We start from the raw sequence: 137,014 nt of genomic DNA, 5'->3' as shown, positions 1-137,014 counted from the left end.
ACCCGCTACAGTCAGTACTTCCGTCTTATTAGGATTCAGCTTCATTTTGTTATCCCTCATCCAGCCCATTATCCAGCCCATTATTAGGAGGGTTATGCCATTTCCTGATAAAATATGGTTTTGAGAAATAGATCAGGGTGTTATCAACATATTGATAACAGCTTGCACCAAATCTCCTGATGATCTCGCTCAGTGGTTTAATGTAGATGTTAAAAAGCATCTTGCTTTGCAGAGTAACAGTCTCCAAGCAATCTGGAGACCATCTGGAATATGCCAGAGAGGTAGGAAAGGTGCCACTGTAAAACAGTGCTACCCAATCCCACCTGCCTCAAGCAACCCAGAAGCATACCTTGATCAATTTTATTGAAAGCCACTGAGAGATCCAAAGGGATCACCAGAGACTCACTCTCTCTAGACAATTGGAGATCATCCATTGGGCCAAGGCAGTCTCAACCCCATCTCAGTCTCAACCCCATCTCAGATCCTATCATGCATAGTTCTGCTTAAAAACAGAACTCCTGATTACTCCCACCTGGTTGAACTTGTGGTTCCACTGAATGGCACTTGCATTGATGGTGAAGTCTTTCCCTCCTGAAACTTGGGCATCCATCCTTCCAACTGGAACTCTCTGGAAGGATTGATTGGGAAATGTGACCAAATTGACAATATCGTATCCGACTGCCAACTCCAGATTCTCATCAAAAAATATTTCTTCCTCAGCACTATTGTTGAAGCGGACATTCCTCAGAAAAGCATGAAGCTAGAAGAGAAGAGGGGGAAAACATATAAACTGGGTCCAGTAGTGAGAAGTAGATTAATGTTTCACTTCTGGAATTTGCTGAGCTTTGCCCTTTCAGCTGTAGACACCTGAGGTTTCTCATGTACCCAACCTTGCTCCTGGTGGCCCTGGTAGCAGTTTTGGCCAGGAGCACTTTTAGAGAGCTTCAGTTTGTGTGCCAGCTGCAGCCCTTCTTTCAGAAAGCAGATCTGGCCACTGTGATCTCTGTCTTAAGCACAGAACATTTGGCTTATTGTAATGTGCTTTATGTGGGGATGCTCTTGAAATGCATCCAGAAACTTCAGCTGCTGCAGAACTTGGCTGCCAGGTTGTTACCTGGGGCTGCTTGTGTGCACCATAATTTCTGTCTTTATATACTTGCACTGGCTGCTATTTGGTTTCCTGAATTCAACTGAGGTAGCATCTGAAACCACTCACATTTAACCATTCACTATAGTTGAACTGCAGGTAAGAGGAGCTTACCTGCCATGGCTGAACTTTCAGAAGATTCTTTCTCTCTCCATTCTTCATTCTTTTTTGTTTGTATCTTGACGAAAACATGGCATGGAGAGCATGTGCTACGGCGTAAACAGCATTGTAGATACTGTAACTCTGAGAAGACATTCCCATTTCAAACACAGAAGCAGGAAGATTCCCCAGCTTCTCTTCCCCAGTGCAATGTTTTGCACCAGGTAAATACAAGTTTTTTATGGGGAGTGAACAATCAAATACACTGTACCAGAAGTAACCAATGGCATAGATCTCAGACTGGTGTGGATTAATGCTCTCCAGGTAATCGTGAAACCCTGGAACCCCATTTTTGTGGGGTGTGAAGGACAAGGTGCCATTAAAGGATTTTACTGAAAAGATTTTCTCAGAAACCACAGCTGTGTAATCCCACTGAGCAGTTATGATCCAAACCTTCTCCATTGGCTCAAAGTGAAGAAATTCATTTGATTGTAGAATAAATTGTAAACCCTCCATATGCTGACCATCCCCATACACAAGGATGACATTTATTTTGCTGTATAATCTGAGAGTCTGATCAATCCATCCCAGTGCATTAGTTATTGCTGCATTTGATCCATGAGATGTTTCTGCAGGAATTGATACTGTGACAGCAATGCAAATATTGTTCTGGAAAAACCTTGGCCTCAGAGTTTTAAGGAATGTTTCTCCACTATCATCATCTGATGTGATGAGGCCAATCCAATTCCATCTGAAATGCTTCAGTAGTTGAACAATGCCAACATACTGAGGGCCTTCATTTGGAACCATCCGGAAGAAAGAAGGGAATTGAATGACGTCGCTCAAAATAGGGTCAAAAGAGCCATAACTCAGCTAATGGCAGCGATAGGGAGAAAACACAATTTTAAAGGTAGAACAACATCCTTTTTACCCATTACTGATTATTCTGATTACTGATCAGAGGGCTATTTCCCAAATTCATATAAATCAACCCTCTAAAATAAAAACAAATAACCCAAGCTGTACAATGAGACAAGAAACACTTGAGGGAATGCTAGTAGGTATGTCCATGCAACGTTTTGGAGCCTCATTAGAGTGTTGCCAAAATGATTTGGATTGCCAGAGCCCAAACGTTTCATCAGGGGGTTATCGGTAGCTTTAAGCAGCAGGTACACAGGCCCTTCCCTGCTCCTCTGTTACCCCACCGCCGTTCTGGTCGCAGCACTGTGCTGCTCAAAAGACCACACATGTCTGCTTCCTTCTTCCCAGCAGCCTGCACATGGTGTTAGATCACATGGTGTCCATGCACATGCAGGCACCATTTGTGTGTTCAGCAACCCCATGCTAACCACCAAAGTGGCACCCAGGCATGCACGGACACCGTGTGCAGGATGACACCACACACAGGATGCTGGGGAAACAGCCGCGCAGAACCTTTTGAGCAACACAGCGCCATGACCAGAATGGCAGTTGGACAGTGGAAGAGTAGGTAATGTCCTTTGTACCTGCTCCCTAAAGCTTTCACTTCCCCCGCCCGGCCCGCCTGCCTGAAAGGTTTCATGCACATCCCTAAATGCAGGTACCAAAGAGGTTTACACTGGGAGTAGAATCTATGCAGGACAACAAAGAAGCCATATTACTCATGGTTTAAAATACTTGGATACTGCACTGAGCTTTGGAAATGGGGTGAAGATCAATTTGTGAGAATGTGACCTATTATGGGTTGTGGCCTTATCATTCTAAGAAGCCCACAAAAATTGTGTTTTGGCATCAGGTTTTCATTTTGTCAATGGGGTATTTTTAAATTATTTAATATTTAGCTTTCTATACTTCCCTTCATCTAGAGATGCTAGGGCAGTGAATGGTAAGCTATTTTAACCTTCTAAATTCCAGTGGAGACACAGGTAAGGTGTTGAAGGGTGACCCACACTTTTCTAAGTACTACACCTATCCATCTGCATCTCAAGCCACATACCTGTGGTGTTTTGTAGGTATTTAAGATGTTGGCCATCTGGATGGAGTTTTGGGAAGTGAGCGCCCCAATGGCAGCCATGAACTTCTTATCCCTGACACAGTTGTAATTTGGGATATGCCATTGTCCCATGAAAACTAGGTTGAGAGTGTTCAAATAGGTCATACTTGGATTAAAAAAATTGTCAAAGATCCAGGATCCCAAAGTGGTGTTGGGTAACAACTTGGCATTCTTCTTGATCTCCTCAATGGCAAAAACAGATGCAAGAGCTTGCTGGTAGTTTTTAGGCATTAAACTGCAATGAGATTTTTATTTTATTTATTTATTTATTTACATTTATATCCCGCTTTTCCTCCAAGGAGCCCAGAGTGGTGTACTACATACTTGTGTTTCTCCTCACAACAACCCTGTGAAGTAGGTTAGGCTTAGAGAGAAGTGACTGGCCCAGAGTCACCCAGCTAGTATCATGGCTGAATGCGGTCCTAGTCCAGCACTCTAACCACTACACCACGCTGACCAGATTTGCATGTGGTCTTAGAAAGTTATGCCAATGAAACACATGCATTGATTACCATTCTATTCAGCCTGTAGATTTTGATTTCCCCAGATGATTTTCCTGCTTACAACTAAACTTATGGTTCTTTTCTGAATGATGGTCACTGCTGCTACTAATACTACTACTATGAATATTTACACACCACTTTTCAACAAAAGTGCTCGAAGTGTTGTACACAGAAAATAAATGAATAAATAATACATAAGGTGGTCCTCTATCCTAAAAGGGCTTACAATCTTAAAAGAAATATAAAGTGGACACCAGCAAAGACCACAGGAGAGATGCTGGTCTGGGAGTGGATAGGGACGGTTGCTCTCCCCCTGCTAAAAACACGAAATTCACTACTTTAAAATGAGCCTCTTTGCTTAATTAGCAGGGGTTGCTTATTTACCAGGAGTTACCTCTCAGTTACCTATTTAGATGTGTCTTCCATTGCCTGCTCAAATTATTCTTCTTGTTTCTGTGGGCTAGGAATGTAGAATCTTGAGCATTGGTTCTACAACATATACATCCTTTGATTTTCATTCGACTTGGCTACTGTATACTTGGTGACTGGTGGCTGGATGTTGGACCAACATCTAAGTGTTATGGTAGACGTGATATGAAAATTCTGACTGTGGTTCGGGATCTTTGATGGGCCATTCAGCTCACACAAATCATTGTTTGATGTTGCAGTCATCAAGTGTTGAGCATCAATGTGTAAACCAGCCTTCAGTATGAACTGAATTTAGGTCAGATAGATCTAAACTGAGTAAGAATAATGGATGTCATGATGGACATGTCCATTGTGAATGGGAGTGACTTGCAGAGGCACTGCAACAGCACCATTGTAGAGAACAGGCAGCAGTGCTGGACGTCTGACCGTCTTTGTTTCCATTATAGTAGTTGGAGGGAAGTGCAGTGATGCGTCTAGTGCTTCAACCCATTCCCTACAGCAGCGCTGAGTCTGTGCCCAGTTAGGGCTGGCCGTGTGAAGGACCTTACTGACATTCATACTAGAGATGTGCAACATGTCAGCCAATGACTATTAATTAGAATAGATTATGTACTATTTCCCAAAAGTTCTCAGTGCAGTTTACATAGCATAAGGAAAGAGAAGATGGTTCTCTGTCCAAAAGGGGCTCACAATCTAAAGATAAACCCCAAGGAGTCACCAGCAACAGCCACTGAAAGGAACACTATGCTGGGTCGAACAGGGACAGTTTTCGATTCCCCTGCTAAATTTAAGAGAGTCACCACGACTATTACATTTGGGGCATCTGAATGTAGAAAAAAGGCGACTAAGGTGGGACAATGTAGAGGTTTATAAAATCATGCACCTTCCTCTCACACATCACAAGAACTGGGGGATATCCCATGAACGGACAGAAGAAAGTACTTTTTCACACAATACAAATGAATTGAAAACTGGATGTCCCTTCTCCTCCTGTTTCCGTGGACAAAGGTCCCTATTTGGGAAACCAGAGTTAAAGGCAAGAAGGCACCTGCCATTTTCCTCCTTGAACTCCACTCTGAACCTTTGGTCCAAAGTGAAGTCCCTGGAGGGAAACCACAGATCCTTTGGTTCAGAGTGGAGTTTGGGTGCCTCCAACTCAGGTTCTGCAGTGCCAGCATAACATCTGGAAGCTGGCACCGCAGTTACGGCCCAAGGAGTCAGAGTTGAGGGAGGCCTGCTTGGCTCTGCATGCTGTCCTTCTGTCAAGAAGGAAGCCCACACAGCCAGCTCCCCTGCTGACTGCAGAAGGGCTGCTCTCCTGCACATCCAAAAGCAGACAGGAGAGTGGGGGGAGGTGGGCATGGAACCATTGGACCCTTATTTCCTCCTTATGTCTGAAGGGGGCATAATTTTTGCCGTAGGATAATACCAGTTTCAGGGAAGAAATGCTGGGAGAAGGGGGCATGCCCTCATCTCTTGCCTTTGGGCTTCTCAGAGGCATCTGATGGGTCACTGTGGGAAACAGGATGCTGGACTAGATAGACCTGGGATGTGATTCAGCAAAGTTCTTATTTTTGCTTTTAAAGGTGCCTCTTTGACCAGTTAACAGACACACAATGAATCAACGTCCAGTATGCCTCCCTGCTCAAAAACAATGAAATGCTACTTACAACCCTGCCACGGTTAAGTCTGGGATTACTGTAAAGTTGAATAAAGGCAGATCAATATATATGATGGATACACATTTCGCAATCAGAATATCATCTTCAAAACCCAGGAGATCACGTTGAACTTGTCGTTGCCCACAGGAAATGGGACTAAAACTCTTGCTGCGAGCAGGAGGCAGCAGGAGGAGGAGGTAGAGCAGTAACAGACACATGGCAGTACACGAGCAGTAACAAACAGATGGCAATACATTTCGGTCCCCATCCCAGCTCTTTCGTGTCATGATCACATACACAATCAACTGTGTGATTACAAGCAGCATCAGTTCTGACAGAAAATCAGCTGCAAAGAGGAAAGCATCCTTTACCGGCACATGGGTTCCAGCCTGGGCTTTTGGAGTTACGGGGAAAGGATCAATACTCTGGCCGAATTCAGATGTCACATGGAAACTGAGGTAAAACCACCTCAGTTTGGCCCAGTGTGAAATGTGAATGATCAGAACCATGGTTCCAATTCCTTCCCCCAACCTCCGGATGAATCCTCGTTTTGAAGTAAGGTACATTTGCCAAACTGAGGGTCAGGAGGCTGGTGAGTGTCATCCAGTTTGGACAAGTGGCCCAAATCAAAGTTAAGGGCAGGATGCTCCTCCTGATCCTCGTGGGTTGGAGGAAGCCTGGGCAGCTGGTTCTGCCCCTCTGCAGTCTCCAAGATGGCAGATCGGGTCCTTGTAGGAAAACTGTCTGTCTCTTGAAACCACAGTTAAACGGTACATCTGAATAGGCCCTCTCTTTGATAGAGCTCTGTGTTCAGCTAGCTCCCCATATGTCACAGCACATGCTGGTTTTAAAACTGGCTTTATAGACTCAGCATAAAATAGCACAGGCTGCTTCTGTTATTAACTTTTGCAAATGGCCTCAGGCTTGGGACTTTCCAAAGAATCAGAATCCAGTCACAGTGATTTTGTTAATTATAGGGTAGATAATCACCACTTCCATAGCTCTCAAGTTCATGCAGAATCTGAGAAAATATGTTTGCTTGATCCTAACATAGCTGATGTCTGCTCTTCTTTGAGAAAGGGATGGGGTTCAATAGATCCTGTTGAGATTATATTGCACATTGCAGGACATTTTTAGCATATATAGGGAGCAAAATCCCTGTTTCAGCATATACAGGAACTCAAAATCCCCACTCCAGTAAATCCCCCTTTTCATTCAGTCCCTTTCTTCATTTTGAAAGACTTGGGGTCCCTTCGCCTGCCTACCCATCGTATTGCTCCTGTGCCCCCCTCAATGAATTCAAAATCTCCCACATGCATTCTCCACTGGGTGACATACTACAAGCATGTCATGTAGATCAATAATATAACTATGGCTGTCTAAGAAGAAACATGCAAGTCATCATTAAAAAGAGGCATAAAAAGAGAGTAATAAAATGAAGAAAAATGATAGAATGGATACATAAAGGTTCATGGGAATATGATTAAAATTCAGGTACATGAAAACACATATAATCATCCAGGGACAGCTATAGATTGGCAAAGAAAAATCCAGGACGTAGTTTACTATTTGGCAGGACACAGTGGTTAACTCTGTCTTGCCAAATAGGAAATACAAGAGTGCCTTTGGGGAAGTCAAAAGGCCTTCCTTAGGACATTTAATATTTTCTTCTACTTTGGGTAGGTATCCTAACCCTTTGGCATACATTTATTATGTCTCTTTTTTTATCTGCAGTCCATGGAGAGGTCCAATATTTATGTAAATTGACCCCCACCTGCGGATTTTACACACAGACAGCTACTTGGATTGCCTTGGCCCAGCAATGAGAGAACCAATTAGGATGCAAGCAGCTTTATGCTTGTCCTTCTTGGCCCAGGAGACTGAGGCTGCATCGTATTGCCACTTTCATTGGCGAGAATTCTGGGACACATCCATCAAAAGTGGGGGTGGACATTTAAAACATCATTGAAAGTTTTAAATCCTTTTACTCATGGTTGTTTTAATAGTTTGTTTTATTGTGTTTTATTATATTTATTATCTATGAACCGCCTAGGGCCTTCAAAGTCAGGTGGTATATTGGATGGATGGACAGAGGCGTAACTAGGAAAAACGGTGCCCGGGGTAAGCACTGAATTTGCGCCACCCCTCCGCCACCCCCCCAGCATACATCTTACTGACACACATGTTTCGGAAAACTTTTATTTTAAAAATTTAAAAAGTTACAAAAATTACCAAAAATTTCAAAATGCGATAAATAACCAAATATGCGACAAATAACCAAAAAATCCAACAAATAACCAAAAATCCAACAAATAACCAAAAATCCAACAAATAACCAAAAATATATAACCTAAAATCATAACTGGACCCTCCTTGCTTTCATGGATGCAAATTGGTCTATGATGCCATCAAAGTTAGTTTTGTCTGTTTCCTCTCTCTCTATGCTCAGCAGAGCAAGATCACAGAGTCTGCCTTGACCCATGGAAGCTCTCAGACAGGAAAGTATCAGCTTTAACTTGCTGAATGATCTTTCACAGCTGGCAACGGAAACTGCAATGGTCAGCATGATCTGTATAGCAATGCGCAAGTTGGGGTCGGTGGCGTCATATCCAAATTGAACTTTAAATTCAAGAAGCTGTTCCGGTCTTGCTACTCTCATGTCGGTCCATGCTGCTAGCAACATTCTGCAGTCCAAAATCTCGTCATATAGCTCCACATCAACATCAGTGCTGTACATTTGGCAGAAATTTTCACAGTTCTTCTTTAGGTTCTCTGTGTCAGCACTGTAGCACAGTCCCTCGATATCGAGAAGGAACCCAAACTTGGCATCAGTGTCATGCAGGCGAGTGAACCTTTCGCCCAGTTCTCTGTTAAGACGGTTGAGTGTTCCCTTCATGACTCTTTCCATCTCCTCCCTAGCTGTTAACCCACCGTCTCTTGATTTCTCACCAGGCATTCGTTTTTTCAGTCTTGGACGTCTTTCAAAGTCGACATCCCATTCTTCACAGAGACGATGTCCTACCTCGAGTGCCTCACTGACCAGCACTTCTCTCTCACCATCAAAATGATCCTGGAGGGCTTTCAAATGCACAGCAGCATAGTGGAAATTCATTTTAGGATCCTGCAGCCTCTTTTGAACACCGTCAATTCGAGCGAGGATCTTATTCCAAAAACCTAGTAGAGTCAGAAAACCATAAGTCAACAAGTGGCTGCGCAGCAGCTTTGCGCCACTTCTGCTTTCAACGTTCTCATCTTCATCATCTCTCATGTCCTGAAGAACTTGAAGTATCTCCTCCAGGTGGTTGTTGACTGGCTTCACTGCTTCCGTCCTTGAACTCCACCTGGTTTCAGACTCCGACTTAAGAGACACAGGCATGGCATCTCTGAGTCTTTGCCAGCGCTGTGTTGAGCAAGAAAAAAACAAGTAGATGGAATCAATGGTTCCAAAAAATGTCTCCATCTCCACATCCTCTTTGGCTGCATGTACACTCACCAAGTTGAGTGAATGATTGTCGCAATTCACGAACACTGCCAGTTTGTTTTTCTCACGTATCCCTTGGGCAACACCACTTCTGTGTCCAGCCATCACAGCAGCATTGTCATAGCACTGTGACCGACAATCTTGCAGCTCCATTCCCTCCTTCTCTAACTTTTCTAAAATGTCTTTAGTCAAGCTCTCAGCATCCTTCCGGCTTACCTGGATAAAACCAAGGAAGGACTCTCTCACACGGACTATATTCCTCTCATAATCAATTTCTACATATCGGACTACTTGTGATATCTGCTCACGGTGTGCCAGGTCAGGAGTCGAGTCGACCATGAGGCCATAGTATTTTGCTTTGCGAATGACTCTCAGTAGACTCTTGCGAACAGTGGATGCCATCAGGTGGATGAATTCATTCTGGACTGCCAGTGAGAGATAAGAGGTGGATCCAGGATGACTTTCCACATGAGCCAGGTGTTCTCTCATGACTGGGTCATGAGTAGCCACTGCTTTTAGAAAGCCAAGGAAATTTCCTACATTGGTGTCATCCTTGTCTAGCTGAAGTGACTCCCTATGTCCTCGCAAAGCCAGGTTCTGAGTTGCAAGGTATTTGATGCAGGTAAGGATTCTTGACAAGATTTCACGCCACCGCTGCTTCTCCTTCTCAATCTGTGAGCGAAGTTCCGCATCAATGAGTCCTCTGTTTCCAGCTATATTTCTTTGCATTACTATCCACTGTGCGAAGCACTCCCGATGATTCTTGGCATTCTCATGAACAGGAATCCTTTCAGGTTTTTTCCAGTGGTTGAATCCACTTTCCTGCTCCAATGTTGACTATTGCTCTGATCGGAAAAGAGAAGACAGCAGAAGCAAAATGCCGACCTCTTAGAAGGGGAATACAGCAGCTATGGGCGAGTCACCTCCTCACCACGGCCACTTCCCAATCTCTTCCTGAACCAAGTCTTGTTCATCGCACGGTTTTTAGTTGGTAGGAAAGGCCCCTCAGAGTTCTGGAAATACTTTGCACCCAGCTTTATCATTTCTGTTCTCAGCGTGTCAGGGATAATCGGTCTTCCGGTATCCTTGTCAAACTGCAGAAGTCCGATGTCATGCTGCTCCATCACTTCCGGCCTAACAGAGAGGCTCTTGGTCAGCATCCGGTTCACTGCACATAGTGTCCTCCTCCTCCACGGGTTCAGTCTCACTCTCATCAGTAGACTCGACATCACCACCGGCTTCCCCTCCTGTCACGTCCACACTTTCTGGCAGCCTCCTCATCTGGCTGGACTTCCTCCTCCACTTGTGGCGGATGTGCACTTGATCCACCTTCATCTGGCTGGACTTCCTCCTCCACTTGTGCTGGCGACTCTGTGGGAGGTGGTGTGGAGCTAATTGTCCCGGGCCTTGTAAGGAATGACTTGAGGACCCTGCTCGATCTCTGGGCTTCCTCTGCCTCCAGCCTCTGCCTCTTCCGTCCTGCAGCTCCACTTGCCTTCTTCGATGGCATGATGATGTTAGAACCCCTAAGGGAATTTGTTCATTATGTCAACATCCCACTATTCCTCCAAGGAGCCCTATGCCCTATGCACACCTATGTCTGCATTTGACACCCCTGGTTACACAATAATGCTTCCCAGTATACTGGAATTCTTGAGAGCCAGCACACCCCCACAACTGTTTCTGTATTGAAGTCTGGGCGTAGCAAGGTTGTAGTGGGCCCAGAGACAAGATTTTAAATTCCCCCCCCCCATCAATGAAGCTCAGGACATGAAGCCAAGCAATATTGACTTCATTAATATCAAATTAATTCTTTTACAATAAATTACACTGCTTAACATAAAATTGCACAGCTCATGAAGTCAAGAAATATTAAATAGAACATCATCCTAAAATATATTTTAACAGGTTTGTTAAATTGTGGATGATGCAAGTCAATTAATAGCACTAGAGAAAGACATGATTGAAGTGTTCAAATTAATTCATTTACAATAAATTACACTGCTTAACATCAAATTGCATTTGACTTAGAAAGGTTTGCTTTACTCACAGTAGGCTGGTTCTAAGCGCTGGTTTGTGGTTGGTTGTGTGCCTGCAGTTCCAGTCAGCAGAGTTGCTATTCTTGTTTTTTGAGAGAAAATAGTATTTATTTTTTCTATTTCAATTTATTTATTTTTACAGTTTATATCCCGCTCTCCCTCCAAGTAGCCCAGTGTGATGCACTACATACTTAGGTTTTTCCTCACAACAACCCTGTGAATTAGGCTTGTGTCCAAAACATCAGAATTACGACTGTGAGATGGCAACTTCATGGTAGATCTCAGGCCTACATTACTGTATCATAGCAGATGAACATCCAGGTCCACTCAAGCCATGAGGCTAGCTGTATCATTGCCCCTCAGCTTTTGACATTAAAATGGGCAAAAATCCAAATTACTGACACATAGTATAAGAAATCCTGTCCCATGTGTTGAGTGCAGTATGGATAGTATTTTGGGGGATCAATTGAAAATGCATTGATGAATCCCCTGCTAACTGGGCAAAGAGGCAACTTTTAATGTGGTGATTCTCTTTATTTTGCCATCATCTTGTTTATTGATTAGTGATTGTGCTGATTAGCCCTCAGCACAACAGTTTTACAAGGCAAGTGCACAGGATAAAACTTTGATCCTTGTTCTGCAAGCAAAAAGCCCCAGGTGCAAAATCTTAAAGTCATCTTTATGATGCTCTGTGTGTGAGGGATTTTCCTTTAGGATGACATTGCATGGTTCTGTAATAAAGCATGTGAAACACCTGCTTGATATTTACTGTAAATGGGAAACAGTTCACTGTCATTTATTTGTTACATTTTTATATTGTCATTTTTTCCCCTCAAAGGGAGCACAAAGTGGTGAACGACAATGGCACAGATATAGTTTAAAGCACCAACCATTTAAATTAGTTTCCTGATACAAGAGCAGGTAATAGAGAATACAGATGGAATATTAAATTGCAGGGTAGGCATAGTTTTTTTGCACACTTATACTGGAACTTTATGTTCTAGCCACCATCTTAAAGGCAAAAACATGCACAATAAAATGATCACTTTTAATTTGAAACTCATACATCTTAGAAATAATGGCCCATGAGATTTACTCTGAAATGAGTCCCATTGCAGTTGATAGGACTTCCTTTCAACTTAGTAAGACTGCACAAATTGCAGCTAAAAATTTGAAGAAACAGAAAAATGGAACAAGAATCAGACATGTTGGCATGGTTTGGTGGAACTTGTCAAACTATATGTTGACTTTTGCAGGTTCAGCCCTAATCAGAATTGTTTGGAGTAAGATTCTGCAACACGTTTCCTCATTTTTGTCTTAATTTTGGGGGGTGGCTAAAAACTGTCTGGAGACTGGTTTTGCTTCCTATTAGAAAATTACGAATCTGGAATGCTATCCCTGGGACAGTTGTGGCTGGGAACAAAGTTTCTCACGAGGCTAACAGCCAGTTAATACATTTATGAAGGGTACTTTGAGCTTTTATTTTCTAGAACTCACTAGAGTACGGAAAACCTTTTTCTCATTTATTCTTTACTTTTCCCCATCATCCTCAGAGGCTGGTTACATTAATCTTCTCAGTAGGGTGTTGGTGAATTCATAAATATTCAATCAGGTGTATAGGACACAGCAAATCTCCATAGTCAGTGCCAGAAAATTCTATTGCTGAAGGCATTTTAGGAATACACAATAAATATATTACTTTTTGAACAAAATGATAGAGTCGGGGTTTTTAAACTTCTTTAAGCCTCCTGCTGAGAGTGAGAATTGAATTGCCTATGTATTTTCCCCCCTTTGGGCGACATCCAGATGGAGATGTTTGTAGTAATTATGCATTTTAGCTAAACCATGCTGTCGTAGACACCAGTGACAAAATTTACAATAGCTTCAATGGAGTCAACATTTGGGGGAACATACTCCCACCCCCACCAACTGAGCCAAACAACGTTCAGAAATGCTGCCTACCATTACTTGAGGAAAGCTAGAAAGCCTCTTGTTGAGATGGATGGGGGGTAAGCAGTTCCAACTGCGCAGGCGCGCCTCGCAGTTGGGCTGGGCTCCTTCCGGCGGTGGCAGCAGCAGCCAGGGCCTGCTGCACTGCCCTCGAGCCGGGCAGAGAGAGGCAAGCGGCCAGCGGGCGTTGGCGGTTGGCGAGCTCTCCACCGAGGGGGCCGGGGATACAGGGGCCGGGGACTAGCTAGCGCGGGGGCAACTATCTGGCCTGAGAGAGAATCTGCCCGGAGTTTGGACGGCCGCGCCCAGGCCATACAGCAGCAGGCGCGGCGTGCGGGACTTGGAACGGGAGACAGGGGGAGAGACAGACACACACTTGCGGGCGGCGTACAGTACAGACAACAAGCAAAATGCCCACCTGCCCCTTCCGCCCAAGTTAACAACACTGACCAGCAGTTAATTTTTCAAATAAATAAATATTTTATTTCATCATCACACACAGCTTATCCTCTGGTTTGATGCAGGCCTCCCTCCTTTAGAATCCTTCCTCCGAGTGAGTCCGTCCTTGTGCCGCGGCGCGCACAGCCCCCAGGCCCAGCCAGCAACACAAACGCTTGCGTGTGCATCCCTCCCAAACAAACTCTGAAGTCCACATGCAGGCGGCAAGAGGACATGCATGTGCGACAGACGGCAGGGCGGGCAGTGAGCTGCGGTGGAGCGAGGCAAGCAAGCCCGCCCAGTTCAGGAGGAGAGGTCCGTCTCCGTCTCGTCGTGTGAGTCAGTGTGATGATGATGATGAATGATTGAGTGGCATCAAACTTTAGACCGTGGTGGGCGGCGCCGGAGCCGAGCGGGGGGCGGCGCTGGGACGGACCGCTCAGGAGGAGCGGCTTGACTGCTGCTGCTGTGCGCTCTCAGTGCTGCACCTGCACGTGCGATGCAAACCCCCCCCCAAAAAAATTGGTAAACGAAGGGGATCGGCAGGGGCACTTTTGGGCTCCCCCCCACATGACCCCCAAAGTGGCGACGGGGGCACGTGCCGCCCTGCCCCCCCCTATTGTTACACCCATGTTGATGGATGGATGAAAACCCAACTTTTTTGACTGGGATTGTAAAGAGCACTTGACCGTGCACTCTTTTAAACACTGATAACATGTTGTTACAATGCCTGGTGAGAAGTACCTTTGAAGATAAAGTATAAAATTGATTAAAGTGGTCTTCTTGGTCCAATTCCTGGACATTTCATATGGAATGTGAATACCATATCATATCATTTTCCTCTGTCCTGGGCTGGATTGTTCAGACCAGTCCTGGACATGTGGTATGACCCTAGGTGTGTGTCAGCAGTGAAAAACTATAGAGAAATGAATATAGAAATGTAACAAACTGCTGCAGGATCTTTTCAGTTAACTAGTTGGTTTGCCAGGCACTCTTCATCTATTGCTGTTGCAGCAGCCATATTGACAGAGACAGGCATTAGAAGAGAGGGGTGTTACACCTCCAACCAAGTAGGGAAGACCTGTTGAAATTTAGGGCAAATCACTGAAATCTTTCACGGTCTTAGTTCCAAATCCAGTATAGAGTGTTGTGCTGCACAGTTTGTGGCAGCCTTCAGTGCAGTTGTGCATCCATCCATCTAAGCAATTTAAACTTACATGTGTCTTTTTTGTAGTGCTTAATCAGTCTTTATTTGATTGAACTTATGATCTGGTGGCATCTAGTGGCACATTGGGTTCATACAGGGCTCCCAGCCAGTGATCTTTCTAAATTTTTTCCATCGGTGTGTGGAATGAGTTTTGTTCAAGGCAATATGTATGCACGTGCATTCAGAGTGGGACCTTCCTGATTCAACCTGGGCAGGATATACAAATTGACTGAGCGGACATTAAAAGATGTGTGAGTATGTGCACACCCGTATGCCTTAGAGGGAACTCTGCTCCAAGTGTTAATTGAAGTGATTCCTGGAGATCCCCCTCCTGACAGTAATTTTCACAATATCAAGCCATTAACGTCTCTAGACCTGTTTTCATTATTTACCTGGAGATCGATGCTGATACCTGCTGCCTCTAGGCCACTTTTGGAATGTTTGTGACCTGAGGTTCACATACAGTGTTGGAAACAGGCCTCCCATTCTGAGTAGAGAACTACAGATGGGAACCAGTGAGAGATGCCAGTGAGGCAAGGCAGTGGGGAACAGGAAAGATGGAGACTCTTCTAAACTTCTTTTTGATCTCAACTCGGTACTGCCTTCATTTAATCAGCATGTGCATGTCACTGTCTCACACATGCAACGACATGCATGCCTTTTAACATGCTCATGTCCTCTTACCAAACACACAGAAATGCATCCTTTTTCATCCATGAAAATGCACACAACCCCATCCCTGAAATGTACTCTTGAACACACTTCCCCAGATCAGAGGCGTAACTAGGGAAAACGGCGCCTAGGGCAAGCACTGAAATTGCCCCCCCCCCAACATACATCTGACTGACACACATGTTTCAGAAAACTTTTGAGTGGTGCACTACATACCACATGCTTAGGTTTTTCCTCACAAGAACCCTGTGAAGTAGGCTTGTGTCTCAAACATCAGAATTATGACTGTGAGATGGCAACGGTCTCAGGCCTACAATACTGTATCATAGCAAAGAATTCCATAGATTCCATAGATTAATAGAAGGACATATTATTCACTGCTTTTGAATCACATACACCCTATACATGTTTCATTTTTATACCATGGAGGATTCTTTCTACAACAGCATGGTGGTTTGGTTTCACAACACAGCTAGTGATGTACTCTTACATCTCAGGTTAGATATATTTTAATAATATGGAATATTTCAGTTTTCAAAAAGATTCCTATATGGTTGTCTATTTTATATTACTGGTACAAAAGATATTAATTATTTGGTTCAAAAAAATATTACAACCATTCTAAGAAGAAGACTGGATCTATCTGTAGGCTAAGGGAAATAATTCAAATACTTTACAGTTATAAATGCACGGTTATCTCTTAAGGTGAGCGCAGGCATATTGTAACTGTACTGTTTGCCATATTCTTCAAAAGAGTTGTCCATATTGTCTCACAACAACATGTGCACTAGGAAATGGTTGCCATGGCAATGAGTTCTTTAAAAACATATTCAAGTATAACCTAGTTGGTGTATAACATTTTTGGGAGACTGTCAATGGGCAAAATCTCTACTTTAATTTTATTTAATTAAAAATAAATTTGGAACTTGCTTTTGCAACAAACCAAATGGGGGCACAGGCTGCTAAAAAGGACACTTGTGGAATGCATTGTGCTAGCAACACAAGTCCAAAGAGAGTCAGTATTCTGTACAGTAGAAGCAAGTATTCTAAGCTGCTGCAAAGACTTTCCCTCAGTTAGTCAATTGTGGCGCTCTCCTGGCTTGCATTGCGTGAGTTTCCTTTTGCAATCCCGATTGCAAAAGGAAACTCACGCAATGCAAGCCAGGAGAGCGCCAGTTTAGGGGTGGGGGTGAAGCCTGCTATGCGAAGCGAAGAGCTAAAACACAACACTGAATCCAAGGCTACCATCTTTTGCATACTTACTTGGGTATAAACCCCATTGAATTCAGAATAACTTACTTTAGAGTAAGCATGCAAAGGATCAGAGTGCAAAAAAAAAGTGGAAGATTGCAGAGTAAATTCTCCCTTTTGTTCTACAATTGCTTAATTTACTTCATCTGCTGCATTACTTTCTTAAAAACCAGTATATAAGCCCACATTTTTCCTAAAATATGTGTATTGTTTATTATACTGTTAGGAACACTCCACTTGTTAGGAACAAGGGTTTCTTCCTATTTCAGAACTGATAAGAAAGAAAATAAGACACTGTGGAAGAAATAAATCCAAATATTAACAATGCAGTGTATGAGACTGGATAACTTCATGCAAGCAAAGTTTGTGGAATAACATCTGACCTGCGGGTTTTCTCCTACTCATGTCATCACAGCACTTCCCACAAAAATGCAAGAACAACAAGAGCAGTTTGGAAGGGCTTTCTGGTGGCTTATGTGAAGGCAAAGCTCCTTGCAGTCCCACCCCTGAGATACACTGTAATTTATGCCGGGACAACATAAAATAAAGCAAGTGTTCTTTCTCCACACAGAAGGCGAAGGAGAAAGAGAAGTTACTGGTATTGAAAAAAAGCTTCAATCACAACAAGGTGTGCATCTGGGAAAAACTAACAGTTCCTTCCAGCAACTCGAGCGTTCAGGGTCTGGGGAACGAACAATGCATTCACTCCCGCATTCATTTTCCACGTTCGAAAGACACAGCAGGCAGCAGAGCAATAAAATGAGTGGCAGATTTATCTGCCCGCTCGTCACAGACAGATGGGAGGGAAACCGCTCTAACAGCAACAAACACAGTAGTCGAGCGAGTCCCTGCAGCCAGTTGAGTAGGACCCTGGTTTGCACAATACTCTGCAACTCAGCTACTTAGCCATATATGTGCTATCTGCAAACTTTTGTGCTCTGGTTTTCTTCTCTTCAAGCATGATCTTCTCAGCTTCAAGCGGGAAAGGCTAAAACCTGGGCTTCTTCCCCCCCACCCTCATCCTTTTTGGTCTTTTCCTTTTTTTAAGGCACACGTTCCACTGGTTATAATAGTCAGAAACTCGTTTGATTACCCGCTGCCAAACCTGTTTGTGGGATTCCAGCTTTTCTCTGTTTCCAGGACTCTCCAGCATGGAACGAACCCAAGATCTGTTGCCTATCCTCGCTGTCTTTTCTCCCACACCCACACGGTCAAACCAATGCCCGGAAGGCAGGCTACAACTTGGAACGATCAAGCTAAAACTTTTTAACGACTGCTGCAGCCTTAAAAGTGTACCTTTTAAGTACAGCCCTTTGAAACCGACAGACTTACTCCCGAGTAAAAATGCATAGGATCGTTGCTGCAAAAACGACTGACCACACACACACACACACACACACCATACTCTATTTTGCATGCACATACATAATAATAGCTGAGCCACCCTCAAACCGAGAATCGCCTCATTATTTTTCACATCCAAAGTTCATAAGTACATGGAGGGAAGTTTACCCTGCAAAGGCTGCTGCCGCCGCTGTCCATCTCCACTACCATTCCCCGCTTGGTCGCCAGCCTCTCCAGGCAAATGAATGGAAACCAATCCCCCAATTGTTTTTCCCGACTCACCCGCCGGCCAAGCGCTGTTACTTCGCTGCTGCGGCTTTGCAGCTCTTCCCCGACGAGCAAATCCCCGGTGCCAGGAAGGAAGCGGCCCTGAATGCGCGTGCTTGGCGTCTCCTACCAACACTCACCGCAGCCTCTCTGGCCCCCTCAGCCCGGTGTCCCCCTCCCCAGGCCTCACCGTGGCCACTCCAGATGGAAAGGCAGGCTCAGCAGGGAGGGACCTTTCCCCTGCCTCTTACACTTCCCGCAGGAGGGAAGGAGCGGAGCGTGTAAAGTGAGGCGCTCTCGCAGTGCCCTGCCTGACCAGCCGCCCACTCACACTGACGTCCCCCCACCCTACTCCCGCCTCCCAGCTCGGCTAGATTAAAGGCAGGGAGATGGCAGAGGATGGAGGGAGAGACAGTTGCAAAGCTGATGGAGCTGATGCTCCGCTGTGCCAGGAGCCAATGGGGGGAGAGTGCCCACCCCGCCCGGAAAGATCTTGTGACTGGCAAGTCGCACCTGCACTGCGGGGGGGGGGGGAGGGGCGCTGCCGCCGACCCGGACTCAAAAATTTTTATATCTTTTTTTTTTTTTGCAAAAAAAAATTTTTTCCAGGAAAGGAAGGGGATCGGTGGGGGCACTTTTTGGCGCCCCCTACCAAGTGGCACCCAGAGCACGTGCCCTGCCTGCCTCCCCTATCGTTACGCCCCTGCCCCAGATATACTTACAGGCACAATCAATCCCAAATACACACACCTCCCTGATGTCCAACAGGCCAATGCATATAAGGAAAGAAATTAATGCCATAAATAATGCAATGAGTAGGGTTGGAAGTATAAGAAGCTGACTGGAAGCCATCGGGCAAGGTCCAGTTGGTGGCCCCCACATAACTGGGAATTGGTTCCTACTGGAGTAGGAAGGATCACTGTCCGACCCAGCTGCTCTCTCCCTGATGATATCAGGCAGTGATGTGAGTTTGCAGCTTTGTGTCCTCAGATGCTGTTGGACTACATCTGCCATCATCCCCAGCCACAATGGCCAAAGGCCATACTTAAGTAAAGGGAGGAAATGTTATGAGTCCCGTTAATAACAACATTTTATTTATATATGAATTTTTAGCTTTATCTACCACCTTTCATAAAGTTACCCCAGGGCAGTTTACAAAAGTTAATACAATGAAATTTCATAAAATCATACAGAAAAATGTTAACCAATTAAAACCACAAAACCATAAAACCACCAAAAGCAACAGCCATAAAAACAAAACAGAGCAAGCAGAAAGGAGAAACCGGCAACCCCTAAGCAGTAGATGTTGAACAAATATATGTGTATATATGTGTATATCGCCCACTATCCAAGCCTCTAGGCATAAGTGCTGAAAACACAAATATGAGTGATTTCAGTTTCTTGATGATGCAGCAGGGAAGTGACTTGCCTAGGGAGGAAGAGGTTGCTGGTTTAAATCCTCCTGGTGGAAACACCTATATTGGGCAGCAACGATATAGAAAGATGATGAAAGGCATCATCTCATACTGCGCAGGAGGAGGCAATGGTAAACCCCTCCTGTATTCTACCAAAAACAACCACATAGCTTTGTGGTTGCCAGGAGTTGACACCGAACTGACGGCAAAACTTTATCTTTAAAAGCTGCCACAGACATCAGAGAATGGACACCGAACTGGGTTGTATGTATGTTAGACATACAATGGACCATGTACATTTCATTATCACCATTAAAGGGTTTTCTGACATTATGAGAAATGGGCATGAGTTCAGCCATGCACAAAAATACTAAAAATAGTCAGTGAATTTAAGTAAAGGATAGTATGCATCTGTGTCATCCAACTAAGCACAACACGTCTATATTATCAAAACCTGAGCGTCCTTTCTTACTTTCAGATGCTGAACACTGTGATAAATGCCTAAAAGATCACTATACCAATGAGAAACAGGATCAATGCATCCCTAAAGATGTAACCTACTTGTCATGCAAAGAGCCCTTGGGAATCATTTTGACTTATTTTCCTCTCTTTTCCCCCATGCTCAAAATACTCATGATGTGGATCTTTGTTCAGTACCAAAAAAATTCTCCCATCGTCAAAGCCAATATCGGACCTCTGAAAAGTATAAGCATGCATATGTATTCAGTACTTGGTTTGGGCCCCTTTTGCAGCAATTACTGCCTCAATGCGGCGTGGCATGGATGCTATCAGCCTGTGGCACTAATGAGGTATTATGGAAGACCAGGATGCTTCATTAGCGGCCTTCAGCTCTTCTGCATTGTTTGGTCTCATGTCTCTCATCCTTCTCTTGGCAATGCCCCATAGATTCTCTATGGGGTCAGGTCAGGCGAGTTTGCTGGTTAATCAAGCACAGTACACTGTATACTTTTCGGAGGTCCGATATTGTTCTATTCTTCAATCCTTGTCTTCTTGGTTCCATGTAATATTCTAATTTTCTGAGATTGCGGATTTGGGGTTTTCATGAGCTGTGCGCCATGATCATCACAATTATAACAAATTAAGGCTTGACTTATCTCGCTTTGCATGTAATGCATCTGTCTCATATATCAGTTTCGCCTTTTAATCTGCATTACTGAAATTAATGGACTTTTGCACGATATTCTAATTTTCCGAGTTTCACCTGTATATGGTGAACCCAGAAACCCAGTTATTCCAATTATGTTCTACAGGCTTCCACCTGGTCTGCTCCTTGTCCTTTTCTCGCTCCCCCTCCTTGCCCACGGGTTCTGGTTTCTTAAAAAGCAATTGGAAGACATCTATGTACTCGCTCTTCCAAATGTGCTCCTTGACGTGGGGCAATAGGTGGTCCCCTAAAGGGACTGGCCCATCATCAGCGCTGCTGCTTGTGTTTGCTGTGGCAGCCTGTGTAGCACCACCCCCCGCCCAGCACGGGCACCCCAGGTGGGCCACCTCCCCCATCGTCCCCACAGGGAGGGAGTGTGTCTTAAACCTAAGCTTCCTTGCTTATGTGCGTGCACGCAATGCCTCAAATTCACTGAGTAACACTCAGGAGTGTGAACCCAGACCTCCATGCCTCACGCGTGCGCACGCAGTTGCTAGCAATCGGGCCTGGGGACCTGGTGCCAAAGGATGCTTCGCTCACCTCCCTCTGCCAAGCTGCCCCCCACCTGGCCTTATCCCGGCCCGTGGCAGTCCACCCCCCCAGACAAGCCTCCAGACCTGAGGCCGGGATAAAACCTGGCCTGGTTGCTGCCGCCGCCGCTGCTCCACTGCCCCGAGGGGGAGCAGGCAAGCTGTGCCGTCTGCTCTGCTGTGCGGGGGAGAGGCGAGCTCCGGCCTCGCAACCCAGGCCACGTGTTGGCGGCTGCTGGCCTGGCTTCCCGGGTGCGTGCGCGGCAGTTCCACCGCTAAAAAGCAGCAGGCTTAAGAGCCCAGGACTTGCTGCTACAGCCAAAGTGCAGCGGCCTAGGCTGCCTACCGGTGGGGCGGGAGGGCTTAAAAGCCCAAATCTCCCCCTCTGCCACCTAACTGTGGGGCGGGAGGGCTTAAAAGCCCAATCCCCCCTCCACATCCCCCGGCGCAGCTGGATTCTCCGCAGGCCTGGCCACGTGCTCGTAGCTGGCCCGGGAGAATCACCCACACTCGTCCGCTCTCTGCAGCTCCGAGAGACGGACTGGGCGGGTGCTTGCAAGCAGGACGTAGGCCTGCTCCAGCCCCACCCCCAGGAGGACGCCTGACCAATGGGAGTCAGCTCCCAGCGTCACGTGCTCCTCCTAGGGGGCTGAGGCAAACCAGCCGCGCAGCCTAGAGCGGCTGCGATCGGCTTGCTTCTTTTTTGTTTATAACACAATTAGCAAGATCTGAGTATTCAACATATTAAAAAAATGTGATGATGAGCTACCTCTTCAGATGTGTGTTGTTCACCCAATCCCCCCCATCTGCAGTAAAAGAAGACTCTTTTGTTCCCAAAGCAGTGAAAGGAGAAGCCATGTGGCACTGAAAAGAATGCAGAATCCATTAAAGCATCCCTCTTATGCAGTAAAGTAAAGATGACGGTAAAGGTGACCAATAAGACTAGAAAGGAAAGAAGGACTGTATCACTGGAGAGTTTCCAAGCCATTTCTGCTCCAATTGGTGGAGAGATAATCTCAAGTAACTCAAGCGGTTGTAGAAATGTTTTTTGTCATTGTGCAACTGTGCCCCATCTGCCAGCAAATATTGCATCACCTACAAAGGAGCTGAGACAAATTCACAGAGGAAGGTCAAGCAAAAGGTATTGATATGTATGACAACTATGTTAAGCCTCCATGTTCAGTGGCAGTATACCTCTAAATAGTAGTTTGGAGATACAACCCCAGGGGGAAGGATTTGTTTTTTAAATTCATTTATATATTGCCCGTGATGTTGGGGTTACCCCAAGGGGGTAAAGATGTGCACCAGGAAGCATTTAGCAGCAAAGAAAGTCCAAAGACTGTACTTGAAGTGCAACTCAACTCTTTTCCTTTATTCAGGGCTACAACAATAAGACCCCACACAGGGGGGAAATCCCATCTTCCGGGAGGAACCTCCATCTTCTCCAACCTCCATACAGGATTTTGCTCCACAACTGTGGAGATTGAGTTCTTTGCCTTCTGTCTGATAGGCTGTCAGATTTACTCAGGGAGACTGCTGTCTGCCCACTATCCATCCTTTCTTCATGGTTTTCCCATTGGCTCTGGAACTGGCTCCAGTTTCTCTCTGGAGCTCATCATAATGTTCCTCCTTTGTGGGTACCGGCCACCAGGTCAACCCTGGTCATGACAACCTTTCTTATTAAGGGTGGTTCTGTTTCCTGACTGGCTTACTGGCATATTGGATTCCACGCAATTAGCCATTGCGCCAGGTGAACTCCCAGAAGGAAGGTACTTCACTTGTGGCCAGTCCCGCTGGTAAGCCTTTCACATGCAAATGTGAGCCCCATGCTCCTTGGGCCACAATGCCTCTATAGCCGCAACTTCTCTATAGCCCATCTTGCACTGATCACTCTACTTCCACTTGTGCCAAACCACACATCATAAAATCTCACGGCACTTCCCAGTCCCCTTCACAACCTGCTTGTGAGTGTCCTGGAGACATATGGACAGCCACTGTTTTCTCTCTCTCTCTCTCTCTATCTATCTATGGAGGGGGGTAGAGAGGGAGAGGGAGAGAGAAGAAATAAAAACTAAAGAAAAAAAGCTTGTGAAGAGTCAGGTAAGATGAATATTTTCCCTTACTAATTGCTCTTTGGTGTTCAGATGAGGCCTCAGTAAAATAATATAGCACTTGGGGGAAAAAATAAAACCCAGTAATCCAGCACTGGAGGCCAAGATGGAGAAGATTTCCACAGCCACCATGAATTTCCCTTTGGTGCTCAGGTAGGTTGGGACAAACGACACCCACACACTGCAAAAGACCAACATGCTGAAGGTGATCGGCTTGGCCTCATTAAACGTGTCAGGCAGCTTTCTGGCAAGGAAGGCCACAGTGAAGCTGATGATGGCCAGAAGCCCCATGTAACCCAGGACAGTGTAGAACATGATGGCTGAACCTTCATTACATTGCAGAATGATCTCACTAATTTGGAAGTGCATGTCAAACTCTGGGAATGGAGGAGAGGCCCCCAGCCACACAGCACAGATGCCAATTTGAATAAGAGAACAGAGAATGATGATGGATACTGCCGTCCTCTTCCCCACCCATTTCCTCATCCTGTTTCCTGGCTTGGTGGCCATGAAGGCCACAACTACAGTGACCGTTTTACCCAACACAGAAGACACTGCAACAGTGAAGATGATACCAAACATGGTTTGTCGTAAAATGCAGGAAAGCTTCCCAGGTCGGCCAATGAACAGAAAGGAGCATAGAAAACCAAGAAGCAGAGAGACTAGCAGGGTGCAGGTGATGTTCCTGTTGTTAGCTTTGACAATGGGAGTGTTCCAGTGCAGAATGAAGCTCCCCATCACCAAAACTGTGATCAACACAAAGAGAATGGCACAAAGAGCCAAAGCTGCTCCTAAGTGTTCTCTGTAGGATAAATAATTCATAAATTTGGAGATGCATTGATCCTGTTCCTTATTTGGATACTGATCTTCTGGGCACTTCTCACAGTGGTTAGCATCTGAAGTTAAGAAAGAAGAGGTCAGTATTCCAAAACACACAAAATGAATGCATCCTATCACAGCTTGCATTCTATCATTATAAAGAGTCTGTGGGCAGCATGACCTTCTGCACCTTTTATTAGAGATGTGCAAATCGATTTGAATTTGAATTGACTCGACTTGAATCTGGGTGATTCGGGAGAGTAAAATTCAAATTGAATCACCTTAAAAGCGCAATTTGTTTCAAATGCAAATTGAGTTTTTGAAATTCAATTCAAATTTGATTTGAGAGCCGTTTGGCACCTTTTAAAAACTATTCAGGTTCAAATCGAATCAAATTTGATTCAAATTCTAAATGAATTCTCCGAATTCAATTTGAATTTAAAATGAATCAAGAAATTCATTTTGTGCACATCTATCGCTTGCATTCAGTAATTCAAAAACCTTTGGTTTAAAGTGTGAAGCCTACTCTGAGAAGAGCAGTAGCAGATTCAGGAGATGAGCAAGCTTTTCTAAACAAAACAACATCAAAACATTTTCCTTAAAATTAACTAAGAGGAAGAGGAGAGATTTTGAGGTGCTGGTTTCTCTTTAAGAGAGAAGTCCGTGTGTGTGTGTGTGTGTGTGTGTGTGTGTGTGTGTGTGTGTGTGTTATTTGCCATGTCTAGCATTTGCCTGGGCTTGCATTGGGGGCTCTATGCCATTTATTTGTTATTTCTCCCTGCCTGGAGCAGGGGGGGGGAGGGAGAAGTCAGCTAGGGATTTAGCAAGGCACACCTGGTGGGAGGACCCACATTCCTTTGAGCCACATTCCTCTGTCTCAATTTGAAGCCTACTCTCTATATAAGAGGTGCAAGCCTGAGAGCTTAGCAGATAGGGATAGAGCCTAGTGGGAAGAGAAGATAAGTACTACTCCATATTCTTAAGAAAGGAAGTTTGAACAGTTAAATTATTTATTATTTCTCTGTGTAAACCACCCTGAGCCATTTTTGGAAGGGTGGTATGGAAATCAAATGAATGAATGAATGAATGAATGAATGAATAGCTGACCAATACAGCCGAGACCTATCTTTCCAATAAACTATCTCTAAATACTGTAAACTGTCAACAAAACCGGTTATGAAGATAGAAAGGATATGGACAAGCTGACTGGAACGGTGCGGCCTACCAAATGTTCTCTTGACCCTTGCCTGACATGGCTTATATTATCTGGCCGGCAGGTTGTTGTAGAAGGTCTGGTAGAGATTATAAATGCGTCTCTGAGGGAAGTTAGGCTGCCTCCTTGTCTTAAGGAGGCAATTATTAGACCACTTCTGAAGAAGCCTACCTTGGATCCTTAAGAGCTGAGCAACTACAGGCCTGTCTCCAACCTTCCATGGCTGGGTAAGGTAATTGAGAGGGTGGTGGCCTCCCAACTGCAGACAGTCTTGGAGGAAACTGATTATCTTGACCCATTTCAAATTGGCTTTCAAACTGACTATGGGGTGGAGATTGCCTTGGTTGGCCTGATGGATGATCTCCAACTGGGAATAGACAGAGGAAGTGTGACTCTGTTGGTCCTTTTGGATCTCTCAGTGGCTTTCGATACTATCAACCATAATATCCTTTTGCAGCGTCTGAGGGGGCTGGGCGTTGCAGGCACTGCTTTGTGGTGGTTCCGCTCCTACCTCTCGGGCAGGTCCCAGATGGTGTCCCTTGGAGACTGCTGTTCTTCAAAATCTGAACTTTTGTATGGTGTGCCTCAGGGCTCCATATTGTCTCCGATGTTGTTTAACATTGACATGAAACCGCTGGGAGAGGTCATCAGGAGAGTTTTTGCAAGGTGTTATCAGTATGCTGATGACACCCAAATCTATTTCTCCATGTCAGCATCATCAGGAGAGGGCATAGCCTCTCTAAATGGCTGCCTGGAGTCGGTGATGGGCTGGATGAGGGATAAAAAACTGAGACATAATCCAGATAAGACGGAGGTACTCATTGTGCGGGGTCGGAACTCGAGAGACTATTTTGATCTGCCTGTTCTGGATGGGGTCACACTTCTCGAGAAGGAACAGGTGTACAGTCTAGGGGTGCTTCTGGATCCAAGCCTCTCCCTGGTCTCCCAGGTTGAGGTGATGGCCAGAGGTGCCTTCTATCAGCTTCGGCTGATATGCCAGCTGCACCCGTTTCTTGAGATGAACAACCTCAAAACAGTGGTACATCTGCTGGTAACCTCCTGATTGGATTAGTGAAATGCGCTCTATGTGGGGCTGCCCTTGTATGTAGTCTGGAAACTACAGTTGGTCCAGAATGCAGCAGCCAGGTTGGTCTCTGGGTCATCTCGAAGAAACTATATAACTCCTGTATTGAAGGAGCTACACTGGCTGCTGATATGTTACCGGGCAGGGGCGTAACTACCATTAGGAAAGGGGAGGCGGCTGCCTGGGGCCCCCCACGCCTCGAGGCCCCCCCCAGAGGCAAGTCGCATGTGAAGTGAGTGTGTGTGTATCAGCGAGGGGCCCATTTTAAAATTTTGTATCTGGGCCCACTCCAGCCTCGTTACGCTCCTGTTTCTGGGCAAAATACAAGATGTTGGTTATAACCTATAAAGCCCAAAACAGCTTGGGTCCTGGGAATTTAAGAGAACGTCTTCTTTGTCGTGAACCCCACTGCCCACGGAGATCATCTGGAGACGTCTGTCTGCATTTGCCACCGGCTCGTCTGGTGTCCGCTCAGGGACGGGCCTTCTCCACTGCTGCCCCGAGGCTTTGGAATGCACTCCCTAGTGAAATAAGAGCCTCCGCATCTCTGGCAGCTTTAAAAAGTCTTAAAGACGCATCTGTTCACCCAGGCTTTTAATTAATATTGTTTTAATGGTTTTAATGCTGTTTTGAAATATTATTTTATAAATTTTAAATTGTGATGTTTTAAACTTTTGGTTTTTGTTTTAAATAATGTTTTTCTTTCTGTTTTTATTTTGTTGTAAACCGCCCAGAGACATAAGTTTTGGGTGGTATAAAAATGTGTGTTTTTGTTTTATGCTATTATTAACCGCCCAGACATGAAAGTTTGGGGTGGTGTACAAATCTTCTGATGAATAAATAATTTGATAAGATAAAATGTAAAATGCCAGAAGGGGAAGAGGCACTTCCCAGTGTACTGCACAGAGTGTCACATGCATGACTGTTTGCTCCATGGACAGAAGTCATGGGTGTGTGCTTGGTGCAAGGAACTCCTGGCTCTCAGGGAATAAGTTCGTTCCCTCGAGACCAAGGTGGTGGATCTGGAGAAGCTCAGAAAGGCAGAGAGGCATGCAGATGAGACTTTCAGGAAAGTGGTAGAGGCATCCCACTCCAAGGCTGATAGCTCCTCTGCTGTCAGGGAGAATGAAGGTTTCAGGGAAGGAGGACATCAGTCTGAGGAAGAGGGAAGGGACCCCTTTAGAAGGGACCCCTTCCATGGATGATGAGCCCATATCATCTTGTACAGGGGATACTCCTCCGGGGTTTGTGTGTCGGGGCCCTCCTTGTAGTGGGTGATTCAATCATTAGAGGTATGGAGAAATGGGGTTGTGACCTGCGTGTTAACAGCACAGTGACTTGCCTGCCTGGTGTGAACGTTGTGGACATCATGCAGTATCTAGATAGGCTGTTAGGCATTGCTGAGTAGGAGACATCTGTTGTTGTGGATGTCGGCACCAACAATGTAGGGAAATGTAGTCAGGAGGTCCTGGAAGCCCAATTTAGGCTGATAGGTAGCATATTGAAGTCCAGGACCCACAAGGTAGCAATTGGCAGAGCTGAGGGGTCTCAATGCATGGATGAGACGTTAGTGCCAGGAAGAGTGGATTAGATTTGTAGGCACTGGGCTACATTTTGGGCAATCAAAGCCTGTACAAAAAGAATGGGCTACACTTGAACCAAGATGGAACCAGACTGCATAGGCGTAACGATACGGGGGGCAGGGGCGTGGTAGTGCCCACTTCCCTGCTGTGCCATTAGGTGTGGCTTGTATTCCTTGTAAATCTAGGAGTAGGCAGTTGTGGGGTGTGTGTGTGTGTGTGTGTGTGTGTGTGTGTGTGTGTGTGTGTGTGTAGGAACTTGTAAATGGAAGTTGGCTGAGTGTCAGGATGGGGCAGGTGTCTTGTGTGTGTGCTGCAGTAGTATTTAGTAACATAGGAAGCTGCCATATACTGAGTCAGACCATTGGTCTATCTAGCTCAGTATTGTCTACCCAGTCTGGCAGCGGCTTCTCCAAGGTTGCAGGCAGGAGTCTCTTGCAGCCCTATCTTGGAGATGCTGCCATGGAGAGAACTTGGGACCTAGATGCTCTTCCCAGAGTGGCTCCATCTCCTGAGGGGAATATCTTCCAGTGCTCACACTTCTAGTCTCCCATTCAAATGCAAACAGGGTGGACCCTGCTTAGCTAAGGGGACCAGTCATGCTTGCTACCACAAGACCAGCTCTCCTCCTCCACAACATAGGAGTATATACTGCATGTTGGCATCTGATGTAGGAATCTGCTTATGGTGGGCAAACATGTGTTATGTATGCACAGTATGTTGGGGGGGGGCGGCTGGGGCGGCGGCGGGGGGCGCAATTTCAGTGCTTGCCCCGGGCGCCATTTTCCCTAGTTACGCCTCTGCCAGACTGCTCACATTTAAAATCAAAAAGATGGCAGAGCAGCTTTTAAAAAGATGCCTGGGGAATAGCCGGCAGGAGCTGGGCAATATACAGTTTGGCAAATGCCACCCCTTAAGGTGTGAAGGTGTAAAAGATTCAGATAAAACAGAAAGGAACATAGCAGAACCACATAAAGAGCAGACAGGAGGCTGTGCTAGCTGGTCAAAGAGATCAAAGAGCCCAAAGAAAGATAGCATACACCAGGTTAGAGATTCAGTGTATAGGTACTTATATGCCAATGCCAGAAGCCTCCGAGCCACGATGCGCGAGCTGGAGTACTTGGTTGCTAATGAAGAAATAGATATAGTAGGCATAACAGAAACATGGTGGAACAGTGAATCAGTGGGACACTGTTATCTCTGGATATAAATTCTGTAGAAAGTACAGGGACGAGCGCCTTTGAGGTGGAGTAGCACTGTACGTTAAAGAAGGGATAGAATCTAACAAGCTAGAAAACCTAGGAAAACTGGAGTCATCCACAGAAATCCTGTGGGTGACAATACAAGGCCTGAAAGGCCTTCTTTTTTATAAGCAAAAGAACGTTCAGCCCTTATAATGGTGGAATGTTGAAAATCTTCCTCTTCTTAATTATGATGGCACTACTGTGCCAGTTCAATTTTCTGGAGCAAGGGTCAGATCGGCTATATCATTCTATTGGGATGATATTGTTCCTCTGTTTCGTACTTCTAACATGCAGTCCTAGCTTCAGTTGTATGTTAGTGTCAGTTGCTTACTGTAGATGCCATGTGTGTTTTCCACTGGTGAGACCATCTGGGACATCCATCTCCCTGCCAGCCATTTTGCAACAAGGTCATGGTGAAGCTGGTAATAACCACAGTGTAGCATACCATAGAATGTCTATAGTGCTGCTTAAATAACACGTCTGTCAAGGTCACAGTCTTCACATACATAATTTTATGGCGTAATGTAACAGATGTGAATGTATAACCGGTTAAACTGAAAGGTGCTTTTTTGGTCTGTTGAGTATTATCAATTGCCTGGTATACATTAACCTTCATTGTGTCAAGCAAAACATGCTACACAGCTTTCCTAATACAACGGTGACAAATATGAATTGGAGGAGAGCAGGTCTTGCAGTAGCAAACATGAATATAATTGCCCCCTTTGCTAATCAGGGTGCTCCCTGGTTTGCATTTGAATGGGAGGCATGTGTGAGCACTGTAAGATATTCCCCTCTGGAGATAGGGCTGCTCTGGGAAGAGCATCTGTGTGCATGCGGAGGGTTCCAAGTTCCCTCCCTGGCAGCATCTCCAAGATAGGGCTGAGAGAGACTCCTGCCTGCAACCTTGGAGAAGCCGCTGCCAGACAACACTGAGTTAGATGGACCAATGGTCTGGATCAGTATCCTATTTATAGGATCAGCTTCCTATTTATTTGTTTGTTTGTTTATTAATTTGATTTCTGTACCTCCCTTCCTATGTCCCTATGTAGAGTGTTACATTAGCATCAAAGGCAGAATTGCTGAGTTAAGTCCCTAGTACATTAGCATTAACATGGAACCCAAATCTGTTTATTGTCATCCGCATTGTGAATTCCATAAAACTGGTTTCCTTGAGGAAACAATATGGCTTTTTGGACTTCAGTCTGTTGAAGTCTTTTACCACATTTTTCTGTATAGTTGTTATTCTCACAATCACATGATAATGGGTCGTGTAGTACTGCATTCATAGTAGGAAACAGGAGAGGAGAGCTGGTCTTGTGGTGGCAAGCATGACATGTCCCCTTAAGCTAAGCAGGGTCCACCCTGGTTGAATATGAAAGGGTGAAAGGGAGACTAGAAGTGTGAGCACTATAAGATATTCTCCTTAGGGGATGGAGCTGCTCTGGGAAGAGCAGAAGGTTCCAAGTTTCCTCTCTGGCAGCATCTCCAAGATAGGGCTGAGAGAGACTCCTGCCTGCAACCTCGGAGAAGCTGCTGCCAGTCTGTGAAGATAATACTGAGCTAGATAGATCAATGGTATGACTCAGTATATGGCAGCTTCCTATGTTCTTGTTGAATTGTGTGGTGGTTACAGACTCTGCAATTACTGTGTGCAACAGCCAGTCTTTGAGACTGCCATGAGATCACATAAGTTGGCTTCTTGTGGGAATGTTAATCAGTGTGAGGACAAAGGCGCATAAAGTACCCCAAAGAACTACTTTCTCGTGGTCTGGTGCTGCACTCTGTTGGGCATTTCTTATAGGAAAGCAAGGGGAAAGTTTCATCAGTGCAAATATTTGTGAGTCTCACTGTAGCCCATGGACCATTCATTGGAAGCCCTTGTTCAGGAAGATGGATGATACATCTTTTCATATATTTGTAGTAGATCGAAGTAATTTCAAGTATCTGGATTTCCCCCATTGTGGCTCTATATGTTGTTTACATACCAGTCTGAATTGCAATTGTCCCTTCAGAACATGGAGTACAATCATAGCAACACACTGGCTTCCCCTCCTGAGCAATCCTGCTGTGTCCTGGGTGGCAGCTCTCAACACATGTGGCATGAGGCAGTGTCTAAGGGTGACGACAAGGAAGGTCAAATCTCTGTCAAATCTCTATCTATCTATCTATCTATCAAATTTCTAGACCACCTGATATAAAGATCTCTAGATGGTGTACAAAGTTAAAACATAGTGAATGTAAAACAATATCAAACAGTTAAAATTTACAAAACAATTAAATAAAAACAAAAAAACAATTTAAGAAGATAAAAACATTTCCATTTAAAAAAAAAAATTCAGTCAAAATCCTAGCCTGGGGAAACATGTGCATCTTGAGGGTCTTCCTAAAACCATGCAGAGAAGGAAATGCTCTTATTTCAACAGGGAGCATGATTCAGAGCCCCGAGACAGCCACAGAAAAGGCCCTGTCCTGAATCACCACCAAAGAAGCCAGCAGTAACCAGAACTCTCCAGATGATGTTCATAGGCAACAGGGTTGATAACTGAGAAGTGCCCTGGACCCAAGCCTTTGAGTGCTTTATAGGTAATAACCAGCACTTTGTATTTCATTCAGAAACTTATTGTCAGCCAGCGCAGTTCTTGTAAAATTGGTGTTATATGGTCCCTTTAGGTAGACCCAGAGACCAAGCTAGTGGCCACATTCTGTACCAGTTGTAGTTTACAGACTACGTACAAAGACAGCCCCACATAGAGTGCATTACAGTAGTCAAGCCTAGAGATTATCAGCATATGTACCACTGTTTTAAGGTCATGTACCTCCAGAAATGAACAGAGCCGGTGTATCAACCAAAGCTGATAAAAAGGGCTCCTGGCCACTGCCTCAACCTGAGAAACCAGAGAGAGTTTGGAATCCAGGAGTACTCCCAGACTGTGTACCTGATTATTCAGGGGGAGTGTAACCTATCCAGAGCAGACAGATCTAAACCGTCCCTTGTGTCCCAACCCCCTACAGTCAGTACTTCCGTCTTATTTGGATTCAACTTCATTTTGTTATCCCTCATCCAGCCCATTATCCAGCCCATTATTAGGAGGGTTATGCCATTTCCTGATAAAATATGGTTTTGAGAAATAGATCAGGGTGTTATCAACATATTGATAACACCTTGCACCAAATCTCCTGATGATCTCGCTCAGTGGTTTAATGTAGATGTTAAAAAGCATCTTGCTTTGCAGAGTAACAGTCTCCAAGCAATCTGGAGACCATCTGATTCTGGAATATGCCAGAGAGGCAGGAAAGGTGCCACTGTAAAACAGTGCTACCCAATCCCACCTGCCTCAAGCAACCCATCTCCCTCAAGCAACCCAGAAGCATACCTTGATCAATGTTATTGAAAGCCACTGAGAGATCCAAAGGGATCAGCAGAGACTCACTCTCTCTAGACAATTGGAGATTATCCATTGGGCCAACCAAGGCAGTCTCAACCCCATCTCAGATCCTATCATGCATAGTTCTGCTTAAAAACAGAACTCCTGATTACTCCCACCTGGTTGAACTTGTGGTTCCACTGAATGGCACTTGCATTAATGGTGAAGTCTTTCCCTCCTGAAACTTGGGCATCCATCCTTCCAACTGGAACTCTCTGGAAAGATTGATTGGGAAATGTGACCAAATTGACAATATCGTATCCGACTGCCAACTCCAGATTCTCATCAAAAAATATTTCTTCCTCAGCACTATTGTTGAAGCGGACATTCCTCAGAAAAGCATGAAGCTAGATGAGAAGAGGGGAAAAGCATATAAACTGGGTCCAGTAGTGAGAAGTAGATTAAGGTTTCACTTCTGGAATTTGCTGAGCTTTATCCTTTCAGCTGTAAACACCTGAGGTTTCTCATGTACCCAACCTTCTTCCTGGTGGCCCTGTTAGCAGTTTTGGCCAGGAGCACTTTTAGAGAGCTTCAGTTTATGTGCCAGCTGCAGCCCTTCTTTCAGAAAGCAGATCTGGCCACTGTGATCTCTGTCTTAAGCACAGAACATTTGGCTTGTTGTAATGTGCTTTATGTGGGGATGCTCTTGAAATGCATCCAGAAACTTCAGCTGCTGCAGAACTTGGCTGCCAGGTTGTTACCTGGGGCTGCTTGTGTGCACCATAATTTCTGTCTTTATATACTTGCACTGGCTGCTATTTGGTTTCCTGAATTCAACTGAGGTAGCATCTGAAACCACACACATTTAACCCTTCACTATAGTTGAAATGCAGGTAAGAGGAGCTTACCTGCCATGGCTGAACTTTCAGAAGATTCTTTCTCTCTCCTTTCTTCATTCTTTTTTGTTTGTATCTTGACGAAAACATGGCATGGAGAGCATGCGCTACGGCGTAAACAGCATTGTAGATACTGTAACTCTGAGAAGACATTCCCATTTCAAACACAGAAGCAGGAAGATTCCCCAGCTTCTCTTCCCCAGTGCAATGTTTTGCACCAGGTAAATACAAGTTTTTTATGGGGAGTGAACAATCAAATACACTGTACCAGAAGTAACCAATGGCATAGATCTCAGACTGGTGTGGATTAATGCTCTCCAGGTAATCGTGAAACCCTGGAACCCCATTTTTGTGGGGTGTGAAGGACAAGGTGCCATTGAAGGATTTTACTGAAAAGATTTTCTCAGAAACCACAGCTGTGTAATCCCACTGAGCAGTTATGATCCAAACCTTCTCCATTGGCTCAAAGTGAAGAAATTCATTTGATTGTAGAATAAATTGTAAACCCTCCATATACTGACCATCCCCATACACAAGGATGACATTTATTTTGCTGTATAATCTGAGAGTCTGATCAATCCATCCCAGTGCATTAGTTATTGCTGCATTTGATCCATGAGATGTTTCTGCAGGAATTGATACTGTGAAAGCAATGCAAATATTGTTCTGGAAAAACCTTGGCCTCAGAGTTTTAAGGAATGTTTCTCCACTATCATCATCTGATGTGATGAGGCCAATCCAATTCCATCTGAAATGCTTCAGTAGTTGAACAATGCCAATATACTGAGGGCCTTCATTTGGAACCATCCGGAAGAAAGAAGGGAATTGAATGACGTCGCTCAAAATAGGGTCAAAAGAGCCATAACTCAGCTAATGGCAGCGATAGGGAGAAAACACAATTTTAAAGGTAGAACAACATCCTTTTTACCGATTACTGATTATTCTGATTACTGATCAGAGGGCTATTTCCCAAATTCATATAAATCAACCCTCTAAAATAAAAACAAATAACCCAAGCTGTACAATGAGACAAGAAACACTTGAGGGAATGCTACTAGGTATGTCCATGCAACGTTTTGGAGCCTCATTAGAGTGTTGCCAAAATGATTTGGATTGCCAGAGCCCAACTGTTTCATCAGGGGGTTATCGGTAGCTTTAAGGAGCAGGTACACAGGCCCTTCCCTGCTCCTCTGTTACCCCACCGCCGTTCTGGTCGCAGCACTGTGCTGCTCTAAAGACCACACATGTCTGCTTCCTTCTTCCCAGCAGCCTGCACATGGTGTTAGATCACATGGTGTCCATGCACATGCAGGCACCATTTGTGTGTTCAGCAACCCCATGCTAACCACCAAAGTGGCACCCAGGCATGCACGGACACCGTGTGCAGGATGACACCACACACAGGATGCTGGGGAAACAGCCGCGCAGAACCTTTTGAGCAACACAGCGCCATGACCAGAATGGCAGTTGGACAGTGGAGGAGTAGGTAATGTCCTTTGTACCTGCTCCCTAAAGCTTTCACTTCCCCCGCCCGGCCCGCCTGCCTGAAAGGTTTCATGCACATCCCTAAATGCAGGTACCAAAGAGGTTTACACTGGGATTAGAATCTATGCAGGACAACAAAGAAGCCATATTACTCATGGTTTAAAATACTTGGATACTGCACTGAGCTTTGGAAATGGGGTGAAGATCAATTCGTGAGAATGTGACCTATTATGGGTTGTGGCCTTATCATTCTAAGAAGCCCACAAAAATTGTGTTTTGGCATCAGGTTTTCATTTTGTCAATGGGGTTTTTTTATTATTTAATATTTAGCTTTCTATACTTCCCTTCATCTAGAGTTGCTAGGGCAGTGAATGGTAAGCTATTTTAACCTTCTAAATTCCAGTGGAGACACAGGTAAGGTGTTGAAGGGTGAGCCACACTTTTCTAAGTACTACACCTATCCATCTGCATCTCAAGCCACATACCTGTGGTGTTTTGTAGGTATTTAAGATGTTGGCCATCTGGATGGAGTTTTGGGAAGTGAGCGCCCCAATGGCAGCCATGAACTTCTTATCCCTGACACAGTTGTAATTTGGGATATGCCATTGTCCCATGAAAACTAGGTTGAGAGTGTTCAAATAGGTCATACTTGGATTAAAATAATTGTCAAAGATCCAGGATCCCAAAGTGGTGTTGGGTAACAACTTGGCATTCTTGTTGATCTCCTCAATGGCAAAAACAGATGCAAGAGCTTGCTGGTAGTTTTTAGGCATTAAACTGCAATGAGATTTTCATTTATTTTATTTTATTTATTTATTTATTTACATTTATATCCCGCTCTTCCTCCAAGGAGCCCAGTGTGGTATACTACATACTTGTGTTACTTCTCACAACAACCCTGTGAAGTAGGTTAGGCTTAGAGAGAAGTGACTGGCCCAGAGTCACCCAGCTAGTATCATGGCTGAATGGGGTCCTAGTCCAGCACTCTAACCACTACACCATGCTGACCAGATTTGCATGTGGCCTTAGAAAGTTATGCCAATGAAACACATGCATTGATTACCATTCTATTCAGCCTGTAGATTTTGATTTCCCCAGATGATTTTCCTGCTTACAACTAAACTTATGGTTCTTTTCTGAATGATGGTTACTGCTGCTACTAATACTACTATTATGAATATTTACACACCACTTTTCAACAAAAGTGCTCGAAGTGTTGTACACAGAAAATAAATGAATAAATAATACATAAGGTGGTCCCCTATCCTAAAAGGGCTGACAATCTTAAAAGAAATATAAAGTGGACACCAGCAAAGACCACAGGAGAGATGCTGGTCTGGGAGTGGATAGGGACGGTTGCTCTCCCCCTGCTAAAAACACGAAATTCACTACTTTAAAATGAGCCTCTTTGCTCAATTAGCAGGGGTTGCTTATTTACCAGGAGTTACCTCTCAGTTACCTATTTAGATGTGTCTTCCATTGCCTGCTCAAATTATTCTTCTTGTTTCTGTGGGCTAGGAATGTAGAATCTTGAGCATTGGTTCTACAACATATACATCCTTTGATTTTCATTCGACTTGGCTACTGTATACTTGGTGACTGGTGGCTGGATGTTGGACCAACATCTAAGTGTTATGTTAGACGTGATATGAAAATTCTGACTGTGGTTCTGGATCTTTGATGGGCCATTCAGATCACACAAATCATTCTTTGATGTTGCAGTCATCAAGTGCTGAGCATCAATGTGTAAACCAGCCTTCAGTATGAACTGAATTTAGGTCGGATAGATCTAAACTGAGTAAGAATAATGGATGTCATGATGGACATGTCCATTGTGAATGAGAGTGACTTGCAGAGGCACTGCAACAGCACCATTGTAGAGAACAGGCAGCAGTGCTGGACGTCTGACCATCTTTCCTTCCATTATAGCAGTTGGAGGGAAGTGCAGTGATGCGTCTAGTGCTGCAACCCCTTCCCTACAGCAGCGCTGAGTCTGTGCCCAGTTAGGGCTGGCCGTGTGAAGGACCTTAATGACATTCATACTAGAGATGCGCAACATGTCAGCCAATGACTATTAATTCGAATAGGTTATGTACTATTTCCCAAAAGTTCTCAGTGCAGTTTACATAGCATAAGGAAAGAGAAGATGGTGGGACAAAGGCGACTAAGGTGGGACAATGTAGAGGTTTATAAAATCATGCACCTTCCTCTCACACATCACAAGAACTGGGGGATATCCCACGAACGGACAAAAGAAAGTACTTTTTTACACAATACAAATGAATTGAAAACTGGATGTCCCTTCTCCTCCTTTTTCCGTGGACAAAGGTCCCTATTTGGGAAACCAGAGTTAAAGGCAAGAAGGCACCTGCCATTTTCCTCCTTGAACTCCACTCTGAACCTTTGGTCCAAAGTGAAGTCCCTGGAGGGAAACCACAGATCCTTTGGTTCAGAGTGGAGTTAGGGTGCCTCCAACTACGGTTCTGCAGTGCCAGCATTACATCTGGAAGCTGGCACCGCAGTTACGGCCCAAGGAGTCAGAGTTGAGGGAGGCCTGATTGGCTCTGCATGCTGTCCTTCTGTCAAGAAGGAAGCCCACACAGCCAGTTCCCCTGCTGACTGCAGAAGGGCTGCTCTCCTGCACATCCAAAAGCAGACAGGAGAGTGGGGGGAGGTGGGCATGGAACCATTGGACCCTTATTTCCTCCTTATGTCTGAAGGGGGCATAATTAAACAAGGGAATTTTTGCCGTAGGATAATACCAGTTTCAGGGGAGAAATGCTGGGAGAAGGGGGCATGCCCTCATCTCTTGCCTTTGGGCTTCTCAGAGGCATCTGATGGGTCACTGTGGGAAACAGGATGCTGGACTAGATAGACCTGGGACGTGATTCAACAAAGTTCTTATTTTTGCTTTTAAAGGTGCCTCTTTGACCAGTTAACAAGCACACAATAAATCAACGTCCAGTATGCCTCCCCGCTCAAAAACAATGAAATGCTACTTACAACCCTGGGATTACTGTAAAGTCTGGGATTACTGTAAAGTTGAATAAAGGCAGATCAAGATATATGATGGATACACATTTCGCAATCAGAATATCATCTTCAAAACCCGGGAGATCACGTTGAACTTGTCGTTGCCCACAGGAAATAGGACAAAAACTCTTGCTGCGAGCAGGAGGCAGCAGGAGGAGGAGGTAGAGCAGTAACAGACACATGGCAGTACACAAGCAGTAACAAACAGATGGCAATACATTTTGGTCCCCATCCCAGCTCTTTCGTGTCATGATCACATACACAATCAACTGTGTGATTACAAGCAGCATCAGTTCTGACAGAAAATCAGCTGCAAAGAGGAAAGCATCCTTTACCGGCACATGGGTTCCAGCCTGGGCTTTTGGAGTTATGGGGAAAGGATCAATACTCTGGCGGAATTCAGATGTCACATGGAAACTGAGGTAAAACCACCTCAGTTTGGCCCAGTGTGAAATGTGAATGATCAGAACCATGGTTCCAATTCCTTCCCCCAACCTCCGGATGAATCCTCGTTTTGAAGTAAGGTACATTTGCCAAACTGAGGGTCAGGAGGCTGGTGAGTGTCATCCAGTTTGGACAAGTGGCCCAAATCAAAGTTAAGGGCAGGATGCTCCTCCTGATCCTCGTGGGTTGGAGGAAGCCTGGGCAGCTGGTTCTGCCCCTCTGCAGTCTCCAAGATGGCAGATCGGGTCCTTGTAGGAAAACTGTCTGTCTCTTGAAACCACAGTTAAACGGTACATCTGAATAGGCCCTCTCTTTGATAGAGCTCTGTGTTCAGCTAGCTCCCCATATGTCACAGCACATGCTGGTTTTAAAACTGGCTTTATAGACTCAGCATAAAATAGCACAGGCTGCTTCTGTTATTAACTTTTGCAAATGGCCTCAGGCTTGGGACTTCCAAAAGAATCAGAATCCAGTCATAGTGATTTTGTTAATTATAGGGTAGATAATCACCACTTCCATAGCTCTCAAGTTCATGCAGAATCTGAGAAAATATGTTTGCTTGATCCTAACATAGCTGATGTCTGCTCTTCTTTGAGAAAGGGATGGGGTTCAATAGATCCTGTCGAGATTATATTGCACATTGCAGGACATTTTTAGCATATATAGGGAACAAAATCCCTGTTTCAGCATATACAGGAAATCAAAATCCCCACTCCAGTAAATCCCCCTTTTCATTCAGTCCCTTTCTTCATTTTAGCAATAGCAATAGCACTTACATTTATATACCGCTCTATAGCCGGAGCTCTCTAAGCGGTTTACAATGATTTAGCATATTGCCCCCCAACATTCTGGGTACTCATTTTACCGACCTCGGAAGGATGGAAGGCTGAGTCAACCTTGAGCCCCTGGTCAGGATCGAACTTGTAACCTTCTGGTTACAGGGCGGCAGTTTTACCACTGCGCCACCAACAAAATCATTTTGAAAGACTTGGGGTCCCTTCGCCCACCTACCCATCGTATTGTTCCTGTGCCCCTCCTCAATGAATTCAAAATCTCCCACATGCATTCTCCACTGGGCTCCCAGCCAGTGATCTTTCTAAATTTTTTCCATTGGTGTGTGGAATGAGTTTTGTTCAAGGCAATATGTGTGCACGTGCATTCAGAGTGGGACCTTCCTGATTCAACCAGAGCAGGATATACAAATTGACTGAGCGGACATTAAAAAATGTGTGAGTATGCGCACAGCCATATGCCTTAGAGGGAACACTGCTCTAAGTGTTGATTGAAGTGATTCCTGGAGATCCCCCTCCTGACAGTAATTTTCACAATATCAAGCCATTAACATCTCTAGACCTGTTTTCATCATTTACCTGGAGATCGATGCTGATACCTGCAGCCTCTAGGCTACTTTTGGAATGTTTGTGACCTGAGGTTCACATACAGTGTTGGAAACAGGCCTCCCTTTCTGAGTAGAGAACTACAGATGGGAACCAGTGAGAGATGCCAGTGAGGCAAGGCAGTGGGGAACAGGAAAGATGGAGACTCTTCTAAACCTCTTTTTGATCTCAACTCGGTACTGCCTTCATTTAATCAGCATGTGCATGTCACTGTCTCACACATGCAACGACTTGCATGCCTTTTAACATGCTCATGTCCTCTTACCAAACACACAGAAATGCATCCTCTTTCATCCATGAAAATGCACACAACCCCATCCCTGAAATGTACTCTTGTTCCCCAGATCAGAGGCGTAACTAGGGAAAACGGCGCCTAGGGCAAGCACTGAAATTGCCCCCCCCCAACATACATCTGACTGACACACATGTTTCAGAAAACCTTTGAGTGGTGCACTTCATACCACATACTTAGGTTTTTCCTCACAAGAACCCTGTGAAGTAGGCTTGTGTCTCAAACATCAGAATTATGACTGTGAGATGGCAACAGTCTCAGGCCTACATTACTGTATCATAGCAAAGAATTCCATAGATTCCATAGATTAATAGAAGGACATATTATTCACTGCTTTTGAATCACATACACCCTATACATGTTTCATTTTTATACCATGGAGGATTCTTTCTACAACAGCATGGTGGTTTGGTTTCACAACACAGCTAGTGATGTACTCTTACATCTCAGGTTAGATATATTTTAATAATATGGAATATTTCAGTTTTCAAAAAGATTCCTGTATGGTTGTCTATTTTATATTACTGGTACAAAAGATATTAATTATTTGGTTCAAAAAAATATTACAACCATTCTAAGAAGAAGAATGGATCTATCTGTAGGCTAAGGGAAATAATTCAAGTACTTTACAGTTTTAAATGCATGGTTATCTCTTAAGGTGAGCGCAGGCCTATTGTAACTGTACTGTTTGCCATATTCTTCAAAAGAGTTGTCCATATTGTCTCACAACAACATGTGCACTAGGAAATGGTTGCCATGGCAGTGAGTTCTTTAAAAACATATTCAAGTATAACCTAGTTGGTGTATAACATTTTAGGGAGACTGTCAATGGGCAAAATCTCTACTTTAATTTTATTTAATTAAAAATAAATTTGGAACTTGCTTTTGCAACAAACCAAATGGGGGCACAGGCTGCTAAAAAGGACACTTGTGGAATGCATTGTGCTAGCAACACAAGTCCAAAGAGAGTCAGTATTCTGTACAGTAGAAGCAAGTATTCTAAGCTGCTGCAAAGACTTTCCCTCAGTTAGTCAATTGTGGCGCTCTCCTGGCTTGCATTGCGTGAGTTTCCTTTTGCAATCCCGATTGCAAAAGGAAACTCACGCAATGCAAGCCAGGAGAGCGCCAGTTTAGGGGTGGGGGTGAAGCCTGCTATGCGAAGCAAAGAGCTAAAACACAACACTGAATCCAAGCATGCACAGGATCAGAGTGCAAAAAAACCACACACAAAAGTGGAAGATTGCAGAGTAAATTCTCCCTTTTGTTCTACAATTGCTTAATTTACTTCATCTGCTGCATTACTTTCTTAAAATACAGTATATAAGCCCACATTTTCCCTAAAATATGTGTATTGTTTATTATACTGTTAGGAACACTCCACTTGTTAGGAACAAGGGCTTCTTCCTATTTCAGAACTGATAAGAAAGAAAATAAGACACTGTGGAAGAAATAAATCCAAATATTAACAATGCAGTGTATGAGACTGGATAACTTCATGCAAGCAAAGTTTGTGGAATAACATCTGACCTGCGGGTTTTCTCCTACTCATGTCATCACAGCACTTCCCACAAAAATGCAAGAACAACAAAAGCAGTTTGGAAGGGCTTTCTGGTGGCTTATGTGAAGGCAAAGCTCCTTGCAGTCCCACCCCTGAGATACACTGTAATTTATGCCGGGACAACACAAAATAAAGCAAGAGTTCTTTCTCCACATAGAAGGAGAAGGAGAAAGAGAAGTTACTGGTATTGAAAAAAAGCTTCAATCACAACAAGGTGTGCATCTGGGAAAAACTAACAGCTCCTTCCAGCAACTCGAGCGTTCAGGGTCTGGGGAACGAACAATGCATTCACTCCCGCATTCATTTTCCACGTTCGAAAGACACAGCAGGCAGCAGAGCAATAAAATGAGTGGCAGATTTATCTGCCCGCTCGTCACAGACAGATGGGAGGGAAACCGCTCTAACAGCAACAAACACAGTAGTTGAGCGAGTCCCTGCAGCCAGTTGAGTAGGACCCTGGTTTGCACAATACTCTGCAACTCAGCTACTTAGCCATATATGTGCTATCTGCAAACTTTTGTGCTCTGGTTTTCTTCTCTTCAAGCATGATCTTCTCAGCTTCAAGCGGGAAAGGCTAAAACCTGGGCTTCTTCCCCCCCCCCTTCATCCTTTTTGGTCTTTTCCTTTTTTTAAGGCACACGTTCCGCTGGTTATAATAGTCAGAAACTCGTTTGATTACCCGCTGCCAAACCTGTTTGTGGGATTCCAGCTTTTCTCTGTTTCCAGGACGCTCCAGCATGGAACGAACCCAAGATCTGTTGCCTATCCTCGCTGTCTTTTCTCCCACACCCACACGGTCAAACCAATGCCCGGAAGGCAGGCTACAACTTGGAACGATCAAGCTAAAACTTTTTAACTGCTGCAGCCTTAAAAGTGTACCTTTTAAGTACAGCCCTTTGAAACCGACAGACTTACTCCCGAGTAAAAATGCATAGGATTGTTGCTGCAAAAACGACTGACCACACACACACACACACACACCATACTCTATTTTGCATGCACATACATAATAATAGCTGAGCCACCCTCAAACCGAGAATCGCCTCATTATTTTTCACATCCAAAGTTCATAAGTACACGGAGGGAAGTTTACCCTGCAAAGGCTGCTGCCGCCGCTGTCCATCTCCACTACCATTCCCCGCTTGGTCGCCAGCCTCTCCAGGCAAATGAATGGAAACCAATCCCCCAATTGTTTTTCCCGATTCACCCGCCGGCCAAGCGCTGTTACTTCGCTGCTGCGGCTTTGCAGCTCTTCCCCGACGAGCAAATCCCCGGTGCCAGGAAGGAAGCGGCCCTGAATGCGCGTGCTTGGCGTCTCCTATCAACCCTCACCGCAGCCTCTCTGGCCCCCTCAGCCCGGTGCCCCCCTCCCCAGACCTCACCGTGGCCACTCCAGATGGAAACGTAGGCTCAGCACGGATCTCGTGACTGGCAAGTCACGCCTGCGCCGAGGGGGGGAGGGGCACCGCCGGTGACCCGGACTCAAATTTTTTTACAATTTTTATTTTTTTTGCAAAAATATTTTTTTTTTTCGGGAAAGGAAGGGGATCGGCGGGGGCACTTTTTGGCGCCCCCTACCAAGTGGCGCCCAGAGCATGTGCCCTGCCTGCCTCCCCTATCGTTACGCCCCTGCCCCAGATATACTTACAGACTGGCACAATCAATCCCACATACACACACCTCCCTGAGTCCAACAGGCCAATGCACATAAGGAAAGAAATTAATGCCATAAATAATGCAATGAGTAGGGTTGGAAGTATAAGAAGCTGACTGGAAGCCATCGGGCAAGGTCCAGTTGGTGGCCCCCACATAACTGGGAATTGGTTCCTACTGAAGTAGTAAGGATCACTGTCCAACCCAGCTGCTCTCTCCCGGATGATATCAGGCAGTGATGTGAGTTTGCAGCTTTGTGTCCTCAGATGCTGTTGGACTACATCTCCCATCATCCCCAGCCACAATGGCCAAAGGCCATCCTTAAGTAAAGGGAGGAAATGTTATGAGTCCCGTTAATAACAATATTTTATTTATATATGCATTTTTAGCTTTATCTACCACCTTTCAAAAAGTTACCCCAAGGCAGTTTACAAAAGTTAATACAATGAAATTTCATAAAATCACACAGACAAATGTTAACCAATTAAAACCACAAAACCACCAAAAGCAACAGCCATAAAAACAAAACAGAGCAGGCAGAAAGGAGAAACCGGCAACCCCTAAGGGGTAGATGTTGAACAAATATATGTGTATATATGTGTATATCGCCCACTATCCAAGCCTCTAGGCATAAGTGCTGGAAACACAAATATGAGTGATTTCAGTTTCTTGATGATACAGCAGGGAAGTGACTTGCCTAGGGAGCAAGAGGTTGCTGGTTTAAATCCCCCTGGTGGAAACACCTATATTGGGCAGCAACGATATAGAAAGATGATGAAAGGCATCATCTCATACTGTGCAGGAGGAGGCAATGGTAAACCCCTCCTGTATTCTACCAAAGACAACCACATAGCTTTGTGGTTGCCAGGAGTTGACACCGAACTGACAGCAAAACTTTACCTTTAAAAGCTGCCACAGACATCAGAGAATGGACACCGAACTGGGTTGTATATATGTTAGACATACAATGGACCATGTACATTTCATTATCACCATTAAAGCATTATCTGACATTATGAGAAATTGGTATGAGTTCAGCCATGCACAAAAATACTAAAAATAGTCAGTGAATTTAAGTAAAGGATAGTATGCATCTGTGTCATCCAACTAAGCACAACACGTCTATATTATCAAAAACTGAGCGTCCTTTCTTACTTTCAGATGCTGAACACTGTGATAAATGCCTAGAAGATCACTATACCAATGAGAAACAGGATCAATGCACCCCTAAAGATGTAACCTACTTGTCATGCAAAGAGCCCTTGGGAATCATTCTGACTTATTTTCCTCTCTTTCCCCCCATGCTCAAAATACTCATGATGTGGATCTTTGTTCAGTACCAAAAGACTCCCATCGTCAAAGCCAATAACGGAAACATCACCTGTGGCCTGCTCTCTTCTCTCCTCCTCTGCTTCCTCTGTTCTTTTCTATTCAATGGCAAGTCTGGGAAGGTGCCCTGCCTTCTCCGACAAACATTTTTTGGCATTACCTTCTCTGTCACCCTTTCATGTGTATTGGCCAAAACGATTACAGTGGTTATGTCCTTCATGGCCACCAAGCCAGGAAATAGTATGAGGAAATGGGTAGGGAAGAGGCTAGCGTTATCAGTCATCATTCTCTGTTCTCTCATACAAACTGGCATCTGTTCCATGTGGCTGGCAATCTCTCCCCCATTCCCCGAGTCTGACATGCACTCCCAGATCAGTCAGATCATAGTGCAATGCAATGAAAGTTCAGATATCATGTTCTATGTCGTCCTGGGCTACATTAGATTTCTGGCTATCATCAGCTTCAATGTGGCCTTCCTTGAAAGAAAGTTGCCAGCTACATTTAATGAAGCCAATATGATCACTTTTAGCATGCTGGTGTTTTGCAGTGTTTGGTTGTCCTTTGTTCCCACTTATTTGAGCACCAAGGGCAAATATATGGTGGCTGTGGAGATCTTCTCCATCTTGGCCTCTAGTGCTGCACTGTTTGGTTTCATTTTCCTCCCCAAATGCTACATTATTGTACTGAGGCCTGAGCCGAATACCAGAGAACAGCTAGTAAAGAAAAATAATTTTGGTACTTGATTGGTCTCAACAGGGGCATAGCTAGGGGAGAGGGGGCTTGTGTTCACTCCTCTCCCTGGTGGCCCCTCAGAGTGAGGCAGACAATGAAGAAAATAGGGAAGGGAGAAATTGAGGGCCCTCAGGAGCTGGGCCCTCTGAGATCTTTGATCTCATCTGCTCAATCATACCTACACCCCTGTGTCTCATCTTTTCTTCTCATCATTTCCCTCCACCTCTTCCCTATTGTACAGTCAGTGCCTTATATGAGAGTGTTAAACTGCTGAATAAGTAATGTTCTTTTTTTGTTTATAACACAATTAGCAAGATCTGAGTATTCAACATATTAAAAAATTGTGATGATGAGCTGCCTCTTCAGATGTGTGTTGTTCGCCCAATCCCCCCCCATCTGCAGTAAAAGAAGACTCTTTTGTTCCCAAAGCAGTGAAAGGAGAAGCCATGTGGCACTTAAAAGAATGCAGAATCCATTAAAGCATCCCTCTTATGCAGTCAAGTAAAGAAAGTAAAGAAGGACTGTATCACTGGAGAGTTTCCGAGCCATTTCTGCTCCAATTGGTGGAGAGATGATTTCAAGTAACTCAAGCTGTTGTAGAAATGTTTTTGTCATTTTGCAGCTGTGTCCCATCTGCCAGTAAATATTGCATCACCTTTGGCCACTTGGAAAGTTGACTGCAAAACAGCCCAGTCCACATCATCTAGAGTTAAACCGTGATTGGGCTATTGTCCCTCACTTCTTCAGGGTAGAATGAGCAGCCAGGCTTAGTTCAGGATCCATGCATGCTCCTGACTGGTCCTTGTGAGAATTCTACAAGCAAGGTAGGGGGAGGGGAAAATGGTAGTCTCCAACCTGGGTGGCACCAGAACCCGTACCAAGCTCCAGAGTGAGGATGGAGGGAAAGCACTCCCTGTGCTCCCCACCTCCATAGGGGAAGGTGGCTATGTTGGGATCAAGCAAACACATTTTCCTGGGTGCTTCAGGAACTCAAGGTCTGCAGCCCTAGTGATTATGTACCTACCCTGTAATTACCAAAATAACAGTGATTCTTGGGGAAATCTCACAGCTTAGCCTGAGGCCATTAGCAAAACTTTATTAACAAAAAGAGCCTGTGCTATTTGACATTGAGTCTATAAAGCCTATTTTCAAACCAGCGTGTCTCATGAAGATATGGGGAGCTAGCTGAACACAGGGCTCTGTCAAATAGAGTTTGGATCCTTCTTCCCTAACTCTAGAAGCCCAGGCTGGAATCCATGTGTCCTAAAGGTTGTTTTGTCCTCTGCAGCTGATTTTCTGCCACAAGGGATGCTGCATGCAATCACAGAAGTGCTTGTGTATGTGATCATGCGGGTAAAGACCTGGGAGGGGGGCAAAAGGATAGTGACATCCAGAGTGTTTTTGCTCCTTCTCTCCCTCTTTCTCCTGCTTCCTCATGCTTGCAGCGAGACTTTTCGCCCCATTTCCTGTTTGCAGCCCAAAGTTGATCATCTTTTTCAGGGTTTCAGAGATGATATTCTGATTGGGAAATGTGTATCCATCATTTTCCTTGAACTGCCTTTACTCAGCTTCACAGAACACCCAGCCCCCTCCATCATGGGGTAGTAAGTAGCACTTTGTTGTTTCTGGGGGTACATTGGATTTTTAGATCATAGTCGTGTCTGCTAATGGGGCAAAAGGGGCACCTTTAATAGTGATGGCTCTCTTCAATTTAGCAGGGGTGTAGGAAATATCCCTTTTCAGCCCAGCACAGTATCCCATTAGGTGGCTGTTGCTGGTGTCTCCCTTGTGTTTATTTGTAGACTGTGAGCCCCTTTGGGAAGGGAATGCGAACCATCTTCTCCTTCCTTGTGCTATGCAAACTGCTCTTAGTCTTGAAATTTGCTCTTGAAAATGGTACATACAGTAGATATTTTCTAATTAGTAGTCATTATTTTTATCCACTGTGTAGATCATTCTGATCTAAAACGTACTGGTGTAGATTCATACCAAAGGCTGTTTCATACATTGATCCCCATCATCAACATCAAATGATGACTTTCATGTAGTCAGTGGTCCCACAGAGATTTCACACTACTATTAAAATTTTCATATCATGTCAACCATAACACTTTCCAATGTTGTTGGTTCAACATCCATCCACCAGTCATCAAGCATACAGAAGTTAGGTCTCAGCAAACTACCTAGTCTAGGTATTCAAGAGCATGCCTGATCCTGATGAAAATATACAGATGCCATGATGAATAGCCATAGATAGCCCTATTCTTCATGAATTTTTCTAATCTCATTTTAAAACCATCTGGATTGGCAGTCATTACCTCAAATGGTGGCAGTGAATTCCATAGTTTAACACCACACTGTGCAAAGTAGTTTAAAGAGTAAAAGGTATTACTTTACTCTGGGAGGTTGTAAACTGCCCAGAGACTGATGTTTGGGGAGGTCTACAAATGTGATAGATAGAAAGAAAGAAAGAAAGAAAGAATAAATAAATAAATAAAATAAAATAAAATAAAATAAAATAAAATAAAATAAATGGCATGTCCTGTATCTCCCTGAATCTAGCTTCAACAGATGACCCTCCATTCTAATATTATGGGAAAGGGAGAAACACTTGTCTATTCACTTGAGCCACACCATGCATAATTTTATAAACCTCTGTCATGTCCCCCATTACCCACTTCCCTTCTAAACTAAAAAGGCACAAACATTGTAGCCTTTCCTCATAGGAGATTCACTCCAGCCCCCCTAGCATTCTGATTGCTCTTTCCTGCATCTTTTCCAGCTCTGCAATATCCTTTTAAAGCTGCAATGACCAAAACAGTATTCCAAGTGCAGTCTCACCATAGATTTATTTACGGGCATTACTGGATTGAGTTTTATTTTCAGTCCTTGACGAATTACCCCAGTATGAAATTGTCGTTTGTTTGTTTGTTTGTTTGTTTGTTTGTTTAGAGCTGCCACACATTGGGTCGACATTTTTGTGTCCATCATGACTCCAAGCTCTTTTTCCTGATTGGTCACTACAAATTCAGACCCCATCAGTGTTTATGTGAAGTATGGTGTCTTTCTTTCTTTCTTTCTTTCTTTCTTTCTTTCTTTCTTTCTTTGTGTGCCCCAATGCGCATCACTTTACATTCATGGACATTGAACTGCATTTGCCTTTTTTTTTGTATTATGTTTTTATTAGTTTTCTGTATGCCAATGTGACTTCCAGTTCATCTTTCAACACAGATATACTAAAACATCCATATTTGCACTCATACGAATATTTTCTTCATATTCATATGTCTAATTATTATAACCTAGTCCTTATTTTCATCACCATAATAATCCTTTTGTTTCACTACTGAAGTGAGTTCCTCAACTGTTATTTTTACACTTCAAGCCCCGTTAGTAAGTCCAAATTCACATTGTTTTTCATATACCACAGAAAGGGTTTCCAATCTTCTGAAAAACTTTCTATATGACTATCTCTTACTAATACAGTAAGTTTTGCCATTTCTGCATATTTATATGCCTTCCTCAACCATTCTTCTCTTGCTGGAATTTCTGCAGATCTCCATTTCTGATCAAGAACCATTCTAGCCGCTGACGTAAGATATAAAATAAATTTCTGTTTTCTTTCTGGATTTCTTCATTAATTATGCCCAACAGGAAGGATTCAGGTCTCTTGTGAAATACACATTTGAAAATATTTTTGAGTTCATCATAAATCATATCTCAAAACCTCATTACCTCCCTGCAGGACCACCACATATGGTAAAAGGACCCCTCGCATTTGCCATTTAGAAGCCCATTCACTTAGGCTGCAGAGATATTTTTGGAGCTCCTCACAAGCCTTTTTTTAAAAAAAACACCCTGAATAATTTGGTGCCATCTACAAATCTGGCCACCTCACTGCTCACCCCTAACCTCAGATTATTAAAAAGGTTAAAGAGCACTGGTCCCAGTACAGATCCTTGAGGGATGCCATTTCGCACATCTCTACTGGGTATATTGACAATTTGTTCCTGCTCTTTGCTTTCTATTTCTTTCTGTTCTTTAACCTGTTACCATACCAATCCATACCAATAAGAGGACCTGTGTTCTTACCTCATGGTTGCTAACTTTGCTCCAGAGCCTTTGGTGAGGGACTTTATTGAAAAACTACTATCTATATAAATATAAATTCGCTCTTCTATATGCTTCATAATTTCTTCTCTAAGAATGCTTTCTATCAATCTATCCAGAACAAGCATTAATATAACTTGCATGTAGTTACACAGATCCCTTCTGGAGTTACATCGGCCAGTTTCTAGTCCTCAGGTACAGAGGCTAATTTTAGGGACAAACTATTTATTTTTTTATCAGGTCTACAATTTCATATTTGAACTGTTTAACAACTCTCGGGTGAATAACATCTGGACCTGGAAATTTGTTTATTTTTAATTTGTCAATCTGACTTAGAACAACTCTATTTGCCTAAATTATTCAGACAACCTTCTTGAAAAGGCAATTTCAGGCACAGGTATTTGCCCTATGTCTTCAGGAGTGAAGATACATGCAAATAATTCATTCAGCTTCTCTGCAATCTGCTTATCCTCCTTGAGTGCACTTTTTATTATCTTGTAATCCAGTGGTCATTTCTGGCCAGCTTCTTGCTTCTAGCTCATTTAAAGAACTTTTTGTTGGTCTCCGTGTTTTTAGCCATATATTCCTCAAGGTCCTTTTTTGCATCTCTTCTTGTCTGCTTGCATTTTTTTTGACAGAGTTTGTGCTCCTTTTTGTTCTTGCTTTTCATAGCTTATTTGATCTTGTTAGTTAACCACACTGGCATCCTCTAGGACATGTTGATAGGACCTGGTAGGAAGTATACATTCTTGCTGAGTTTCTATTATTGTGGTTCTAAATAGCTTTTAAGCACTACAGAGAGACTTGAACTTTTTGACTTTCGCTTTCCACTACATTTTTATCAATCTCCTCATCTTTGTGAAATGTCTTGTTTTAAAATCTAATGTGGTTATTTTGGACTTCCTCAGCTATATTCCACTTACATATAACCTGAAGTTTATTGTGGTCTCACAGTTTCCAATCAGTCCCATTGCCTAATGAATCTAACCTCCTCCTCCTGACACCACCATTTCATCCATGCATTGAGACTCCTCAACTCTGTCTGCCTAACTGGCCCTGCATGTTGCACTGGTAGCATTACAGAGAAAGATACCATGGAAATCTGGGCTTTCAATATTTGACTCACAACCTACATTTCACTTCTAGAACTGCTCAATTATATCTTCTCATGTTGTTGGTGGCAACATAGACCACAAACACTGGCTCCTCCCAAGGACTACTACCTGCTATACTGTATGATATCCGCTACCTTTGCACCATCAGGCAAGCCACCTTGGGATTGGCACATCCATCCCAAACCCAACTATCTGCATTCCTAATGATTATATCACCCATTACAAGAAACCCTCCCCATCCCCCACATGTAGAACCTCTGTGCAAGAGATATCTGTGCACTCACCAGGGAATGGGTCTCATCTAAGAGATAGTTCCCTTATCCTCAAAGTAATACCCTCCTTCCCTGAGTCCCTCATTCTCCATGAAAGCAGAATGGTCACCTTCAGACTGGGTCACCCTCAGCCTGGGATGCCTCTGCTGCATCTCTGATGCCTCATCAACAAAACTGTCTGGCTCATATAGTTTATCCAGGTCAGTTTCCCTGGCCTCAAGGGAACAAACTCTTTCCTTGAGAACTAGAAGCTCCTTACAATGACTGTGTCCAGTGTGTATTTCCTACTGGAATGACTGTCCAGTAGCCTGTCCACACTTGTGTTCAGTAGGCAGATGGTGACACTCAGTGCAATACTCTGGATAGCATCCACATTTCTGCTGACTATCTGTCTGCAAAACTGTTTTCGTTTCAAGTAGACTGTTTACTTTTTAAGGGTTTCTTCAGTTGAATTGCTAAGTTAGTTAACATTTTCAGAAGGGGGAGCGTTAATTATCCTGGCCTCCTTGCCCTGATGATAAATTTGCACAGATACAGGTGGACCCCCTTATCCATGGGGGTTCTGTTCCCACCAATTTCCACAGGTAATGAAATAATGGATTATAGGGCATTAAGTCAATAGTGATGTGGGGGGGTTAGGTTCCTGTAGGGGCAAAAACCAGAGAGAACAGCTCTACAGGTCTTCTGCTGTCCAGCAATGTACCCCAGAATCTGCAATTCCTCCATTATGCCATGAAAAATAATGGTAATTCCCACCCACCCCCCACAAAAAAGAGCCACAAAATGGCCCCTTTTGACAAAATGGTGGTCAGAAAGTACCTCAGAAATCATTCCAGGCAACCCCAAACATGGATACATGAAATTTAACCCTCCCCACCTAACCTAAGGTCAGGTGCCAATTGCCCATGCACGGATATGCAGAACCACAGATGTCGGGTCTACGTATGCCAAGATTTCTCTGTAATTAACTTTTGGGTCTTTATTACATGATGCTTTGCCACTGGGGCCAGAAAAACATATTAAATGGAGTTCCCACATGCTTATGAGCTTTTAAAAAATGGTATAAGTTTAGTAATAAGCCAGATAATTATCTAGGGAAACTGTAATCTACATGCTGAATTGAATGGGAATCAATGCACCTGTTCCTTTGGTATAAGTTTGTAAGACCACATGGAAATCTCATTGCAGTTTAATGCCTAAGAACTACCAGCAAGCTCTTGCATCTGTTTTTGCCATTGAGGAGATCAATAAGAATGCCAAGTTGTTACCCAACATCACATTGGGATCCAAGATCTTTGACAATAATTTTAATCCAATAATGACCTATTGGAACACTCTCAACCTAGTTTACATGGGACAATGGAGTCTCCCAAATTACAACTGTGTCAGGAAGAAGAAGTTCATGGCTGCCATTGGGGCACTCACCGCACAAAACTCCATCCAGATGGCCAACATCTTAAATACCTACAAGACACCACAGGTAAGTGTCTTCATATATTTGCATAGGTGTATATCTTAGAGAAGTGCAGGACACTTTCTAGTATCTGATGTGTGTCTCCCTCAGAATTGGTTAGGTTAAAATACTCTAACGCACTGACTGAATGGAAACCTGTTGCCAGCTCACAGTTCCTGTGGGCTACTTGAGATGATTGGGGCATAATTCCTCCTAGTTCATAAACTGAGCTTTATCCCAGTTCATTATCAAATTTGGCTTCTTTACATTCCTGCTTAGATTATACTTCCAGTGCAAACCTTATAATACCAGCATTCTCTCCAGTGCCACTCAAGTTATTCTGGGTTAGAAGACTGTGGGGTTATTCACACGATTGTAGAAAATCGGGCTAGCCTCCACTTGTCCGATTTTCTACAGTTCAATAATCCTCCACTAGCCCGATTTTCTACAATCATGAGAACCACTGGGCTTGGCTGTGAGCCTGGTAGTTCTTGAGCAGGTAACCCGCTCCAGTAGCCTGCCCCTTAAACCGGGTTGGTGGAACAAGCGCTCCTCAAACCCGTTTTTTTTTTAATCGTGAGTAGCCACGGCGCAGCTCATGAGTAGCCACTGCGTGGGGCATACTGGTGCCTCCGGGGGTCGCACGGCCCCCAAACTCCCCAGCCCCCACTGGCTCCATCACGGAGCCGGCAATTGTGTGGGCAGCCAATCCAGTCGCCCAGCTCTCCCTGCTGAGCTTCCCAAACCAGGTCTCACTGATCATGAGACCTGGCTCTGTATGTGCAGGATGACTGAGTTCTGGGAATTAATTTTCTGATCAATTATACAATGATGTAGTTATCCACTTAAAGATATTCTCACCCTCCACCTTTCCTTTAGCTCAGTTATGGCTCTTTTGATGCTGCGTTGAGTGATAAAATTCAATACCCTTCTTTCTTCCGGACGGTTCCAAATGAAAATGCCCAATATGTTGGCATTGTTCAGCTACTTAAGCATTTTGGATGGAATTGGATTGGCCTCCTCTTATCAGATGATGACAGTGGAGAAACATTTCTTCAAACTCTAAAACTGAGATTCTCCCAGAATGATATTTGTATTGCTTTTACACAATCATTTCCAGCAGAGACATCTCACGGTTCAAATGATACTGTAAAGAATGCCCTGGGATGGATTGCTTATACTCTCGAGTTGTACCACAAAATCAATGTTATTCTTGTCTATGGGGATCATCAGTATATGGAGGGTCTACGAATAATTCTCGAATTCTATGAATTTGTTTACATGCAGCCAATGGAGAGGGTTTGGATCATAACTGCTCAGTGGGATTACACAGCAGTCTTTTCATGGAATAAATTCACAGCAAAATCCCTCAATGGCACCTTGTCCTTCACACCCCATAAAAATGTGGTTCCAGGATTTCCAGATTTCCTTGAGAGCATTAATCCATATGAGTCTCAGATTTATCTCATTGGTAGTTTCTGGTACAATGTATTCCATTGTTCGCTTCCAATGGATCAGTTGTATTTTCCAGGTGCAAAACATTGCTCTGGGGAAGAAAGGTTGGGGAGTCTTCCTCAATCTCTGTTTGAAATGGAAATGTCTGGCCAGAGCTATAGTATCTACAATGCTGTTTATGCTGCAGCACATGCTCTCCATGCCATCGATTCATTGAGATCCAAACAGATAGCAAAGACGAATGGAGAGAGACAAAATCTCTTGAAAGTTCAGCCATGGCAGGTAAGTCACTCTTACCTGCAGCTCAACTACAGTTACATGTGTACAGCTTCAAATGCTACCCCAGTATGATTCAGGAACAAATCAGCAGCCCTTAAAACTATTTCAAGACTAGAGATAAGGTCCACCTAAGAGCCCCAGATAACCTGGCAGCTTCGTTCTATGATATAAGGCATGGATAACAGTGGCCAGATCTGACTTCTGAAGGAGGGACCCATAGCTGGAGCCCAGTCCAAAGATCCAAAGAACACATATTTAACCTATGGAATTATTTGCATAGGATATAGTGACATCCACCAGCCAGGATGGCTTTAAGAGGGGTGTCGTGGATCTCACTGTAATGCTGCCGTTGTCACGACCCAGTCTAAACCAGCCTCATGATTTTTAAGTTTAAGCACTGCCACCATGTAGACTTTTAGGCTTTCTCTGGCTGAGGCCACTGAAAACAGCCTTCCAATTCACTTGTGTTAAAAAATAAAGTAATGGTGGAAAACCCACCAAAGTACCCACCTAGTTAAATTAGATTAAGTGAGCGAGCACTCCCTTAGCCTTTTTTATTTGATTGTGTGTCTGCCGCAACTGGGGGTGGGGATTCCAATACTTGGCACTTGCGTGGTGCATTCCTGGGACACCTGTGGATAGGGCAACACACCTCCATGAACCAGAACCCCAACCCCCAGAGCTGCCAGGCAAACTGTAGGAGAGCCACTCCTCATCTGGTCAGGCGATCCACAGCGCAAACCAAGAGACTGACTGGAGATCGTCTGTGGAGGAGGTAAGGTTAACCCTCCTTCCCTGCAGACAGCCCTGGAGCTCTTCTCACCGAGTGTAAGAAGAGCTCCAATATCTTATATTCAAAAAGAGGAGGTTAAGGCCTCATTCCACCACAAAGGGTTTAGGCAAATTTATGGAGGACAGGTATATCAAAAGCTAGTATTCTGAGGGCTATAGATCACCTCCAGCCTCAGAGGCAAGATGCCTCTAAATACTGGTTGCAGGGCAGCAACAGTGAGAGAGAGAGAGAGAGAGAGACGGCATGCCGTCACTTTTTGCCTGTGGGCTTCTCAGAGGCATCCGGTGGGCAACTGTGTGAAACAATATCCTGGACTAGAAGGGTCTTGGGTTTGCTCCAGCAGGGCTGTTCTTATATTCTTATGTTCTAATATCAATGTTATCTTGGACACAACTGCTAGCTCGGCCACCAGGAGCAAGGCTGGGTCCAAGGGGTGGTGGTCAGATTTTCACTGCCCAAAGGACAGAGCTGAGCAAATTCCAGAAATCCCAGTAGATACATATTTTAGAATTCCAGTAGATACATGTTTTATCTACTTCACACCATTTGATGCAGCTTGTATGTTTTTCCTTGTTCTAAATCAGCTTCACTCTTTTCTGAGAAACATCTGCTTCAACAATAGTGCTGATGAAGAAATATCTTTTGATGAGAATCTGGAGTTGGCATCTGGATATGACATCATCAACTTGGTCACATTCCCCAATCAATCCTTCCAGAGAGTCCAAATTGGAAGGATAGACGTTCAGGCTCCAGGAGGAAAAGAGTTCACTATTAATGAAAGTGCCATTCAGTGGAGTCACAAGTTTAACCAGGTGGGAATAAGTGAGAGTTCTGTTTCTAAGCAGAACTATGCATTTTACAATCCGAGATAAAGAGAGTGATGCTTTCTTCACGTATTTGGGAAGGAAATGCTGAGGTATTCTTGGCAACACCCTTTCTCAACTATGCCAGAAACAACACTGACAAATACAGGGCCTCAAGTAATTAAAAAAAAACTTTTATCGGAGATGGGCATCAAGCCTGTTGGATTATGATTTGTACAACCTCTCATTGTTCATGATGCAGGAGAAGATTTGTTCCTTTTTGCCGAGTTTGGAACCGGAATTCCTCCAAAGTGAACTTCAAAGATAATTTCAGAGTTCTTCCCCTGAAAAAGCATCAGACAATTTTCTCAGGAGCTTTCTACACATCCCTAGAGATGTCCCATCAATTGGCCATGCCTCTGAGACTTCCATAGATCTCTGAGTTGGAATAAATCTTGAATGAAGTGACCAGAACGCTCCACCTGAGGACTGCTGCAGACTTGTAAGCAGCCCTGACCAGAGGCGTATCTAGGGAAAATAGCGCCCAGGGCAAACACTGAAATTGCGCCCCCTGTCCAAACATCTGACACCCATCTTTCAGATAACTTTACCATAATATCAGCTCAAAAATACAAGTCAAGTTCGTTAATCTTTTAATATTTCAAAAACTATTTAGCAGTGGACATAGCCAGATCAAAAAATGCTGGAAAACTACAAATTTCAGTATTCTGGGGCTCATGAAATACCCAAATACTATGTAGAGCTGTACTTGGAAAACTAAACAGAAGTGCCTGTATAATTCTCTTCTATGTATTGTAGCATCACCATTACATAAGTTTTAAAAATCAATGGAGAATTTGACTTTTCCCAGATACTCTGAAAATAATTAAAGGATATGCAGAGTAAACTGTGTCACTGCTTGGAATATATTCTAGTCTTTCAGGAAGACAGTTAAAATGAGAGAAAGAGAGCAAGAAACTCCCAGTGGGCCTTAATAATACAGATTTCACACTGATTCAGAGAAAAACTCACCATTAATAACCATATTATTAAGACATCACATTTAACTCACTTATCACAAGAAGCAAAGTAAGAGCAAATGAATACAATCCTAGCTCATAAACTTCAGCTCATTATTCACAAGCCCTGATTCTCTCTACATAGTGCCAATCTGAATATGTGTACAGTGTTATATGTTTTATTAATTTTTTAAATTTTTTTACCTGTAGCCCCTTCAAGGGGCTTCCTAAAGGCCATGGGGGGTCTTCCCTCCCCCCGCTGGCCTCTAGGGCCTCGTAGGGACCAATTGAGCATGTGCGGTAGCCATTTTTAAAAATAATCTTTTTTTAAAAAAAATGGCCACCGAAAACAAAATGGCCACTGTGCATGCTCAAATGACCTCTGCAAGGCCTGGCATGGCCTAGGGCCTCACAGAGGTCATCTGAGCATGCACAGTGGCCATTTTGTTTTTGGCAGCCTTTAAAAGAAATTTAACTCTACAAAATGGCGCCCCCCTTCAAATGGTGCCCGGGGCACGTGCCCTGCCTGCCCTACCCTAGATACGCCCCTGGCCCTGACAATGATAATAACAAGCAGTTTTGCAGCAATGCTACTGTAGTTTTCTGCATTGCAGTGAGTGGTGAAAGCTGTGATTGCACAACCACTAGTTTTCGACAGCATCGAGCTGCTTGTGAATCCACAGCAGCCCTGAGTGCAGCATTCCAATCACTGAATGCTGTGCATCAAGTCATCCAGTATATGTGACTAAAATACACGGATAGTCACTAAATAGTACAGCAGTATATCAGTCTAGCAGTAATAGTTTATAGACATACTCGCTGTCAAAAACTGCATTCCTTTGTGTACAAACAAACCCACGTGGCTTTCAGTGACAACAGCAGAAGCACTGGGAGCTGTCAGAAGCAGGCCTACATCACTGGAAATGGTCAGAGGTGGGCCTATGTCACCGGAAATGGTCAGAACCAGGCCTACGTCCTCACCCAGGAAGTTCTGTCCCCCACTCCTCCACCTCCACCGAGGAATATGCCCAAGCATGCCCTGAAGATGGGCATGTGACCTCTCTATGAACACTCTCCACCACCCTAGACCAATAGGAAGAGGTTTCAGAGCTCAGAAAGGCATGACACACAGGTGTGATAATGGAGCAGTGGCCATTTTGAGTAATTTTATTGGCTGGAATGGGATCATCTGACCCTTCTAAGAACAGGCCCTGTGGCAGATTGCTTAGTGGAGGTCATTTTATAGTACTGATGGAAGATGCTAGGACTTTTCTGCGGCCTGTGGGCCTATCTTTACCACCTGAACAGAAGGCAGGGCTGTGTATATGACACCAAAGAGCCTGTCCTACCCTCCAGCTGACCTGAAAACTCACCAGATGGCTGTTTTTACCATGGGCCAGATTCCAGAGCCAGAAACAACCTTCTCGGTGAACCAATATGATGAACTAGAATGTGATTGTGGGCACTGTAACACCAACCCTGCTCCTGCTATGGAAACTGAAGTCAGGGAGGCTCCAGCTGCTGCCCAAACAAACAGAAGCCTGAGTTCATCAGCCTTTGAAACAGAAGCTCCTGTTAAATACAAGCTGCATATGAAAAAAATGGGTGAAGAAGAGGCCTCATCATGATTGGTGTCATTATTGGTGCAAGAGTCTTCAAAGGATGCCCATACTGCTGCTGAGGCAGGGCTGCTCATTTTGATTTGGATCCAAATTGAAACACCCCTGCTTTGTTTTGTACCAAATTTTCTGAATCCGAATCACCGTTTTATTTTGTAGCTGAATTTTCTGAATCCAAATCTGAATTGATTCAGATTTTAAAAAGGGTCCCAGGGCAAAAAGAGTGGGTTGGTGGTGGTAGTACCCAATGGGTGGGAACTACCACCCAAATTTCAAAGGAATTGGGCAAAGGGCTGGGCTTTTTTGTGAATTTCTGAAGTTTACGCATCTTTAAGAATTTTGCCATATGGAATAATGGGGATTCCAGCAAATGTATTACTTCACATTGGTGGGAAAGGGGTGGCCCAGAGCAGAGTGTGGTGGGTGGTAGTGCCCAATAAGGGCAAAGAAGCTACCAGAATTATTTCAAAGGTATTAGGCAAAGGGGTGATTTTTTGTGATTTGTTGAAGTTTATGTGTCTTTAAGATTTCTCCCATAGAGAATAATGGAGGTTTCAGCAGCCCCATAACTCCACTTGAGAGGCAAAATGCATTACAAATTGGAGTTTGGAAAGGGAAGCCGCAGTTTGCTTTTGCTGCAGAACGGTGGTTTAATGCTTTTAGATGTACATGAATTCCAACCTCTGTTCCATTTAACTGCAATTTCGTTGTATGTGCAAATGTTGCTAGAATGAGAATGATGTGTTTAAAAACTATAGTTGTTGACTAATCAGGGTAGATTGATTTAGAGGGTTAGATGAGTAAGAGAAAGAAATAAAAAGGGGGATTATTAGTGAACCATCACTGGCCCTTAGATCAAAACAAACTATGTTCCCGAACAAAATGGTTGATGCTGAGGATAAGACCAGTGAGCTGAAACCAGCTTAGTGTTCCATCATATTTTTCCTTCCTTTGGTGACTCTTAGACACTACCTCGTGCCAAATGTGTCAAGAGCTGCTCCCCAGGACACAGAAAGATTGCTCAGGAGGGGAAGCCAGCTTGTTGCTATGATTGTGCTCCATGTTCTGAGGGGACGATTTCGGTCCAGATTGGTAAGTAAACACCATATAGAGCCACAAGGGGGGAAATCCAGTTACTTGAAATTACATCTATCTACAAAAAATATATGAACAGATGGATATATTCATCTTCTTGTACAGGGTTTGCTATGATGGTCCATGGGCTGCAGCCAGACTGACAAATAATTTCACTGATATAACCTTTCTCTTGCATTTCCCAATAAGCCTATGGTGTTTTCCTCTAGGAAATGGCCAATGGAGTTTAGCACCAGACCAGATAAAGTAGTGTTTTGTATTGGGTGGCTCACAACAAAGGTTTAAGACATACAACAAAAACACATAACATCAAATCAAATCTGAAAATAAGAATTTAAAAGGCCTGGGTGAACAAAAAGGTCATTACTTGGCATCTAAAAGAATGAAGTGATGAAGCCAGGTGACTCTCACTGGGAAGGCTATTCCATTAATGGGGTGCAATCAACGAAGAGGCCCTCTCCCTAATAGCCACCACCCTCACCGCGTTGGGCAGGGCCCTTAAAGGAGGGCCTCCAAAGAAGATCTTAAGGTCTTGGTTGGAATATATGGGCTCTCTCAGGTAACCTGGTCCCAAGCCATTTAGGGCTTTGAAGGTTAAAACCAGCACTTTGAATTGGGCCTGGAAGTGGACTGGGAGCCAGTGCAGCTGATGAAGCACTGGCATAATATACTCCCCAAACATCCAGTTGCAGTTAATAATCTCACAGCCCTATTTTGTACTAGCTGCAGTTTTGGTATTAGCTGAAGCTGATAAAAGGCACTCCAAGCCACAGAGTGTGAAGGGCCCAGCCCCCAACATGGCCGCTGGGCTGCTGGGTGAAAGCCGAAAACCCGCCCAAGAACAACTGAAGCAGGCAAGGGGGTGATTTAGAAGGCCAGTGGGGGGAGGGGGAACCTACACAGAACCCCCCTGTCGCCTCCAGGAACTCCCCCAATGGGAGTAAAAGGTTTTTTAAAATTAATTTTTTAACAGAATTTTAAGATTGCGAACCCCCTGAATTTCAGGGGGGGGGTTGGTTCGACCCCGAAATGTTGAACCACTGAACCGAACCCCCCAAACCCCGAACTGGTTTGCACATCCCTAGAAATCAGTTCTAGGGGCTTTGGAAAGTGGATGAAACATTCCTGATTTGGGTTTCACAGTAATGCTAAGTAAGGTTAAATGAAGTAAGCCCAACAATTCTTCCTTTGGTGCTGACTACATCATCTTGTCATCATATTTTACAAGGTTTTATTCACAAAGCACCTTTTCATGTTTTGATTGGCACACTGAGCATTAATTGGGGCAGCCGCAGCTGATGAGCTTAGAGGTGGAAAATGAGTGGCAGGTGCATTTCCTGTTCTCCTTTCCCACCCAGCCCATGCTGCCTATCTCTCTTTCTATGCTTGCCCCATCCCAAGCTGCATGGACTGTCACATGCCTGGTTGGGCATTGGAATCCCCAACCATGAGACTGAAATCTCCCGTCACATGAATAGAAGATTCCTGTCCCCAGCAGAGCAGATGACATGCATCTCGGGGCAGGGTGAGCACAGTTGGAGAGTTAGGCAGCCTGAGTGGGCTGGGGAGGGTGAAGAAGCAAGACACCTTGCAGCTCATTTTCTTCCCCTCACTTCATCTGCAGCAGCTGCCTCTAGGATTATAGGCCACTGATAATATCCAATATACAAAAAACCTTTTAGTACAACCTACTACTTTAAGGACTTACCACATTCACAATGCACCGAAATGCCAGGAAATCATGATTGTTTAGGCTGTTGCCTTGACAGAGGTTTTTTTTATGGCAATATAGACATTGTATGGTATTCTGTACTGTGGTTGTTTCAAGCTTCACTACCAACCTGGAGCGAGATGGCTGCTAATGGCAGAATGGTAGACCTAAGTTTGAGATCTGTCACTTTACTGGAATGCACACATGGCATCTATGCAAGTGAATCTAACGTACAACTGAAACTACCATTGCACATTACAAGTATGCAACTCACAATCAAAGTGATTCAAATAATATGAGAGATGCAGCTGGATTCTGGCTTCAGAGAAGATAAGCTGGAAAAGGCTATGCCCCACTACTGCATTCTGTTTATAACAGCAGAATATTATATATGTCCCTCATGCCTCCAACAATGGCACTCCATTTTTGCATTTTGGAAATGTAGACCTCTTCTTTCTTAACTTCAGATGCTGACCACTGTGAGAAGTGCCCAGAAGAACGGTATCCAAATAAGCAACAGGATCAGTGCCTCCCCAAACAAATTATTTTCTTATCTTACGGAGAACACTTGGGAACAGCTTTGGCTCTTTGTGCCCTTTTCTTTGTGTTGATCACAGTTTGGGTGATGGGGAGCTTCATTCTGCACTGGAACACTCCCATTGTCAAAGCCAACAACTGGAGCATCACCTGCACCCTGCTAGTCTCTCTGCTTCTTGGTTTTCTATGCTCCTTCCTGTTCATTGGCCGACCTGGGAAGCTGTCCTGCATTTTACGACAAACCATGTTTGGTATCATCTTCACTGTTGCAGTGTCTTCTGTGTTGGGTAAAACGGTCACTGTGGTTGTGGCCTTCATGGCCACCAAGCCAGGAAACAGGATGAGGAAATGGGTGGGGAAGAGGATGGCAGTATCCATTATCATGCTCTGTTCTCTTATTCAAATTGGCATCTGTGCTGTGTGGCTGGGGACCTCTCCTCCATTCCCAGAGCTTGACATGCACTCCCAAATTAGTGAGATGACTGTGCAATGCAATGAAGGCTCAGAGATTATGTTTTATACAGTCCTGGGTTACATGGGGCTCCTGGCCATCATCAGCTTCACTGTGGCCTTCCTTGCCAGAAAGCTGCCTGACACTTTTAATGAGGCCAAGTTGATCACCTTCAGTATGTTGGTCTTTTGCAGTGTTTGGATGTCTTTTGTCCCAACTTACCTGAGCACCAAAGGAAAATTCATGGTGGCTGTGGAGGTCTTCTCCATCTTGGCCTCCAGTGCTGGATTGCTGGGTTTTATTTTTCTCCCCAAGTGCTATATTATTTTACTGAGGCCTCATCTGAACACCAAAGAGCAGCTAGTAAGGAAAAAATAATTATCTCACTTGTGTCCGTACAAGTTTTTATCCTTGAGCAGATTGAGTCTCTTTGTTTTCTTTCCAGTGAGTGACAAATTCCTCACTCTCACTCTCAATGATTTCAATAATCTCAATTTCAATCTTAATAATCTCAACCCCGATCCCAGTTTCAGTAATATCAATTATATCAATTTCAGTCACAATCTCTGTTATCTCAATCATCTTAGTCTCAATGTGTTTTTTTAAAAACATATTCATCTTATTTGACTCTTTACAAGTTGAACTGTATCCTTCTCTTCGTTTTATTCCCAGTGAATGATTAATATTTCTGTCTATATCTATGCCTAAATATATAGCTACTTGGCCTCACTCACTCACTGATGGACATGCAAATCCCAATCAGTTTATAAGCAGTTTTGAATGTATTATGCCCCTCCCCTTGGCCCCGTGCAGAGGGGAGGGCGATTTGTGCCAGTCACCCCTGCACGAGGCCAAAAAAGGCTTCTGATTGGCTGGCCCAATAGAGGGGGTGGCGATATTCGCAGCGCCCGCCCCAAGCAAACAGTTCGGGCCCAGCTTTCCCCACCCTCCCTTTCCCTGGTGCAGAGCGGGTCTAGTGACTGGTCGCTTCGGGGCCGAGTAGGAATTTTTTACCCTCAACGCATTGGCCACTGTTGGGTTTTTTTTCGCCTACTCCGTTCTGTTCGCAGGCATTTAGCTTAGTTAGGCAGGTCACGACTGGGCAGGAACAGTGCGGGTTTGGGGGTAATTTTAGGAATTAATTTTGGTGAGCACCTTTGAATAATTAACAGGTCGATTGGTCAATCGCTCCCTTGTGGTTTGTGCGGCCCAGGGAGATTGATTCTCCATGAAACCAGCTTCACGAATTCACCTGCCCTTGGGCTGCGCGGTCCGGGACGGGTGAAGACCTAGAAGTATTCAGGCCCCCTCAGGAGAGGGGGTTGGCCTTGAAGGCAGGAGATAGGTTGTACCTGCTTCTTGCCTGAGCCAAGGTGTGTCGCCCTTAAAGGTTTGGGGAAGGATGAGGTAATCCTAACCCAACCTTAGCAGACCCGCACTGTTGTGGCAAGGTGATTAATCACCTATTTAGTTGTCAGTCCGCTATGCTTTTCAAATAAAGTCGTGGGCCTTTACCCAAAATAAAGTCTGTGTCCGTGTCTTTTTTGGGCTGTGGTCTGGGCACAAATTGTTATTTTTTTGGGGGGGGGATGTATAATCTGTGTTTTTAACTGTTAATTGATTTTAATTGCTTTGTTTTAATGTAAACTGCCCTGAACCATTTGGAAGGGCGGTATAGAAACTGAATGAATGAATGAACCAAACCACAAAAGATAGAAACATGCTTCTTTCATAGGTAGGTTCTAGACCTTACCCAGACCAACAGCAACATTAAAAACCTGGGAAAAAATGTTACTTTCCTGAAAAACTGGAATAAGACTTCATTTAGCTCCATGAAGACTACAGTCAGACATGCTCCTTCGAGGCTGCTTGCAAATCTCAAGCCTTTTACTAATCCAACCCTTCTGGTATGGCCACCCTTACTTTAAGAGATAGCTTCTCTTCCATATGGGAAAATGCGGAGAGGAAACTTTAGTCTTATGGCCTCCAACTTTCAGATTTGGCTCATATAGGCCTTTTTTTAAGTCCAAAGAATCTATTTGCCAGTGCTTTTGGGATATTGCACTCCAAAAGTTCAGAGCAAAAATTACACACTGTGTGGTTATTGGAAATTCTAGACAAATCTTATGCCCGGCTAATAAACTTACTCTTCCTAAATTCCACCGTGCCTTTACTATGGCACATTTACATGTGTTACCTGCAGATGTTTTGTATGGAGCATGGATTACTTTATTGTGTATTATATAGAGATATACATTCTCTTCTTCTTGGTCCAATTTTGTTACACTATCCAGGCAGGCTGGATGACTTTTGTTTACATTTCATAAAATTATGTAATCTGATGCTGAGATGACCTATTGTGTGGCTAAATTTTGTGCTACTGCTTAAAAATTGTCAAGCCTTAACAAAAGAAAACAATAAACAGACTAACAATCTCTTATGAAGAGAGAAGGAGAACCTCTCAGCTTGAATTCAAGACAACAAGTGAGGAGTAGACAAAGTGCCCTTGTGTTTAGTGTGATCACAATTGTATTGATGGGAACCTTCATTCTGCACTGGAATACTCCCATTGTCCAAGTCAATGACTGGAACATCATGCATCTCCTGTTCTTTAGAACTTGAGTGGATGTGCTGTCCTGTTGGCTCACCGTGCGACCCTCTGCGTGGCCATGCTGCAGAATATGGGATGTGGGGCTGTCCTCCAGGGTGCGTGGAATGCAGAAGAGGGATTAGGGCAGAGGGAAGTTTTTTTCTTATTATATTTTTCAACAAGGATAGTCGGGGGCCCAACCAGAGTGGGGCCACCTTGTATTCCTTGGTGGTTAAGTTGCCTGCTCAGCTCCTGAGCTCACAGTCCATGGTGGGGATAACGCCGTAATAGGCTCAGCCGTATCCCCAGTTTACTGACGCTCTCATGAGATTGTCAGTCCACTTGGCAACAAGCTGCTTGCAGCGTCCTGGGGAAGGCTCTGGCTGGAGTGTTCTGCTGGGGTCTCCCTCACAATATCTCCTCTGGTCATGGTGTGACAGACCCCCTGGCATGCTTTGTCCTGGCCCATCTGCATAGCCCAGTCTGGTGAATGTGATTTCCCCCACCCGTCCCATAAAGAAAGAAGGATTCAATCCCCCTGTGCCCTTGACCCCCCCCCCGAATCAGAGTTTGCATGTTGCTTTTGGGGTGGGGGGCCATTTGGGGGGGTGGCATTGGTGCCATGGCTAGCAGAAGCAGTGCTGGTATTGCAGAGCATTGAAATGGCTTCCGATGCGCTTTCCCCGCTGAGGGTGGGCGAGGTGCTCTGAAACTGCATGCTTGTGCTCATCACGCCCTGTTGGAGATCATAGCCAATCATGGCCGAATGGATTATGTGATGATGCATTGCTCACAGTCTGCCTGCGGAGCTGGCTGGGACAGGGCTGGGAGGCTGAGTGTCAGGGAGGGGTTTCCCTCTCCCTCTACTCCTGTTAGGCTAACCAGCTAGCTGTACATCTGACATTGGTGCAGGGGGCATGGTCAGGGCACACGTGTGATCTCCATGCACCAATTTCCTATGGTGTGGGAGCCACTAGTTGGAACTTGTCCTCCCTATGCCCCCACCCTAATTATTGCATAACTTATGACATTGTGTTCTTTCTTAATATGCATTGACCTATTTGACATCAGGGAGGTGTGTGTATTTTGGAAGGGCTGTATAAAAATCAAATCAATCAATCATTCAATCAATCAATTTGTGGCTTCTGATGGGTCTGTGTCTGTAAGTATGTCAGGCAACATGTGTTCAAGAGTGTGCATTGCAGAGATGAAGTTGTGTGCATTTTCATGGATGAAAGAGGATGCATTTCTGTATGTTAGGTAAGAGGATGTGTGCATGTCACAATACATGCATGTGGCTGCATGTGAGACAGTGACATGTAGAGTACTGAGTTGCAAGTTAAGGAGGCAACGTGTTAAGTAAGCACCGAGTTGAGATCAAAGGGATCCATCTTCCCTCTTCCCTACTGAATTGGCCTATCAGGATTTCCCACTGTGAACCTCGGGTTGCAAACATTCCAAAGTGGCCTAGAGTCTCCAGGAATCAACATCAATCACCAGATGTCTACTGAAAGCAGTTCTAGAGATGTTAATGACTATATATTGTGAAAAAAACTGTGGGGAGGGGGATCTCCAGGAATAACCTCAGTTAATGCAGGCAGCACTATAGGAACCCAAAGTGTCACCAGGTGCCATCACAAGCTTTCCTGCATGGAGCACCATCCCTCACTCCCCATAGTCTGGCACTCTCATGATGGAGGTGGCCAGCCCACGAGCACATGAGCAATTATCTCACACTTGGACGACCCACTGTTGCTGCAGTGGCTTCACCTGTGGCATTGTCCTACTCATGAGTGAGATTTAGGGAGCAACCCCCCCCCCAAGGTGGTTGAGCTGCTCCCAAGGTTTCTCCATAGGATAAATAGTAAAGGGCTTGCAATTTGCAAGCCAGCCTACATGGAGCTTGTGTGACAGTAGTCTTCATTGAGCTGAATGAGGTTTGATTCCTCATGCTTCCCAATGGGAATCCTCCCTCCCCCCCCCCCCCACTGGTTTTCCCAGGCAAGTAGCATTTCCCCTAGGGTTTTTGATGTTTTGTTAGTCTGGGTTAGGAAAAAAAATTTTTTTTTAAAGGAACAAATTTTTAACTGAAAACAACAAGCTACCAAAAGTATACATTATGATATCGTTATACAACTATGTACAAAGAGAAAATATTTGCATGAGATATACAGGCAACAAGATCATAACAGGAAAACAACCAGTAGAAAACAAAGAATAAAGAAGGGGGCCACATAGTAAAATCAGTCACGTGATGGGGGGGGGTCACGTCCAATGTCCACTTCCAACATTCATCCCATTGTGCTTTCGCAGAGATACATTTGTCTTTTTGTACATAGGGATTTTGCTCTGAGTTAGGGATGTGTGAATTGATTTGAGGACAAATGATTTGTACTCGAATCTACCTGTTTTGGGCAATTTGTGGACAAAACAAATCACCCCTGTGCTAGCTGGCCAGATTTTGACCCCACCCTCTCAAGCTTCAGAATCGTGACTTACAATGTGCAATGATTGGCTGGTGACCCCCCCGCCCTGGTTCCAGACTGGCTCATTTCCATTCAAATATTGTGTTACCAGCAGAGGCATATCTAGGGAAAATAGCACCTAGGGCAAGCACTGAAATTGCGCCCCCTGTCCAAGCATCTGACACTCATCTTTCAGATAACTTTACCATAATATCAGCTGAAAAATACAAGTCAGGCTCGTTAATCTTTTAATATTTCAAAAACTATTTAGCAGTGGACATAGCCAGATCAAAAAATGCTGGAAAACTACAAATTTCAGTATGCTGGGGCTCATGAAATACCCAAATACTATGTGGAGGTGTACTTGGAAAACTAGAATTGCCTGTCTAATTCTCTACTATGCATTGTAGCATCACTATTACATAAGTTTTAAAAATCAATGGAGAATTTGACTTTTCCCAGATACTCTGAAAATAATTAAAGGATATGCAGAGTAAACTGTGTCACTGCTTGGAATATATTCTAGTCTTTCAGAAAGACAGTTAAAATGAGAGAAAGAGAGCAAGAAACTCCCAGTGGGCCTTAATAATACAGATTTCACACTGATTCAAAGACAAACTCACCATCAATAGCCATATTAGCAAGACATCACATTTAACTCACTTATCACAAGAAGCAAAGTAAGAGCAAATGAATACAATCCTAGTTCATAAGCGTCAGCTCAGTATTCACAAGCCCTGATTCTCTGTACATAGTGCCAATCTGAATATGTGTACAGTGTCTTATATTATATTAATTTTAATTTTTTTTAACCTGTAGCCCCTTTGGGGGGCTTCCTAAAGTCTGTGGAGGGTTTTTTTTGCAAAGGTTCCTCCTCACCCTGCTGGCCTCTAGGGCCTCACAGGTACCATTTGAGCATGTGCGGTGGCCAATTTAAAAAAAAATCTTTTTTTTTAAAGGCCACCGAAAACAAAATGGCCACCGTGCATGCTCAAATGGCCTCTGCAAGGCCTGGCATGACCTAGGGCCTCACAGAGGCCATTTGAGCATGCACGGTGGCCATTTTGTTTTCGGCAGCCATTTATTATTATTTTTTTAATTTTACAAAATGGCGCCCCCCTTCAAGTGGCGCACGGGGCACTTGCCCTGCCTGCCTCACCCTAGATAAAATCCTGATTGGGGCACTACTATGCACCCCACACTTCTGCCACTGAACCCCCTTTTTTGCTCTGGATCTGCTGCAAAGATGCACAAACTTTATAAATTTGTAAAAAAAATTACCCATTTTGTCAATTTCTTTGAAATTTGGGTGCTGTCACCCTTTGGGCACTACCACCTGACCCACTCTTCTTCCCCTGGAACCCCCTTTTTGTCCTGAATCAATTCAGATTCAGTTTCAGGTAAATATGGATCCGAATTGAATCTGGGGTGATGAGGGGACAGAATTGTATCCAACATAAATTGGGGGTGATTCGATTCAGGTACTAATTGAAACAAAAATCCGATTCGTGCACATCTCTAGTCTGGGTGACATCTAGAACCTACCTACAAAAATAGCATGTTTCTATCATTTGTGGTTTGGTCACGGATTTTTATGTCAGTCACAGTCAGTCAGGGAAGCCCAAGGACCTTATAAATATTTTAACATTCCAATTTACTCTTTTATTGTTTAACTGTTTTAGAGTTCTATGTTGTTCTAAATGTTTTGTAAACCTCATTGAGATAGAGATGAGGGAGCTGACTGAGACTGAGAAAACTGAGATTACAATGAATGAAATTGTGATTGAGATTAAGATTGATATAATTGAGATTATTGAAATTGTGACTGAGACTGAGATTATTGAAACTGAAATTAAGATTATTGATATTGAGATTAGTGAAATCACTGAGAGTGAGAGTGAGGTAATTGTTACTCACTGGAAAGAAAACCAAGAGACTGAATCTGCTCAAGAATAAAAAACTTGTGAAGAGTCAAGTATTTTTCCTTACTAGCTGCTCTTTGGCGTTCAGATGAGGCCTCAGTAAAATAATATAGCACTTGGGGAGAAATATACAACCCAGCAATCCAGCACTGGAGGCCAAGATGGAGAAGATCTCCACAGCCACCATGTATTTCCCTTTGGTACTCAGGTAGGTTGGGACAAACGACACCCACACACTGCAAAAGACCAACATGCTAAAGGCGATCAACTTGGCCTCATTAAAAGTATCAGGCAGCTTTCTGGCAAGGAAGGCCACAGAGAAGCTGATGATGGCCAGGAGCCCCATGTAACCCAGGACTGTATAAAACATAATCTCTGAGCCTTCATTGCATTGCACAGTCATCTCACTAATTTGGGAGTTCATGTCAAGCTCTGGGAATGGAGGAGAGGTCCCCAGCCACACAGCACAAATGCCAATTTGAATAAGAGAACAGAGAATGATGATGGATACTGCCGTCCTCTTCCCCACCCATTTCCTCATCCTGTTTCCTGGCTTGGTGGCCATGAAGGCCACAACCACAGTGACCGTTTTACCCAACACAGAAGACACTGCAACAGTGAAGATGATACCAAACATGGTTTGTCGTAAAATGCAGGACAGCTTCCCAGGTCGGCCAATGAACAGGAAGGAGCATAGAAAACCAAGAAGCAGAGAGACTAGCAGGGTGCAGGTGATGCTCCAGTTGTTGGCTTTGACAATGGGAGTGTTCCAGTGCAGAATGAAGCTCCCCATCACCCAAACTGTGATCAACACAAAGAAAAGGGCACAAATAGCCAAAGCTGTTCCCAAGTGTTCTCCGTAAGATAAGAAAATAATACGTTTGGGGAGGCACTGATCCTGTTGCTTATTTGGATACCGTTCTTCTGGGCACTTCTCACAGTGGTCAGCATCTGAAGTTAAGAAAGAAGAGGTCTTACATTTCCAAAATGCAAAAATGGAGTGCCATTGTTGGAGGCATGCAGGACATATATAATATTCTACTGTTATAAACAGAATATAAACAGAAGTTAAGAAAGAAGACCTTTTTATTTTCATAATACACAAATTGAATGCAGTGTGCCACATCTTCTATTCTATTCATTATAATAATTATAATGAATATAATTATTTATTAAAAATAGTTTGTTGGCAACTTTGCCTTCTGCACCTTTTTAAAGAGATGCGCAAATTGATTTGAATTTGAATGGATTTGAATCATATCTGGGTGATTTAGGTGATTCAAATTCAAATTTAATCACCGCTTAAAAGGGCAATTTGTTTCAAATTCAAATTTAGCTTTTGAGATTTTATTCAGATTTGATTTGTGAGCCATTTGGCACTTTTTAACAACTATTCAGGCCTGAATTGAATCAAATGTGATTCAAAATCAAAATAAATCTTTGGAATTCAATTTTAATCTGAAATAAATTGAGAAATTCAAAACAAGGAAGTCACTCACTATAAATTGCCAGGACTGGCCCCTCTGAACTTCAGTTTCAGAATTATCAGTGGGCAGACTCAATTATGTTCTTAGATAATTGTCCCTTGATTCCCCCCACCCCCCATTATTTTATCCCTATTGGATAATTGGACTACTGGATGCATGGATGGATCTGACACCATCAAAAGGCAGCAGTTCAGTATGGAGCTGAATTTTGTGGGAACAACAAAGGGACATCAGAAACTGTAAAATATGCATTATCTGTTTCCAAAAAGGCCACCAATACTTTGGACTCTCTTTTTAGATGTTAAAAACATAAACCTATCTCATCATTTTGCAATGGATTTGCATCAGATTTGGTGGTGTCTCTTGCCATCTAGTTGAAGTATGCAATATTTCATAGGAATTGGATGGATACTTTTGATTTATAAGCAATAGAATGTTCAGAGTTTATAATGGCAGAATGGTGAAAACCTTTATCTTTTTCACTATAATAACACAATTTAGCTTTCCTAATACAGGCTCTACAAATATGAACTGGAGGAGAACAGGACTTGCAGTACCAAGCATGAATTGAATTTACCCTTTGCTAATCAGGCTACTCCCTGTTTTGCATTTCAATGGGAGGCATGTTTGAGCACTGTAAAATATTCCCCACTGGGGATGGGGCCACTCTGGAAAGAGCATTGGTGTGCTTGCATGCAGAGGGTTTCAACTTCCCTCCTTGGCTTCTCCAAGATAGGACAAGATTTTTTTTTTTAATAGGACAAGATTTTTTTAATGAACCAACAAACTACCAAAGCATACAGTACGTTACCAAAGCATACAGTACGTTGCCAAAGCACAATTATATACAAAGTGGTTGTTTGTACATGATATATCTACAAAGATTTACACACAATGATTTGGAAACCCACAAGGTTATGAAGTATATGCAGGTAGTACTGTAACTCGGGGGTGGGGGATTTCAAGGCACATCAGGTAACTGGGGGGGGGTTACGTCCGACGTCCATTTCCACAATTTGTCCCATTGCTGTTTGGAAGAGATACTCTTGTCTTTTTGCACATAACCATACAAACTTTTCCAGAAGAGATTTACTGTCTTATCTGCATGAACCTCTAGGTCGCGTCTTCCCTCCCTATTCCTATGGGCTGAGAGAGTCCTGCCTGCAACCTTGGAGAAGCTGCTATCAGTCTGGGTAGGCAATACTGAGCTAGATGGACCAAAGGTCTGTATAGGTATAAGGCAACGTCCTCTGTTCCTATGTAGGTTGTTACATTAGCATCAAAGGCAGAATTGCTGAGTTAAGTACCAAGCACATTAGCATTACCATGGAACCCAAATCTGTTTATTGTCATCCGCATTCATAAAATGATAGCAGCTCCATAAAACTGGTTTCCTTGGGGAAATGATATGGATTTTTAGACTTTAGTTGTTTGGATTCATCATCCTATCCTTTACCATGTTTTTCTGTATATTTATTTTTCTCATAATCACATTGCATAATGGGTCATGTCATACTGCATTTATAGTAGGAAACTCTAGTTGTTGAATTGTGTGGTGGTTACAGACTCTGCTGTTACTGTTTGCAACAGTCAGTCTTTGAGACTGTCATGTGATTACATAAGTTGGCTTCATGTGGGAAAGTTTATAAGTGTGAGGACAAAGGCAGAAAAAGTGCACAAAAGGACTACTTTCTCATGGTCTGGTGCTGGACTCTGTTGGGCATTTCCTACAGGAAAGCAAGAGAATGATAATAGTCTCACTGCAGCCCATGTGTCATTCATTGAAAAACCTTATTCAAGAAGATGGATAATAACAAAACTGTTATTTCTTGTAGATAGGAATGATTTCAAGTATCTGGATTTCCATTGTGGCTCTATATGTTTTTTACATACCAGTCTGAATTGCAATCATTCCCTCAGAACACGGAGTACAATCATAGCAACACACCGGCTTCCCCTTCTGAGCAATCCTGCTGTGTCCTGGGTGGCAGCTCTCAACACATGTGGCACGAGGCAGTGTCTAAGGGTGACCACAAGGAAGGTCAAATATCTCTCTCTCTCTCCCTCCCTCCCTCTCTCTTCCACCTGATATAAACATCTCTAAGTGGTGTACAATGTTAAAAGACAGAGTATGTAAAACAATATTAAAAAGTTAAAAATCACAACACAATTAAAAACTATAAAAACAATTCCAGAAGATAATGTTGTTGTTGTTGTTGTTGTGTGTGTGTTTTTATAAAAAATTCATTTAAAAGCCTAGCCTGGGAAAACAGGTACATCTGAGGGTCTTCCTAAAACCAATCAGAGAAGGAAATGCTCTTATTTCAACAGGGAGCATATTCCAGAGCCCCAGGACAACCACAGAGAAGGCCCAGCCATGAGTCGCCACCAAAAAGCCGGCAGGAACTGGAACCGTCCAGATTATCTTAATAGGTGACAGGGTTGATGACAGAAAAGTACCCTGGACCCAAGTCTTTGAGGGTTTTATAGGTAATAACCAGCACTTTGTATTTCATTCAGAAACCTATCAGCAGCCAGTGCAGTTCTTGTAAAGCTCGTGTTATAGGGTCCCTTCAGGTGGACCTAGAGACCAATTTGGCTGCCACATTCTGGTACCAGTTGTAGTTTCTGCACTATGTACAAAGGCAGCCTCACATACAGTGCATTACAATAGTCAAGCCTAGAGGTTACCAGCATATGTACCACTGTTTTAAGGTCATTTACCTCCAGAAATGGACATAGCTGGTGTATCAGCCAAAGCTGATAAAAAACGCTCCTGGCCACTGCCTCAATCTGAGAAACCAGAGAAAGTTTGGTATCCAGGAGGACTCCTAGACTACGTACCTGATTTTTCAGGGGGAGTGTAACCCACCCAGCACAGGCAGATCTAAACCATTTCGCAGTTCCCGACCCGCTACAGTCAATACCTCCATCTTATTTGGATTTGCTATCCGTCATCCAGCCCATTATTGCCTCCAGGCAGGCATTTGGGGCGGGGGGGGATGCCATTTCCTGATAAAGTTGGTATGGAGGAATAGATCTGGGTGTTGTCAGCATATTGATAACACCCTGCATGAAATCTCCTGATGATCTCTCCTGTAGTTACGTGTAGATGTTAAAAAGCATTGGAGACAGTACGGAGCCTTGTGGAACTCCACATTTTAGCTCTAGCTCAGTCTCCAAGCAACACCATCTAGAATAAACCAGAGAGGTAGGAATTGAACCACTGTAAAACAGTGCCACCCAATCCCACCTCCCTCAAGTGACCCTGAAGCATACAATGGTCGATGGTATCGCAGAGTCTCACTCACTCTGTCGATATCAAATTGGAGATCATCCATCTGGCCAACCAAAGCAGTCTCAACCCTATAGGCCACTTGAAAGCTGGTTTGGAATGGGTCTAGATAATCTGTGTCATCCAAAACTGCCTGGAGCTGAAAGGCCACCACCCACTCACTCACCATGCTCAACCATCACTAATTCTGTCAATATGAAATATTTAAGCTGGTTTCACATCACTTGTCTTCTTTTCAGCTTCAGCCACTGTGTTCTGAAACATAACACAGTTTGACCAAAGGACATGTCATTGTTTACTGAATGCACCAATGTTTTTATTTCCTTTATCATTTCATCTGATCTTCTCAATCATTCTACCCTTATTTCTCTTCAATTTTGTTTTGCCTTTTATCACATTTTCAGTATCTCATTTTCAGTGTCTCTGAATTTCCACTGAAACCTCGTTTAACCATGGTTCTATTGCTTTTTGGTATTACAAAGTCCTCCTCATTCCCCTGGAAAGATAGAGTAGAATGTAATGTCTTCATATCATGAGTCTGAAATTTTCACTTTTCCTTTCTGCTCACCAGACATTTGATACAATCTTCAAAAACACTGGAAGTTAAAGAAGGGATGCTATGTTTGAAATTGTTATACGTATTAAAAATCCAACATAGGAAACCCCAGTTATTATAGTCAATTCCTGGATCATTGGTTGTATGTCAGTCTTGGAATGTGAGTTGACAAAAGGTAGGCTTGTTCATACATTCATTTGAGTCTAGGTTTATTATAAGATACCAACAATGAAGTGATTGTGTGAATTCATGTCTTAAAACGCTGCTTGCTCTAGCGGTGGACGTGTGGCCTTGCAGTGTGGTGAGAGGAAAATCAATAGCCAGTCATGTGAGGGGAGATAAGAACGCTCCTGCCTCACCACCACACCCTCGCTGACCCTGGGATAAATGGTCATGTGAATGACCTTCTAAATTCAAATGACTGTGTGAACAGGCCTGCTGAATTTTGGAAACCTACACCGGCCAACAATTATGTGCAGCATTCTATCATTGGAACGCTCTGTCCCAGGACTGATGCAGTCTTGTAAGCAGCCCTGATGCTGTTGAGAACCGGCGGTTGCTTGAGCAGCACCATCACAGTTTCTCCCATGGCCATTACGTGCACAACCATCTGTTCACAACGTTGTCAGGGCTGCCGATAAGTCTGAGGAAGCCCCAAAGTGGTGTGTTCTGGTGGCATAATGCTGTGGTTCATGTAAGCCACAGCATTCAAACTTGATTCCAACTCAGGGATCTATGGAAGGCTCAGATGCCTGATTTGTGGAAGAGATATTTCTAGAGATGTGTAGAAACACTGAGAAAATTGTCTGCTCCTTCTTTTTTTGGGGGGGGGGACTCTGACATTCACTTTGAATTTCACTTTGGAGACATCTCAGTCCCAAACTAAGTAAAAAGAAGGAGTCTCACTCCTGTACCATACACAGAGAGGGCAAGACGTAATCCGATGGGTCCAGTGCCCATCTTTGATAACAGTGTTTGCATAATTTGAGGCCCTGTATGGATCATTGATATTTTCTGGCACAGGGGACAAAGCATAAAAATCAAAGGCCTTGCCAGGTATAACTCTGCAATTTAGTTCCAAAGGCATGAAGAAAGCATCACTCTCTTTATCTTGGATCCTAAATGCATCATTCTGTTTAAAAACAGAACTCCTGATTACTCCCACCTGGTTGAACTTGTGGTTCCACTGAATGGCACTTTTATTAATGGTGAAGCCTTTTCCTCCTGAAACCTGGGCATCCATCCTTCCAACTGGAACTCTCTGGAAGGATTGATTGGGAAATGTGACCAAATTGACAATATCGTATCCGACTGCCAACTCCAGATTCTCATCAAAAAATATTTCTTCCTCAGCGCTATTGTTGAAGCGGACATTCCTCAGAAAAGCATGAAGCTAGATGTGAAGAGAAAAAAGCATACGAACTGGGTCAAGTGGGGTGGAGTAGATTCATGTTTCAGTTCTGGAATTTTCTGAGGTCTATCTTGCACTCAACCTTGCTCCTGGTGACCCCCGTAGCAGTTCTGGCCAGGATCACTTTTAGAGAGCTTCCGTTTTTGTGCCAGCTACAGCCTTTCTTTCAGAAAGCAGATCTGGCCACCATTATCTGTGTCATCTCATTTGGATTACTGTAATGTACTTTATGTGGGGATAAGCTTAAAAAGCCCCCAGAAATTCAGCTGCTGCAAAACTTGGCTGGGTGGGAGGTTGTTATCTGGGGCTGCTTGTGTGCACCATAATTTCTGTCTTTATATACTTGCACTGGCTGCACATTTGTTTCCTGAATTCAACTGAAGTAGTATTTGAATCCACACACATTTAACCATTTCCTATAGTTGAACTGCAGCTAAGAGCAACTTACCTGCCATGGCTGAACTTTCAGAAGATTCTGTCTTTCTCCATTCCTCATTCCTTTGTGTTTGTATCTTGATGAAAACATAGCATGGAGAGCATGTGTGATGGCGTAAACAGCATTGTAGATACTGTAACTCTGAGCAGACATTCCCATTTCAAACACAAAACCAGGAAGACTCCCCAGTGTCTCCTCCCCAGTGCAATATTTTTGGCCTGGTAAATACAAGTTATGTCTGGAGAGTGAACAATTGAAAACGTTGGACCAGAAGTAACCCATGAGATAGATCTGAGACTGATATGGATTTAAACTTTCAAGGAAGTCCTGAAATCCTGGAACTACATTTGTATGAGGTTTGAAGGACAAGGTGCCATTGAAGGATTTAACTGTGAACTGATTTCCTGAAAAGACTGCTGTGTAATCCCACTGAGCAGTTATGATCCAAACCTTCTCCATTGGCTCAAAGTAAAAAAATTCATTCGCTTCTAAAATTATTCGTAAACCCTCCATATACTGACCATCCCCATAGACAAGGATGACATTTACTTTGCTGTATAATCTGAGAGTCTGATCAATCCATCCCAGGGCATTGTTGAGTTTCTCATGAGATGTTTCTGCTGGAATTGATACTGTGAATGCGATGCAAATATTGTTTTGGAAAAACCTTGGCCTCAGAGTTTTAAGAAATGTTTCTCCACTATCATCATCTGATGTGAGGAGGCCAATCCAATTCCATCTGAAATGCTTCAGTAGCTGAACAATGCCAGTGTATTGAGGGCTTTCATTTGGAACCATCCGGAAGAAAGAGGAGAACTGAATGGTGTCACTCAACACAGGGTCAAAAGAGCCATAACTCAGCTAATGGCAGCAGTAGGGAGAGAAAAATATTTTTTAAATGAAGAACAACATCCTTTTATTACTGATCAGAGGGTTATTTCTTGAATTCTCATCAATTAACTCTCTAGAAATACAGGTGAAACTCGGAAAATTAGAATATCGTGCAAAAGTCCATTAATTTCAGTAATGCAAATTAAAAGGTGAAACTGATATATGAGACAGACGCATTACATGCAAAGCGAGATAAGTCAAGCCTTAATTTGTTATAATTGTGATGATCATGGCGCACAGCTCATGAAAACCCCAAATCTGCAATCTCAGAAAATTAGAATATTACATGGAACCAAGAAGACAAGGATTGTAGAATAGAACAATATCGGACCTCCGAAAAGTATACAGTGTACTGTGCTTGATTGGCCAGCAAACTCGCCTGACCTGACCCCATAGAGAATCTATGGGGCATTGCCAAGAGAAGGATGAGAGACATGAGACCAAACAATGCAGAATTGCTGAAGGCCGCTAATGAAGCATCCTGGTCTTCCATAATACATCATCAGTGCCACAGGCTGATAGCATCCATGCCACGCCGCATTGAGGCAGTAATTGCTGCAAAAGGGGCCCAAACCAAGTACTGAATACATATGCATGCTTATACTTTTCAGAGGTCCGATATTGTTCTATTCTTCAGTCCTTGTCTTCATGGTTCCATGTAATATTCTAATTTTCTGAGATTGTGGATTTAGGGTTTTCATGAGCTGTACGCCATGATCATCACAATTATAACAAATTAAGGCTTGATTTATCTCGCTTTGCATGTAATGCGTCTGTCTCATATATAAGTTTCACCTTTTAATTTGCATTACTGAAATTAATGGACTTTTGCACAATATTCTAATTTTCCGAGTTTCACCTGTATAATCAAATAACCCAAAATGTACAACAGGAGTAGTGCTGGAGGGAATGCTGGTAGGGATGTGCTCAAAAGGTTTTGGTGATTCATTAGTACCAAAACTTCATTGGCACCAAAACTATTCAGGTTGCTGCAGCCTAAACATTTCACCAGGGGGTGAATGTTAGCTTTGATGATCAGGTATGCAGGTGATTATTTGCTGACACCATTCTGGTCATGGCCTTTGGAGCAGCACAGCACCGCGACCAGAATGGTGGTAGAGGAGCAGTTAAGGACCTGAATATGTGTTACTTAATGCTTCCACTCTCTGCCGCCTTCCCTGCCTGCCCCAAAACTTTCATGTATATCCCTAAATGCTGATACCAATGTGGTTGACACCGCTTGTAGTATCTAAACAGGACAGCATAGACGGCAAATTACTCGTGGTTTAAAATATTTGGACACTTCCCTCAGCTCTGGTAATGGAATAAAGCTCTATTCATGAAAACATGACCTATTATGGGTTTTGGCCTTATCATTCTAAGAAGCCCACAAAAATTGTGTTTTGGCATCAGGTTTTCATTCTGTCAATGGGGTATTTTTTATTATTTAATATTTAGCTTTCTATACTTCCCTTCATCCAGAGATGCTAGGGCAGTGAATGGTAAGCTATTTTTATCTTCCAAATTACAAGGGAGACACAGGTAAGGTGTTGAAGGGGGACGCACACTTCTCTAAGTGCGACACTTATCCATCTGTATATCAAGCCGCATACCTGTGGTGTTTTATAGGTATTTAAGATGTTGCCCATCTGGATGGAGTTTTGGGAAGTGAGTGCCCCAATGGCAGCCATGAACTTCTTATCCCTGACACAGTTGTAATTTGGGATATGCCATTGTCCCATGAAAACTAGGTTGAGAGTGTTCCAATAGGTCATTCTTGGATTAAAATAATTGTCAAAGATCCAGGATCCCAAAGTGGTGTTGGGTAACAACTTGGCATTCTTGTTGATCTCCTCAATGGCAAAAACAGATGCAAGAGCTTGCTGGTAGTTTTTAGGCATTAAGCTGCAATGAGATGTGCATGTGGTCTTAGAAAGTTATGCCAATGAAACACATGCATTGATTACCATTCTATTCAGCCAGTAAATTTTTGTTTCCCCAGATGATTGTCCTGCTTACTACTAAACTTATGGATCATTTCTGAGTGATGGTTACTGCTGCTGCTATGACAACAACAATAACAACAATGACAATTTACATGACACTTTTGAAGAAAAGTGTAACAAAAGTGAAAATGGAAAATAAATAAACAGAACAGAAAATAGATTAATAATTAGGTAGGTAGCAAGCATGGGCATAGCTTGGGCATGCAGAGGCCCATTCAAGACATGGTGGCCTCCAAAATGGCCTCCACCTTGGAGAATTGCCCCAGAGAGGGTAAGCTAAAATAAATAAATAAATAAAACTATCGTTTGTGAACCCTTCCCAGACCGGACTGGATATACCTGTTTCCCCAGGCTTTTAATTGAAATCGACATTTTAATTTTTATTTATTTATTGAGATTTTATCTGTTTTATGTATTTGAACTTTTAAATATTGTTTTATGTTTTAAATTGTCCACTACCTGGAGATTTCTATATCAGGTAATAGAGAAATACAATAAAATAATAATAATAACAACAACAACAACCCCCAGTGAGGCACTACCTTGGTGTGGTTGTGGGGCTTGTGTGCTCTGAGGAAGGTGAGAGCTATGCCAGAGGTCCAACCATACTGGACAGGTCTCACCAGAGGAGCCAGACAAAGAGTGCCTCTCCCATCAACAATATGGTGAGACGTAACTTTAATAAATCTATACCGGATCAGTCATCGCCCGGGTCAACAAGGACCGCGCCAGGTGCTATAGTCCCTGGACATCTGGTGGCAAGTGGGCAACAGGACTCAGGATCTTCAGTTGAGCAAACAGGGCTGAAGATAGCAAAGTTACTGGAAGAAACGTCGCTTAACCGAAAAAAAATATACGAAAAATGCCAAGAAGGAAATATTGATCTGCTATTACAAGTCTAGTCCAACTAGAAGAGGTTATTTAAAAAGAATGTACCAAATTTGGAAAGAGAAGCATCCAGATACAGAAATAACAGAACAAAGGCTAGCAGACCAGAGAAGATACATAATAAGAAATAAAGTATTCACAGGAGTTGAGCTGGAAGACCTGCAAAGAGCAACACAGGCTCAAGATATGGAAGAAGATTTACCACCAATTGAAGAAGTTGCTCAGGCGCAGGTGGAGGAGGTGTTGGAAATCGAGGATGCCACTGTTACTGAACTGTTTCAAAATCAAAACCAGGCAACCACCCCTTTGCCTTCACCTCAAAAACCCAAATGCTGTTTAACAGAAAAGCAACAAGAACTAAAGCAAAAAATAACTGAACACATGAACCAAACAACCACCAGAGTTCGACTTCCAGCTCTAAAAACAGTTGCCAAAAAACAACTTGCTCAGGCATTAAAAGATCTAAATGCTGCACTTGCAGAAATAACAACCAATAATTTGCAAGAAACAAACCAACTAATGTACAGTGCAGCAACAATAAGAACACAAGAGCTCAGATATAAGATCAGTGGACCTGTAAAAAAAGAAAGCAGTACATCACCTAAATGGAAGATTAGATTAGAAAATAAAATCTCCAGGCTTAGATCAGATGCTAGTAAATTGAAAGATATGAAAGACAAGAAGCTGAAGAATGAAAACACCAAACAGTATCTGATCCAAAAATACCACCTAGATTCAAGGAAAATTAGAGAAGTCCTGGAAATAATAAAGCAGCAAATAACAGCAGTGTCAAAGAAGATTAGCAGGTATGAAGCCAGAATTACACAACACAGGCAGAATCTCCAATTCCAGTCGAATCAGAGACGTTTCTACCAAAGCATAGAAGGAGAAACTGCAAGAAACCTAGAAACACCAAATAAAGAAGAAACAGTGCAATTCTGGTGGAAATTATGGGACAATCCAATAGATTATAATAAAAAAGCAGGCTGGATGAAAGAGGTCAAAAAATATAACCAACAAATGCAAGATCTAATAATAACACCAGAATTAATAAGTGAAAGAGCAAAGAAAATTAAAAATTGGACTGCGCCAGGCAACGATGAACTGCATGGCTTTTAGCTTAAACACCTAACAAGCCTTCATAAACAATTATCAAAACAGTTCAATCACATTATAAAAGGCAGTGATATTGAACAATGGCTAACAACTGGGAAAACTCATCTCATCATGAAAGACCCAGCAAAAGCTGCAGTTCCAAGTAATTATAGACTGATAACCTGCCTGCCAACCATGTTCAAATTATTAACTGGAATAATAGCAGATGAAGTCATGCAAAACTTATTAACTAACAAACAGCTTCCAGTTGAACAGAAAGGAAATTGCCCGAACACCAGAGGCACAAAAGACCAGCTGCTGATTGACAAAATGATTTTAGAAAATTGCAAGAGAAGAAAAACCAATCTAAGTGCTGCATGGATTGACTACAAGAAAGCCTTCGATTCATTGCCTCACACATGGATACTAAAATGTTTAGAAACAACTGGTGTCAGCAAAAACATTCAGATATTTATTTTAAAAAGCAATGAGCATGTGGAGTACACAGTTAACAATCAATGGCGAGACACTTGGACAGGTTAGCATTAGAAGAGGCATTTTCCAAGGGGACTCACTATCCCCTCTGTTGTTTGCAATCGCCATGACCCCACTTTCACAAATACTAAACAAAACAGGCCTCGGATACCAAACATCTAAAACATCAAGTCAAATCAACCATCTGCTGTACATGGACGATCTGAAGTTGTATGGAAAGTCCCAGTCAGAAATTGAATCACTGCTAAACACTGTCCGTATATTCAGTAGTGATATAGCAATGGAGTTTGGACTAGACAAGTGTGCTGCATTCCCCTGCTAACTGGGCAAAGAGGCACCTTTTACCGTGGTGATTCTCTTTATTTAGCAGTGGGAGAGTAACTGGTCCCATACCCCCCGCACAGTACTTCCAGTGACTGTTGCTGGTGTGTGTCTTATGTTTCTTTTTAGAATGTGAGCCCTTTGGGGACAGGGAGCCATCTTATTTGTTTGTTATTTCTCTTTGTAAACCGCCCTGAGCCATTTTTTGAAGGGCGGTATAGTAATTGAATTATTATTATTATTATTATTATTATTATTATTATTATTAATGAACAGAGGAAAAATAAGAAAAACAGAAGGAATAGAACTGCCCAGTGGAAGCAAGATCAAGAACCTGGAAGAGAAAGAACATTACAAATACTTGGGCATTCTCCAGGCTGATAACATCGCACACACTGAAGTTAAAAGAAAAATTGGAAGTGAATACATCAGGAGAGTTAGAAAAATCCTCAAGTCCAAACTCAATGGCAGGAACACCATACAAGCCATAAACACCTGGGCTATACCTGTTATCAGATACACCGCAGGAATAATAGACTGGACGCAGGCAGAGCTAGAGACTCTGGATCGTACGACCAGGAAAATAGTAGAGGAGGAGAAAAGAGGCCTTGAAGAAAATATAAAGGACAGTGAAGAAGATGCACTTCGAATGGTCAATAATACGAAACTATTCAACACCAATGAAAGAAAGCAGGCCTACAAGAAAGAACAAGTCAAGAACCGAGCAGAAAAATGGAGAAATAAGCCCCTGCATGGTCAATATTTGCACAATATAAGTGGAAAATCAGACATCACCAAGACCTGGCAATGGCTTAAGAATGGCAACTTGAAGAAAGAAACAGAGGGTTTAATACTGGCTGCACAAGAACAGGCACTAAGAACAAATGCAATAAGAGCAAAAGTAGAAAAGTCAACAACAAACTGCAAGTGCCGCCTTTGTAAAGAAGCAGATGAAACAGTGGACCACCTAATCAGCTGTTGTAAAAAGATCACACAGACTGACTACAAACAAAGGCATGACAAGGTAGCAGGGATGATACAAATTGAAATTGAAAGGCTGTGGCAGAAAAAGACCAAAATAATCCCAGTGGTAATTGGCGCCCTGGGTGCAGTCCCAAAAGACCTTGAAGAGCACCTCAACACCATAGGGGCCACAGAAATCACCATCAGCCAATTACAAAAAGCAGCTTTACTGGGAACAGCCTATATTCTGTGACGATATCTATAACAACTGACAATAAAATTCTGGCATCCCAGGTCCTTGGGAAGGACTCGATGTCTGGATAAAACAAACCAGTCAATAACACCTGTCTGACTGTGTAAACAATAATGATAATTATAATGATAATAATAATAATAATATGCCAGCTCGGATAGCTTTAAGTAATGCTTAGACAAAATAATGCGGGAGAGATTTTTCAATGGCTACAAATCCTGACGCCTATAGCCTACCTCCAGTTTCAGAGACAGGATGCCTCCGAATACCAGGTGCAGGGGAGCTATGGCAGGAGAAGGGGCATGCCTTCATGATCTTGCTGTGTTCTTCCCTGGGGCATCAGATGGGCCACAGTGGGAAACAGGATGCCAAACTAGATAGACCTGGGTCCTCATCTACAAAAGTCCTAATGTTCACTTAATTGGTCAAAGATGTCTCTTTGACCAATTAACAGGCTCACAGTAAATCAATGTCCAGTATACCTCCCCCCTCCAAAAAAATGAAGTGCTACTTACTACCCCGTCATGGAGGCACCTGGGATTACTGTAAAGTTGAGTGAAGGCAATTCAAGAAATATGATGGATACACATTTGCCAATCAGGATATCAATTACAAAGCTCTGGAAATGATGGTGAACTCTTGGTTGCAAACAGGAAATGGGATGAAAAGTCTTGCTGCAAACAGGGGGCAGCAGCAGGAGGAGAAAGAGCAGAAATAAAACTATGCTGGATGGTAATAAATTTCCGCCCCCATCCCAGCTGTTTCCTGTCATGATCACATACACAATCAACTTTGTGATTACAAGCAGCATCCGTACTGACAGAAAATCAGTTGTAATGAGCAAAGCATCCTTTACCAACACATGGGGTTCAGCCTGGGCTTTTGGAGTTAAGGGAAAAGGATCAACACTCTTGCCGAATTCAGATATCACATGGAACCTGAGGTAAAACCACCTCAGGTTGGCCCAGCGTGACGTGTGAATTATCAGAACCACGGTTGCAGGACTCAACCACGGTTCCAATTCCTCCCCCCAACCTCTGGATGAATCCTCAGTTTCAGGTAAGGCTCACTTACCAAACTGAGGGCCTGGAGGTTGGTGGGTGTCATCTGGTTCGTGCAAGCTGCCCAAACCAGAGTTGAAGAGCTGCTCCTGCTCTCCCTGCCACAGATTTCCTTCCAGATTCAGAAGAAGCCTATGTAGTCAGTTCTACCCCCTTTGCAGTCTTCCAGGCTGCAGACTGTAATTACAGTATGGTCTGCACAGTGTGGGACTCAAAGGGAAACCATGGGCTTGTTGAACCTGCCATTAAATGGTATATCTGAATGGGCCGTCTCTTTGATAGAGCTCTGTGTTCAGCTAGCTCCCCATATCTCACTGCACATGCTGGTTTGAAAACAGGCTTTATAGACTCAACGTAAAATAGCACAGGCTGCTTCTGTTATTAACTTGTGCAAATGGCCCTAGGCTAAGCTTTGCGACTTCCACAAGAATCAAAATCTAGTCATAGTGATTTTGGTAATTACAGGGTAGATAATCACCACATTCATAGCCCTCAAGTTCCTGCAGAACCTGAGAAAATATGTTTGCTTGTTCCTAACATAGCTAATGTCTGCTCTTCTTTTAGATGGGGGTGCAAAGAGATGGAGTTCAATATATTCTGTGGGGATCATAGTGCACATTGTAGAACATTTTTTAGCATATACAGGGAGCAGCCTCCCTCCAAACAGGAGGAGGAGCACAGCAGGAAGTGTACCACAGGTTGTACAAGCACACCCTATTGCAGCCTTGCAACACTGGTCTGGAATGTAAGGTCCCATCTCAGTGAAACTAGCTAGTACAGCATGTACAAGTGCAATGTATTTGCACACAAGGCCAGTATTAGGCTAAGTGCCAGCCATTATGTATTTCTCCACCAGATGTACTTTTGAGAGTAACACAGACAGACCTGTGATCCCTGGTTAGAGATAATGCTGCTATTTCTGGCTCTTTCCACACTTCTAAGAAGACACGAGTCCCTTTGCTCCTCTGCACATCTTGAATGTGAAATGTGTTGCAAATCTGATGAAGCATTAAATGTCCAGTTTGCATTTGAAGAACCATCTGTCCTAAAATTGCAAACAAACAGTATCAAATCAGGGGGAAAGCAACAGTAAAATTCCTCCCCACTTCACCATTCTGTGAGTTTGTCTGTCTGTGTCTCCATGTATGTGTCCCTATCAACTTTCTAATACCGGGACCAATATGAACAAAATTTGCTACAGCCGTAGGGACACATAGGGATGCCTCAATGGCATAGTTTGTGATGATGTCATCCACCCCAGTTCAAGATGGTCAATGCTTGAATGTTTGAGTCACAAGTGAGCTAACTTGTGGACTGCCTAACTGATTTGAACTTAATTTGGTATAGTTGTAGTGAGTGACACACAGGGACAGCTGTGTTGTGGTAGCAAGCATGACTTGTCCCCTTAGCTAAGCAGGGTCCACCCGGGTTGCATGTGAATTGGAGACGATGTGTGAGCAATGTAAGATATTCCCCTCAGGGGATGGAGCCGCTCTGGGAAGAGCAGAAGGTTTCAAGTTCCCTCCCTGTGATGATGTCATCCACCCCATTCAAGATATTGGATGCTTAAATGTTTGAGGTACAAGTGGGCTAACTTGTGAACCCCCTTACCAATTTGAACCAAATTGACTACAGGTGGAGGGACAAACAGGGACACCTCAGTGGTGTAGTTTATGATGATGTCATCCACCCCAATTCAATATGTTGTACAATTGAACTTATGAGGTGCAAGCGGCCTAACTTGTGGACCATCTAAACTATTTGGACCAAATTTGGTCCAGTTGTAGTGAGTGACAAATAGGGGCACCTCAATTTGTAATTATGTTATTATTTATCTATTTATTTGATTTATATACCGCCCTTCCAAAATGGCTCAGGGTGGTTTACAACATAATGTTTGTAATGATGTCATCCACCTCCATCCAAGATGGCAGAAACATGAACGTTTGAAGTGCAAGAGGGCTAATTTGTGAAATGCCTGATCAATTTGAACCAAATTTGCTACAGGTGTAAGGACACATAGGGAGGGTTCAAGGACATAATTTGGGATGATGTCATCCATGCTGATACAAGATGGCAGACATGTGAACAATTGAGGTGCAAGTGGGAACCAATTTGATGCTGATACCCGGAGACTCTAGGCCACTTCTGGAATGTTTGCAACCCTAGGTACACAAACTGTGTTGGGAAAAGGCCTTCCTTTCTGCAGAACTACATATCAAAACCAGTGAGAAATCCTTAAAAAAATAATTAAGAATTTTATATTAGAAAAAGAGAACAGAAGAATGGTTCCATCTCTGGCAAGTTCTGGCAAATAGTTCGCTCTGGTAAGAAACTGTACCTTAGTTTAGTAACCAGCCATCTCTAAACATCTGAAAATATTCAGGTAAAAAATTAATGGCCATCTAGTCACCTCCTGTGGTAGCTGATTAGAATTGCAGCCTGCAAATGTTCTGTTTAAACAAAAGATATGAGAGAGAGCTGTGGAGGGGAAAGTCAAAACAGCTGAATCAAGATCCGACGTGAATTTTAAATGTATGTATGTATTTGTTTATTTCGGCCCAAGTCCAGCATAAATACAAAAAGAAAAAGAAACAACAGGAGTAAATACATAAAATACATAAAATACATAAAACATAAAATACATAAAACATTAATAAATGTGAATTTTAAAGTCTACACACCGAGAGAGTGACAAAACATAAAAATAAATCCGATTGGTAGCCAAAGTTTAAAAGGTTTCTTTAACTCAAAGGAATATGTTCGTTTACAGATTTACGTCCTTGCAAGGTTTCTTCTTTAAACCAATTTAAATCTGTGTAACAAATAGGTCATAATCAATACTATGAGATCCTTCTGAGTTAGTCTGTTAAGCCAGAAACATGGATCTTCATGAATAATGTTCTTGATTCCAAAGCAGTACAAGAATGTTTATAATCCAATAAAACTTCTATTTTATTTTAGAGTTTATTTGTATTTCTTTCCAATAAATCAAATGAGTCAGATAGCACCAAGATATTTCACCATCCTTCGGCAACAACCAGGAATCCAGCTGAGATAAAAGCAATCAACATGCCAGGTTCCTCCAGTGATACAGAAAACTCAAATTGGTCACAAACAAGCCGTCGGTCCATTAGTTTCTTCACCCTGGTTTTCACTGCAATTGTTCAAGATCATCATATATAATAGTTATCATTATCACAAAATAAATCACTCTAGGGATTCCATGGCGTAGAAAATAAACCAGACAATCAAAACACTTCAGCAGCAGCCAGAGTTACCAGCTGAAATAAATGCTAAGTTTCTACAAGGAAGTGATAAAATCAGGCTGGTCGTAAGCAAGCCATCAATCTCGTAATCTCTTCAGCCTGGCTCTCACCATATTTATTTAGGTTCATCGTATATCAAGTTGTAATTATCTCTTAATACGTTGCCATGGGGAGTCCCATGGGGTGTCCCATACATAAGGAAAAAAAATTGTTTCATGACATAATTCATGAAAGGGGTGAACGTTTCTGGTAGGTTATGCGGGGGGGGGGGGGAACTTTCAGACTTGGCCATCAAGTGATTCGTTTTGGCTACAAAACACTCAAAACGGGTTGTTTCGGGTACAGATCATTCCGTACCCGGTCCCGTAACGTTTCGCACATCCCTAAAAAGAATAACATGCTGAAGATAATCAGCTTGTCTTCATTTAATGTATCCAACAGCAGTGAACCTAATGATGGCCAGAGGTCCCAAGTAGGCCAGGATGATGTAGAAGATGATATCTGAGCTTTCATTGCATTTTATTATGATCTGACTGGTCTGAGAGTGCATGTCAAACTCTGAGAATGGGGAAGAGGTTGTCAGCCACACCACACAAGTTCCAGTTCGAACAACAGAACTGACAATGATTGCCACTCACGAATGAAGGAAAAAAATAGAAGCAGCGAAACCTGTAAAAAGTCAAGCAAGATTAATATTTTTCCTTACTAATTGCTCTTTGGTGTTCAGATGGGGCCTCAGTAAAATAATACAGCACTTGGGGAGAAAAATAAAACCCAGTAATCCAGCACTGGAGGCCAAGATGGAGAAGATCTCCACAGCCACCATGAATTTCCCTTTGGTGCTCAGGTAGGTTGGGACAAACGACACCCACACACTGCAAAAGACCAACATGCTGAAGGTGATCAACTTGGCCTCATTAAAAGTGTCAGGCAGCTTTCTGGCAAGGAAGGCCACAGTAAAGCTGATGATGGCAAGGAGCCCCATGTAACCCAGGACTGTATAAAACATAATCTCTGAGCCTTCATTGCATTGCACAGTGATCTCACTAATTTGGGAGTTCATGTCAAGCTCTGGGAATGGAGGAGAGGTCCCCAGCCACACAGCACAAATGCCAATTTGAATAAGAGAACAGAGTATGATAATGGATACTGCCATCCTCTTCCCCACCCATTTCCTCATCCTGTTTCCTGGCTTGGTGGCCATGAAGGCCACAACCACAGTGACCGTTTTACCCAACACAGAAGACACTGCAACAGTGAAGATGATACCAAACATGGTTTGTCGTAAAATGCAGGAAAGCTTCCCAGGTCGGCCAATGAACAGAAAGGAGCATAGAAAACCAAGAAGCAGAGAGACTAGCAGGATGCAGGTGATGCTCCAGTTGTTGGCTTTGACAATGGGAGTGTTCCAGTGCAGAATAAAGCTCCCCATTACCAAAACTGTGATCAACACAAAGAAAAGGGCACAAAGAGCCAAAGCTGTTCCCAAGGCTTCTCCATAAGATAAGAAAATAATACATTTGGGGAGGCATTGATCCTTTTGCTTATTTGGATACTGATCTTCTGGGCACTTCTCACAGTGGTCAGCATCTGAAGTTAAGAAAGAAGAGGACTATATTTCCAAAACGCAAAAGTGGAGTGCCATTGTTGGAGGCATGCGAGACATATATCACATTCTACCGTTATAAACAGAATGCAGTAGTGGGGCATAGCCTTTTCCAGCTTATCTTTTCTGGAGCCAGGATCCAACTGCATCTCTCATATTATTTGAATCACTTTGATTGTGAGTTGCATTTTTGTAATGTGCAATGGTAGTTTCAGTTGTACATTAGCTTCACTTGCATAGATGCCATGTGTGCATTCCAGTAAAGTGTCAGATCTCAGACTTAGGTCTACCATTCTGCTATTATCAGCCATCTCACTCCAAGATGGTGGTGAAGCTTGAAATGACAGCAGTACAATATACCATACCATGCCTATATTGCCTTAAAAAAAATCTCTGTCAAGGTAATAGCCTAAAGAAACATGATTTCCTGGCATTTCGGTGCATTGTGAATGTGGTAAGTCCTTAATGTAATATATTGAACTAAAAGGCTTTTTGTATATTGGATATTATCAATGGCCTATAATCCTAGAGGCAGCTGCTGCAGATGAAGTGAGGGGAAGAAAATGAGCTGCAGGTGTCTTGCTTCTTAACCCTCCCCAGCCCACTCAGGCTGCCTAACTCTCCAACTGTGCTCACACTGTCCTGAGATGCACATCACCTGCCCTGCTGAGGACAGGAATCGTCTATTCATGTGACGGGAGATTTCAGTCTCATGGCTGGGAATTCCAGTGCCCAACCAGGCATGTGACAGTCCATGCAGCTTGGGATGGGGCAAGCCTAGAAGGAGATATAGGCAGCATGGGCTGGGTCCGAAGGGAGAACAGGAAATGCACCTGCCACTCATTTTCCACCCCTCAGTTGATCTGCAGTGGACACTCCTGATTAATGCTCAATGTGCCAATCAAAACATGCAAAGGTGCTTTTCAAATAAAACCTTGTAAAATATGATGACAGGATGTTGTTAACACCAAAGGAAGAATTGTTGGGCTTACTTCATTTAACCTTACTTAGCATTACTGTGAAACCCAAAATCAGGAATGTTGTATTGTCATCCACTTTCCAAAGCCCCTAGAACTAATTTCCATGGAAAAACTGTATGCTTGTTTCGACTTTTGTCAGTGTTGTTCATCATGATGTGGTTTACCATTCTGAATGTGTGTTCTGCTCATATTCATAGTTCCAAACAATATATGTTGTCCAATTGTGTTTTGCTTACAGACACTTTGCTTACTGAGTGACATAATCATAAATCTGCAGAAAGTCTTTGAAACATCCCATAGGTGGGTTGACCTATGCAAGGAGAAAGATGGTGGAGTGCAACCTTCTTAATTCTTTTGGAGCTCTCTGCAGCTTTTGATACCATTGACCATGGTATCATTTTGGATTAACTGTCCAGGTTGCATGTAGGAGGCACTGCTTGGAGGTGGTTCTGCTCCTATTTTGAGGTCTGTTACCAAAAGATGGTGCTGGGAGGATTACTGTTCAACCCCTTGGCAGTTGCGCTATGGGGGTTCCACAGAGTTCAGTTCTTTCCCATATGCTGTTTATCATCTACATGAAACTGCTAGGAGAGGTCATCCAAGGATTTGGCCTGAGGTGCCATCAATATGCTACTGACACTCAGTTGTATCTCTCCTTTTCATCAGACACAGGTGAGGTGGTGACTGTGCTGAATTGGTGCTTGGATGCAGTAATGGACTGGATGAGCGTGAAAAATCTGAGATTCAATCCAGACAATACAGTATTATGTTTTGTTGCTGGTTCCTCTGACAGGGTGAATAATGTTCAGCCTGTGATAGAAAGAGGTGCACTCCCCATGAAGGTTCACAGTTTGGGGTGTTCATTGATCCAGCACAGTCACTAAAGGCTTAAGTGGCCTCAGTGGCTTGGGACGCCTTTTATCAGCTTTGACTGATACACTACCTGCAGCCTTATCTGGATGGGTATATCTTGGCCACAGTTACTCATGTTCTGGTAACCTCCTGCTTAGATTACTGCATTGAGTTGTATGTGGGGCTGCCTTTGAAAACAGTCTAAAACTGCAGCTTCTACAAAATATGCCTGCAAAATTATTAACTAGGACTGAACGTTTTGAGCATACTATACCAGTGCTTCATCAGCCGTATTCAGGCCCAGTTCAGAATGCTGGTTTTAACCTTTAAAGCCCTAAATCGCTTGGGACTAGGTTACTTGGGATTGCCTTGCTCCATAAATCCCAACCCATACCTCTCCTCTGGGGGGCCCTGCCAGATGAGGTGAGGGGGTGGCAACTAGGGAGAGGGCCTTTTTATTTGTTGCACCCCATTTATAGAATAGTTTCCTAAGTGAGGTACACCTGGCTTCATCGCTTTGTGTTTTTTTTAAGATGCCAGGTAAAGACCTTTTTGTTTACCCAGGCCTTTTAAATTCTGATTTTCAGATTTGATTTGATGTTATGTGTTTTTGTTGTATATTTTAATCCTTTGTTGTGAGTCACCTAGTACAAAACATTACTTTCTCTGGTCTGTTTTTAAACCCTATTGGCCATTTCCTAGAGGAGAATACCACAGGCTTATGGGAAACACAAGAGAAAGGTTATATCAGTGAAATTATTTGTCAGCCTGGATGCAGCCCATGGACCATCATGGAAAACCCTGTACAAGAAGATGAATGTTAATACATCTGTTCATATATGTTTTGTAGATAGATGTAATTTCAAGAAGTGGACTGCACCCCGCCCCGGCCTTGTGGCTCTATATGGTGCTTACTTACCAATCTGTACCGAAATCGTCCCCTCAGAACATGGAGCACAATCATAGCAACAAACTGGCTGCCCCTCCTGAGCAATCTTTCTGTGTCCAGGAGGGCAGCTCTTGACACATTTGGCATGAGGCAGTGTCTAACAAAGGAAGAAGAAATATGATAGAACACTAAGCTGGTTTCAGCTCACTGGTCTTATCCTGAGTGTCACCCATTTTGTTCAGGAACATAGTGAAGCTATTGAGACGAGCAGAAAACAGGGTCACCTCCTGAAAGCAGATAGAACTCTATTTTTACCTCATAGCAAACAGATGAGCACATGGTGCAAACCCGGCAGGGAGTGTGAGTGACAGACGATTAACTTTTTCAGGTTCTTTCCAGCCATTGCTAGCATTGTTGGTCCTCCAGCCCTGCCCATGGCAACAGCAGTTGTGAGTGGACAGAGCAAGCACGTGACTCAAGGAGACCACTCAGAGGGCTCCAAGCTGCAGTCCCTCTTTGCTGCTCCCTGATGGGTAGCCTCATCATTTGAAATTGCCCTTTCCTGGAAATTGCAGCACTGTCAAAGGAACTGAACTCCGTCCTGATGCCCAAAAGGAGAGAGAAGACTAGAGAAGCTGCAGCTGCCAACCAGCCCCAAAGGAAGAATCACACACACACCCCCAACGCACTCCTCAGATCCAGGAGGGACACAGCAGATGCCCCCTGGAGCAATTGCCAGATGCCGATGAGAGCAATTGCAAGATGCCCCCATAAGTAGCCCAGGATTTGGGAAAGCAGAAGGGGGAACCTTCCCCTCGCCCCCTCACCCTCCCCGCAGCTGTGGCTGTGGCCTCCGTGGCACCCCACCCCACTGTATAGTGTGTGTAGAAGGTAAAAGGGAGAACCCCACCCCCACTGCCACCGTAGCCAAGTAGTGACTCTGCCTCCCCATCAATCCGCCACTGCCACCCCTTGCTAGGCTCTCTGGGCGTAGGAGGGTGGGCATGTGCGGGAGGGTGTCCCCATCACCCACCTGCCCTGATGCTGCCACTTGCCACTCTTGCAGTGCCAGCAGGGTGAGAGAGTGAGTGGCAAAGTGTCGCCCACACCTGCACACCCTCATTGGCACTGCTACCCTCTGCATCTTGATGATGGTGCAAGGGTGGGCGGGTGGGTGCAGTGTCACCCCGAGGCAAATTGGGCACCTGAACTGCCACAGCCATGAGGCCCTCTGCCACAGCTGTGAGCCCCCTGCTGCCACTGCGAGGCTCCCCCCACTGCCATTGCTTCCATGAGGCCGAACCAGTGACCCTTGCACAGACAGTCATTCCAGCGGTCGCTCCCACTCTACCAGCAGATGGAAGGAGGAACCGGTGGAGCCCAGAGTGGTGTACTACATACTCAAGTTCCTCCTCACAACAACCCTGTGAAGTAGGCTAGGCTGAGAGAGAAGTGACTGGCCCAGAGTCACGCAGCTAGTCTCATGGCTGAATGGGGAATTGAACTTGGGTCTCCCCGGTCCTAGTCCAGCACTTTAACTACTACACCACGCTCAGGGGCGTAGCTATAATTGAGCGAAAGGTTTCAAAGAACACAGGCCCCCAGATCCTGAGGGCCCTCTAGCTTCATCCCTCCCTATTTTCTCCATTATCTCCCTCACTCTGGGGGGCCGCCAGAGAGAGGGATGAACACGGGCCCCTTCTCCCCTAGCTACACCCCTGACCACGCTGCAGGCAAGGGCAGGGACACTCCTGCTCTTGTCCAGTGACCTGCATGGGACAGGAAGGAGCACAAAACCCCCCATTCAGCCATGATACTTGCTGGGTGACTCTGGGCCAGTCACTTCACTCTCAGCCTGACCTACTCCACAAGGTTGTTGTGAGGAGAAACTTGAGTATGTAGTACACTGCTCTGGGCTCCTTGGAGGAAGAGTGGGATATTCTATATTATTAATTTTTATAGATGGGCCATGCACCCTGCGGGGTGGCTGGAAAGCAGTTTGACAGTTGGATCGGGGGCACTGTGAAGTGGCAGGGAGCTTAGAGGCTGTCAGGCAAGCAGGCGACAGTCCCTGGCAGTGGCAGGGGGAAGCAAGGACTGCGAGACAGAGATAGAAAGATGGAGGACAGAGAGCACGAGCATGGAGACTTGTGGGGGAGGCGAGCGGGGGTGGCGAGAGCAAGCGAGAGCATTGCGGGAGTGGCGAGAGACTTGTGGGGGAGCGGGGGTGGCGAGAGCGAGCGAGTGTGTTGTGGGAGTGGTGAGAAACTTGCGGGGGGGGAGCAGAGGTGGCGAGAGCAAGCGAGAGCATTGTGGGGGTGCAATGCCACATGCTCAGTGCAAGACCACACAGATGCTCTGTGCGGGGTCAGCTAGTAAAATGAATGGATAGTATGACATGTGTCTGTGCAACTATTCCCCTTAGGGGATAGGGCTGCTATAAGAAGAAGGATTTGAGCTCCCTGCCTGGCATCTCCAGGTCGGGCTGAGTGGGAATCCCAACTGAGAGCCTTGGGAAGCCACTGCCAGTCTGTGTTGACAGGACTAAGACAGTACTAAGCTGGATGGACTAATGGTCTGACTCAGTGGAAGGCAGCTTCATATTTTCCCTTGGGCTCATTTGCAAGGTGCCTGCCACTTTAAGGAAGCTCAGTGCTGTTTGCTGGACAGGCTTTCCCCAAGCTTGCTTGCTTTGCAGCCCACTCTGTTATCCAGTCTCTATGGTATCCCCGGGGAGGGAGCCTCAAGCAGGGTCCCACAGCGTTCCATGGCTCCACACGGGCACTGGGAGGGGGTAGGCAACCTCCCCTGCTTGCTGAACCTGGTTTTAGAGGAGGGGCTGGAAACTGGGTGACCCTCTTTTGACAGAGCCCTGTTTGGGCGTTTGCTGAGGTTCCACACGGTAGTCCTAACCCCGCCTTCAGACCCCAAGCCCTGTTTTTGCTGGTCATGAGAATAGCTTCAGTTTGTTTTGATCTAAGCGACAATGATGGTTCACTAATAATCCCCCTTTTTTATTTATTTCTCTTACTCATCTAATCTTCTAAATCATTCTCCCCTTATTAGTCATCTACTATGGCTTTTAAAACACATCATTCTCATTCTAGCTCCTTTTGCATGTAAAGGGAAACTGCAGTTAAATGGAACAGAGGTTGGAATTCCTGTACATCCATGAAACCACTGTTTTGCAGCAAAAGTGAACTACGGTTTCCCTTGCCAAACTCCAATTTGAACCTTTGGTTTGTAGTGAACAGATCAGAATTATATTATAATCACAGACCAGCAAGATCAAAATTAAAATTTTACAGTATTCAGTTGAGCAATGAAAATGTTACAAAATTTGCAAATGATAAAACAAAACTTGGCCACATTGACAGAAATTGTATCTTTAAATTTAAACAGCAAAAGTTCCAGGAGAAAGTGATTTGTATGGCCAGGATATTTCTTTAACAAAGGTAAAATATACTTAGTACCAATTTCCCTAAAAAGGGTACAATAAAGAATTACATAGTCAGTGGTCTCTATATCGCCCGAACCACAGGGACAAAGACGATTTGCATAGAGTATTCTCTTGTATTTCCCTTCTGTAACCATGGTAGGGAGTACGTTGAGATGGGCAAGGGTCAATGCTCGACTAAATTTGGGTATAAGAATTTTATCTAGGTAATCAGAGGGTTTGGAACTCATAAGCTGAGGACCTATATATAGCCCCCTTGGCAGAAGTGCAGACTCCTCCTGCCGCTCTATGTCCAAGACCCATTGTTTAGTAAACTGAATAGCCTGGTCAAATCTCATCCCAATGAGTTCTTCCTGAGATGTAAAGCAAAACCACAGTTAAATGTAACAGAGGTTGGAATTCCTGTATGTCCAAAAGCATGAAACCACCGTTTTGCAGCAAAAGCGAACTGTGGTTTCTCTTACCAAACTCCAATTTGAACTTTTGGTTTGTAGTGTATTTCAGCAATACACAGGTGTGCAGCCCTGAAAGAAGCCACTCTACTCTCCCTTCCAGAAGCAGCCAGAGATCCCTGGCAGCAAGGCATGCCAGCAGTCTGGGCAAAGAGTAAAACAAAAGTTGGGGGCTACTCTCACGCTCTGCAAAAATCGGTCTAGGAGAGCGTAGCCCAATTTTTGCAGATCATAAGAACCACTGGGCTCGGCTGCAAGCCCGATGGTTCTAGAGTGGGTAACCGTTGCCCTAAAACCAGGTTTGTAGAGCAAGTGCTCTGCAAACCTGGTTTTAATAATTGTGAGTAGCCGCGGTGCGGCTTCGCGCCGTACCTACTCATGAGAAGACCCCTGGAGGGGAGGCGAAAAGCCGCCTCCTGGCTCTGGGGGTCTCGCCAGCATGCCCTGCGCGCTCGCGTAGGGCATGCTGCAGCTTGCGGGGGCCAATCGGTCCCCGCTCCCCCCAGCCCCCACCGGCTCCGTCTCAGAGCTGGCAATTGTGTGGGCAGCCGATTCAGCCGCCCAGGGCTCCCTCCCCGCTTACCCTGCAAAACCAGGTCTCACAGATCATGAGACCCGGCTCTTGGTCTAATAAAAGGAAACAGGAGCATTCTCATTGAAGGCCCCAATCCGTTTCCTCAAAAACAGTATAGGTCTCCACAGGCAACAGAGGCATCCCTTCAAATCTCCATTTCAGATTTTGAAAAACAAAAAGTTCTGATCCACATGCAAAGCACTTGTAACACCCCCATATGGCCAGTACTGAAAGCTGACAACGTGATCTACAGGCTCACCATAGATTACAGAACTTTAAATAAGGTGACCCCACCTTTTGCACCAGTAGTAGCTAAATCCAATGAGATTTTGGTGGCCACTGCTGCCAGATCCTGCTTCTTCTCAGTTCTTGACATTAGCAATGCCTTTTTTCCAATTCCCCTTGAACCCTCGTGTTGGTACAAATTTGCAACAAAGTTAACAGTTTGGTTTCCCCCGTATGCCCCAAGGGTTTCATTCCTCCCCATTCATCTGTCACACGTATTTCATGGGCATGTGGGGAAAGCTTGATACATGTCACCAAGCTCATGTGGTTTTTTTGTAGATGATGTGCTCATTGATGCTCCAACTCCTGAAACCATCCAAAAGACTGGCTTTTAGATAAATAGGCAAAATGTCCAATTCATTCAGAAGCAGTCAAATACCTAGGAATCAGCCTGGGTGAAGATGGCAGGTCACCAGACTTTCAAAGAGTCAAGACTATCTCTAAATGGCCAGCCCCTACAGACCTGCACTCCTTTAGAGCCCTGTTTGGGCTCTAAAAGGTCTCTCGTGGATTTATAGAGAACTTTGCAGCAAAAGCAAAGCCCCTTTATAAACTTCTGAAGAAAGGTAGCCAATAGGAGTGGGGTCCAGAGCAAATGGAGCCTTTCACCATTTTAAAAAGAGACTTGTGTGCAACCCCAGAGCTAGTGGACCCAAACATGGAAAACCCTTTTGTGGTACAACTGGCAACCTCAGAAAGTAGCATAGCAGCAACCTTGAATCAGCACTCTGAAGGCAAACTGTGCATCATTGCATATGCCTCATGGTTGCTGAGTTCAATGGAGCAGAACTTCTCCCCCTGTGAGAAGGCTTGTTTTGCACTGGTCTGGAGCCTTGGACACTGGGAATACTTAATAGGAGGATCAAAAATTATAGTTCAAATGGAGCATTCACCCCCCAAATACAACATCTCTGGATGCATCCAGGATGGTCAGGTTTCAAATCTCCACATTGCCCAATGGACCCTCACCTTAGTCAACCGAAGCATGGGGTTTAAGAAAGAACCTCAAGCTTTACCAGCCCTTTATGGTTTAATTGTAGGAGGAGAGGAGCATACATGCCCTCTGCCTACCCCAAAGCCTCAGGTTGGCCTGCAAAATGGGGAAAGCCCCTAGAAGAAGCCCTTAAGGCAGGATTTCATCCCTGGTTTTCAGATGGGTCCTGTTCCCATGAACAGGGGGAGGTCTGAACAGGGTATAGTGTAGTGAGAGTAACTGAGAGCTATGTCCCTCAAGGATCTGCCCACATTCACTCTACACAAGCAGCAGAGTTGCAAGCTGTCACAGCCGTTCTAGAATTTTAATCACCAGATGTTCCTGTAACAATGTACACAGATTCCAATTGGACAGCCTGAGCAGCTACAACATGGCTTCCGATCTGGTTGAGTCAGGAAACGGAGGTTTCGGAGAGCTGCCCTGTTGCACACTCAGAAAAATGGCAGAGAAGAACAAACTTAATTCAGAAAAGAACAGCAGCTATCTGGTTCATCCGTATAGCAGCACATTAGAAAAAGAAAACAGCATCAGCATGCTGGAACCACAAAGCAGACTCCCTAGCCAAAGAGGCAGCTGCGCCCAGTAAACCAGATGAAGCCGAACTTCTCGCCCCACAGCCAAAGTAAAACTCTCAGAGGAGGACAAACTGCAACTCTGTATCCTCCAACAAGGGGACCCAGAGATTGAAACATTTGCTTCAGAAGGAAAAGATTCCACAGGCATATAAAAAAATAGAACAAGTGGATGTAATCTGGTGGGCCGTAGGACCCAGCAGGGACTGCCACTGGATTGTCCTGGCCAACATTAGGGAGGAGCTTAAAGAGTTTATGCATGACATGGGACACAGAGGCAAGCAGCCCAGCCCACACTTGAGAGAGTTAAACACACTGTATGGTGGCCTGGTATGTGTGAAGGGGTGGATGCATTTTGTGAAGGATGTTTATTGTGTGCTAGAGTAAATGCTGACCACCAAACAATTAGAGCCCCCATCAGGCACCAGTGCATGGACTCCGCGTTCAATTGGACTACATAAGGCCCTTGCCCTGGAAGTCCAAAGGAAATTGGTTCTGCCTAGTAATTGTGGACCACTTTTCAAAATGGATAGAGTCTATCTCCGCAAGAACTTATTCCGCTGCAATTACGGCCAAAGTACTTTTCAGTGTGGTCATTAGTCGATTTTGGGTTCCCAAATACCTCAATTCAGACACAGGAAGTTCCTTTATGGGACTCATCATGCAGGAACTATGCAAAGCTCTAGGAATTACACAAAAGTATAACTCAGCCCATCATCGACAATCGTCTGGATTGGTGGAAAGATAGAATCATACTCTCAATGAAGCTATACAAAAAATTGTCAAAGCAGATGGTAAAGATTGTAATGGGTAGCCAGTCATGTACAGGAAATTTTCAACAAAGACATTGAGGTCATTCACACAATCGAAAACTGTGTTCTACCTGGGTTTGGCAACTGTGTGTACTCCCAATTTTTGACTGTGTGGAAGCAAGGTTAGAGGAAAACCTGGGTAGAAGTGATTGTGTGGAAGCAAGGTAGAAGAAAAAGCTACCCAGGTTTTCCTCTAACCTTGCTTCCACACAATGGGGCGATTCTCACGATCAACAAAAATTGGGCTAGCACAGACGAGCCTGGTGGTTCTTAGGCGGCTAACCCGCTCGAGAACCCCTGTTTAAAAGCAGGTTTGCGGAGCGAGCGCTTCAGCAAACCTGCTTTTTACAATCGTGAGTAGCCACGGCATGCCTTCGTGCTGCACTTAATCATGAGCAGACCCCCAGCCGGGAGGTGACAAGCTGCCTTCTGGCTCTGGGGGTCTCCCCAATGCTCGCGCAGGGCATACTGGGGACTTGCGGGCGCCGTGCGGCCCCCACTCCTCCCACCCCCCAGCTCCATCACAGAGCTGGCCATCGTGTGGGTGGCCAATCCAGCCGCCCAGGGCTCCCTACCCACTCATCTGTGGGGAGAGCAGGCTTAGCAGTTGTTACAAAAGCGGGTCTCACGGATCGTGAGACCTGCCCCAATCACTTCTACTCAGATTTTTCTCTAACCTTGCTTCCACACAATCAAAAATTGGGAGTACACACAGTTCACAAACCCAGGTAGAACACATTTTTGATTGTGTGAATGACCTCATAATCCAACTAGCCTTATACCCATCTTTGAGAGAGAGAGAGAGAGAGAGAGAGAGGGAGAGAGAGAGAGAGAGAGAGAGAGAGAGAGAGAGAGAGACTTTTATTGAGGGCCTGTGGTGTTTCTTGAAAAAGGATAATAAGCAAGGATTTTGCCAGGAATACCTCAGCATTTTCTTCCCAAATACATCACTCTCTTTATCTCAGATGTAAAATGCATAGTTCTGCTGAGAAACAGAACTCTCACTTACTCCCACCTGGTTAAACTTGTGACTCCACTGAATGGCACTTTCATTAATAGTGAACTCTTTTTCTCCTGGAGCCAGGGCATCTATCCTTCCAATCTGGACTCTCTGGAAGGATTGATTGGGGAACGTGACCAAGTTGATGATGTCATATCCAGATGCCAGCTCCAGATTCTCATCAAAAGATATTTCTTCCTCAGCACTATTGTTGAAGCAGATGTTTCTCAGAAAAGAGTGAAGCTGATTTAGAACAAGGAAAAATATACAAGCTCTATCAAATGGTGTGATGTAGATACATGTTTTATTTCTGGAATTTGCCTTTGGGCAGGCAAAATCTGATTCCCCTCCCACCCCTTGAACCCAGCCTTTCTCCTGCTGGCCCAGGTGGCAATTGTGACCAAGATAATATTGATATTAGAATGTAAGAACATAAGAACAGCCCTGCCGGATCAGACCCAAGGCCTTTTAGTCCAGCATCCTGTTTCACACAGTTGCCCACCAGATGCTCCTGTGCTTGAAACCCAGGTTAAGCAGTGGGCCACTTAAGAGGGCTCACCACCGCACTGCTGCCAGGAACCATGCAGCTCCTGTTGGGTCTCACGACCATCTGAAACCGGGCTGGCCCCCCTTAGCCCAGTTTTGGCTAGCGGTGTGCACGGAACTGGCTGGCCCACTTCGGTTCGAGGCCAGATCAGCCTCGAACCCAACTGGGCCAGTTCGGTCTGGCACCCCCTTGATCCGCCCCCCCCGGTCCAGTCCGGTAAAAAAATAAATATAAATAAATAAATAATTTTGTTTTTAACTTTACTCCCTTTGGGGGAGTTCCTGGAGGTGGCAGGGGGGACCTCCACCCACCCACCCCCCGCTGCCACCTCCAGGAACTCCCCCAAGGGGAGTAAAGGTAATTTTAAAATAATTTACTATGTCAGCTCACGAACCCCCCGTACATCTGGGGGTGTTTGTTTCAGGGTCGGAGCAAACAGGGGGTGGTTGGGTTCGACTCCAAATGGTCGAACTAAACTGGTTCGACATTGTACAAGTTCGACTTCTGATCTGTTTGCACACCCCTAGTTTCAGCTGGTTGTGAGAATCACTTCTTTATGTTACAAGGCAGAGTCAAAGGAGTCCAAGTGAAGATCAAGTGGACATTAGAGCTGGAAAGAGTTGAAGAGCTGGAGTGAGAAAGAAGGACTGAAAAGAGTCGCTGAGAATAAGGGCTGAAAAATCACTAGAAGAGAGTCAATCTTTCTGGAGAGGTGAGTCACTCGCCAGAAACCCCAGGAAGCTCAAAGGATTGCAGAAGTGTTAGACAGGTCAGTTTGGATGTGTTTTGATCACATTTTATTTCACCCTTGTGCTCATTTGGTTGCTGTTTTGGTACTAAATTTTCCAAAGGAACTATTGCTTTAAATTGCATCTCTTTTCAAATAAAATTTCTTGTTTGCATTTAAAAATCTATAGCTTCTGTCTGTTTTCTCCACCCTATACCTAAATCCTTTACCACAATAGTTATTTTTTATATACTACCATTCGGAAGGCTGTTTTGAGTGGCCTCAGCCAGAGAAAGCCTAAAAGTCTACTTGGAGGCAGCGGTTAAACTTAAAAATCATGCGGCTGGTTTGGACCGAGCCATGGCAGCAGCACAGGATATGTGACTCCTCTCTTAAAGCCATCCAGGCTTAAAGCCATTCATCCATAGGATGTCACCACATCCTATGCAAATAATTTCATAGGTTAAATATGTGTTCTTTGGATCTTCGGAATGGGCTCCAGCTGTGTCTCCCTCCTTCAGAAATCAGAGCTGGCTACTTTTATCCATGCCTTATATCACAGAACACAGCTGCCAGGTTATCTGAGGCACTTAGGTGGACCTTATCTCCAGTCTTGAAATAGTTTTAAGGGCTGCTGATTTGTTCCTGAATCATACTGGGGTAGCATTTGAAGCTGTACACACATAACTGTAGTTGAGCTGCAAGTAAGAGTGACTTACCTGCCATGGCTGAACTTTCAGGAGATTCTGTCTCTCTCCATTCGTCTTTGCTATCTGTGAGGATCTCAATGAATCCATGGCATGGAGAGCATGTGCTGCAGCATAAACAGCATTGTAGATACTATAGCTCTGGCCAGACATTTCCATTTCAAACAGATATCGAGGAAGACCCCCCAACCTTTCTTCCCCAGAGCAATGTTTTGCACCTGGAAAATACAACTGATCCATTGGAAGCGAACAATGGAATACATTGTACCAGAAACTACCAATGAGATAAATCTGAGACTCATATGGATTAATGCTCTCAAGGAAATCCGGAAATCCTGGAACCACATTTGTGTGGGGTGTGAAGGACAAGGTGCCATTGAGGGATTTTGCTGTGAATTTATTCATTGAAAAGAGAGCTGTGTAATCCCACTGAGCAGTTATGATCCAAACCCTCTCCATTGGCTGCATGTAAATAAATTCATAGCATTCTAGAATTATTCGTAAACCCTCCATATACCGACCATCTCCATAGACAAGGATGACATTTATTTTGCGGTAAAACTCCAGAGTAGAAGCAATCCATCCCAGGGCATTCTTTACAGTATCATTTGAACCGTGAGATGTCTCTGCTGGAAATGATAGTGTAAAAGCAATACAAATATCATTCTGGGAGAATCTTGGGTTTAGGGTTTGAAGAAATGTTTCTCCACTGTCATCATCTGATAAGAGGAGGCCAATCCAATTCCATCCAAAATGTTTAAGTAGCCGAACAATGCCAACGTATTGGTGTTTTTCATTTGGAACCATCCGGAAGAAAGAAGGGAATCGAATCTTATCACTCAACACAGCGTCAAAAGAGCCATAACTGAGCTAAAAGCGGGGGGAGGGGGCGTGTGTGAACACATTTTTAAATGGAGAACTACATCCTTTTATTATTGATCAGAGAATTAATTCCCAGAACTCAGCCCTCCAACGCATTCCATCTCCTAACCCAGAATAACTTGAGTAACACTGGACGGAATGCTTTTATCAATAACAAGTGTATTTTGGCCCGTTGAATAACAGGCGCTAGTAACGGCGCTCCTGGCCCTCCACCGCCATTCCCCCTCCCTCTGCTGTCCGACCGCCCTCCCAGCTACTTTGTCTCCCCCCCTACCTTTAAGGGCCAAATCGGCCCAGGCACTTGCCCCCGCCAGGCCGGGGAGACGGAGGCCGGGACCGGGGGCGGAGCGGAGGCCATGTAATTTTTAAAAGAATTGCTCCCGCCTTGGGAGCAATTCTTTTAAAAATTACATGGCCTCCGCTCCGCCCCCGGCCTCCGTCTTTTTCGGCCGAGGCAGTGGCTCCGCCGCCGCCTTGGTCAGTTTCCCCCGCTGCCACTTCTGCGGCTTCTTCGGGGCGGCCGCTTCTGGCCACCCAAGATGGCTGCCGGGTGCCGGCGATCGTGTCTCCCTTGCACTGTTCTGGGCATGCGCTTCGCGCATGCCCAGAACAGGCCAGGGAGGCACGGACACACGCTTGGTGTCCGTCCACGGACGGACACCAAGCGTTTTATTAGAGAGGATGTTTCCATTGGAAGTATAACCTAAGCAGGAAGGTGAAGAAGCCAAATTTGATAATGAACTCTGAACTGGGATAAAGCTCATATCAAGTAGCCCACAGGAACGGTGAGTTGGCAACAGGTTTCTACTCATTCAGTGGAGCAGAGTACAGTCTTTTAACCCAATCAGTTCTAAGGAGGAGGATGCTAAGGTATTGGAAAGGCACCTGCGCTTCTCTGAGAAATATACCTATGCAAATATATGAAGACACTTACCTGTGGTGTCCTGTAGGTATTTAAGATATTGGCCATATGGATGGAGTTTTGTGAGGAGGGTGCCCCAATTGCAGCCATGAACGTTTTCCCCCTGTCACAGTTGTAATTGGGAAGATGCCATTGTCCCATAAAAACTAGGTTGAGAGTGTTCCAATAGGTCATCCTTGGATTAAAATTATTGTCAAAGATCTTGGATCCCAATGTGATGTTGGGTAGCAACCTGGCATTCTTGTTGATCTCATCAATGGCAAAAACAGATGCAAGAACTTGCTGATAGTTCTTAGGCATTAAACTGCAATGAGATTTCCATGTGGTCTTAAAAACAATTTATACCAAAGGAACAGCTGCATTGATTAACATTCAGTTCATCCAGTAGATTATGGTTTCCCTAGATAATTACCTGGCTTATAAATTAACATTTTTTAAGCTCACAAGCATGAGTGAACTGCATTTAATAATGTGTTCCTGGCCCCAGTGACAAAGCATCAAGTAATAAAACCCGAAAGTTAATTACAGGGAAACCTTGGCATATGTAGACCCAAAACCTGTGTCTCTGAATATTCGTGGACAAGCAATAGACACCTGACCTTGGTATACACGGGGGTGGGGGAGGGTTAAATTTCACATATCCAGGTTTGGAGTTGCTGGAAATGACTTCTGAGGTGCTTCAGACCACCATTTTGTCAAATGGTATTTGATGACCAAATGGTGTTTTAATTGTGTTTTTAATAGTTTTACCGTGTTAAATTTTAATTGTTGTATTTTTTGATCTTTTTATCTGTTGTTTTTATTGTTTTGTTGTAAACCACCCAGAGACTTGCGTTTTGGCCAGTATTTTTGTGTGTGTGCCGTCAAGTTGATTTCAACTCCTGGTGCCCACAGAACCCTGTGATTTTCTTCTGTAAAATACAGGAGGGGTTTACCATTGGCTCCTCCCATACAGTATGAGATGATGCCACTCAGCACCTTCCTATATTGCTGCTGCCCGATATAGGTGTTTCCCATAGTTTGGGAAACATACCAGCGGGGATTCGAACCAGCAACCTTCTGCTTGTTAGTCAAGCATTTTCCCTGCTGCACCACTTAAGTTGGCTTTGGCCTGTATACAAATGTGTTAAATAAAATAAAATAAAATAAATGGAGCCATTTTGTGGCTCTTTTTTGCCAGGGGGGGGATTTACCATTCTTTTTTCATGGGGAAATGGAGGAATTGCAGGTTATGGGGTACATTGCTGGACAGCAGAAGACCTGTGTAGCACAGTAGGCCACTTTATTGCAAACATATTAGCCATTTTCAGGCTATTCTGAATGGTTTTTGCCCCTACCTGAAACTAATCCCCCCCATCACTATAGACATAGACTTAATGCCCCATTGTCTGAGATTTTGTTACCTGTGGAAATTGGCAGGAATAGAACCCCTGTGGATAAGGGGGTCCATCTATATCTGCGAGTTTACCATCAGGATGAGAAACCTAGGGCAATCAACCCTCCCCCTTCTGAAAGTGTTAACTAACTTAGCAATACAGCTAAAGAAACCCTACAAAAGTAAACTCAAGTAGACTGTTTATTTTTGTAGGGTTTCTTTAGTTGTATTGCTAAGTTAGTTAACAAAAAAGTTATGTAGACAGATAGTCAGCAGGGATGTGGAAGCTATCCAGAGTATTGCATTGAGTGTCACTATCTGCCTACTAAACACAAGTTGTGGACAGGCTACTGGATAGTTATTCCAGTAGGACATACGCACTGGACAAAGTCATTGCAAAGAGCTTCTGGTTCTCAGGGACAGAGTTTCTTCCCTTGAGGCCAGGGAAACTGACCTGGATAAACTATATGAGCCAGACAGTTTTGTTGATGAGGCATCAGGGATGCAGCAGAGGCATCCCAGTCTGAAGGTGACCCAGCCGGAGGGTGACCATTCTGCTTTCATGGAGAATGAGGGACTCAGGGGAGGGGAGTATCACCTTGAGGATCTGGGAATTATATCTTAGAAGGGACTCATCCCTGTTGTGTGCACAGATATGTCTTGCACAGAGGCTCTGCAAGTGGGTGATGGAGAGGGCTCCTTGTAATGGTGATTTAATCATTAGGAATGCAGATAGTTGGGTTTGGGATGGATGTGCCAATCCCAAGGTGACTTGCCTGTTGGTGCAAAGGTAGCGGATATCATACAGCATAGTACAGGGTTTCTTAACTTTGGGCCCCCAGATGTTGTTCGACTACAACTCCCAGAATCCCCAGCCACAAAGGCCTGTGGGCATTCTGGGAGTTCTAGTCCAACAACATCTGGGGGCCCAAGGTTAAGAAACATTGGCATAGTAGGTAGTCCTGGGGATGAGCCAGTGTTCGTAGTCTATGTTGCCACCAACAACATGATAAAACATAGTTGGGTGGTTCTAGAAGTGAAATGTATGTTGTGAGTCAAATATTGAAAGCCCAGATCTCCAAGGTATCTTTCTCTGCAATGCTACCAGTGCAACATGCAGGGCCAGTTAGGCATACAGAGTTGAGGAGTCTCAATGCATGGATGAAATGCTGGTGTCAGGAGGAGATTAGATTCATTAGGCCCTGGGAAATTTTAGGAGAAAAGCTAGACCTGTACAGAAGGAACAGAAACCACATGAACCAAGATAGGCTCCAATTGAACCAAGATGGTATGTAGGATTTAAAAAGGTGGCAGAGCAACTTTTAAATTGCACCCACCAACATGAGTTTCAGAGCATCTGGTTTGGGATGAATCATCTCTAGGGGTGAAGGGGAATGTGCTTTCAATTGTCGAAATGGGGAAAGAGTTGACATGGACAATAAAATTTCCATAAGACAAAATAGCCAATGAAAGAGACCTAAATGCTCCAAAGAAACAAACACATCTAGGAAACAGAGAGGGTCATTGTTTATAAGTGTCAATATGCAAATGCTAGAAGCCTCTAAGCCATTAAGGGGAAGTTGGTGCCTAGATTTACTGAGCAGAATGGCAACTGGGTGGAATGGAGAGAATGAGCAGGAGCTCGGATACCGTGAACCCTCGATACAAGTTATCTAAGAAAGACTATAAGGTTATAGAATGAGTGATTTCAAATACCCTCACATAGACTGGGCAGAAACATGTCTAGACCCCTGCTAACTTGGATCCCCTGCTAACTTGAAAGAACTGATTGGAAACCGTGACCACAATGCAATCAGCTTCAGCATAGATGTAAGTGGAATATTGCTGAGGAAATCCAACATAGCCACATTAGATTTTAAAACAAGACATTTCACAATGATTGATAAAAAGGAAGTGGAAAGGGAATGTCAAAAGCTTCAAGTCTCTCCATAGTGCTTGGAAGATATTCAGAACCACAATAACAGAAACTCAGCTAGAATGTATACTTCATATCAGGTAAAATACCATCAAGTCCAAGAGGATGCCAGTGTGGTTAACTAACAAGATCAAATAAGCTATGAAAATCAAGAACAAAAAGGAGCACAAACTTTGGCAAAAGAAATGCAAGTAGACAAGAAGAGATGCAAAACAAGGACCTTGAGGAAATCTGGCTAAAAACACTGAGACAAACAAAAAGTTCTTTAGATGTGTTAGAAGCTAGAAACTGACCAGAAATGACCACTAGATGACAGCATAATAAAAAGTGCACTCAAGGAGAATAAGCAGATTGCAGAGAAGCTGCATGAATTATTTGCATGTATCTTCACTCCTGAAGACATAAAGCAAATACCCGTGCCTGAAATGGCCTTTTCAAGAAGGGAATTTGAATAATTTAGGCAAATAGAGGTGATGAGAGATGTTGTTCTAAGTCATGTTGACAAATTAAAAATCAACAAATTTCCAGGTCCAGATGTTATTCACCCGAGAGTTGTTAAACAGTTCAAATATGAAATTTATTTTATTTATTCATTTATTTATTTATTACATTTATATCCCGCCTTTTCCTCTGAGGAGCTCGGAGTGGTGTACATGGTTATGTTCATCCCCACAACAACCCTGTGAGGTAGGTTGTAGAACTGATAACAAAAATAAGTAGCTTGCCCCTAAAACTGGCCTCTGTACCTGAGGACGGGAAAGTGCCCAATATAACTCTAATTTTAAAAATAGGATCTAGAGAGGATCTGTGTAACTACATGCAAGTTAGTTTAATGTCTGTTCTGGATAAATTGATAGAAAGCATTATTAAAGAGAAAATTATGAAGCATATAGAAGAGCAATCTTTACTCAAGGAGAATCAACACAGTTTCTGCAAGGCTCTCTCTCCCTAATCTTCTACACTTTTTTGAAAGTGTCAACAAGCATATAGATAATGGTGATCCAGGAGATATTTTATACTTAGACTTTCAAAAAGCTTTTCAATAAAGTCGCTCACCAAAGGCTCTGGAACAAAGTTATCCACTATAAGAGGACAGGTAAAAGGTTAAAGAACAGGGGAAAAACCAGAGAGCAAAGAGCAGGAACAAATTGTCAATATACCCAGTAGAGAGATGTGCAAAATGGGGTCCCTCAAGGATCTGTACTGGGATCAGTGCTTTTTAACTTTTTTGTTAATAATCTGAGGTTAGGGGTGAGCAGTAAGGTGGCCACATTTGCAAATGGCCCCAAATTATTCAGTGTGATAAAAATAAAAATGGCTTGTGAGGAGCTCCAAAAGAGTTCAAATCCCCATTCAGCCATGAAACTAGCTGGGTGACTCTGGGCCAGTCACTTCTCTCTCAGCCTGACCTACTTCACAGGGTTGTTGTGAGGAGAAACTTAAGTATGTAGTACACCGCTCTGGGCTCCTTGGAGAAAGAGTGGGATATAAAATGTAAAATAAAATAAAATAAAAATAAATGGCAAATGCAGTTCAATTTCCATGAATGTAAAATGATGCACATTGGGGCAAAAAACCAAACACAATCACGAAAGGGATCTTGGAGTCATGGTGGACATGAAAATGTTGACCCAGTGTGCAACAGCTCTAAAAAAAAGAAAAAAAGAAAGGCAATTCCATACTAGAGATCATTAGGTCAGGGACTGAAAATAAAACTGCCAAACTAGTAATACCCTTACATAAATCTATGGTGCGACAACACTGGGAAACTGTTTTGGTGACTGCACCTTAAAAAGACATCACAGAGCTCGAAAAGATGCAGAAAAGAGCAACCAGAATGATCAGGGGGCTGGAGAGATCCTTCTATGAGGAAAGGCTTCAATGTCTGAGCCTTTTTAGTTTAGAAAGTAAGTGGGTAATGGGGGGCATTATAGAGGTTTATAAAATTATGCATGGTGTGGATCAAGTGAATAGACAAGTGTTTCTCCCTCTCTCATAGTATTAGAACAGAGGATCATCTGTTGAAGCTAAATATTGTGAGAAACAGGACATACAACATTTATTATTTTAATTTATTTATCACATTTGTAGACTGCCCCAAACTTCCATCTCCAGGAGGTTTACAGCCACCCAGAGTAAAGTGATGCCCTTTTCTCTTTACACTGCTTTACGAAGTGTGGTGTTCAGCTATGGAATTTGTTGCCACCGGGTGAGGCGATGGCCACTTATCCAGATGGTTTTAAAAGGAGATTAGACAAATTCAAGAAGAATAGGGCTATCAATGGCTACTGTACATCATCGTGACAGCTGTACATTTCATCAGGATCAGAGGTGGCATTCCCCTGAATACCTAGACTTAACTAGACTTAACTTCTGTATACTTGATGACTGGTGGATGGATGTTGGACCAACACCATTGGAAAGTGTTAGGATTGACATGATATGAACATTTTAATAGTAGTGTGAAATCTCTGTGGGACCACTGACTACATGAAAGTCATCATTTGATGATGAGCATCAATGTATGAACCAGCCTTTGTTATGAACCACCAGTATGTTTTAGATCAGAATTATCTACACAGTGGATAAAAATAATGACTACTAATTAGAAAATATCTATGTACCATTTTCAAGAACAAATTTCAAGACTAAGAGCAGTTTGCATAGCACAAGGAAGGAGAAGATGGTTCTCATTCCCTTCCCAAAGGGGCTCAAAGTCTACACATAAACACCAGGGAGAGACCAGCAACAGCCACCCAATGGGATACTGTGCTGGGCTGAGAAGGGATATTTGCTACGCCCCTGCTAAATTGAAGAGAGCCATCACTATTAAAGGTGCCCCTTTTGCCCCATTAGCAGTCATGACTATGATCTAAAAGTCCAATGTACCCCCAGAAACAACAAAGTGCTACTTACTACCCCATGATGGAGGGGGCTGGGTGTTCTGTGAAGCTGAGTAAAGGCAGTTCAAGGAAAATGATGGATACACATTTCCCAATCAGAATATCATCTCTGAAACCCTGAAAAAGACGATCAACTTTGGGCTGCAAACAGGAAAAGGGGCGAAAAGACTCGCTGGAAGCATGAGGAAGCAGGAGAAAGAGGGAGAGAAGGAGCAAAAACACTCTGGATGTCACTATCTTTTTGCCCCCCTCCCAGCTCTTTACCCACATGATCACATACACAAGCACTTCTGTGATTGCATGCAGCATCCCTTGTGGCAGAAAATCAGCTGCAGAGGACAAAACAACCTTTAGGACACATGGATTCCAGCCTGGGCTTCTGGAGTTAGGGAAGAAGGATCCAAACTCTATTTGACAGAGCCCTGTGTTCAGCCAGCTCCCCATATCTTCATGAGACACGCTGGTTTGAAAATAGGCTTTATAGACTCAATGTCAAATAGTACAGGCTCTTTTTGTTAATAAAGTTTTGGTAATGCCCTCAGGCTAAGCTGTGAGATTTCCCCAAGAATCACTGTTATTTTGGTAATTACAGGGTAGATAATCACTATGTCCATAGCCCTTGAGTTCCTGAAGCACCCAGGAAAATGTGTAGCCCCACCAGGGTTTAACTCTAGATGATGTGGATTGGGCTGTTTTGCAGTCAACTTTGCAAATGGCCACAGGTGATGCAATATTTGCTGGCAGATGGGGCACAGTTGCAAAATGGCAAAAACATTTCTATGACAGCTTGAGTTACTTGAGTTATCATCTCTCCACCAATTGGAGCAGAAATGGCTCGGAAACTCTCCAGTGACACATTCCTTGTTTCCTTTCAAGTTTTATAGGTCATCTTTACTATATAAGGGCATCCAAGGGATGTGTTAAGGATGCTGCATCCTCTTCAGTGCCCTATAGCTTCTCCTTTCACTACTTTGGGAATAAAAGAGTTGTCTTTTACTGCAGATGGGAGGGATTGGGCGAACAACACACATGTGAAGAGGCAATACATCACAATTTTTTAATTTGTTGATTACTCAGATTTTGCTAATGTTTTTATAAAATGAACATTACTTTTTCAGCAGTTTAACACTCTCAAATAAGGCACAGTACAATAGGGAAGAGGCAGTGGGAAATGATGAGAAGAAAAGATAAGGCCCAGGGTTGTAGCTATAATTGAGCCGATGGGTTCAACGCTCGAGGAACCCAGCTCCTGTGACCCCCAAGTTCCTGATGGGCCCCCAGCTCTTGAGGGCCCCCAACTACACCCCTCCCTATTACTTTTCATTACCTTTCTCACCCTGAGAGACTGCCAGGGAGAGGGCAGAGGATCTCCTGCCAGGGAGAGGGCAGAGGATCCCCCTCTCTCCTAGCTATGCCCCTGTTGAGACCAATCAGGTACCAAAATTATTTTTCTTTACTAGCTGTTCTCTGGTATTCAGCTCAGGTCTCAGTACAATAATGTAGCATTTGGGGAGGAAAATGCAATCCAACAGTGCAGCACTAGAGGCCAAGATGGAGAAGATCTCCACAGCCACCATATATTTCCCTTTGGTACTCAAATAAGTGGGAACAAAGAACAACCAAACACTGCAAAAGACCAACATGCTGAAGGTGATCAGCTTGGCTTCATTAAACGTATCTGGCAACTTTCTGTCAAGGAAGGCCACATTGAAGCTGTTGATGGCCAGAAATCCAATGTAGCCCAGGACAACATAGAACATGATATCTGAACTTTCATTGCATTGCACAATGATCTGACTGATCTGGGAGTGCATGTCAGACTCAGGGAATGGGGGAGAGATTGCCAGCCACATGGAACAGATGCCAGTTTGTGTGAGAGAACAGAGAATGAAGGCTGATAAGGCTAGCCTCTTCCCTACCCATTTCCTCATACTATTTCCTGGCTTGGTGGCCATGAAGGACATAACCACTGTAATCGTTTTGGCCAATACACAAGCAAGGGTGACAGAGAAGATAATGCCAAAAAATGTTTGTCGGAGAAGGCAGGTCACCTTCCCAGGCTTGCCAATGAATAGAAAAGAACAGAGGAAGCAGAGGAGGAGAGAAGAGAGCAGGCCACAGGTGATGTTTCTTTTATTGGCTTTGACGATGGGAGTCTTTTGGTACTGAACAAAGATCCACATTATGAGCATTGAAAGAAATTGAGCAAAAGAAGTCAAAATGATTCCCAAGGGCTCTTTGTATGACAAGTAGGTTACATGTTTAGGGATGTATTGATCCTGTTTCTCATTGGGATAGTGATCTTCTAGGCATTTATCACAATGTTCAGCATCTGGAAGTAAGAAAGAACGCTCAGTTTTTTTATAATGTAGACGTGACATGCTTAGCTGAATGACATTAATCTGTGATCATTGGTCCATGAAATATACTAGTGCAATATACCACTATTCAATAAAAGAACACACACATACACCACACTTTACTTAAATTATTGGCTATCTTTAGTAATTTTTTTGCAGGGGTGAATTCATTCCAGTTTTTCATAATGTCAGATTATTGAAGCTCATATGGTCCATGAGATGTCTAACATATACACAACCCAGTGGGTTTCTGTCTTCTGGTATATGTGGCTGCTTTTAAAAAACTAAAAACACTTATATTTGTTCAAGCTTTTAGCACTTAGGGGTTATCAGTCTCTCATTTCCAGCTGCTCTGTTTTGTTTTTATGGCTGTGCCTTTTGGGTTTAATTGATTTTAATGTTTTGATATGATTCATGGGATTTGATTGTATTAACTTGTATTAACCCTCAACACAGGTGGATTGAGGAAGTGCCTAAAAATAGGGACATAGGATGGACTTTAGAGGGGGAGATACGTTGTTCTTTTACCTCCACTCCATAATTTTGAGTTCCATCAACAGAGCAAAAGAACACAGTAACAACCACTTCATAGCAGAAACTAGCAGGTTTCTGTAGCAATGTCAACATTCACAATTATGATTCATCAGTCTTTCAGTTTCTATCTTTTATCATCTTTTCTTCTTTCTTTTCTTTTCTTTCCTTTTCACCACCTGCTCTCATTTCCATATTGAAATCAAGGGCTTCAAAAGGGACATATGACTTGAGGGATTTCCAAGCCCCCTTGCTCAATCAACTCTCTATCTCAGTGTTCTCCACAGGAAGGCCTAGGGGGCCCTGGCAGCCCCATCTACCCTAAATGTGTCCCACTAATGGTTTATTGGGCCTGTGTGAGGCTTCGGCCATAGCTGAACACTCTGTACACTCCACTGGCATGGCATCATGTGGAGCCTACCGTTCTCATTGTGCAGAACTGTGCTTTGCCCAGTGCCATAAGGGGGGCCCTGTAAGAGAAATGGAGTCCCCTTCAGCCCCTGCACCATCTTAGAAGGCATGCTGGGAAGTGTAGTCCTTCCCAGTGCTTTCCTCCTAGAGCTCTTAAGAGAGTCGCTCAGTTTCTCTTAAAGGGCCCTCCCACTCCAAGCACTGCAAAAAGTGTACTAATCTGCAGAGGTCAGCAAAATGGGAAATGGCTCTCATTATTTTTTTTGTCAAAGTGGCCCCTGCTTGAAAAATAGTGAAGATCACTGATTAATTAAGGACTAGTATTAATCAGTGCTATAGTGCTTGTAGAAAAACAAGCTGTTGTAATCCACAAAAAATTCCATTAGGCAATAGACAAAACAAAGAAAGACAGTTAACCTTGAGCAGGAAAGATATGACCCACAGGGTGGGAAACCACATTCGCCTTAGAGCCGTAGCACTTCCGTAAAATCCTTCCGAATAGGCATGATAAGTCTTACCGTAAAGCAATTATAATAAATCAGCTTCATTCCAAAGGTCTTTCAAGAATCTGTTTCATGTCTTAAGTCTTTCAAACACATCTTGTCAAAACAATTGTAAATATTCAAAAGTGGATTATAATCCTTTACGCATATCCGAATGTGAGAAAGAAAATAAAATGAAATACCTTCGCCAACAACTTTGTCAAAAGTTCAAATTGTTCAAATAAAACCATTTCTCCTAAAAAGTCAGCAAACAACTAAAAAACATTTATTCAGATTGCCATTTATGTAACTATTCTTTCTGTTTAACACTGGTAGTTCTTCTATATTTATTTAGGAAACTTAATGCGCACAGTACAATAATCAATTAGAAAGGAGAAAAAAGGGAAACAAGAAAAAAGAAAAAGATCTCCTTAGCCTATGTAAAAATTGAAAATAAGCTCCTTATCTTTGCTTCAAGAGTTGCAACAATGTTTAAACACACAACACACACAAAAAACATCTAATGTAAAATTCAAATAGAAGCAAACTATTACTAGTAGGCCAATTAAATTGTTTTAAAGAATCTGAGAAGTTATAAAAGGTTGATTGTAAAAGGCTGTGGAAAAACCTCAAGCAAACTGCCCATAGTCCAGTTTAAAGCAATCCTCTTACTATATTTCAGCCAACCATCACTACCTCCAGAATAACTTCAAGCCAAAAATCCTCTGACCATAACTTGAATCTTGATCTTGAAAAACTAGTCATATCCTCCTGCAGAGAAATACTTGAGATGAAAAGCTCAAATCTCTTAGTTAATCCATACGAAAATGATTTCTTAACATTCAGCAAAATGTTCCCTTCACCATCTTGTCTGGGAGTAGCATTGAGAAACTTGTGAATGGTAGAAGCCATAGCATAAGAAGGGGAAAATTTGAACTCCTTGTTTTGTAAAGAAAGCTTTTCCACACTATTTAGTTTTCCTCCAGACAGAACAGATCCAGGTTCTTCTTGTAATTGGTCCATGTTCAGAGTAAAAAAAAAAAAAAGATGATTTATTTTCTGTTCCCCATCTTGTCTGGAAGTAGCATGAGAAGGAAAAAGCTTTTCCACACTAGTTAGTTTTCTTCCAGACAGATCAAATCCAGGTTCTTGTTGTAGTTGATCTATGCTTGGAGTAAGAGAGCATAAATGACTTATTTTCTGTTCTAATCTAAAAGCAAAATTACGGAGTTCTGAGACAATAAACTCTTGAAGCTTGGAGAAAGGTATTTCAATTTGATCCATCATGGTAACTTCAAAAAGCCATTCCCCCCCCCCCCCCAATCTGCGTGGCCTGCCAGACAGCAATTAAAATTGCGTCTGGCCCTCAGGTTGCCATCTTGGCATCTCCCTTTTGTTCTTTTTAAAGAAAGAAAGAAAAACCCACCTCCCTGGCAATCACAAGAGCTACAAAATAATTAGCATTTTCCATCCAATGTGCCATCTTGTTTGGTTCAAATGCATTTCTTTGTAGGATAGTTTCCTTTTATCAGATGTGATCTCTTTGAGCTCTTTGTTCAAAATACACCTCCTACTTTTGGTGGGTAAATTAAGAAAAACACTACTAATATTCCAACAAAATGCTTCCCTTCATCATAAAAAACATTTCCCTTCCTTGTTTATTTTCCAGTTAAAGCACATTATTTAGGCAGTGTGCACTATGTGAAAGTAGCCCTATTGAAATTAATGAGACTTTTTCCCAGAGATGCAATTAGACATTTTAATCCTGGGGCAGTGAGAAACCTATACACAGGACAGGAAGCCACAGTCTAGACAGAACATGGTGAAACAGACTGGTTCCAGATTGGCAAAGAAGTATGACAAGGTTGTATACTTTCTCCTTATTTATTCAATTTATATGCTGAACATATACTGAGAAAAACTGGATTGGAAGAAGATGAGCGTGGTTTTAAAGTTGGAGGAAGAAACATCAATAACCTACACTACGCTGATGGCACCACTCTGATAGCTGAGAATGTGGGTGATTGAAGGAAAGAGAAGGACGACCCACAGCAAGGTGGACTGATTCAATCATGACAGCAATGAATGCACCACTGAGAGACCTTAAACGCCAAGTTGAAGACAGATCATCCTGGAAAGAATATATCTATGTGATCGCTAAGAGTCGACACTTCAGCACTTTATCTATCTATCAGGAAAGAGTGCAAGGGGTTGGTAAACATTTTCCCCATCCAAGCTTTTCAAGGTAAAAAAAACCCATCTGCCCCAATATTTTGTGTGCAATAATTATTAACTGGTGTGTGTATGTCTGTGTGTCTGTGTCTGTGTGAGAGAGAATTATGTTCACACACTGCCTTGATATTGCAGCCCAGAACAAAACTCTTTCTGCTCACTGATTATAAAAATTAGAGGGAACACTGGTCTGGATTACCATCGATCACTGTGCCATTTTAAAAGCATTAATGCATAAATATACAACTGGGCACAACAGACAACTATATGTTGCTTTTATTCGCCTCTCTTCAGCCTTTGATTCACATGATCGACTTAGGGAGTGGGGTAAACTCACAAGGACAGATATTGATAGGCACCTCCTTAGACTGCTGATTGAATTGCATACTGATACTAACGCTAGGATTCAGGAGGGTAGTCAGGGGTCCCTGTCTGAACCTATAGCATTAAGGTGTGGGGCCACACAAGGTTGCCTTTTAGCCCCCTTTTAATATAATGTTTACACTATTGACATTGTTCCAGCTATGAAGTCTTCAATTTTTTGTTCTCCATAGCTTAGTGGACGTAAAATCTTAATTTTGATGTAAGCGGATGACATGGCCCTCATTTCCTATGCCCAGGTGGAGCTTCGTAGGATGCTCTCTAGCCTAGCTAACTATTGTGAAAATGAAAATTTGAAAACCAACTATGCTAAAACTAAGGCGGTAGCTTTTGGCAAAAGTAAAATCAGGCATAGATGGTTCATCAACTCACATCAAACTGAGCAAAGCTCTTCCTTTCACTATTTGGGAATCCATTTTAATAAAACTCTTACTTGGAGGAGCCATTTGGTTGCCATTTGGATAGTAGCAAAACATTGTTCTATTGGGGCTATTTTGAAATTCTTCTTTTCTAAAGGGGGACAGCTTATTTCCCCAACTCTAAAGATCTTTCAGGGAAAGTAATTACCCAGATGCTTTATGGAGTTGAGGTACGGGGTTGGGAAGAACAAATTATCATACAGTTGGAAACTCCTCAAAACTCCTTTTAAAAGAAAATTCTGTGCCTCCCCCAGGGTACCCCTGCTGCTTGCTTAAGAATGGAGGTAGGTCTCCTCACTTTATCAGTTAGAATACACCTTGCTTTGATAAATTATTTTAAGAAGTTAGACAACCTCTCAGATAACTCCTTAGCTAAAACCAGCCATAATTATATTATGCTATATTATTATATTATAATTATTTGTCTTATATTATTTATATATTATATTATTTGTCTCCAATTGCAGGGTTACGACTTTGGAGTAGAGAAAATTTAGAGATTGGCTTTTTGCACGATATGCTGGCAGGGATGCTGTTATGGTTCAATTTTCTGGCTTTTCCTCCTGGTTTCAACACTATAAAAACATAAAATCTTTTTGCAATATTTGATTAATTGCTATTCTCCATCTTTGACAAAGGCCTTTACTGCCATGTGCTTGGCCTATGGAAGATTTCACAAATTACCTGTGGAACAACGACTCTGTCCCTCTGGGTCTGATCAGGTGGAGAACATTATTCATTATGTATTTTATTGCCCCTGCTAAAAGTTAAGTAGAGATAAGACCTTAAGACAGATTATTAACAACTTTAAGAGTTACTTGATATACTGGCGTCACAATACACATAATAGATCTACACCATTCTTCTCTCCAGACCTTTATTTATTGAGTAAATTAAAAGAAAATTAAAAACTGCAAATAAGGAACAAATGTTTCAATGTACAGACAGAGCCTCAGAGCCGAACTGGAAAAGGTGAAGAAGAGGGCAACCAAGATGATCAGGGGCCTAGAATACCTTTCGTATGAGGCACGCGTACAACACCTGGGGCTATTTAGTTTAGAAAAAAAGATGACTGTGGGGAGACATGATAGAGGTCTATAAAATCATGCATGGTGTGGAGAAAGTGGAGAGAGAGAAATTCTTCTTCCTCTCATATAACACTAGAACTAGGAGTCATCCCATGAAATTGATTGCCAACAAATTTAGGACCAACAAACGGAAGTACTTTTTCACACAACGCATAATCAGCTTGTGAGATTCTCTGTCACAAGATGTGGTGACAGCCAACAACCTGGGGGGCTTTAAAAGGGGTTTGGATAACTTCATGGAGGAGAGGTCTATCAACGACGACTAGTTGGAGGGCTATAGGCCACCTCCAGTCTCAAAGGCAGGATGCCTCTGAGTACCAGTTGTAGGGAAGTAACAGCAGGAGAGAGGGCATGCCCTTAACTCCTGCCTGTAGGCTTCCCAGAGGCATCTGGTGGGCCACTGTGTGAGACAGGATGCTGGACTAGATGGGCCTTGGGCATCATCCAGCAGGGCTGTTCTTATGTCCTTAGGTGAAGGAGGAGTGAGAAGGGGAAAGTGGAAACTGATGATGCACAGCATTGGCTGCTTAACACTAACTCTGACAGAAAAACAAAAGAAGAGAGGGTGTAAACTAAATTACTGCTTACCCTTTAATAGCCTATATACTTGAAAATTTATTTCAGTTCTTCCTTACCATTAACTCCATGTTGTAACTTGTTGAACTAGTTTGAGCATACACTGTTCAAACTCTTGAAGGCGAGCCCAGTTTCCTCAAGCGGGTAAACCGCTTAAGTAGCCCTCACCTAAAATGAGGTTAACGGAGTGAACGTGGGGCATTCAGAAGGTGTGATCAAATAACATCATCCCTGGCATCTAGGACGAGCATTGTGTAGGCTGCACCAGTGCTTCATTAGTCTGAATGTCAGTCAATATGTTGTAAGCCACATTGATAATCGTCACTGAAAGGTGATATACGAATCAATAAGATCAAAATAAAGAAGTGACACACACACTGACACATGGACAAACACCCTAGAACAAATACACCCCTAGAAGGATAGTTGGAGTAAAAGAAAAATGACTGACTTTCACGCTCATGCTGCAGTGATGCACACCTGTTGGAAGCTGCCTTCCTAGCAACAATACATGGCTGTAGCTGCCGGTGATTGTATCTCAAGTTAGGCAAATAAGTGGCAGACTATTAATTCCAAAACACATGAGAAAAACAACATTCAAAAATGAAAATGAAAGGGTTGTTGTGTTAAATCCAGCTAAAGCCAAATATCTTTCTGGCTTCTTTTACATATAATACCCGCCACCTTAGATAGAACAAGAACACATAATCCAACTAAGGGAGGGTATTTCTGTCCAAACAAATTTGGCATTTGTTATATTGTTTATTCTGAGGAAGTTGTAGCAGTTGAGAAGAGAAACCATCTTACCTGCCATGGCTGAATATTCCGATGGTTCAATGGGCCTCCATCTCCCATTGCTTTGAGCTTGGACCTTGATAAATCCATGGCATGGAGAGCATGTGCGATGGCATAAACAGCATTGTAGATACCGTAGCTCTGACCAGACATGCCTACTTGAAACAAATGCTTGGGGAAGCTGCTCAGCTTCTCTTCCCCAGAACAGATTTCTGGTCCTGGTAGAATAATGCCAAATGCAGGCAACGAACACAGAAATGTACTGCCCCAAAACTGAATGAGGTTATAATACCGAAGCTTATAAGGATTTACTGTCTCAATAAACTCTTCATATCATGGCATCTCCTGGGTATGGAGTGCAAAGGACAAAGTGCCATTGAAGGACCTTGGAGTGAAGAGTTGATCAGTGTATACTGCTGCAAAATCCCACTGGGCTGTTATGATCCAAACCCTTTCTATTGGCTTCATGTAATTTTTTTCATTTACCCATAGAACTGTGTGCAAACCCTCCATAGAATGTGACCCTCCATGAACAAGAATCACATTGCTTGTGGCCGATAAGAGAACAGAGCCTATTCTTCCCAATTTGCCACTCTCAACTTAATTCTTCCCCATTTGTCAGACACGAGCCAGGCAGTGGTCTGCTGCTGCCTGCTTTGTATGCATGCAATTTCTTGTTACCTCTGCTCACCTCGGCCCTTTGCTCACCCCATTCTCCATCTCTGTCTCTCTCAGTTCCCTTATTCCTCTATATCACGCCTGCTCAACTTTGGCCCTCCTGCAGATGTTGGCCTACAACTCCCATGATTCCTGGCTATTGGCCACTGTGGCTGGGGATTATGTGAGTTGTAGTCCAAAAACAGCTGGTGGGGGGCAGAAGTTGAGCAGGCCTGCTCTATATGTGGTGCTGCTTCAAACTCAGTCAGGAGGCAGGCTGCCTGGTTTATTTGTGGGTAATTTTTTGGTGCAGTCATTGGCTGGATATTTCCTTCTCCTTTGACTACCCATCAGGTCCCATAAAGATGGGATGAGGGAGGAGTATGCCCCAACTGCTGGACCCACCTAGCCGAACCTACTGGACCCATGTGAGTTAGATAGCCACACTCACAGTTAGATAGCCCACTTCAGGCTACCTCCCCCTTGTGCCTCTGACTCATTGGCTGTCAATCAGTTGGTGGCATGGAGTCATCATCTCCCATGGCTTGTCTTTCCTGCGGGTCTCCCCCAGTCAGTGTGCTAGGCCCCAGACCCTCATCTCTGAAGATGAAAAGGCAGTCACCTATGGGGCTGGTTGATTGCATTCTTGGCTTTTTCCATGAGTAAATGACCTTCAGTCTGATCCAGTCACTAAATTCCAAGACTTGGAAATCTAACCATTCCACTCTGTCTTTCATTGATCTGCTTTGTATTTCGGTCATTACTCTGGAATGCGATGTTCTTTGTATATTCACTTATGTTTTTCAGAGACTAGTGTTAAGCAGCTGGCTGACCATCACCATTCCTGGGACAGGAAGATTGCTGGTGAATAGCCCAGAATAGTCAGCTAATGGGAACTAAGGTTGTGCCTTCGGAAATGCCTATTGAATATACCTCAGGGTGGTCTTTCCATGAGGCGAGGTGAGACAGTTCTGGAGGAGAAGAATGGCAGTTCACTTTTGATTAGCGGAGCAAAGCCAGTTTGAGGAGAATTCAGCCAACAAGAGGTCTGGAGACAGTACTTTAAGTTTGAATAACAACAAGGATTTCTTTAGATATTACAAAAGGATAGGAAAGCTGAGTTTTAGGCTGAAAGGAGAGAGAGACTAAACAAACAGCAATCTCTGGAGAGATACTGTAAGAACAAAGAGGGGAGGAGTCTAGCACTTTTATCCATTACCCTAACACCCCCCCCCCCCGCAGTGGTCTCTATGAGACATTGCAGCTGAGAGCTGATGCTTCTGGGGTCCTAGCTCCAACATGCCTTCTCATCAGCTCATGCTGCTATAACTGCTATAGTCCCAACTTCTATCTCAAGGTTTTGAAATGATCCCTGGGGAATGGCTTAGTTAGCATATCTGCTACCATTTGTTCACTTGGACAATATATCAATTTTACAAGTCCCTTTACTTGTGCATCCCACACAAGATTCATTACACACCAAAGAGTCTAAACACCTCAAAAATTCCTAAAATATAAACTGAGTGGCTTGCGGGTTGGGGGGGGGTAGTTGGCACATGGGATGCCACTAATTCTCCATCCCCACCTGCAAAGCAGTGGTATCAAGATGAACAGAATAAATGAAGGTGTGTAATGAAGACACTACAGAATCTTAACACTTCAAAAATGCCTAAAAAATAAACTGAGTACCCCCGTGTGTATGTGTGTGTGTGTGTAGTTGACAAATGGCAGTTGACAGTTGGCACTGTCCAATGACAGTCAAAATGAACAGAAGAAATGAAGGTGTATAATGAATCATCATAGGGATTCATTCTGAGGAAAAGTTATTATACACCAAATAATCCAAACTCTTGAAAAAGAGTGACTGCACATTTTGCTCCATAACTCCACTTCTACAAGGGCTAGAGCTTAGCTTTTTTTAAAAAAATGAAAGCTGGGGTTCCATGCTGAGGTTAGGATGGGAGACTTTGAATCCCTGTTATTTCCTATGGTGGAAATATACAAAATCAGTAAACGTTAAATAAAATCATTAAAAAATCAACCAAGTCCCCCACTGCCTTGAAATTTTGGTGGTAAGTGGCACCAATGGGGATGTACCCAAATTTGGTGCCCCTAGGACCTTTATAAGTGGTCTGAATCAATCTAAATTTAATAAAATCAAATCCAGATCACATCTGGGGTGATTTGCCATATATTAAATAAATGAGATGTGACTGTCCTGAATCTCCTGCCAATCAGTGGAAGGCTTGCTAGACTTGGAAAAGAATATCTACCAATGCATTTAATGGAATTGATAGAATAATTCTTCAAAATATTCTCTTCAATAATAATTAATGCTTTTCCAAGTCTACATCAGTTGTAAATTGGTAAAAAGTATGGGAGCAGAAACTGGAGGCTTCCAGGGAGCACGCATTTCCATTGGGCGTGTCATCTGAAGCCACTGGTGTTCCTCCAGTTTAGATTTTCCCAAGAACCTCCAACTTCATTCCCAAGTGCCAAGTTGGGTGGCAAATCTAAGGTGGAAGTAAGAAACTGGGCATGTCAGCAGCTTTAGATGCAACAGGCAATCTTTGCTTCCCACTCCTACACTTCATTTGGGATTTAGTCTTCTATCTTAAAAAGTTAGTGGAGTCTTACATTGCAAATTAGCTTTTGTCTTAACAAATCTTAACAGAACAAAGAAACATCTTTAGTTGTACCTGGGAACAGAATTTGATCAACAATTAAGACATAAGTGTCAATATCATTTATTAATTATTCAATGTTTACAAGTTGCTAAAGGCCTTAAACATGAAAGTAGACACAGTCTTTTCCACAGAGGAGAGAATGAATGGAGAAGGAGCAAAGGATAAGGGAAGGTTAAGGCATGAAGGGAGGGCAAGTATAAGTTAACATGTTCACAAAGGGTACTGAAAATTACTGTAAAAAGCTGATATTTCCCAACTTTGCCAAACATGTCCATATATAGTTTGTGTTGATTCAGTGCAGTTCTGGGCACATCAGCATAGTACGGTGATGCAATAAACCCCTCATTTATTCACACTTCAGCTAGATTTTAATCTTCCTTTTTTAGGGGATTGTGGTTTCTTTGATTACAGAATTTGTCCCACTCCAATATCTTTACAAAGAGAGAGAGACCAGTAAAACGCATCTGATGTTCAGTTTATCAGTATCATTTCTTACTTCTTGTGTGCTTGGATGTTATTAAATTGTTTTACAAATATGAAATTAGACACAGCATTATCTGAGACCTATAATCTAAAAAACAGGGAAGGCACAGAGTGGAGGGGAAGGCAGGGAGAGAGGGAAAATACCAGATCATTCACATACTAATATCCTTTTTCCGTACCAGTTGGTCTCTGGTATTAAGCTCAGGCCTCAATACAATTATGTACAATTTGGGGAGGAAAATACAACTCAACAACCTAGCACTAGAGACCAAGATTGAAAAGATCTCTACAGCGACCATGTATTTTCCTTTGGTGCTCAAGTAGGTTGGAATAAAAGATACCCAAACACTGCAAAAAATCAACATGCTGAAAGTGATCAGCTTGGCCTCATTAAAAGTGTCTGGCAACTTCCTGGCTAAGAAAGCCACGGTGAAGCTGATGATGGCCAGAAATCCCATGTAGCCCAGGACAACATAGAACAGGACACCTGAGCCTTCATTGCATTGCACAAAGATCTCACTGGTCTGAGACTGCATGTCAAACTCTGGGAAAGGCGGGGAGGTTGCCAGCCACACAGCACAGATGTCAGTCTGAATAAGTGAACAGAGAATGATGACTGATACCGCCAGTCTCTTCCCTACCCACTTCCTCATCCTGTTTCCTGGCTTTGTGGCCATGAAAGCTAGAACCACAGTAATGGTTTTGGCTAGCACACAAGAAACAGCGACAGAGAAGATGATTCCAAACACTGTTTGCCGTAGAAGGCAGGTCACCTTGCCAGGCCAGCCAATGAACAGGAAAGAGCACAGGAAGCAAAGCAGCAGAGAGATGAGCAGGGTACAGGTAATGCTTCTGTTGTTGGCTTTGACAATGGGAGTGTCCCAGTGCTGGAGGAAGCTCCACATCACTGCAAGTGTGATCAGAGAAAAGAACAGAGCAAAGCAAGTCAAAATGATTCCCAAGGGTTCTTCATATGATAGAAAAATTATATTTTTGTGGATGCACTGATCCCTGTTCTTGTTTGGATGTTGATTAACTGGGCAACTGTAGCAGTGTTCTGCATCTGAAAGTAATGAGCAAAGTTTCAGTATTTGAAAAAATTGCATGTGTCTTCTCAACCTAAATGGTAGGACTGTGCACGACCATAAATGTTGGGTTAGAATGGATTGTATCCAGTACCCCAGATGTTGGTTCAGATCCTTTTGGACATTTCAAGAGGACAGAGTCAGAAAAAACACCAGGACTGTGGAGGCCCTGGACTTTGGCCCGGATGTCCAGGGGTAAGAGTGCTTCTGCCCACAGGTACAGATTATCAGGCAATCAGGAAAGGAAGGCCACAATGCTAAGGAAGGCAGCAGAACAAAAGTGAGGAGACAATATTCTGGCTGTCCAGGCTTGGCAAGAGACCAGGGAGGCTGCAATAAATCTCCCCGTCCAAGCAGGCGAGATGAGCTGGAAAAGTCTGAGCTTTTACATTACCCCCGCCAGTCTTCACTGTTGCCTCCGGCACACCTTCCTTCCTTATAAATGCCAGAAACCCAGAGTCCCTTTTGTCATGAGAGACTCCAAGAAAGGCCTGATGAAATTAATGTCCACGGGCAGTGCTTTTTTAGGTTTTTTTTAAAAAAGGAGCTCATTTTTCCTGCTGTGCAGGGCCACACATGAGAATGGGCCATGTATAGGGGTGGGGACACACACAGGGGAGGGCTATGCAAAGGGTATAGGGTTATGCAAGGGAGTGGGCTCTACAAAGGGGACAGGGGCAAGCTCTGAAAGCACCTGGTGCCATGCTTGGTTCTCAGCTGCAGAGAGGGCTTTGGCTTTGTTCCAGGGCGGAGCCACCATTGGGCAAACGGGTTCAAAGAACCCGAGTTGTCACCCCTCAGGGGCCAGACCTCGGAGCCCTGACACGCCCCCTGCATCTGACGTCAGACGCAGGGGGTGCTGGTTTAGCTCCCGAGTGGGGCCGCACGGCCCTGTTCAGGAATTAAATGGCCAGCGCTGCATTTGCAGTGCGGCCAGGAGTGGTTCTTCCCCGCCTTTAAGGCAGGGAAGAGCCACTCCTGGCTGTGTCGCGAACGCAGCACTGGCCTGGCTCTAACTCTTGAATGAGGCCCCGTGGCCCGATTCGGGAGCCAGACCACACACCCCATGTCTGACATCAGAAGCGGGGACAGGGTGAGTGGGGCCGCTGCAGCGGCTGGGCATGGACCGCTCATGGTCTGGCTCCATCACTGCTTTGCTCCCTGCAAGGGACAAAGACAAAGCCCTCCCTCTCTCTGGAATCCCCAGACATAGAGTGAGTTTCTGAGCATGGCCTTGAGTGTTTTCAGAGCTTGGGGGCATGGCCAAGCTCTGAAATCACTCGGGACCACACTCAGGAACTCACTCACCATTTGGGATCACTGTGGCAGCCTCGGTGGGTCAGGGTGATGGATGGTAGTTGTACCATCACACTCACACACAAACACCACACAGGTATAGATTATTAGGCAATCAGGAAAGGAAGGTGACAGTCCTAATGAAGGCAGCAGAGCAAAACCAAGCAGAGCTGATCATCTGGCTATCCAGGCTTTGCGGATGCAATACATCTCCCAGTCCAGACCAGGGAAAGGAGTTGGCAAAATCGAAGCCTCTTACCTTACACCCTTCCAGTCTCCTATATTGCACAGAAGAATAGCTCTACTATACTGGGAGTTTGCCTCCAGACTAGTGTTGTGCTGGTGCAACTTGGAGTATTTGTGCAAACTGCTCTATACCTCCCACTGTGAAACTCTTACTCAGGCATTTGCTGTAGAGCAGGGATAGCCAGCCTTGGCCCTCCCATGTTGTTGAACTACAACTCCCATCAACCCCAGTCATAATTTATTGTATCTGGGAGATGATGGGAGATGTAGTTCAGCAACAGCTGGAGAACCAAGGCTGACTACCCCTGTGGTGGAGGATGATTGAAATCTAATACACTGTCCTTGTGCCAGTGCAATGCTTGCACAAGTGGACCAAGAGTGCAAGAGACTGAACAATCTGAGCCTCTGCTCAGCTATGTGACCTTCTTCCATGGGTGCATCAGTGTTTGTTGCTCTATTGCAGCATGAGCGTGAATGTCAGCCACTGCATCTGAAGTGAATTATATGTTCTACATACTTATGGGGTTATATCTTTGATAGCTTATTTACAGATGAAAGCTATTCCTTTAAAAGCATGATTGTGTGAACAAGCACTTTGAGTGGATCTCTTTATAGGCACTTGGAAAACCATCCCCTTATGACTTTGACTTACCCATCGAGATGGAAATACTTCCTTCAAAGCACTGAGCACAATCATAGCAACAAATTGGCTCTTCCTCATGGCCTATCTTGCTGTGTCCAGGATGGCAGTTTTCAACGCAGGTGGATAGGGGCACCATCTAAAAATAAGTAGAAGGAGGGGGTGTGTGAGTGAACCTAGTTATCTGCTATAATTTTCAGTTCTGTCCAGTTTGTACAAACACCACAGTGCCTTCTTCCGCACTCAGATCCTTTGCATCCTTCAATATTCATAAAGATACTCCATCTCGTTTCTTAACTACTAGATTTTCTCCCTCTTACCACCTATTGTGGTTAGCACTGTGCATGGGTGCATTCAATCTAAACATCTTCCTTCACTATTTCTGTGAGTTTAGATTGGATGAGCCTATGAACTATTTGATTAACTTATCTACTATCTACATCACATGAAGGTGTTTCAACAATAATTAGGAAACAGCAATTCTCAATTCAAAATGTAATTGGGGAGCGAACAGAAGGATAATTAATTTTAAGTCTGGCTGGCAGGTAGTGCTGTGCTTCTGAAGAGTTCAGCTAACTCACCTCTCCATTGCATGCATGTGGAGGCTGGATTTTGACAACCTCCCATTCCCTTGGAAGCACTCTGCTATGTGAAAATATGTCCCTGAGGGCTGTGCAGCCCAAGTCTCCTCTCTGAATAGAACTGACCCCTTTAAATCAGGCCAAACCTATCACACTTTTCCAACCAGTTGTGAAACCATCTGAACAATTGTAAATCCCTTATTGAGTAGATACTGTATAATGTTTTTGAACTACAAATTTCAAGATAACAGCTTTCCTTATTTCCTCCCCCACCCACTAATTCACATCTTTAATTTGTTTTATATAGATGACCAAAACAATAATAACTAAATAGAACAAAAAATCTGGGAAGAAATAATCCACCAACTTTCCTTTCACTTTAATTTTAAATGTCAATTGACACCTGAAAATTAATGCACTTTTTTTGTTGTGAACCACCAAATGCAATATGCAGTGTATACTAAAACAGTAGTCACCAGAGCCTCATCTGTAAAACAAGGGTGCACCACACATAGGAGGACGATGGCAATGAGATAATGATGTTGGAATAAAACATGCCATTAAAATGTCTCTTTGTGACACTACAACTGTATTAAATTTGATCCAAATTGGTCCAGGCATTGCAAAGTTGTTAGGGGGGAAGATACACACAGCCACCATCTTGAAATGGGATATGAAGGTTTAATTCCTTCTATAATCTTAACACATATACCAAGTAAGGTGCAAATTGGTTCACAAGGTAGCCCACTTCCATCTCAAAAGTTCTTGTGTCTGCCATCTTGAGTTGGGATGGATGACATTATTTCCACATATGCCATTGAGGTGTCCCTATGTGGCACTACAATTGTACTAAATTTGATCAAAATTGGTCCAGGTTTTGCAAAGTTGATAGGGGCACACAACACACACACACAGAGGGACAGACACACACACAGAGAGCAAGGTGACTATTAATGGAAGTGCCAAACAAGGCTGTGTGAATCTTCTCAGATTTTGCCCTATAGCCCTCTGGTGATAATTACAAATGAAGATCAGATCCACTTCCAAAGTACATTAGCCTTTAAGAGAAGGAGATAAAATATGAAGGATTAAGAGCATTTCTTATTGTTTCTTCAGTTATCTTTACTGTCTGCATTGGTTTGAATGAACTAGTTGGCAAGTTAGTGGATAAAGTGAGATTTGAAATGCAGGACTTCCCAGCCACTATGTTTGACTAGGGCACTCCTCTGTTTAACTTGGGATCACCATGATGAGGACCTGGCCTGGAGTATCACTGTGATGGATTTTAAGAATCTTGTTTATTATTCGTCATGTTCCAATCATAAAATTTTTCCAGGAAATAAATTATTCCAGGAAATCATAGTTGTCCCCACCTGGTTAAACTTATGATTCCACACAATGTCGCTTCCATTAATGGTGAACCTTTTTCCTGAAGGAACCTGAGGATCCACCTTTCCTACTCGAATTCTCTGGAATGACTGATTGGGCCATATGACAGTGTTGATGATATCATATCCCCCTTCCAAATTTCCATCAGCATCAAAAAATATTTCCTCACCAGCACTATTGTTGAAGCAGATGTTTTTCAGAAAGGAGTGAAGCTACATAGAAGGATAAATGGAATGAATGAACAAAGCATTGGTGCATAATCAGACTAATGTCATTTTTAATGTCATTGTTAACCGCCCAGAGACAAAAGTGTGGGCAGTATATAAGATAGAGACAGAGAGAGAGAGAGAGAGAGAGAGAGAGAGAGAAAGAAAGAAAGAAAGAAAGAGAGATTTGAAGTCTCAACCTTGATTTGAAGTCTCAACCTTTGGGCATATAGTGATATTTTGCTACTGTAACATACCTAAATAGCTGCCTTTTACTTATGATAGATGACCAACAGAATGCACTTGTTGGTGCAACATGGGTGTTGGACTTCCCTGAGGCTGGGACACTGCTCAGCCCTGTCCCCTTGTGGTGACTTGCTGCATTGTGGCTGCTTTTGAGTTTCCGGGCCCCAACCTGGCCCCACCCTTTGAGGCCTGTTATCGACTTCCCTGAGACAGGAAGAGTGTAAGAGCTTCCTTTCTGGAGCAGGCTGTCTGTTTCAAGGTCATCTTGTGCTGGTGCTTGGTGTGATGCTTAGCTTCTTTCTGACTCCTGTCTGACCCTTTGGCTCCTGACTACTACTTGGCTTGACCATTGGCATGTTTCTGTCTCTTGTCTGACTTTCTGGCTCCTTGCTACTACTATGCTTGACCTTCAGTCAGGGATCTTGGCTCCTGTTTTGACTTCCTGGCCATGGATGGGTTGCCCCTGACTCTCCCACTCCCAGTTCCTGCTTGGAGGTAACCGAGGTCCTCACCCTTTTACTCTTGGAGCTTTCTGTGTTCCTGGATCTACACCTCAGTGAAAAACCTGGTTTAGCCTAGAGTATGATAAAACTGGTAAGAGGCCAACATGTTTGAGAATATCTCTGACCATGGACCATAGCAGTGATGCAGACTGTTGGTTGAAAAACACAGGGGAGGAGAGTCTGTTTTCCAGTAGCAAGAATAACTGCCCCAGTTTGCATGCTTCAAAGACTCCTTTCATTTAATGTCATTTCCAGTGGACTCAGAATCTACAGCCCAGTAGGAACTGACAAGCAATGTACTTACCTGCCATGGTTGAACATTCAGCAGGTTCCATCTGTCTCCATCTCCCCTGGATTTCTGCCTAGATCTTGATGAAGAGGACATGGCATGCAGGGCATGTGCTACAGCATAAATAGCATTGTAGATAGCATACATCTGCCCAGACATTTGCATCTCAAACACATATCCAGGGAGGCTGCTCAACTTCTCCTCCCCAGTACATTTTCTCCCATTTTCTCCTCTATAAATATTATATGAGGGGAATGAACACTTAAATACAAGAGACCAGAAGTAAGTGACATCATAAAACCTAGACTGAAAAGGATTTATTGTCTCAAGAAAATCTTCATAACCTGCCAAATCATGTGAACGGAGTGCAAAAGACAAGGTGCCATTGAAGGATTTGGATGTGAAAGGCACCCCATTGAATAGACTTGAGAAATCCCACTGAGCTATAATAATCCAAACTCTCTCTGTTGGGCTCATTCGAGGAAATTCATTAAACAATAGAGCCAGACGTAAACTCTCCATAGACCGTAAGTCGCCGTGAACAAGAATCACATTGCTTTTGGTCAGCGAGAGTGAAGAACCTATTTTTTCTTGATGAGCTTCAAGCAGCTTAATTTCTTCAAATAAGGACTTTGCTATTGGAATAACTTCCTTAAAAGCAAGACAAATATTGTTCTGAAGCAGTCTGGGCATGAGAGTTCTCAAAAATCTTTCTCCACTATCATCATCATCTGAAACAATGAGGCCAATCCAGGTCCATCCAAAATTCTGGAGAAGCTGAACAATTCCATAGTACTGAGGGTTTTCATTTGGGATCAACTGGTACACAAAAGGGAAATATGTTCGCTCATTCAAGGCAGGGTCAAAGCAGTCATAATTAAACTATAGGGAAAGGCAAAGATATTTTTTAAAGCTGACAAACCTCTCCTATCATGAATAAGCATACATTACTTCTTCCAGATATCTGACAGGATAGAAGCTTGAGCTCATTTTCTTATATCTTCCACTCAATACTGTGGAGGCTAAACACCCCCGTGTGCCACATGGTCTGGGCAGATTTGCTAAGAGACTGAATACATATTATGCAGAAATACACATCTTAGAATGGCAATCATATTTAACAAAAATAAACATATCTTCTTAAGGAGGTAGTAGGAATTGGAAAAGAGAATTAGTGTGTGAGTGTGTGAGTGTGTGTGTGTGCGTGCGTGCGCACATGTCTGTCTATGTGTGGAAAGGAACAAGAGTGTGTTTAACCCTTTCTTTGCTGTAGTTTTTCCTTTATCGTCCATTTCATCCCCTCCCATATAAGGCTCAAGATAATCAAACAGATGTTAGGAACACTGAGACAGTGATTTTTGGTGAAGAGTTTGGTGAAGAGTTGGCAGGTACTCAAAACACTAAACATACCCACTAAAACACACACAGGTATGCCCGTACACCATTTATGCTCTGAAATGCCTGTCTCCTGAAACTGCATTTTAAAAAATGAGGCATAGAGTTTCATATACATATTTCTCTGTGTTGTGAATTTTTCCTCTTAGCTGAACAGGACCTGTGAGGAGATAAATGTGTGCATCCAAGCCATTTTCCTTCACAAGTTAGGGGAATGATGTGGGTAGGAATCTGTCCTCATAGCTTTCCAAGGAACCATACCTTCGAATATGGATGAACACACATACCTGTGGTAAACTGTAGGTATTTAAGATGTGGGGCATTTGCTTAGAGTTTTGGGGAATGAGCCCTCCAATGACTGCCATGACCAACTTCTTCCTGCCACAGTTATAATTCAGGGGATTCCCCTGTCCAAGGAAAAGAACTGTCATAGTACCGAAAGAGGTTCCCATTGAATTAGAAATAGAGTCATGGATCCTGTATCCCAGGGTGATATTGGGTAACAGGTTGGCATTCTCATTGATCTCCTTCAAGGCAAACATAAAGGCAAGGACATGCTGGTAGTTCTTTGGCTGCATGCTGTAATGCAATATTAACCTGATTAATGTTTGTCCTCAGAGTTATGTCTATTCACAAAAAAACTATCTGTGGCCATTTTTCGCAAGATAGCTGGCAAGACTTTGCCAGGAGTGCCTATTCCTCAGGAACCTCAGTTGCCACCTTCCATACTTTCTGATGGTCATGTGAAGCCACCCTTAATCTAACTAATACACAGGATACCTAAATGGCTAAAAGGCTGCTGTGAATATTTTGGTATCAAAGTGAGATCAATATGAAACATGTAAGGGGAACTCAATTCTTCCCTCCTAGAGGAAGAATCGCTGACTCTTTGTAGGATCACGCTTGTTTCTTGCACAGAATACAAAGCAAAACCCGTCAACAACCTTAGGCAGGTAGAATGTGAAAAATGCAGAATACACATATCAGGGCAAAAAATACTCCAAGTATAATCTGATCCACAAACCGCAAAAGGCATCAACAATACAGAAGTAAATTCTTATAGGTGAGAGTTAATCGTCCTGAACGAGAAACTTGACAGGTAAAAGTCAGTTTTGAAATAGTCTTCATCAGAAGTACCAATAATCTTCTATCCGGAATAGCCTTCTCTCTTAGAGCAGCACAATAACAAGTGCCTGCTAAAGCATGCTAAGTAAGTGTGTGTGTGTGTGTGTGTGTGTGTGTGTGTGTGTGTGTGTGTGTGTGTGTGTGTGTAACATTGGATCAGAAATTTCAGAAGCTTCCTGATATGGGCCATTTTGGAGGAGGTTAGAGAAGCTCCTGATACAAAATTGGAAAGCCTATTTTGGTTCAGACTTCTCCATCTTCCTTTGGAAAAAAAATGGAGCTTTCCAGTCCTCCAAATGGTGGCAAGAGTCTGTTTGTTTGTTTTTTACAATCGTGGTGGGGGGAAATAAATCCTGTCTTCTGCTCTCTATCTGCTCACTTGCCTGCCCACCCATGCATATCTCCTTTGAAAGAAAGGTTTTAATAAGATTTTTTAGCCCTTTATTGACTCACAAACAGCCAATTTCTGGGTCCCTCTGAGATTCTCTGAGGCGCTTCAAATGATTGGTGTGAAGCACCGGGAGGGCCAGTGCGGGGAGAGCAGGCTTATCCATAGGGAGCTCTGGGGATCAGGGGAAGGGGTGTGCTGCTGTGTGGTGCCCTGGCCCCTCGAACCCCAGGAAGGCACCATATGAATGTGCAGTGCCATTCTGGGATCCCCCTTCCCCCCACCCTGAGTGTGGCGGCCACAGCTGCAAGCTGCCGCGGCTGACACATGATTTTAAAAAATGAGGTTAATGGAGCGCTTGCTCCATTAACCTTGTTTAAGGGGAGAGGTTGTTAAGCAGGCTAGCCGCCAGGGAACCAAAGTGCTCGGCAAACCATGAGCCTGGGGGTTCCCGCGATTGATCCAAACCGGGCTGGCCTCCGGTAGCCCAGTTTTGATCAATCATGTGAACAGCTTCACTGTGTTAAATCTCTTCTCCTTAGATTCTATGATGTTCCTTCACTTCCTCTGTGATTCTCTGGTGTTAGGATACTTGTCTTTCCGGTTCGCAGTGAGTATCCTGATTACTTTTAAAAATGGATTGACAGATGGGTCAGGAAAATACCCAGTCCTGATCCTGACATTCTGAAGGGTCCAAAGGACCCCAAATTGAGATTAGCAGGTTTAAATTAGATCGGATTAGACCCAGTCCCGACATTTGCATTCATGCACAGGCCTATTAAAAAAATAAGACCAGTACTCGTCATGCATATTGCCACTCATTTGCTCTCTGATTCTGACTCAATTGTACACAGTGCAGTCAGAGCAGTTTAACCAAAAAAGATCTAGAATACACTTTTCAAATGACCAAAGAACTACTTACAAGTTACACACCAACTCCTCTGGTTTTGCATTAAAGCAAAGCTGTATCAGCTGTGGAATTAAAAATCTGAAAAATTCACCAATGATCAGCTCATCTGCAAAACCATCTACACTATTTTGTATCATTGGCAGCCATTGACATGTGCGAATCCAGTTGCTACAGAAAACATGAGGCAGCTGCAGCAGAAAAATGAGCAACAACCTTAATCTCTGTCTTGCCCAGTCATACCTGGGCACCTGCATTGTGACTCAGACCCCAACCAGTACTATGACCACAGCTGTGCTTGTCTCCAACGAAACTCCAGCACTGTATGGCAAAAGTTCTTTTGAAATGAGACTTATCATTAGCTCTTGAAGTCATTGTTTTGAATTTTGCAAGGTGTCTCAACTTGATGATTATTACAGGGGAAATAACTGCTCGTTTGACTATTTCAACTACTGGCAAAGCTAAAGGAAACGTGTTTATTTTAGCTATTGCTAGCTCATCAGACAGTCAGTGATTTGATTCAGGGCCCCTTGGGATTTGGAGAGAACTTTCTGAAGGGATGTGTCAACATCTATGTAAAAAGAAAGAGGTAGAAAGAGAACCTAGATGGCCAATCCAGTATGTTATCAATGACCATTCCTTCACTAGACATTCTTGGGAAATGACAGGAGGATCTGCAGTTTTAGATGTTGACAGGTCTTGATTTTGCATTTGAAGCTGAGAGCCCAAACTGGCTAGTTTAGTGGAATTCCATCTCAGGGCTGGATGTTTGGCCTCTCCAGGTCCTTTCAGCTTGCGTAGAAAGATGTGACTCCTTCCTTATCACATGCTGCAGTATCTGTGCTGTATGTACTAAAGGTAAAGTGTGCCATCAAGTCGGTTTCGACTCCTGGCACCCACAGGGCCCTGTGGTTTTCTTTGGTAGAAGGGGTTTACTATTGCCTCCTCCCATGTAGTATGAGATGATGCCTTTCAGCATCTTCCTATACCGCTGCGATATTGGTGTTTCCCATAGTTTGGGAAACATGCCAGTGGGGATTCAAACCTTGGTTGCCAGAATCTGAGGGGTATACTCGTGTGCAACAATGGCGGTAACCCAGGATTTGGCTTTTTTAAAGCTGAGTTTCAGCCATTTCAAACCGACAACCTTCTGCTTGTTTGTCAAGCATTTCCCCACTGCGCCAAAACTGATGGACACATTTAGCTATCTCTTGCAGGGATATGAGACCACATTAAATACATCAGAAGGGCCAGTTCATCAACATCATTTATTAAATGCTTCTAATTCCCATACAAACATGAAGGTAGATGCAATCTTGTCCAAAGCATGACAGAAGGTATGGTGGAAGAATGGGGAGGGAAAGGGAAGGAAAGGAGGGGTAAGAATGGGAAGAGACCAGTCAAACGTCAATAGTCTTTTTCCATACCAGTTGCTTTCTGTTGTTAAGCTCAGTCCTCAAGACAATCATGTAGAATTTGGGAAGAAAGAAGCAACTCAACAACCCAGCACTAGAAGCCAAGTTTGAGAAGGTCTCCACAGCCACCATGTATTTTCCCTTGGAACTTAAGTAGCTGAGATGCTAATGGAACTTCTCTGGAGTGCTGGCTAAACATTCCATTTGGACCTTTGGGCTAATAAGGGGAATCAGTGTGACTATATGGAGCAGTTCACCACAGTTTCAATTTAAGCAAAGTTTTGGTCTGGAAAATGAGGAGGAGGTGGAAATGCAATACAGTCAGATTTATTTAAGGATAAAAGGGGTACAGGAAGAGAAAAAGATGATTAGGAAAAGCAATACAATCTTAGCTAGCAGTAATAACAAGATTCTCACTTAGAGGCATTTTAGCTTAAAGTCTGAATTGAAAATTAATCAGCTTAAGGCTTACTGGAGAAAGGACTAAAATGCAGACTTACTGTAAAGGAGGGAAAAGAAGGGAGTGAGGAGTTTCAAAGGGATAGGAAGTTAGTATTACCAGTCCCAATCCATTGGTGTGTTTGCTGCACTTGCAAGGAAATACCCTAACCGTCCTCCTCTCAGGGGCAGAGCATAAAGGCAGGAAAGAGAAGGGGCAAGTGGCACAGTTTGACCACTCGCTGGCCGAAGAACCAGCAGGGTGTAAGTCCGTGTAAATGGGAAAGCAAGTTCCTTTCTCCTTGGGTCCAGGGTAGGTTCTGAGTGTTCCCTGGGTGACCTGAGTACTCTAAACATGCATTTGGATCTGGGTTACAAATAGGAAAATTCATGCCCTGAGGCAATGCACAAGTCATACACCCTTGCCGGAGGGGCTGAAACCCATGGGCAACAAAGAGGTTCATGGTTGCATGAACCGATCACGGGTGGGTGTGATCCTGAGGAAGAAAAGTTGGAATGGTTTGGAAGGAAGTGTACATGTAGGTTTGAATGGGTGGAATTAAAGCTTATCTGCCAACCGGGATGTCTCCAGGTGCGGAGATATAGTTCTTTTGAGTTTTAATGACTTCACCTCCCAGGCTTATCCCCCTGGCACCTCCTGGTAAGGCTGGGAGAGACCTTTCCTGCAACCTTAGAGATGTCACTGACAGAGTAGATGATACTGAGCTAGATGGGCCAGTGGTCTGACCCAGTGTAAGGCAGATTCCTATGTTCCTATGACAATACTGAAGAATTATCTGGTAAGCACAGACAGCTGATTGGTGGGGGAAGAATCAGTAACTGACATTTCCTGCATTGCTCTGCCAAGAGAAGGTGCCCTGCAGAGAGGCAAAGAGTTTGGAAATTAGTTGTATATCTTCCTTCTTCCACAGCCCCATCAATTGCAGAGTACAGGGAAGGGATTCCCAGTAGGAGAGCCAATCGGGATGAGGAGATTTTACCGGTTCTGGAGGAGGTTGCACTCCCCTTGAGGGATCAAGTACTCAGCTTAGGGGTACTACTGGACCCGGCTCTGCTTTTGGAAGCTCAGGTGGAGGCGGTGGACAGGGGTGCCTTTGCACGGCTTCAGCTAGTGCGCCAGCTGCGTCACTTTCTCAAGAAGGCAGATCTGGCCACGGTTACCCATGCCTTAGTCATGCCATGGCTGGATTACAGTAATGCACTCTATGTGGGGCTGCCCTTGAAGAATATCCGGAAACTGCAGCTAGTGCAAAACGCGGCAGCTAGGGTTTTATCTAGAGCTGCCCGTT

The 137,014-nt window shown here is 43.6% G+C and overlaps 5 protein-coding genes across 5 annotated transcripts; 1 reads left to right on the top strand and 4 right to left on the bottom strand.

Annotated features, from left to right (window-relative positions):
- Positions 1 to 23,726: 23,726 nt before the first annotated feature.
- LOC128330893 (vomeronasal type-2 receptor 26-like) lies at positions 23,727 to 36,200 on the bottom strand. Its single transcript, XM_053264256.1, has 5 exons — positions 35,913 to 36,200; positions 33,955 to 34,812; positions 33,226 to 33,453; positions 31,667 to 31,793; positions 23,727 to 24,637 (listed from the first exon to the last, which is right to left on the bottom strand). The coding sequence occupies exons 1-5, from the start codon at positions 36,198 to 36,200 to the stop codon at positions 23,727 to 23,729; spliced, it is 2,412 nt and encodes an 803-aa protein (XP_053120231.1).
- A 16,354-nt stretch (positions 36,201 to 52,554) lies between these two features.
- LOC128330892 (vomeronasal type-2 receptor 26-like) lies at positions 52,555 to 62,955 on the top strand. Its single transcript, XM_053264255.1, has 5 exons — positions 52,555 to 52,842; positions 53,695 to 54,552; positions 55,927 to 56,154; positions 59,749 to 59,875; positions 62,057 to 62,955. The coding sequence occupies exons 1-5, from the start codon at positions 52,555 to 52,557 to the stop codon at positions 62,953 to 62,955; spliced, it is 2,400 nt and encodes a 799-aa protein (XP_053120230.1).
- A 6,648-nt stretch (positions 62,956 to 69,603) lies between these two features.
- Positions 69,604 to 79,531, bottom strand: LOC128330891 (vomeronasal type-2 receptor 26-like). Its single transcript, XM_053264253.1, has 5 exons — positions 79,244 to 79,531; positions 76,752 to 77,600; positions 75,812 to 76,285; positions 72,935 to 73,061; positions 69,604 to 70,505 (listed from the first exon to the last, which is right to left on the bottom strand). The coding sequence occupies exons 1-5, from the start codon at positions 79,529 to 79,531 to the stop codon at positions 69,604 to 69,606; spliced, it is 2,640 nt and encodes an 879-aa protein (XP_053120228.1).
- Positions 79,532 to 88,660: 9,129 nt separating this feature from the next.
- Positions 88,661 to 119,881, bottom strand: LOC128330890 (vomeronasal type-2 receptor 26-like). Its single transcript, XM_053264252.1, has 9 exons — positions 119,741 to 119,881; positions 113,342 to 113,422; positions 112,373 to 112,618; positions 110,467 to 110,594; positions 104,252 to 104,543; positions 102,448 to 103,305; positions 100,470 to 100,697; positions 92,339 to 92,465; positions 88,661 to 89,571 (listed from the first exon to the last, which is right to left on the bottom strand). The coding sequence occupies exons 1-9, from the start codon at positions 119,879 to 119,881 to the stop codon at positions 88,661 to 88,663; spliced, it is 3,012 nt and encodes a 1,003-aa protein (XP_053120227.1).
- Positions 119,882 to 123,707: 3,826 nt separating this feature from the next.
- LOC128330889 (vomeronasal type-2 receptor 26-like) lies at positions 123,708 to 126,838 on the bottom strand. The gene is made up of 2 exons (XM_053264251.1): positions 126,835 to 126,838; positions 123,708 to 124,618 (listed from the first exon to the last, which is right to left on the bottom strand). The coding sequence occupies exons 1-2, from the start codon at positions 126,836 to 126,838 to the stop codon at positions 123,708 to 123,710; spliced, it is 915 nt and encodes a 304-aa protein (XP_053120226.1).
- Positions 126,839 to 137,014: the final 10,176 nt, after the last annotated feature.

Source organism: Hemicordylus capensis, chromosome 6 (assembly GCF_027244095.1).
Source record: "Hemicordylus capensis ecotype Gifberg chromosome 6, rHemCap1.1.pri, whole genome shotgun sequence".
Classification (NCBI taxonomy): Eukaryota; Metazoa; Chordata; class Lepidosauria; order Squamata; family Cordylidae; genus Hemicordylus; species Hemicordylus capensis.
The sequence above is the reverse complement of the archived record's forward strand: the minus strand, read 5'-3'. Positions and strand labels throughout refer to the sequence as shown.

What these genes read in the sequence shown, in the direction of transcription:
- LOC128330893 (XM_053264256.1), bottom strand. Translation starts at nt 36,200, where the DNA reads ATGCCTAAAAACTACCAGCAAGCTCTTGCATCTGTTTTTGCCATTGAG. An exon ending in TGAAAGTTCAGCCATGGCAG is followed by an intron (nt 33,454 to 33,954) that starts GTAAGCTCCTCT and finishes CTTCTCATCTAG; the next exon opens with CTTCATGCTTTTCTGAGGAA. An exon ending in GACAATTGCAATTCAGACTG is followed by an intron (nt 24,638 to 31,666) that starts GTATGTAAACAA and finishes TCTTAACTTCAG; the next exon opens with ATGCTAACCACTGTGAGAAG.
- LOC128330892 (XM_053264255.1), top strand. Translation starts at nt 52,555, where the DNA reads ATGCCTAAGAACTACCAGCAAGCTCTTGCATCTGTTTTTGCCATTGAG. An exon ending in ATACCTACAAGACACCACAG is followed by an intron (nt 52,843 to 53,694) that starts GTAAGTGTCTTC and finishes CCTTTCCTTTAG; the next exon opens with CTCAGTTATGGCTCTTTTGA. An exon ending in TGAAAGTTCAGCCATGGCAG is followed by an intron (nt 54,553 to 55,926) that starts GTAAGTCACTCT and finishes GTTCTAAATCAG; the next exon opens with CTTCACTCTTTTCTGAGAAA.
- LOC128330891 (XM_053264253.1), bottom strand. Translation starts at nt 79,531, where the DNA reads ATGCCTAAAAACTACCAGCAAGCTCTTGCATCTGTTTTTGCCATTGAG. An exon ending in TGAAAGTTCAGCCATGGCAG is followed by an intron (nt 76,286 to 76,751) that starts GTAAGTTGCTCT and finishes CTTCACATCTAG; the next exon opens with CTTCATGCTTTTCTGAGGAA. An exon ending in TTACGTCTTGCCCTCTCTGT is followed by an intron (nt 73,062 to 75,811) that starts GTATGGTACAGG and finishes GGTCACCCTTAG; the next exon opens with ACACTGCCTCGTGCCACATG.
- LOC128330890 (XM_053264252.1), bottom strand. Translation starts at nt 119,881, where the DNA reads ATGTCTGGTCAGAGCTACGGTATCTACAATGCTGTTTATGCCATCGCA. An exon ending in GAAATAGTATGAGGAAATGG is followed by an intron (nt 110,595 to 112,372) that starts GTAGGGAAGAGG and finishes TCCTGTTTGCAG; the next exon opens with CCCAAAGTTGATCGTCTTTT. An exon ending in ATACCTACAGGACACCACAG is followed by an intron (nt 103,306 to 104,251) that starts GTAAGTGTCTTC and finishes CCCCGCTTTTAG; the next exon opens with CTCAGTTATGGCTCTTTTGA.